Here is a 144,179-nt window from a genome sequence, read left to right on the forward strand (position 1 = left end):
GCCACCAGCCATACCAAACCGACCATCAAAAGCACTGCCCACAAAAGCAAGACACGTCTCCTTGAAAATGCAATCGAGAAATGTATAAGAACAATCTTCAACTGGAACGTAAGGGAGAACAGCCCATAATGCACCCCTGGGGTAAAATGCCCACTTATAGAAAAACAGCGATAACTTTTCCTCAGATGCATTTTCCGGGTAACGGATTGTGTTTGTTTTCAACTGGAGGTTTCGCAAATGATTCTTGATCATAAAATCATATATTGACCTACTGATTCCCTTAAAAAATAGCATTTTGTGCAAAATATGATACAGTTGTTAAAATCGTCGACTTCAAATTAAGCTTTTAACAGCATGTATCGCAAAAATTGAACTAATTCACTTTTCGTATATTTTTTAGATGTTTTACTTAATGAATCACAGTTTAACACTCTATTGCGACCTTATTTCTGATGTAACATAAAGGAATAATCATCAGGCGTCAGATCACCATGAATCAGGCGTTTTGCCCCGCTATCATATTGGAACCAATGTATAAAATACCTTGAAAATCATGAAAATGCATCGTTCTGTAGTTCGAAATCACTTGATCTTCGTAGAAAACATGGTAATGAACCAAACACCATTACTTTCTTCTTGATTTTAGCTTCCATACGCCAGCAATTGACGATTTTGCTTAAACGGTGCGTTTTGCACCATCCTACCCTACTCACCAAATCAATATATCCGGGAGCGCATTCCCGATGCTTCCACGCATATTTTTCTCTAGTCTTCCACAATTCCTCCTCCAGCGATTTCAACCACACACCAACCTAATTTCACTTTTCCTCGCTTTTTTTTTCAAGTCACTCTGCAAAAGCAATGCACATCGCAAAAAACCTAAATACGTGCCTATGGTTATTTGGGTAAGTAATTTAAAAAGAAACTTATCTTTTTTATGTAATTACATTTAATTTCGCGTACGATTTTTTTTTTTAAATTACCGTACAGATTTGGACCAAGGGTCTTGGATTTCTATGAAACTTTGCCCATAGGTAGAGTTGATGAATATATTAATAAAACTTAATTTCAAAAAAATCAGGGTTGCCAATTTTTCCGGAAAACCCTAGCTAAAGTTTTCCGATTTTCTCGGCACCATCAACTTCAAAAAGTCATTACTTTTGAACGAAGCATTGCACAGTCAAAGTCATTTTACAAAAATTACTTGTAATTTTGTCAGCAATTGATAAAAAATACAGTTGGAAATATATTTCTCATATTTTTCATGTTAGGAAATTGATAAGCTTTTTTTCGGTGAACATTTCAGGATGGTATCTTATACCGTTTTTGATATATGCCCGAAAAACTGATGACCGGTCTAGCGCTCTACTTTGAAAAAAAAAAAAAAAAAAAACAAATTGTTCTTTCTCCTCGCACACCGTCCGTACGCGTAGCAGTACGTGACCACAAACGAAGTGACAGACGACTAACTGGCGAAGAAATCCATTAAAATAATGTGGTTCACTGTAATAGAATTTTATTGGAAGCTTGTGCCATCATCCACCAGATGGGTTAGTTTTTTTGTTTTGATTTGAACAAAGTTGATTTTGTGTACAATGATTCTTTGAAAATGTGCAAAGAGTGCGTATCATTTTGTCATTTTTTTTATGCATTTCAGTTTTGAGTAGAGTGAAAGAGATAGAACCAAAACATTCCAGTACATTTGGTGAAAATGCTAGTTCAATCTAGTAGTAGTGTTGCCATGTGGTACAATCCAGTAGTAGTGGTGTTGCCATGTGGTACACTGAAAAATTGAAATAGCAAGTTAGTCACCAAAGTTTTCGAGCCGCTCCGTCTGTCACTTCGTTTGTGACGTGACAGTTTCATATTAGTTCATTTTTACGCCGCATAGGTGGCCCTCGAGTCTATCTTTTGAACAAAGCGTCCTAATTGGGTGGTTTCTTGGGCAAAGTTGTGTAATTTAAAGTGCTGATAATTGTTTTCGAAGACATCAAAACTCTGTAACTTACATAAAGCGAGATATCGATCATGAAAATTAACCTAAAAAATTTCGTTTTTTTGTTCCTTTTTTTCCGCCTATAACGTTAAATTAACAAGTTTAATACGCTGTAAATCATCAATGTTTCCTATACCTATTCTTTTATATATCATGCCTTATTATTTACAGTTATTATCATAAATGTCTCAACAAGGTGATGTTTAAACATTTCAATTACTCAAAATATAGCAAAAAGTAGCAGCAATTTTTTTTTACAGATATTAGTTTAGACCTTGTTGGATAAAATAACGACCACAGTTCAACAGGTAACTGCAGACATTTTCATATAACATCATTTGAATATTGCTGTTAAATGTGAAGATAGAAAATGTATTTGTTTTCTTACATTTCAATAGTTTTTTGAACCACCCTACGATTTGTATTTGCTTTTGATCCTCTCTTGCGTTTACCTTCAGTAAACACTAACACACACAAACACACGTAAGAAAAACTATGTACAACAAACAGAATACGAAATAAAGTCAGTACTTTGTAAACAGTCAATAAGTCCGGGCGTTTTAAGTTTTATTTTCCCCGTCCGAGTTCACCGTGAGTTGCAACCTGAAAATAATTATAGTCTATAAAAATAACACGAAGGCCGGTTCGCGAATCCGTAGTGTAGTGGTTCGGGATCGGAACAAAATGTCTAGATTTTACAATTGCATATGGTATTTTTTTCAAATTTGTTGCTTGTTTTATTTAGTGGTATTTATAAAATGTCAAATTATCACCATATTTATATGTAACACATGAATAGCCATAACAGGAACGTTACAAGTCGCGTTACAAAAAACTCAGACAGCAAAAGATCAAAACATTCAAGGGCTCCCAAGCAGGAAAAATGTATAGTTTGAACAGATCTCACCCAGCACCACAAATCGGATAAGGATGTTCGTTCAAAATCGTATAAATATCCAAATCAAGTTGAAGTTGCATAAGATGCAATTCCAAATTGGTTGAAATGGTTTAAGATAAAAAAAAATTGGATTAATAATAATCCTCTTTGCGATGAAAATACGATAGATGTTTTAGGTGAACAAGTGCTGCTACAACAGGATGAGGACTACAACATATCCTTTCGACACATTAACGACAAATCGGGCACGCCAATTTTAAAATACTTGGTATCACCAGCTTCGACCAACTCCCTGCTTTTCGCCATCGTACACCAAATCGTCAAGAGTATAGAAAACAGAGACGAGTTTAAAAAGAAATTGCAAACCGTTGAAGATCTTACGAAGGAATATAAAATCATGAACAGAGAACTTCTAAAAACAAGAACAATATCGGGTTACGACAGTGGAAGACAGATCCACCTGATCCATCAGATTTCGAAGATTTAATAGCTTTAGCGAATACATGCAGAGTGAAAGTGAAGGTATTTGATGTTGAGGGGAATATGTGGAATTGCTTCGAACCAGATGTCATAGGAATTGATACATTAAGACATGTGAAAATATGCTACACCGCAATTAACGGAGTTAGATTATTTCACAGTGTTACAGAAGTGTATGTAGCAGAACCTATACGTGAAGTCTCTGCATCACTTGATGATGTTTCTCAATATTTACCAGCTATGTGCAGTTGGAACGTACGAGGATGCTGCCAGTCAGAAAAACGGAAGTTGATAAATAATCAGCTAGTAAAGCGAAATATTCACCTTGCATGTCTTCAAGAGATTAGTGTTGAAGCAACACAATTGTGTAGTGAGGATTACACGTGGCATATATCGAGAAATGGTGGGAACCGTATTCGAGGATTGGCGTTGATGATTCGGAAGGGTCTGGATATTGCAATTATTAAATTGGATAATTTTGAGAATATACAGTTAGCCGAGATTGCGCTCTCGATTCGCGGTAAAAGGATAACGATGCATATCATGAACTTCCACGCTCCTAATCATGGATATAGCAGATTCTTAAACAGTTTCGGCCGCTGCATACTAGCTGTCAAGAATCAGAAGAACCTCGTCTGCATAGGAGATACAAATGCTCAAATCGGTAGGAATGACATAGATGATGAAGATACCAGCCTATTTGGGAATTTCATTGGCCATGCTCAGTCAAATAGTAACGGTGAACAATTGAAATTCTTTCTGCGAAGACACAATCTTGCTCTAAGGAGCACAATGTCAAACAAATCGTTATTAGTAACGTGGGCCAGAGGAAGTAAGGGTTCCCAGATCGACCATGTTATGACTAAAAACAATTCGCGGATTTTTTAAAGAAAATTCAAGCCAACTGGGTCTCATCAGTTGATACTGATCATAAAATGCTATCTTGCTATATAAACATCTCTGAAAGTTGCCCAAATATCTCATATAAGGAAAAAGTGCTGGAAGATAATAAGAAAATCAAGTGGAATTTGAAACTGTTGCAGGACGACAAATTTAAGGGAAATTACCATGATGCGTTAAACAACTTCAGAATAATTATTCGAAACGAGAATATTTCGGAGGCATGGGATTTTCTTGTCACAAAGCTAAAGCAGGCAGCTAATAATACCATATCTGAATTGCATAAAATACCGTTGTCACCTACTCGTAGAAAAGCAATGGCGGAGGTCAAGAAGTGGTCTTTTAGAAACAAAATGCATCCGTACAGCCAGAATGTAGCAAAACAGTTGAAGGATGCTAAGACTAATTTTTCACAGATGTGTAGGAAAAAAGAAGAAAATGATCAAAGGCTATTTTTTGAAAATCTGAAAAGTTTTAAGCTTGGTGAACAAATTAGCAGAACTCATCATTACATGAAAAAACATAGAAAAAAACATAATAGGATACGGAAACCAAACATATCTATGCGGAAGTGACGTTTGGAACCCAAGTTTCAGTCATCACCAAACACACTCGCACGTCCATGCGAAAATACGAGAGACAAATAGTAGCGGAACTGGCGAGCTGTTGTACTATGGACGGAGAAAGGCCAAATGGGAATCATATTCTACGAGGGAAAACCGTGACCAAAAAAATTCGAGCCCTTCAAATGAGATTTTGGAGCCATATTATCAGAATAGAGGATAATCATCTGCTGAAACTAGCTGCTAAATATAAAAAACATTATAGAAAGATAGGACGACCATCATTCACTTGGTTCGATATAATTCGACAAAATGTTGAAAGATTTGCGTATCTAAGCGTGGAAGAATGGGAGGATCTGGCCAGAGACAGAGAGAAAGTGACAAACAAAATCGAGGAGATATATGATATTGATGAGTCAGTTGATTCAGATGAGCAGTGAAGTTAGATGATTAAGGCATACAATATAATACACTATCTCTTTATTGTCTTATTATAAATATCCTTATATCCCCCTTCCCCTACTAACAAGATTTCCATTTCCTGTAACGTCTATGAAGGTAGTATGGGTTCAGTCCGTATCGTGCTCTCTTGCCGTGCGGATCTATTTGCTTTTTGCTGAAGGAAGTGTTACTACTACCTAAAGCTACAACAAATTTAAACAGCACTTTTCAGTGCTCAACCTGTAAAAATTTTCTACCTTGTTCAACTCTTATTCCTCTTCGATCCTTGTTTGGACCCTACCCGAGGTAATCCTTCTTGGATATCGATTTGGAAAATTCCTCTTCGATCCTTCAGATTCTTATAGTAATCTGCTTGGAAGTCGATTTGGATAAAAATTTACTGCCGCCATGGCGCCTAAACGCAAAAGAAAGGGGCAAACTCTTGACCCCCCTTCTGATGAAATTAATTTGAGTAATCAATTTGATTTGCTCACGGATGATGAGAATGATCCATCATCCAAGAAAAATTCTAGTAAACTTTCCCGGCTTAATGCCAAGAAGGAAAAGATTCCCCCTATTGTGATAACCACTACCGATTTCCATGCTCTTCGCATGGAACTTTTGAATTTCGTGAAAGTTAAGTTTTCACTACAAATTGGACGTCGGGGTGAATGCCGTGTATTGGCTGAAACCTTGGACGGATTTAAATGTCTTCTCAAGTATCTTACTGAGAAGAAGCACAAATTTTTTACTTACGACACCAAAACTGAACGTGTGTTCAAGGTTGTCATGAAAGGACTGCCCAGTGGTGAATCCCTGGATCAGATCAAAGATGAACTGGCAAAATTACTTGGAGTTGTGCCACTCCAAGTAATCAAAATGAAAATGAAATCCCGTCCTGGCGATTCGCGCAACGGGATTTCTAATGATTTTTATTTAGTTCACTTCAAGTCTAGTGAACTAAACAACCTTAAGGCCTTAGAAAAAGCTAGCCTTATGCTCCATGTCCGAGTGAAGTGGGAACACTTCAGGAAGACTGGAGGAAATTTCCAAAACCTCACCCAGTGCCGTAAGTGCCAGGGATGGGGTCACGGAACTAAAAATTGCTACATGCCAGCTAAATGCATGAATTGTGGTGATTCCTCTCACGCAAAGGACGACTGTCCTGTGAAGGAAGATCCTAAGAAATTTAAATGTTCAAATTGTGGTGAAAACCACAAATCCAATTTTTGGGAATGTAAGACTCGCAAAGCGATCCTACAATCTCGTTCTAACCGTCAGGTAGGAAACGCTCCACGTTTCCGACCAGGTACAAATTCCTCTGCTGTTAACAACGGTCAGCGAGGAACAAATTCTACATTCGTACCCGTAGGTACAAATATCTCCCCTGCTTCAAATGTTTCATCTGTACCTACTCCCCTCGCTGCTAACAATGTTCAGCGAGTTAATGGAGCTACCTATGCTGCTATTGCAGCGGGTAGAAATCAAAATACTAACCAACGTTCTAATGGAAATTTTGACAATTTTGACTTAGGAAGCATTACTGCCCCCAAAATGGAATTTTTACAGAATTCATTAATTGACATGATTTCTGATATGCTTAAATCTAACTCCATGTTTGATGCTATTCAAACTGGAGTAAAATTTGCAAATAATATTGTCATGACTTTAAAATTCAGTAATGGATTTTAAAGCATTAAATATTGTAAATTGGAATGCTCGATCTCTTAAAGATAATGAAGACGAGCTATTTAACTTTTTAAGAGTTCATAACGTGCATATTGCCGTTATAACTGAAACGTTCCTTAAACCTGCCCATAAGGTTAAGAAGGACGCAAATTACTTGATTTATAGAAATGATCGTCTTGATGGACCCTGTGGTGGCGTTGCCATCATTATTCATAGACGAATCAAACATAAAATTCTTTCTTCATTTGAAACCAAAGTTTTTGAAACTTTGGGGGTTTCTGTTGAAACAAAATTTGGCAAACTTACGTTTATAGCTGCCTATTTGCCATTCCAATGCGTAGGCCAGCAAAAGAATTTTCTCAAGGGTGACCTCCAGAAACTTACCCGTCATAGGTCTAAATTCTTCATTATTGGTGATTTTAATGCAAAACACCGCTCATGGAATAATGCTCAAAGCAATTCCAATGGTAATATTCTGTTTGATGATTGTTCTGCAGGTTATTACACTATTCAATATCCAAACAGCCCAACATGCTTTTCTTCTGCAAGAAATCCCTCCACTATTGATTTGGTCTTAACTGATTCATGTCAACTTTGTAGCCAATTGGTTACCCATGCTGACTTCGGTTCTGATCACCTTCCAGTAACTTTTGAAATATCCCAAGAAATAATTTGTAATCCCAACAGCTCTACTTTCAATTACCATAGAGCTGATTGGGAGCAGTATCGAACATTTATGGAATATAACTTCGATCCAAACATTCCTTTGCAAACCAAAGATGAAATTAATTATGCTCTTGAATCTCTGACTACTTCTATAGTTGAAGCAAGAGCTGCCTCAGTACCAAAATGCGAGGTTAAATTCGATTCAATTATAATAGACGATGATCTTCAGCTCTTGATCCGTCTTAAAAATGTCCGTAGGAGACAATTTCAAAGAACACGCGATCCTGCCATGAAAGTTATCTGGCGGGATTTGCAAAAACAAATTAAAAAGCGATTCTCTGCCCTGAGGAACAAAACTTTTGAAAATAATATTTCTAAATTAGACCCGAGTTCCAAACCCTTTTGGAAACTCACAAAAATTTTGAAAAAACCTCAAAAGCCTATTCCAGCGCTTAAAGAAGGTGGTAAAATTTTGATCACAAATTTGGAAAAAGCTCAGAAACTTGCTAAGCAATTCGAGAGTTCCCATAATTTCAGTTTGGGTCTTACTAGTCCTATTGAGAATCAGGTTGCTCGGGATTTTCTGAATATTTTCTCTCGGGAAAATATTTTTGATGATTCCTGGGGGACTGATTTGGACGAAGTAAGGTCTATAACTAAAAAGTTTCAAAATATGAAAGCTCCAGGTGATGATGGAATTTTCTATATCCTCATCAAAAAACTCCCAGAGAGTACCTTGTCTTTCTTGGTAAAATTATTTAACAGCTGTTTCCATTTGGCATACTTTCCTGATAAATGGAAAAATGCAAAAGTTGTTCCAATTTTGAAGCTGGATAAAAATCCAGCTGAAGCTTCTAGCTACCGTCCAATAAGTTTGCTTTCTTCAATAAGTAAACTTTTTGAAAAGATAATTTTGAATAGAATGATGCTTCACATCAATACGAACTCAATTTTTGCAGATGAGCAGCTTGGATTTCGCCATGGGCATTCAACTACTCATCAACTCTTAAGAGTTAACAATTTAATTCGTTCAAACAAATCTGAAGGCCACTCAACTGGAGTTGCTCTTCTAGACATAGAAAAAGCATTCGACAGTGTTTGGCATGAAGGTTTGATTGCTAAATTGAAAAAGTTTAATTTTCCACTTTATATTATGAAATTAGTTCAAAATTATTTAACTGACAGAACTCTTCAAGTAAATTATCAAAATTCCAAATCTAATCGACTACCTGTTAGAGCAGGAGTTCCTCAGGGTAGCATTCTTGGGCCTATATTGTATAACATTTTCACTTCGGACCTCCCTGATTTGCCTCAGGGTTGCCACAAATCTTTGTTCGCTGATGACACAGGCATTTCCGCTAAAGGAAGAAGTCTTCGTGTTATTTGCAGCAGACTTCAGAAAAGTTTAGATATTTTCTCTTCTTATTTACAAAAATGGAAGATTTCTCCGAACGCTTCTAAAACTCAACTTATAATATTTCCACATAAGCCTAGAGCTTCCTTTTTGAAACCTGGTAGTAGTCACATAGTCACTATGAACGGAGTTCCAATTTCCTGGTCAAACCAAGTGAAATATCTTGGATTAATACTTGACCAAAAATTAACTTTTAAAGATCACATTGAGGGCATTCAAGCCAAATGTAACAAATATATTAAATGTTTGTATCCTCTTATAAACAGGAAATCCAAACTTTGCCTGACGAATAAACTTCTAATATTTAAACAAGTTTTTAGACCGGCCATGCTTTACGCTGTACCAATATGGTCTAGTTGCTGCACTACCAGGAAAAAAGCACTTCAAAGGATTCAGAACAAAATTCTGAAAATGATTTTGAAGTTGCCTCCCTGGTACAGTACAACCGAAGTACATAGAATTTCGAATGTTGAGACTTTAGCACAAATGTCCAACAAAATAATTTATAATTTCAGGCAAAAATCGTTGCAATCCTCAATTGCAACGATTAATTCCCTTTATACTTAGATAAGATTTAGTTTTAGTTTTTAGTTTTAAGATATCAATTGTTATACTGACATGCAGGTTAAAAAACCTGTTTAAAATACTGAATTGCCAAGACATGAACAATGTAAAAACACTTAGATATATATCATAACAATTAAGGCTGGTACGTTACTGCAGTAACTGGAGCACCTAGGTTAAAATGAAATGTAATTTATTTTGAATTTGGAACAAATAAAGAGTTAAAAAAAAAAAAAAAAAAAAAAAAAAAAAAAAAGGTAGTATGGGTTCCCTGCACCTTCTTAAGTAGATGTTGAACTAACATTCCTACCTTTCCCCTGCGATTGTAAGGACGTAGCCAGGTATACAATGCGAGGTTTGTTTTGCAGATTGCATGGTATGGGAAAAGGATATTAATCCCAAGTATCCTTTTTGCGACAACATATTATGTTTTTGCGGAATATATGAGCTGATCATTATATATCCACCTACGATTTGTGCAATCGCATATGCTATGCTATGCTAATAATAATCCTCTTTGCGAGATTATATATGAGTTCGTTTCTTGTCAATAATATTCAAATAGTGTACACAAGATCAGTTTCAGTCATATCGTTAGTTGTCAAAACAATATATTGGACCATAACAAACCGCGATAATAATAAATAAACAGCGAACGACGACTACGGAACAGACGATTATTTTGATTGTTGACATCTGATCAGTACAGAGCTACCAGTTTTTCCTTTCGTTTTTGAATGTTAATTTTTCATAGCCTCAATAAAATATTCCTTGCCGTTCTTTAATAACAGTAATTATTTGAGCTAAACCGAAATAGTATTCCATAAGCTTTTAACATGTTTAATGACCATGACTGCATTGTAGCATGGATTTACTTTTTTTGTTCGAAAACATTGGTTGGAGTATCGAATTTGTACTCATTGGTGTTTCTCTGTGAACCGTGTTTGATGCAAATTAAAATAAATATGACGGGTAAGTTTCTGAAGATCACCCTTGAGAAAATTCTTCCGCTGGCCTACGCATTGGAATGGCAAAAAGGCAGCTATAAACGTAAGATGTACAAAATTGTATTTCTTCAGAAGTTTCAAAATCTTTGTTTTCAAATGAACTCCGGCTCCATCAAGACGATCAATTCGAAAAACTGAATTTATTTTCGTCCCTTTTAACCTTATGGCCAGGTTTAAGGAACGTTTCAGTTATAACGGCAATATACACGTTATGAACTCTCAAAAGGTGAAATGGCTCGTCTTTATTATCTTTACGAGATCGGGCATTCTAATTCGTTATTGTTCGCAAATTTAGCTCCAGTTTGAATAGCATCAAACATGGAGTTAGTTTTAAGCATATCAGTAATCATGTCGATTAATGACTCCTGTAAAAATATTGTTTTAGGAGCAGTAATGCTACCTAAATAAAAATCATCCAAATTTTCGTTAGAATTATGTTGGCTAGAATTTTGATTTCGATTTCTACCAGCTGAAATAGAAGGAAAGGTAGCTCCACACCCCAAAAAGTCCGGGTTCATTCCCAGTTGGCGCCGCTAGGATTTTCTGAGGCATACAATCTCTAATCACGCCTTCCTTGGGAAGGGAAGTAAAGCCGTTGGTCCCCGGTTCAAGAGTTGATGGGTCGATAGGCTGGGTCCAGGTGTAGGAGCTGCTTCCCTGGCGTCGCACAGTGGTCCAAAACCCCCCAAAACGTGCGTTTTTTATTTTTCGGTATGAAAACGACATTTTAGAAGAATGGTGTCTTCAGAAGAGCTGCAGAATTTTCAAAGGACTATCGTTTGGTGCTGAGATATTGCTGATTTATGCACCTAGAAGGGTAGGGCAAAATTAAAATTTTACAAACTTGCTCAAATCATGTTGGTGTCTTTAGCAAAGTTGTAGATTATGTCAAATAAAACAACTTTGCTGAAGACACTAACTTCTTAAAACGATTGCGTAACGAGTTAACGAACGTTTTAGCAAAGTTGTAGATTTTTTCAAATGAAACAACTTTGTTGAAGATACCAATTTCGTAAAACGATTGCGTAACGAGTTAACGAACGTTTTCTTTAAATGACCCCCCAAAAACAGTTTTTTTTAATAACTTTTTTGGACGCGATTTTATCAACAAGGTTTGTTCTAGAAAGTTATTTGCAATCACAAAACACACATTTGACCCGAAGACATTTTACCTCTCTGACCATAACTGTCAAAGTTATAAACAATATTATAGTCAAAATACGCATTTTTCACGTCGACACACCATAAAAACCGGCAAAAACCGGCAAACCAAACAGTTTCCATTTGAAAGATACGCTTTCAAACTACAAAACACCATAGGTTTCATCTTGTTCTGTAATGTTCTTCTATTGATTTATCCTCATTCAAAGAGGAGCGTATTTTCCTCATACAGCATTCCGGTTTTACCTTTGGTCTTCAGTTTACCATCCTACTAACACATTCACATCTTTATATAATACACAATGTTTACCGAGTTTATGTGAGAGCTAGACAAAAATAAATTACAGTTTTTGATCAACCACGTGCTGCTTAGTTTCAGTTTGTTTGTGCTGGCAATTCGTACCGTTCAGCTTATTGTGTTAGACGCAGTGCTGCAAAATTTCGACAATACACGGTGATACTCAAAATTCTGCTTTGGTCACTCGTTTGAGCTAACAGTCATCGTCAAGGCAAACCATGTCAATTGTCAGTAGCATTTTTGTCAGTGACGAACATGTGCTGATTTGTTTATTAGCTAAATTTGAAATTAAATTAAATGGCTTGAGCAAAACAATTACATGGAGCCATTAAAGTTAATAAGCATCTACGTCCTGAACCGCTTGGATAACAATAATGTGTCTCAGAATGCAAGAAATTACACTTTCTGTTACCAGGTGAATCTTTGTCATTGACGAAAAAATGAATGAGATTTTGACAAAGATTTTTTTGAGGATCAAGTCTATCATTGACTATGTGAAAAACAATTTTGTCAATATCGCGCAAAAGTCTGTCAATGACAATGACAAATCTCAGCACTGGTTAGACGATCTTTATCTTAAAATCTAAAATGGAGTCCGGAAAGATGTGCAACCTTTCAGGTACGTAAAAATAATAATATTGATACTTCCATTTTGCTGTATACCTAAAATGCAATGTAATTTGTTGACACCTCGGAATGAATTTCCGGCATAAGATCCGTATCGATACTATAAAATTCTATGACTTTATATGTAACTGCAGAGCTTTTTGTCTTTAACGTTCCTTTAGCTTCTTTCCAGGAGAGGAACAGATCCCGTCTATCAATACCCTCTGTGTTAACAAATTACATTGCATTTTAGGTATACAGCAAAATGGAAGTATCAATGTTTTTATACTTATTATACTTTGACAGTTATGGTCAGAGAGGTAAAGTGTCTTTGGAACAATTGTGTGTTTTGTGATTGCAAATAACTTTCTAGAATAAACCTTGTTGATAAAATCGCGTCCAAAAAAGTTATTTAAAAAAAACTGTTTTTGGGGGGTAATTTAAAGAAAACGTTCGTTAACTCGTTACGCAATCGTTTTACGAAATTGGTATCTTCAACAAAGTTGTTTCATTTGAAAAAATCTACAACTTTGCTAAAGACATCAATATGATTTGAGCATTTTTGTAAAATTTTAATTTTGCCCTGCCCTTCAAGGTACATAGATCAGCAATATCTCAGCACCAAACGATAGTCCTTCGAAAACTCTGCAACTCTTTTAAAGACACCATCCTTCTAAAATGTCGTTTTCATACCGAAAAATAAAAAACGCACGGTTTTGGGGGGTTTTGAACCACTGTGCGTCGGTAGCATTGGTACTCAGCACGGAAAACAAGATCGACGAAAAACGACGAAAAAGTAGCTCTTTTTTACCAGCTGAGCATTGTTAGCAGCAGGTATATATGAAGAATTTGAAGCAGGGGCGTTACTTGTACCTACGGGTACGAATTTAGAATTTGTTCCCCGCTGACCTTTGTTATCAGCCCTGGGCGGAAACGTGGAGCGTTTCCTACCTGTCACTTAGAACGATAATGCAGGATCGCTTTGCGAGTCTTACATTCCCAAAAAATGGCTTTGTGGTTTTTACCACAATTTTATCATTTATATTTTTAAGGATCTTTCTTCTCAGGACAGTCGTCCTTTGCGTGAGAGGAATATCCACAATTCATACATGTAGCTGGCATGTGGTGTTTTATTGTTGTTCCGTGACCCCATTCCTGGCACTTTCGGCACTGGGTGAGGTTTTGGAAATTTCCTCCAGTCTTCCTGCACAAAGCTTGTCAATATCTTTCGCACTAGAGTGCACAGGAATCTTTCCAGCCACCACTGTTTCCCTACCGTTCAATTTAGCTAATTTTATTTATTTTTTTATATTTTTCTTCAATGCAAACTGCTTTCAGACAGCCAATGGAATGGATCATAGTTAGCCATCAACTGGGTGGCACACTTTCCGCTCCTTCCGAATGTCCACGAAGTGTGCAAAGTATGCGCACAATATCCATTATATAGCGATTTTGTAGCCGCTTTGCCTCACCTAGCAGCAATCATAGCTGTTTTTGGGGGTCCAGTTCTTCGTCGATACCTTTCCTGGTTTTGAAATTTTTCCACGCTTCCACACTACCAACATGGGTATCACTGCGATTGTGTTTGCCCAGCAACTCGGTCGCTTTCTTCCAATTTCTGAACCCTGTAGGAATCGTTGTAATAATGTTTTGTCAGGTTAAAAATATGAACCATAGAAAATATATTATATATAATATATTCTTCATCTTTTATTCAGTTACCTTTCTGAAATTTTGTGCAGTACGTTTTTGTATATTTTGAAGGCATCGTTACAGTTATTTTTAAGTATTCCAAGGCTTTGCTTGCCCTTATATGCTGTTGTAGTTACACTTTACTATTACCGTTGCGAGTACGTAAAAATTGGTCATTTTAAGCGAAAGTTGTAGCTCTATTTTTTTTTTAATTTTGACCTAAATTCCAAGGCTATAGGTTTAGGATCATTAAAAAGGTTTAAAAAAATATGTAACGTTTGGAACAAAAGCGAGTACATGATTGTTAACGGAATTACGACTTTTGCATGTCGGGGTGACACGAAATGATGCCGAACATTCAACATGTTTTAAAGATGATACAAAGGACAATCCCGAATTTATGGCAACGCACATAAACAGCTGTAACTTTTTAACCACGGTAACAAATGACTTGAAATTTTCAGAGAAGATTCTTAGACGATTTCTCAGTAAGACAACAACAGACCAAGGTGCAATAGCAAACTAATACCCACTTTTCAATTAGGGAATCCAAGAGCTGTCTTTTAATTTTATACGGTTGCGAAAAAGTCCATCCTCAGAATTCCTTGAGGGTCTTTTGGAAATTTTTAGAAGTCTATGAGCTTTATTGAAATTCTTCTCAGAAGTCCTCTGGAATTATTTTTAGAATGCTTCTTGACTTTTACTCAGAACACCTTGGAACTGAAATTCCCTTAGAGTGTCAGAAGAATTTCCTCAGTATTATCCAGAAATTATTCCCGGAATGAGCTAGAAATTAACGGTACTCACTAGAAATTTTCCTCAAAATCCCTTTGGAATTTCACTCAAAATTTGATTTTCTCGGTATTTTTTTCAAAATTACCTTGGAACTATCTGCAGGATTCACTAGAAATTAATTATCAAAATTTTCTTGGAATACTCTCAAGAAATATTTTAGAACTGTCCTAAGAATTCTATATCCTTGAGGTTCTTCTCGGAATATTTTGAACTTTTTTTTCTTAGAACACCTTGGAACTGAAATTTCCCTAAAGTTTCAGAAGAATGTCTTCTGTATTCTCCGGAAATTCTTCCCAGAATGAGCTTGAAATTTTCCTCAACATCCCTTTGGAATTTCACTCAAAATTTAATTTTCTCGGTATTCTTTTCGGAATTATCTTGGAACTATCTGCAGGATTCACTAGAAATTATTCGCAGAATATTTATGGAATCATCCCCAGAAATCTTTTCTTTTGTAACAGTCCTCAGAATTCAATACCTTTGAGGTTCTTCTCGGAAGTAAAGTTTAAGTTGCCCGTCCATTCACCAAAACGTTGTATTTTTTTTTTTTCAACCAGAAATGTTCAATAAAGCTTGCCCCTACATTCACCAGAACTGTGCAATTTTTACATCAGGAATTTTCAATTCAGCTTGCCCGTCAATGCAGCAGATTGTTGCAAATCTTACACCAGAAATTTTCAATACAAACTTGCCCCCAGGTAATTTTAGACCAGAAAATTTAAATTGACAAGAAGGGTGTAAATTTTCCACCGTTAATAAAAATTGCTTCTCCAATCTTCTGATTCGTGAAGACTTCCTTTTTCCATTTTCTATCAGTCATTTTCAATATAGCTGGCTTCTCCCATCATCAGAATGTTGAAGGTTTTCCACCAAATAAACCTTGCCTCCAATCATCCGAATGGTGCAAATTTTACACCAGAAATAATTATTAAAATTTGTTTCTCTATTCAGCAGAGGGATGCAATTTTAAGACCAAATTTTTTCCGAAAAGCTTGCCCATCCGTTCACCAGAACGGTGCGGATTTTCTAACGGAAATTTTTAATAAAGCTTCATTTTAAATAAAACTTGTACCTTCATTTTCCATATCAGTGCAAGTTTTCCACCATAAATTTTGTGTGCATTTCATTTAATAGAGCGATGCAAATTTTTAACCAAAAATTTTCAATTAATCATGGTCGTCCATTCACCAGAACGATGCACCAAAAATTTTCAGTGAAGTGTGTATCATCATGTACCTTTGTGGTGTAATTTTTAGGCTTTGCCTCTTCATGCACCAGAATGGTGCAGGATTTCCACCATAAATTTTCAATGAAGCTTGCATTCATCAGAACGATGCAAATTACGTACCAGAAAAATGAATAAACTTTGCTTCTACATTCTCCACAGAAATTTTTAGTCAAATGTTTATCTCCAAATTTTTAGCGTGATTCAATTTTTTTCACCAGAGTTATTCATTCATTCATCAGTCCCTCCATGCACCACCACCTCGATGATATTTTTACACCAGAAATATTCAGTAAAAAGCTTTTGATTCGATTTACCACCACGAAGGTGAATTTTTTCAACCCTAAATTTACCCTCTTCTTTTAAACCTCCAAAAAATTACACCAAGATTTTTTGTATGCACCACTGTGGTGCAATTTTTTGACCAAAAAATTTTATTTAAACTTGTCCCTTCACGCACCTTTGTGGTGCAATTTTCAGGCACCATCTCAAAGGAATTGACATAATAAAAGGTTTTCAGTGCCCTTATATTATGAAATGAAGTTATTTTACCTTCAAATCAAGTTATCAAGAAATGAAGATATTTTTTATTCTAATTTTGAAAATTTGAAAATAAAAATATTATTTATAAAAGAGGCGGCAATTGCCCCACCTTGCTCCACCCTGTGCACGCCAGTGATCTTTCGCCGATCAAGAGTTATTGACGTTTTTATACTTAAAATATGCACTTTTCAAATGTTAATATCTCTGGTTGGGGCAAACAAAAAAAAAAGTTTTTTTACGGCATTTGAAAGGGTGTATGTTATTCTCAATAAAATGAAAAAAATGGAGGTATGTTATTTTTTAAACTCGTATAAATTCAATTTGAATTTATTCATATTTTTTACTATATTTGGGTATATCTTTTTTTATTAGAAGAGATACAGGCAACAAATTCAGTTATAAAACATTTGTCTTAAAGAGTTTTAAAAGTCTCTAGAAGATGACTTTCATTATAAATTTCCAATAATAAAATTATTGGCAAAAGATGGATTTCATAGGACCACTCTAATGACAAATTTATATAAAATGTGCTAGTACATTTGTTTCAATATTTGGACATTTAGTGTCTTAGAAGAAGTTTTTGTTCTTAAAAGTTCTCTTCTTTTGGTGTTTACAAACGTCAGGGTGGTCCTCAAATAAGGGAATTTTTAAAACTAACTTTTTTGTTTTACAAAATAAAAACATGTGTCGTTTAAAAAAGTTGTAGCTAAGTTAATTGCAAGCCACTTTGCCGAAACTTTTTTTTTCTTTCTCTTAACGTTCTCATTTTAGAGTAATTTTTCGGAGTTGACACAGGATGTTCCTGAAAAAAATAGTTTTTTAGCAATAACTTTTTTATTTGAAATTTCTCATGAAAGTTATCTTCTAGAGAATTTTAAAACTCTTTAAGACGAATGTTTTATAGCTGAACAAATGAACTTTCTGTTCTGTAGTAGACAAAGTATAATGTAAATGGATAAAAGCTCCACTGTTTTGGCAAACCACACAAATGATTAAAATAAAACTCTTTGAATTTAAAACTTATTTTCGTAGTTGTCGATGAGAGTAGAAGATATGAAGTGAAACGGTCTGTATAGGTACTCATGTTGCAGGGTTTTTGATAGCAGTTATTTTACGCACGCTTCTAGTAGTTGCATTTTTGGGGTTTGTTACATGTTCTTGCACTCGAACCATTTCAGTCAGCCAACTTTTTTCTTGCCCAAAATTTGGGAAAATCAGAGCCTTCCTTCAAATGTCTCATCCGGTAGGGAACCTTATCCCTGGTAGGTGGTCTCCTTCGAGAGTGGCGCGTAAGCCACCTTCACTTGAAAATCGGGAAGACAAGGATCGAAGAGGAATTCGAACAGATCAAGGTAGAACATTTGCAGGAAATATTTAGCACTAAAAAGTGCTGTTTGAATTTTTTGTAGCTTTAGATAGCGGTAACACTTCCTTCAGCAAAAAGTAAATAGATCCGCACGGCAAGAGAGCACGATGCGGACTGGAACAAATTTTGCGATATTAAAACATATTCTCCAAGGCACAAAACATAAGTTCACTAGTATGATCTAGCAAAGCATTTTACTAGCGAAGTGATTTTTATCTTAATAGGAACAGGTACCATGACCAATTTAACAGGATAAAAACATCAGAAATTCGTTTAAAATTACAAAAGATATTACAAACATAGTAAAAACATTGATTTTTTTTTGTGCTTGAAGAATTTATCAATAACACGTGCCCGATAGCCATCATGACTGGCATATAATGCATAACTTATCTACCTGTCATCGAAAGCATCAAAGTAAATTAATGGATGCCGCTAAAAACCTGGCTTAGTTTGTCCACAGGTCCACCGGGAACGATCATCAAAAATCTGTCGGACGGAAGGGTGCGAAACAAATCTCTTCTCATGTCTGGCTGGTTTTCGTCATAAAAGTCAGTCATTATGTAAATGAGTTGCTAAATTGTGGAATTAAATTTCCGGCCCATGGCAGTAAATAACGACGTAAATAAATGCATCTTTGACACATGCTAACAATTTATAAATCGACGGGTGAGCATACCTAAGTGCTTCCATAATCCAAACAGGCACACGCGAGCCACATGTAGGTATATCCACGCGTAATTACTGAACTGACAATCAAAACAAACCTGAAGGGCCTTCAACTGGGTAGAGCTGGAGGGGTTTTGTGCTTTTCCACAGATCGTAAACAGCTTCCATTTATTAATCATAATTAAAATGTACAGTTAAACATCTGCATATGGCTCTGCGGAACGTGGTAGTTACAGGAAAAAATAAAATAAAATTGAAATAAAGTACGTTGCTCGGGGACAACCGACTAATGAAGACTTTTGTTGGAAAGTTAGGTGCGTATGACAGAGTGAAGAGTACCGTAATCCGGGGGGAAATTGATCAAAAGGCCATGCGTTTTCATCTGTACCGTAGAAAATTATCGGTAAACGATATCAAGAGAAATAGTATTAGAAAGTATTCATAAAAGAACTCTAATAATTATTTTGATGAGTTTTTCTCATCAAAAAAGTATATTACACTGCATTCAAACAAAAGATTACAGGACTGCAAAGACGGTTTTCATTAACTTGAAAGTGGTTTTTAACGAACATAAGTGTTATTGAATAAACATTATTAAAAATATTTCGGAAGATAGTTTCTAATGTCAATAATATGCAGCGTTTTTGACAAATTGACTATATTTTTAAAAGAAATCGCCTAAATTTAAGCACAACTGTGTGTTTTACGAAACCTATTTTGAAATTTTTGTTTAAATACACTTTGCACAGGGATTTTAACGGTTGATTTGGAACCCAAATTAACATTAAATCCACATACAGGGCTTCGATATAATTTGCACCCTTTGCTTCTATTTTCCGAGAGTTTTTTTTCACACAACGTAATGTTTTCACTTCACATGCCTCCTAAATTTAGTTACCTTTCCGTACGTACCGTAAGATTTGATAAAGAGTTACAAATGGTTGAGATATTGTTAAAAATATAACACTGCTTCATGACTCCAAACTCGCTCTACCGTATTGGAATGCCATTGAATTAACTTCGGCTTATCGGATGAACATAAACATTTGTATAAGGCACTTCAATCGGTAGCTTTTGAACTAAAGTATTGTACCAAACGTAAAGGAGAAGCTATTTCAATGGTTTACACACTAAGATTTTGTTTTCGTGTTCGATAAATTTTACCGAAATCAGAACAGCTGAACGAACGGTAAAACTTTGACCTTCATTTTAAAGGCTATTTAACTTGAAAATAATTTCAAAACATGTTCAACCTTGCTTAAATAATCAAATCTTGTCATTTTAGTGGAGATTTAGTTTCAAAGTAGCTGAAAAGCAATTGAATTGAATTGCATAAATTTTACCGAACAGTTCAGCTGTTAAGATTTCGGTAAAAATTACCGAAGTCGGCGATAATTTCTAAGTGTGTCAATTTCACCCCGTCATTTTCAAATTTGAAATTTAAAATTTTTCCTAACAGTTAACAAAACATCCAATATGATAAGTATTCATGAAGAATGAAAGAGTCCATATTGTTATTGGTTTGAAACCATTATTTGGTTAATGTTCTATTTAGTGGAAATTTATTTCGATATTTAAGTTAAACAGTGATCAATTTGCCCCCCGTTCACGGTACCTTTATGCCTTTATCTATTGGAATAAGTTGCTATCGTGTGTTAGCTTAAATATGTCCACATTTTTTTTTTCCTTTTTTATTTCTTTATGCAAATTATAGAACCGGATATAGGTTAATGGTGACATATCAGATTTTTTTTTCATCGGTTACTCCTAAAATAAAGTGAAGCTTGAAATTAGCCCAAACATGCCGGAAAGCAATTAATTTTCCTTACAAGATTTTGATTTTGATGTGAAATGAATTTAAGTTTATTAAAACGAAGTTTGACTCATTATCATAGATGAGCGGATGTATTTAATGGTAAATAAATATCAAAACTGAATGAATAAAACAAAATCGACCATTTTTTACCGGTCCAATTAAAAAAGTCACAGAAGATTGAATTAAACAGTAGCAGGAAAGAAGGCAGCAGCCCTGCAAATACTCATAAATCACCACAAATATTTCAATGTTGGAAGATATTACGAACGGCTTGAAAATAGAATCCTTATGAGCATCTGCAACATTTATCAACATATTTTTTTAAAACTATCTGGACTTATTTTTTTAGCAGGATGCAGTAAACAATCATCGCAATATCTTGATAAAATTGTGCATCGATTTGTATTTAATAATCCAGCTTGAGGAATGTGGCAAAAACTTTAGAAGCATTAAGAATTCTATCCGCAAAAAACATTCAAAATTGAATGTATTTCGCGGTGAGTAGCAGTTTTGCTGGGTGATGAGGAACATTTTGTAGACCCATTTAAAACTGAAGAAATACATAACATTAAATGGACTAACTCAAATAAGGTTATCATTACCGTTATTCCTCACTAAACTTGAAGCCTCAAGAAATAGATGAGTCCATAAATTTGTATGTTCTATTAGTTAGTTACACAGTTATGGGCGAGTTTATGGACATAGTGACAATGACAACACAAATACCATGAAGAACTCTGAAAAATGTAGTGATCATATAAGTGAAGTAATTGTTAATAAGAATTTTCTAAAATATCAGCCAAAATTGAGCCCTGATGATTTTTGCACATAAGTAATGGTTACAAGATGTTTAAAATTCAGTCAAATTGAATAATAAATCACATATTTAGCTTAAATGCATTTAAGTCCTTCGACATATGTACAAAGTACCCGGTTGTACCAACAATCAATACGAAACTAACGATTTTTAATTGGCTCACTACTTGACTAGCCTATTGGTCCCAAGCAAACGATTAACGTACCCCATTCTAGTCGAAATTCTAGTACTACGCAATGTTTGTTTTGATTCGCTATGAAAGTTTGACAGATAAAATGAGGGGTTATTGGTTTTTCCTATGTTTCGAGGGGTGAATCGGTTAGCTTGGGACCGAAGAGAGTACCAGAGCTGAGCCAAAAAGTGGAGCACGTTATTTCGGGACCTTCTAGTCTTAGAGTTACCTCTATCACAAACGAAGTGACAGACGGAGCGGCTCGAAAACTTTGGTGACTAACCTGCTATTTCAATTTTTCAGTGTACCACACGGCAACACCACTACTACTGGATTGTACCACATGGCAACACTACTACTAGATGGAACTAGCATTTTCACCAAATGTACTAGAATGTTTTGGTTCTATCTCTTTCACTCTACTCAAGACTGAAATGCATAAAAAAATGACAAAATGATACGCACTCTTTGCACACTGTCAAAGAATCATTGTACACAAAATCAACTTTGTTCAAATCAAAACAAAAAAACTAACCCATCTGGTGGATGATGGCACAAGCTTCCAAGAAAATTCTATTACAGTGAACCACATTATTTAAATGGATTTCTTCGCCAGTAAGTCGTCTGTCACTTCGTTTGTGCCTCTATGGTTGTACTATCGTTGTACTCTTTTATACTAGGCGGAGACTGGTTCGTCTGGTTCGTCCCAGGGCTGAAAGTCTCCTTAATAAAGATATAAAAAAAAAATATATACTAGTACCTCTGCGTATAATCAGTACACTCTTGCTCGCTGCAAAACCATACTTTCATTGTTCATCATCGACGATATCAGCAATTGCGTTGAAAACACCGAAAGTATCCTTTTTCAATTCTCATTTGTTCCAATTAATTCGATGACAGTCATATATTTTCGTTTTACAAATCATATGTTTAAGTTTTTGGTTCTGTACTGCTCAAATATATATGTTACATAATATAAAAAAAAGTTTCATAAACTGATTATGCATTTTACATACTACTGAGAATCAAAACGAAAATTTTAGCTGGCATCACTGGAGTTCCTATGTCGCTAATGTCGCGTGTGTGGTTTGGTGAGCGCACGACAATAAGATGTGAATTTTAAACTTTAATTTTGCTTACTGTACATCATTTCCGCATTCGCCCTTTTCAGATAACACTTCTGAAATTTGTGAGTTTGACAGAACCACCAGCACCAAATTGTCGGGGTACACTCCAGCGTTGCCATACATACCGATTTATCGGTATTTATACCGATTTCCAAACAAGATACCGATATACAGATAAGTTTCCTCAGAATACCGATTTTTAAGATTTAATACCGATTTATACCGTTGTTTTTTTAATAATCAACATTATCATTGCCTGCCCGTGCTCGAATTTCGGAGAAAATTTTTGTGAGAGACTTGTATCTTGTTCAATATCTCAAATTTTTGAGGCTTCAATATTCTAAACAATCATCTCTAAAGATGCCTTATCTTTCGATTAATGTTTGCATTTACTCACCGTGTTTGGCTACCCATCAATCGAGAAATAGCTGATGACTCTTTCCGGTTATTCCTAGGGAATCGAGAAATATATTTTAAACATTATTTAACTTCCGGAAGTTTTTATTCATTTTTAAACTTCCTGAGGTTTCATCCAATTTTTCCTGGAATTTTCTTCCACCTTACCTTGGAAGCTTCTTTAGCCTTCGCTCGAATGATTCTTCTCCCGACAGTTTTTTAACTTTCCCGGAGCTTCAAGGATGCTATCAGATCTTTATTGCGGATCCACACTAGCTGCAGGCACTTTTAAGAAGTTCTGAAACTTCAGAAAAGTCCAGACTTTTGTATAAGTTTTGATAAACTAAAGACGGTTTCATTAAATTCTGTTAAAATTTGAAAACCCGGAAATTTCAGAAAAGTCCAGCGAACTCCAGTGAATTTAAGGAAACAACATAAATATTTTGGAAACTTCACAGGGAAATTTAATGGTTTTTTTTTTTTTAACTTTAGTGAAGCTCAGAGAGCATCAGGACAGACCAATTAATTTCAATGAATTTGCTGAAATTATAAAGGAGTTCCGAGAAACTCAGACAATTTCCGAAAAATTCAGCAATGTCAATGCAAATTTAGGAAACGTAAGGGAAGTTACATAAACATTAGATCATTGTGAGAACATTTTATTGGATGTTCTATGCTTTTTAATGGCAGTGTCGATAACTTTAAAAAAATAAAAAATAAATCGGGAAGATCACAGAACTTCAATGCTGATGTAACAATAAATTCAAGAAAATTGTGAGAGCACTTAAGAGATTTCGTAATCTTCAAGAAAGTCCAGAGACCTTCTTAGATGATTAGAGATATTCCGGTAGTCTTATTATAATCAGGGAAGTTCCTAGCGCTTTTAGGATGACCAGAGAACTCCAAAACAGCCCCTAATTTCAGGAAAATTACAAGAACTTTAAAGGAATTTCTAGGAGTTATGGAATATTCCTAAGTGCATTTCAGGAATGTTCCGAAAACTTCAGGGAAATTTCGGCTTCAGGGATGTTTTTTGAATATCAGGAAAATGTTCTGGATCATTAGAACATCCCCCAGGAACCTCTTCCGGAATTATGTCCTTGTTTCTTTCGACTGTTCCGTAAGCGCTCTGGCTTCAGACTTTTTTCAGATGTTTCTTCTAATCTACCTTAAGAAGTTTCTGCCAGCGTCTTCAGGAAGTTTGTTTCGTTTTCTCAAGGAAGTTCAATTAATTCTCCCAGAAATTTTTTTCGCCTTCTTCTGGAAGTTTGACCAAAGGTTTTTTTTAAAGGGAAAATATTGTTTGTCGTTATTGTCAATAGTTCAGTCGTTGTTGTGACTGATTTTCCATATTTTGGTTTCATTTATTGATATTTAATTGAAAAAAAAACACTACTTGGTCAAAATTTTGATCACCACTTTAGGACAACGATAATTTTAAAAATTAAATTAAAAAAATTTAAGAGTGCTTCAAGATTGGGAAAGCCGTCAAACAAAGGAATTCCCCTCAAATCCCAGTCGTCACCATCATTAAAATTTTCGCTTTCAAAAACGGCAAAAATATATTATTAAATAAATAGTAAATACCGATAAATACCGATTTTTTAATACCTTTGATACCAATAAGCTTTAAAACAATCTGGCAACGCTGGTACACTCACAATATACTGTAGCTGTCAAGTTGCCCCCGAGTTGTTCGTTTTTTAAACCCAGGTCAGGTTGAGATTCGCACTGACAAAAAGTTCGGTTTCGCACTGGGTTGGAACTGGTTCCAACCCCTATATTAAACTAATTCGGTTTAATAGTCCTCTCCAGTTGGGTTCGTATTGGTACGATTTGCATGTTTAGTGAGATGAAATTTTGTGTTAGCTGTGAGAAATTTTGTTTGCAGTAAGTACTGTCATCCTAAAGAAAAAATAAACAACAAAACGAAAACAAACCCTACGCTTGCACGGTAAGAATCAAATGACCTTTTATGAGAAAAAGTTAACCTATTTTTAATAAATGTGGTTTTACTCATTAATGAGCAAATTGTTTTAACAATAATGAGTTGCTGCTAACAGTAGCTCACAGTATCTTCCTAATGGGTCTAATAAATTACTAATTAATTAGTAGTGCCACTTTTATTGACGATGGGATAGCTTTTACTCATAAATTGATTTTTACCGTGTACATGACAGTATACACTACACGCTTTGTTCAGTTCACCCATAAATAGGTAGTTGATTCACCCATATTTGGGTTTCTGATACAATACCTACAATATGGGTAAATAATACCTACAAAAATCGGTGAAATTTACTTACATTGTGAGTAAAACGACTTAACCCAAATATGGGTTTTTAAAGTTTACCTATATTTGGATGAAAAACTAAACATTGTGAAAACCGTCAACTCAGTGCCAACATTTCAAAGAGGTGTAATTGCATTTGTAAACAATGGCTTTGCCGTCGATTTCTTGCGAATAAAAGCTCACTCATGAAAAACAATGACACCAACAGGTAGAGGAATGTTTCCTCTACCAGCTAGCATTGTAATTTTGGAGAGGTAAGATTTAATTCGCGAGAAATTGACGGCTACAGTCATTGTTTACAAAAGCAATTACGCCCCTTTGAAATGTTGGCACTGAACTTTCGCTTCATGTGCGTGTGCGATCTAGTGTGCGATGCAATATTAATAATTAATTATTATCCGTCGTGTTTGCTGTTTACATTCCGAGAATTTAGTCGAATTCAATTCCGTAATCAAATTTCCGTAATTCGTAAGTAGCTTGGTGGAAATTCTACATTATTTGGAGGAGGAGGAGGAGGAGGAAGCTAGAGGGAACAAGCTTACCTCGCCGTGTCATCCAGCGTTTCCATTGCTAACTGGTTAGTAATTTTACGGAAGTAATAGTACATTTTTTTTTAATTTTCCCTTGTAGGTTCTGTGCTGCTCCGTAAGACTCCCTTTGATAGGTAAGTATTTTGCATGATAGTTGATTGACCGATATTTACACTATTTTTTGACTTTTTAAAGATCTGAGATTTTTACTGAATTGCATACAATTATGAGCAACAAACAAATGTCTTCACTACATCGATTATGCTACTATGTGACCATTAAACGATCTTCTGGAATTCCGGAATCACGCGAAAAATGGTCACTTCCCTATAATGGGTCAATAGATCCACGATTTGCCAAACAAAGAGAAGCAACTGGTATTTTTGTCGTATTTTTCATAGGAATAGTAAAAAAAAAATGTGGCTACTAAAGCTTGCGATTGTTTTGACAAAATAGAAAGAAAGAAACTATGATAAAAATATATAAAATTGGAATGTGTAATATTTGCTACAAATAAAATACAATTTAAACAAAGTATTTTTATTTTTTATTTATTCCATTAAAATTTCAGAAGAAAAATGAAAATATTCACCCAAATATGAGTTTAATTCACCCAAATATGAGTTAAATTCACCCAAAATCAATAACCAATAAATAGGTAAAAATTAGCTACATTATTCGTAAGGTGCATGTATTCATATATGGGTAAATCAACTTTACCCATAAAATGGGTATGTGCACTTTTGCGCGATTATGGGTGTTCTTCACCCATATTTGGGTGAACTGAACTAAGCGTGTAGTGTGTGTAAAATTATATTATTAGTGTAGTGTTCGTGAGATCCAGCTTGGAGAACTCAATTCATGGCATCTTCCATATAAGTGTCATAGTTATTTTTTTTTTTCATTCATATGCCAAATTCAGTCCTCTGCATCCGAATTAAAATCAAATACTAAAAAATCAATCATCACCATCGTGGCGAACACAATAACTTTTGCAGTTACACTAATTATGATGACGATATGACCATAGAGGTAACTCTAAGACTAGAAGGTCCCGAAATAACGTGCTCAACTTTTTGGCTCAGCTCTGGTACTCTCTTCGGTCCCAAGCTAATCGATTCACCCCTCGAAACATAGGAAAAACCAATAACCCCTCATTTTATCTGTCAAACTTTCATAGCAAATCAAAACAAACATAGTGTAGTACTGGAATTTATACAAGAATGGGGTACGTTAATCGATTTGCTTGGGACCAATAGGCTAGTCAAGCAGTGAGCCAATTTAAAATCGTTAGTTTCGTATTGATTGTTGATATGACAGCTATCTGTTGAAAAGTAATTTATTAGAGACAACTTCGTCATACATTAATTGTCAATTCATTAATGTTCAAAACTGTTCAAAAGACGCTTTAACGCGTGAAATGCAATTTCTCTAAAATTCTGTGAGTGTAGTTGCAATAAATTTTCCGGTGATAAACTTCAATTGTTCAAATTTTATGTGAAAATTATAGAAGCCATAAATTTTGGCCATCAATATCACAAGTACTCAGTATTAAAGTGCATGATTTTATACCCTGTATACCATTTTCCAGTAAGAAAAATTTCCTCCGAAGACAATATACTTGTTAAATTCATTTTTGTTGTAACCCGAAATATTAGTATTAATTTCCCACAGTAATCAACTGGCTATGTAGGTACATGAGCTTCGGATCGTCACTACGTGGAAAAACATTGGAAGTGGAACGGCCGCACAAAGCATTCACGGCTTACAACTAATTTAATAGCAGCGAGTTTTTTTTTAAATCCCCGACAGTAGGAAAATATTTAATAATAAACAATGACGATTAGTGATGAAGCCCATACATCAGTTGACTGCGATTGATTGGATGTGTTACGTTTTGATTCATATTTCGGACGCTTTAGAAAAATATCTTGAAATACCTTTACTGCCGTTATACGCATAACTGTCCCATGTTCTATACACCAAAAATCTGAATCGAGTTCCAGCAAAATTAATTGCTGAACTGCTTCCAGCAAAAACATTTCTTGCTGAACAACCAGCAATCCATAAAAAAAGCTGGATTTTACAGTAATCTGTTTGAAACGTCAAAGTCGACCGGGCCATCGTTTCTTCCCTGCAGGTTATTTTTTTTTATTTTTCGAGTCAAGAAGTGTACGACTTTGGAATCATCCCATTAATTACATAAATGGTATTTTAATCATGGAGTAAGTATTTTAAACTTTGAGTTGACTAAGTTTAAAATGTTATTTTCTCTTTATTTATAGCCTTTTCATTTGAATAAAACTATAGATTGGCCTATGGAATGTGCTCAAAATAAGCCCAGTTTTTTATCGTTTGTTAAAAAATTGTCTTCATATGAGAAAATAAAGTTTTGTACGATTATAATATAGCACGCCAGTGTACTTAAGTGTTTTTCAGTATAAATTCTATCAAGAATTTTATAAAAAAAAATAAACAATTGAGGATTACTGTTCTTCCAGCAAAACGATTGGCATTACGCTATGCTGGATAATCAGCATACATTTCTGGTTTTACAGCATACTGCTGTCAGTTTGACTTTGGGCCTAATTGCTGATCGTCCAGCAAACAGTATTTTACTGGATGGATTGCTGAACTTCCAGTTCGGCAAAATCCAGCAAAATATTGCTGGATTCCTGCAATAAAAAATGGGTGTGTATGCAATTATTGTGAACCGTGGGACTCTTATGCGTATAATGGTAGTATACACACCACCAACTAGCACGTTGGTGACTCATGCTGCTAGACGTTCTTAAAAAATAAAGTGACTGGAATTTGAATCACATTTTTTGACGTAGAACTACGTCTTTGTCGACTATACTGGGGTGCAAATCAAAAAATATGTGTGGTGAAGGAGTGTTAGGTTTTGAACGCTTGTAACTTTGTCATTTATAGATGAAATTAAAATCCAAATACGCCAATCGATAGGATATTACAACACGAACCTGTTGAAATAAATATTTTTCCAATGTTTCTGTAATCAAACTATTGAAAATGTACAAATGATAATTTTATCACTGATTTCATGAAATAAGCCTTTTTCCCAAACCCAGTCATCATAAATGAATACCACTTGGTTGCACATCATTCTGCTTGAACCTGAAAAGATATAAATCAGCGCTGCTCTCATGCCTCTGCTCATTACCGCTTCGGACGGCGTGGCACTAGGTCCTGCATCAAGCAGGACTAGGCCAGCGGCTAAAGGTGTATAACGGCGTGTCCACCACAATGAGGGATGAGACTTGAAAAAACATGCATGTAAAACCCCCTCCCGCTTAACAACCCCCTTCTCCTCCCCCTAAAACAATAACCCGAAAAAGTCATGGACTTTGACGATCATTTTTTTTTCCGGAAATAAATTTTAAGCAAACCCTAATAGCCAACATTTTCAAAAAAAATGTTGCTTAATAGGAGACATACACTCGATGAATTACCAACAACTGACTGTAAAAAAAACTTTTTGCTCCGCCCCATTCATAAAAAACGGCGGGAAATCCTATCAGGTTCTAAACCGAAAAAGATATAAAACAGCGCTGCTGTCATGCTTTTGCTCATTTTCGCTTCGGACGGCGTGGCACTTGGTCCTGCAGTAAGCAGGACCAAATCAGCGGCTAAAGGCGGATCACGGCGTGACTACAATGAGGAAAAGTGTAATGTATATAAACCCCCTCCCCCTTTCACAACAACCTCTCTCCCTCCCCCTTCACAACAATCTCCCCACCCCTCAACAACCTTTCCTACCCCCCCACTTATCAACAAACTTTCCTAACCCCCCCCCCCCACTCATCAACAACCTCTCCTAACCACCCCCTCCCCACTCAAATCCCACACATGAGTTGTTGCAACGTGATCAACAAATCAATATCTATGTGTCGGCCACATACTTAATATATGTACATATAAAAACCATGCGTGACCACACATACTATTCATTTGCGTATAAATTTCATGTGTACTTCTGAGTGGATTCTGTTTATCGTGGTCAAATGAAAATCATGTGGAAGTTCACATGGATATTTGTCAAGAAAAATGTGTAAATTGTTTAGAGTCAACCATAACCGAAACATTGAAATACTTGAAAATTATAAGATAAAGTATAATAGTCAAAAATGTATGAAAAACATCAATTTTGTGTGGTTCTACGTCATACTGCGGTCGTGTCTAGGACACAACCCTTTAATTTTTTTACTGTGAGAAGATGTCATTCATGAGTGACAAGACAGTTTTATTATTTTTTTCTTAATTTCATAGCGGCGCCGGTGGTGTAGTGGTAAGCGTAATTATACCTCACCCCAGCAAGCCTGGGTTCAATCCAAGTCGGCGCCACCGGGATGTTCTGAGGCATAACATCTCTGATCACGCCTTCCATCGGAAGGGAAGTTAAGCCGTTGGTCCCCGGTTCATGAGTTTATGGGCCGATAGGTAGGGTCCAAGTGTGGGAGCTGCCTCCCTGGCGTCGGTAGCATTGGTACTCAGTACGGAAAATAAATCAAGGAAAAAACAAGTATAACGAAGGTATAATAAACGAATAAAATGAGATTATATCGTGATTACTATCGTCAATAGCTTGAAAAATATATACAAAATTGGGTGCCCGAAAGTTGATTCTTCTCTATCCGAAATTTTAATCTCCTTTGAGGTGCCTTTGGTGTTATGTAAGTTGCATACATTTATGCGCTATCCGTACGTTATTATCGCAGGAAGTGTAAATTTGGTTGCATTTAGAACACTTTTAAAAGGTTCTCACTATTTGTAACTCATAATTTGAACGGCTGTTTACGAGTTACCAAACCACACGGCGCATATTTCCCCACCATCCCCCTCACTCAGAACTTCGTACATTAAAAAGACTAATTTGTGTTCGAAACACATTCTGTTTAGCTGGCAACGCAACAAGTTGATTCATTTGGGGAAATGGCTCTAATGTTGACCTATGAATCTAAGATTGGGCCCATCGCTAAACAATCTGTTATTTATCAATTTTATCTAGATGAATTTTTAGTCGATTACTGAATTTATATATGGGCCCAAATTAGAGACATTTAGGCCGACATTACATTCATTTCCCCTACACACTACACACTTAGATTTTTTCGCCGAGATGGGTACCACCGAGCAGCTCGGCATTTTATTTTGCTGGATCTCAGTGAAAAACTTGCCGAGATTCAGCTAACAAACGGGAATTTTGCCGAGATCTCAGCTAACAAACATATTTTTTGCTGATTTTCCAGCAAAATAAAATGCCGAGCTTCTCGGTGGTGCCCATCTCGGCAAAAAAATCTTAGTGTGTAAGATTCTTTCACAGATTTCTGTAAAATATTACTGAAATCTCAACAGCTGAACGTTTGGTAAACAGTTTTACAGTTTTCCTGTTATTTTTTACAGATATCTGTGAAAAAGTACCGAAAATCTGTGAAACTATTTACCGAACGTTCAGCTGTTGATATTTCGGTAAAATTTTACAGATTTCTGTAGAAATTTCTAAGTGTGTATGTCGAATGTTTAGAATGCTCTTATTTTTTCCTATCAAAACGCTTACAACAAACAAATTGAACAAATCTTACAACGTAAGGCAGCCATATCAACTTTTAGTTTTACTTTTTTGAAGTGAGTACAATTTGAGATTTTAATCCCAAAATACTACCTGTTGGTGCAATAAAAACATAATCAAAGTGTCCTACCCAACATACGATTTTACCTGCAGGCTAGCTTTTGCGGGCAAAAATTTGCTGTAATCTGCAGTTAAATTGTTCGTTGGGTATTAAGTGAAATATCGTGGTGCCGCGTATTATCCCGCTGGTGCGTTTTACACCATTTCCCCCTAACAACTCTACTTCAGCAGACAATAGACCAACAATTAAATTTCAAAGAGGTGAGATTCTGAATCTGTAACCGGTGAGCTCTTCAGCTATATTGTGGAAAGAGTGCTCGTGTAGGTACACATGCCTCATAAACCGGCCATCTTAAAAAAAGGCTAGATAGAGCAGATTTCAAAATATTGCACTGTAAGTTAAAAGAGAGAAGTATTAAATCTCAAACCGCAAACCGGTTGGACATGATTGTCTCTGATTTGATTGAAACGTAGCTCAAATGTTGACTATTACCCAAGGTTTCATCTGAATAAGTTTTTTTCTCTCAAAAGTAACTCTTTTGAAAGGTTTATTTTACGATCGATTTAATTTTGAATAAAATCATAACTTGAAAACGGCTTATCTGATCAAAATTACATCTGAAAGAAGCTGTAGGTAAATAAATTGTCAGCCGGCGCCGGTGGTGTAGTGGTAAGCGTGACTGCTTTCTCACCTCAATGGGCCTGGGTTCAATTTCAGCAGAGGTCAGTGGCATTTTTCTGAGGCATAAAAAACTCTGGTCACTGGACGCCACGTTCTTTTATACTTACTCTAATCACCTTTATTCAGCAATATTGTAAAGCAATACAATGGAATCTAATAAATAAGCTAGAAAAATGTTAACGGTTTTTTTTTTTTTTTTCCTCTGTTCGGGACATAACACCACTGCGACCAGTAATTTGATCTATTGTAGTATATCCCGTGTCCTTAGTTTAGTGCATGTCGTATTACTCCATCACTATTGAGAAATGATGAAGTATTCGGTTTTGATACAGTTGTCATTCTTGCCTTCATCGCAAGGAATCGATTCTAACTGAAAGGTTCCGCTATTTATACCCTTCGGAGTTGGAATACCCTCCAAAGGCGCGCCCCTTTGTCAGTCAAAATTGGATTCCTTCACAACAAAAACAAGCTATGACACCGATAATGACCATGCATCAGAACCCTAGTCTTAACCACTTCAAACTAGGGAACAACGATTAGAAGATTAGGAATCACATAGGTGAAGACTAACTAACTCATTTTTTCCTTGTTTCAAGATCATCCTCGGTCCAGGCAACCCGAGGACTTATCACTATCAACAAGGCATAAAAAGTAACAAGGACTAAGATGTGTTCCTTTGATTACTGAAAAATCCTGTTCCCCTAGTTTGAAGAAGTTAGGACTAGGAATCGGTGGTAGATCTTACATCCCGTAACGTACCACGAAAAGGTGATCTACCCACGTTACGGGGCAGGATATTCGGTTAGGATTCACCTCAAGCTGGCGATGCAACCAAAAGTATATTGTTTATGTATTGCTCATTTAATCTCTCGATAGCCGACTATCGAAAAAAATATTCATTCTGTTTAGTGATTATGCATTTAAAGAGTCATGACGGGGAGCTTGGGATGATGATTTTCTGCTCAGTAGAAGTACTGAAGCATTATGAAGGCTATGAATGCTATGGGAAATCATCATAGTTGCAAATATAAAGAAACTAAACATAACCCTTTGCTTCAGTACCGTCAACCTCCATGTCCACGGGGAGGGTTAAAGGTTTTAATGAATACCTACTTAAACATGCCCGTCAAAAATCACCATAAGCGAGGATCTACATTGCGTCATGCGGATCAAAGTAGATCAACTTAGATCAACTAACAACCTACGACAGGTATCAAGCGACGAACCAAACTATACTGTAAGCGAGATACTCCTTCGAAAAAACTGGACCGATTACGTTAGCCATAACAAATTGTAATGTTTTCCAATGAATATTAAATGTGCTTTAACGGCCAATAATGATGTCGTAAAATAGTTTTAAAGGCGTCTTGAAAGCTGCCGATGAGAGTGATACCGGCTGAATTGTACCGGTTGAGAGTTTTCGTGTTTTTGCAACCGATCCGGTACAATTCGTAAACTTGCGCTTGATGTTTTTATTCACTTGCTTTGGCACAAGGATGCACGTCGTTGAAAATCCGGTTTATTAAAAATCGCACCTCAACTTCAATAGCCACGAAATCATGATGTCTTACGTTTTTAGTTTCCATCGCGAAAATTGAATCAAATGGAAGCTGAACTACTAAAGTGTCGCGTGGATTTATTGTATGAAGTTGGTAACAGTTGGCGAGAGAATCTACAAATTTCTACAAAATATTTGACGTCATTATAACGATTTGAACACGCCTTCGATCATCTGTACCTCTTCCTAAAGAAACATTGACGTAGAGTAACATTAAAATATTCACTCAATGAACACTTCAAACATTGATAAGAATTTGTGTATACCACCGCATGCCAATTTAAACATTGTGTGATTGAACCGTGTGTCATTCGTTTCTCCATTGGTCAATAATATTGATTATTTTCTTTTATGAAGCTTTGACGTTTCTAATCTAATAATTTACCCAAAATTGTACTACAAAATTATATTTAAAATTGATTCTTCAATTCCGTTTTCAACCATCAAATGTGACTATACTCACGAGATCATGACAGTTAAGTTTTACCCAGTAAATAAAAACACCACTGTGATTATTTACATCCACACACAGCACGACATTTTTCTCTCTCGAGCGATTCAGTTGTTTGGCAACTGCTCGGGAGAGAGCACGGCAAAAACGTGTCAAACCAGATTGCGATTGCATCCAAAGCGGAAGTATTTGCGGCGAGCGTTCTGTGATTGGGTGGTCGAGTTTTGCTTCCTTTTATTTTCGTGGAGGCTGTGCATATAAACGCGCTGATGCAGAATACTTTACCGGCGCTTGGCCTAATTCTGCAGACCTGTACAGTGAAAATGCGTGTTAAGAGCCAAACACAGGGGCATCTAGCAACAGTTTAACGATAAGCCGAGTGTGCCATCTTTGCCGTCCGTTCACGAACAGATGCGGCTTCGATTGTTACCGCTGGTGACCTTGTTGCAACTCTTTGTAACAGTTCCAGCTAATCGGGTGAGTTAGCTGTTTCATTTCAACGCATCCTTACATAAGATGACTGTGATTGTTTTCCAGAAATGTTTGGGCGGGCTTTGCATCCCGCCGGAACTGTGTCGACCTGTGAGCGAAAATGTGTACGATGATGTCCATCTAAACTTTTTCAGGTAGTATCAAATGGATTTGAATGATTAGAATGAAGATTTGTATTTTTCGATTGTTGCAGTTCCGAAGAATGCCGACATGAGAACTTTAAATGCTGTCCATTTGAGCGTATTGTACGACAACCGGTATGATCTTCTCGTGCTGATAAGGTCTGTTCATGTGTCGAATGCTTCTTTCTTTGCATTTGCAGAAGTTCGAAGCGCCAGATGAAAAGGAATTGGTATGCGCTGCGAGAAACAATAATGGCATTGGGAATGTACCTGTACCTCAAGACAGGTTTCAGGCAAGATATGGTAAGTAGATAAAAGATAACATTTAGTTACAAAAATTTCTGTGATACATAGCAAACTCTAGAATTGAGATAAATTCACACGATTTCAGGTGCAAATTTTTGGGGCAACATCAGTTGGATAGAATTGGTTTTGAAATATTTTAAACGTAGTCTCATATATCATTTGAAAAGGGCCTATCAACTTTTTATAAGGAAACATGACAACTTTTTATTTGAATTAATTGCATTTGTTCTGGTACAATGTTTGTCAAAATCACTTATTTATTCTACTTAATTTTGGGTCACTGAATCCGGAACTGAAATTAGATTTTGTTGAAATGAACGATTTAGTATCATGACATTGATTTTATGTGACAACTGATGTTTATTGCCTTCAGGCGTATTTTTATCTATTTGCAACATAATATGCATTTTGTTGAATTTTTAACCCTGATGAATGTGGGTGCCTTAGTGGAATACGTGTTTAAAAGAATAGACAAGGATTAGTAATTTCCATTCAATTCCACTACCTTATTGGCTTACACGGGAAAAAATCCGATCTCCGAAATGAGAAAAATGACTCATGATTTCATGAACACAGCGTATTTTCATGTAATGAAAATACACCATGAATAATATTCATGATATCATGAGCAATTTTTGCGTAATGCAGCAAACATGCCCAGAATCATGAATCATCCGAGTTGAAATCATGAGCCTAAATTCATGGATTTATATTTTAACCAAAAAATGTAAAAATTATCAAATAAAGAATCAGGCTGGATTCGAACCAAGAACCTTGAGATCATTAAACCCACACTTTGACCACTAGACTATCAGTACTTGTATAAGATGAAAGACAAAAGGCGTATAAGAGATACCTATGTAGTGTGGTTTATGAACACGGTTTGCCAAGTACGTGTAACGCTTGTAGCGGTCTTGATTCCACTGCATTATGAAATCATGAATTTCCATGATTAAATCATGAATCATTGTTACGATTTCATGGGATGGCAAGTTTTTTTCATTTCATGATTTTTTATTCATGAAAATGGAATCGGATTTGTTTCCGTGTATCCTTGACAGATACGCGTATTTCGTTTACAACGCGCAGACTTCTTCAGTGTCTTGTACTAATACTCGACTTTAATCAAAATTTTAACGTCATATTATTCTTCTTCGTACACAAATCAAAAATAAATGTAGGAGACGAACCAAACCAGGGCTGAAAGTCTCCTTAATAAAGATATAAAAAATAAATAAATGCTTACTTCTGAATACTGCATTACATAAAATCTATAAGACCAACTTCACCGCAGAATTTTTTTTTTCTTGATTTGTTTTTCGTCGATCTTATTTTATCGACTTCCCTTCCGAAGAAAGGCGTGATCAGAGATGTTATGCCTCAGAACATCCCGGCGGCGCTGACTGGGATTGAACCCAGGCCTGCTGGGGTGAGAGGTAATACGCTTACCACTACACCACCGGATCCGCTGACCACATAATTAAAACTGTGAATTTTTAATCTAATTTAATTCTTAAAAATAAACTAAACATGCAATTTAAAAACAAAATTCGTACACTAGAAAAGCATTTGCTAGTACAGGTTTCAGAGCTATTTTTTTTGGGTGCCAATAATCATATGGATGGAAACATATTCAGGTTATCGGTGAAAAGTGATCAACTTGCCTCCGTTTATTGATAAGCTGTCATCACTCAACATCAACTTCAATCTACTCCATATTAAGTTCTACACCACCTATTTTACACTCCGGCATATTCCGGTGACCAAAATATGGTGATATGGTATCAGCTTTCACGGACGGATGGAAATTCGAGAGGTAGATCCAGAATACATATTTGGACGTGGGTTGAGCAACGATGATGTTACCACCTTCCAGAGATCTTATACCTCCAATTGATCCACTCCTTGCTCCGTGACTGGGACTTGAGGCTACTGCTGATGCATTCGTGTCTGTTTCAGTGTTTGAGTATAATATTGTGCAGGCACTTAGTAGCTTTTGTCTCCTTCGGTCGTTTCCTCTCTTTCTGGTTTTGTTTCATCGTCGCTTGATAATTTCATTTCATCTCTTGTTTCACGTCTTCTTCTCTATTAATTTCACCTTTACTTCTTCTATCTTTTCGTTATCTTCTTGTTTCATCATCTTTGTTTTCTCCATAGCCTTCGTGCGTTTCTTACTAACCGCCATGTTTTAGTTTTGCTCCAATTTCGGTTCCGCTTTGCTTCGTCTGCATCTTTATAATCCTCTTATCGTCTTCTTTTGCTTGTTTTCCTTCAATTACTTCTCTCTTCTTTACACCTCCTTCGTAATTTTCTTCATTCACTTTGAATCCGTGTCTTCTTCTTGCCTTCTACGAACATTCGTCTTATTCATCATCATCTTTGCCTTTTATCATTGATTTTCACTTAGTTACATTTCCATTAATCTTCTTCTGCTTGGTCTTCTTATGTTTCTTCTCCATCATCTTCTCAGTTGCTACATTTTCTTTTGTCATCTTCTTCGTCAGCTTCCATCCTGTTTTCCTTTTCATCTTCTTCCATCTTCTTGACCACGTTTCATCCGTTCCGTCTGTTGTTTTCTCTTCATCGTCTTCTCAGTTCCTGTTTCTCCTTTAGATTCTTCGATACATATTGACTTCTTGCAAAAACTTCAGCAACGTTTCATAACGCCGCATGTAGGCAGGTTGATTCAATATCGTATTGCACTCTGACTGTTTCAAACTTCCTGCAGTGTAAAATCACGTGGCGGACATCCGCGACAATCCCACAGCATTCGCAAACCGGTGGTGATATTTTTTTCAGCAAAAACTCGTGTGTAAGCCTTGTATGGCCGATGCGCAGTTCAGTGAACACTCGCTGGTCGGTGGAACTTTGCTGGTCAGTCCACTTTTTGGTTTCGCGTTTAACCTCTTTCAACTTGACTTTCGTTAATTGCGCCCAGCGTTCTTCCCATAGCAGACGCATGGAATTGTTCAATGCCTTGATGGCATCCTTCCTCGGGATGTCGACGATGAGTGGCCGACTGTTGTTTTTTTCACCGGCGAGTCGATCTGCTTCTTCGTTTCGTGGCCGGGAATCCAACAAAGTTGTATCAGGCGGTTTCTTAACAGCTCTTTGATCTCTTGGATCCAGGGAAGCTGTGACTTACCGCTCTTTATGGCCAAAAGGCAACTTTCTGAGTCAGACAGGATGACCAATTCGTTTGATGTACCCGTGTTAAGAGCCAATTTGATAGCAAAGGCCTCCGCCGAAAAAACGCTACACTGTGACGGAAGGCCTATTGCACTATGTAGACTGCCACAGAATACCCCTGAACCTACTGCGTTGTCACACTTTGATCCGTCAGTGTAGATAACCGAAGCACGATTGAACCGGTTTGAAAATAATTCCTGCACAATGGGACGCACTATATCTGGGGGATCTCCAGCTTTGCCGTCTCACGTCCCATACAATACGTGGCTTGGGTTCATGCCACCTTCGGTTGGTGAAACGTGTCCGGTCAGCGATGTTCGGGAGTCGTTGATCAACCATCTTAAGACGGTCGGGTGCTCGTCGACCTTCCAACATTTCTGTATTACTTCCACGAAAAAAAAAAATACAGTGAAATTTTAAGTGGAAACAATGCTCTAACATTAATATTTATTGTCGACAATAAAAATGATTGTTATAATGTTGTACCCTTCCGAAAACGGCAAAACTGCTACCTAGCTGTACAATGAATGTACATAATAAAATGTTGTTACAATAATTTTTATTGTATTTTTCATTTATTTTATTGTTAACATGATTCGATCATGAACAATAATGAACAATTCTATTACAATAAAAATTGTTGTTACATTAAATATTGGTGTGTTTTCATTGTGGGTTACTTCACGAACAATAAAAATAAATCTGATTGAAGCATGCAGACTATGCGAGGGTCAGCAACACTGCCAATGTAATCAAGATAGGCGCTGCTCGTATGGCTCTTGCTTGGACAGTTCATTTGGCTCTATTCGTTGCCAAGTCAATTGAACGCCTACGACCAGATCGGTTTGAGTTGAACTCAACTCTCCTCCCTCATCTAAATCCCGCTTAATGCAGACCTTTTCCGTGCAGTCAATAATCATACAATAACAATAGTTATATACATTTAGTTCTTTTAATTGATCAATCATCAATTACCTTAACCCTTTCCGTTTTTTATTTGTAAGCGTATCAAATTTGTAGTATTTATTTCAAAGAGAAAGTTGATGAACTTGAGTATTTTCGATTCATCTATCCGACTTTAAAAGGTGTATTTTAAATTTTTTTGTTATTTATGAATTTTTTAAGTTTTGTGCATTTTGGTATTAAAGAGTATTCAATTCACCCCTCACAGGATTTCCTTACGAATTATATGAATGGGGCGGGGCGGAAAGTATCGTTTGTGCAGAATTTGTAAAAAAGGAGGGACTTCGAGAGATTGAACTCGTGAGAGCTAATTTTCTCACAAATTTGATTTCATTGGCTTTCTGGGGACTGAATATACACCCAGAGCGAATTATTCTAACTTCTCTCAAATTATATATGGATTTTTAACACTTCCTACCAGCGTGTTCTGGAAAATGGTCGGACGATGAGATGACTAATCTCACCAATACATTCGGGCCTACAATTCCACACCTTATATAGAGACCAGGTTGAGCCTTCATAGCTAGCTGCTTGCGGGAACTGATGACCTTGACAAATGTCCAAATAATACTCTTAACAAATTTATGGTGGTCCTGAAAAGGACCGTTTTGCAGTGATGGTTGAGTAATGCTGGGACTTCTTCCTTCTCGCTGCTTGCAGGCAGCCTTTCGTTGTTGTTATTGAAAGCACTCCTGCTGCTGCTACTGCTGCTGCTACTGCTGCTGCTACTACTGCTGCTGCTGGACTGGACACTACCACTTACGGTGATTGAATGAGCACCGTTCAGTGGGACCGCATCGAATTCGATTTTTAAGTCTGTGTTAGAGAATGCGCTGTTTTCAGACATTCGGTGATAATTTTGATCACCATTGCAACAGCTGGACATTTGGTATTTTTCAATAGTGACCTATCGAAAATTAACTAAGTGTTCATTTTAGCAGATTGGTAGATAAATTTCCAATCGAATTAAAATCTATCTGCTATTGGTCGAAACCTGCCTCTTTTCGTAATGCTGTGCATTTTGGTTTTTTCGAAATTGCGTGGTTTCTATAGATCCTGTGGAGATCCAACTAGCCCTGATGTATGTGTTGGCAGAGGGAAAAATGTAAACTTTGCAGGAGACGATGTCTTAACACTCGAAAGCATATGAATATGAAGTAAAACAAATCCTAGCTAGTTCTGCATGATGATTTTGTTTGATTTTATTTATTTGTAAAGTCGCCGGGAAATACCAGCTGGCAATTTGTTTTTTATGATAACTCCTTACTTGAAAACAGGCAAAAACTCACAAACAGGCTGCTTTTTCATGGTATACAGTGTGATAATTCAATAATCAATAAATTATCGCAACATTTAGTGGCAAACCATTCATAAATTTTGGTAACATACAAAAAATTATATAATCCACATTAAATTTCATATGTAAGCGCTGATTGAAACAATCTTTTCGACGTCACTACAAGGGTGATTGATTAAACGAAAGAAACGAATCGTGCGGAATGAAAGCCGAGGAAAAACTAATTGCACCAATATATTCAGGCCTACAATTCCACACTTTCTATAGACAGGTTGACCGATCTCACTGCGTCCTAGCAAGAAGTACGGTCGACTTGTTTCGCGCTCCGTTGTTTTGGAAGTTTCCTCGGTATTCGCTTGATATAAATTATCAGTTTTTTCTCACTAAGTGACTCCTGGCATAGTTCCCGGTAAATTGATCGAAAAGTGAGTTTTTTTTTGTAGTAGAAAGTGTCATTTTCGGAACGATTAATCCGTGCTATTGGTAATTTGCAAACCAATTTGGGCATCATCGTTGCGTGGTCACGCATACGCGCTCACGCATACCCGCTCACGTATCATCATCATCGAGTGTGAGCACCCGTTTCTACATCTACATCGTTCATCAATCATCGTGCGCCTGTGTGCGCTGAGTACCGAGCCTCGATCAAGTGCACCACAACGAAGGTCATCCACGCAGCGCGTCTCTTCCAGCCACTGTGTAAACGCCTACACATATAACGCTCGGTGGTAGTAGTATAGGATTATCAGATAAGTTTTTGTTTTTTTCTTGTTTCTTTTACTCCCCCATTAGTTAAATTTTCATTTTGTATTTCTGTGTTTGTAGTGTTTTCTGTGTATTGTGTCTGTGCGTTCATTGGGAGAGCGTTTTGCGCTCCCACTAGTTGAACAAAATGGATGTTTTGTCAGAAGACGACATGGATGACCATTCATCTAAGAAAAATGATGATGTCATCCATGGTTCGTCGTCTCAGTCTGACAATGGGCAGGCTGAGAAAAGCTCCAGATTGCGGGCCTACCCGAATGACTCGACTGGCCCATGGGTTGTCTATTTTCAGCCCAAAAACAAACCCTTGAATGTTGTTCAGATATCTGATGATCTGACAAAGCGATTCTCTGCCGTGACCGAAATAACGAAGGTTAGGCACAACAAACTTCGTGTGACCGTCGCTAACCTGAAACAGGCTAATGAAATTGCTGTTTCCCAGTTTTTCACACTGGAATATAGGGTGTACATTCCAGCCTCTGATGTGGAGATCGAAGGCGTGGTCACTGAGGCGAGCCTGAACCCCGAGATACTGGAGAAGCAAGCGGTTGGCCGATTCAAGAACCCCTTGCTTCCTCCGGTAAAGATACTGGCCGTTCATAGAATGAAGTCAGTATCGCTCAGCGAGGGTAAAAAGAGTTTTACCCCCACAGACTCGTTTCGGGTGACCTTTTCTGGATCTGCCCTTCCTCAATACATCGAGCTGGGAAAACTTCGTCTTCCTGTGCGGTTGTTTGTACCTCGGGTCATGAACTGCCAGAATTGTAAGCGGTTGGGACATACGGCCTCCCACTGCGGCAACAAGGCACGCTGCTCCACATGCGGGGAGAAGCATGAGGATGGCGCCTGCGCAGCTACTGCACCAAAATGCGTGTACTGCAATGGAACTCCTCCTCATGCTCTCTCGTCGTGCCCGGCGTACAAACAGCTCGGGGACAAAATGAAACGCTCCCTTAAGGAACGTTCCAGGCGGTCTTTTGCAGAAATGCTTAAGACAGCCAAGCCATCGACCAACGAAACAAATCCCTTCGCTCTTTTGTCAGATGACGAGTCTGGCTCTGACTTGGCTGAGGAGGGAGTTTCTTTCAGTTTTCCGGAAGGTTCTGCCCGGAAACGAAAACGCATCCGTTCGCGGAAAGTTGCAGATCAAGAACCCCAAATCAGCTTGCCCAAATCAAGGAGTGGTGGAAAAAAGGAGACTTCTACTCCTCCTGGATTCCGCAGAACTGATTATACCCAGGATTTTCCACCTCTTCCGGGGACATCCAAAACCCCTGATGCCCCAATTTTAAGAACAGAAACCCCTTCTTCATCTGGGCTGTTCTCATTTGATGACATTGTGGACGGTATTCTCAAATACCTCAACATTTCTGATCCTCTGAAAAGCATTGTCCTCACATTGCTTCCGACTGTGAAATCCTTCTTGAAGCAATTGACTTCAAAATGGCCCCTTCTTGCAGCTATCATCTCCTTCGATGGATAATTTTCCAAACGAGGTCGGGGATTTGATCACTGTTCTACAGTGGAATTGTCGAAGTCTTATTCCGAAATTAGATTCGTTCAAGTATTTAGTCCATAACAATAATTGCGATGCATTTGCCCTCTGTGAAACATGGCTCTCTTCAGAAATTGATCTCCCTTTTTTTGATTTTAACATTATTCGATTGGATCGTGAGGATTCACGTGGAGGAGGGGTACTTTTGGGGATCAAAAAGTGCCATTCCTTCTATAGAGTGAATCTTCCCGAATTCCCCGGTATTGAAGTTGTCGCATGTCAGGCTACCATTAAAGGTAAGAGCCTTTGTATTGCTTCTGTATATATTGCTCCTAGAGTCTCTGTTAATCGCAAACAACTTTTCGACATATGTGCGGTACTTCCCTCTCCATGGTTGATCATGGGAGATTTTAACTCCCACGGTACAGGCTGGGGGGAGCTGTACGATGATAACCGTTCTACTTTGATTTATGATCTCTGCGACAACTTCAACATGACAATCCTTAACAATGGAGAAGTAACACGTTTGGCTGGTCCATCCTCGAATGGTAGCAGATTAGACCTCACCTTTTGCTCCAATTCACTATCGTTGGATTGCACTTGGCATGTAATCCAGGATCCGCACGGTAGTGATCATCTGCCGATCAAAATTTCGATTGCCAGTGGGTTCAACTCGTCAGAATCCGTTAACGTCGCGTATGATCTAACCCGTAACATCGATTGGACTAAGTTCCAATCCGCGATAGACGATACAGCATCGTCAGTGGAAGAGCTTCCGCCGTTGGAGGAATATAATTTCCTCTCTAATCTCATCGTCGACAGCGCACTTCAAGCTCAAACACGACCGGTGCCGCGATCGTCTATTCGTAAGAAAACACCATCGCTCTGGTGGGATCAACAATGCACGGAGGTTTACCGTAAAAAGTCCGACGCGTTTAAACTTTTTCGGAAACGCGGAACACGCGAGCATTTCAACGCATACACATCTCTTGAACGCGAACTCAAGAGCCTCATCAAGGCCAAAAAACGGGGTTACTGGCGGCAGTTTGTAGACGGATTGTCGCGCGAAACGTCTATGAATACGCTTTGGAGTACGGCGCGAAGAATGCGTAACCGGTCTACTAACAACGAAAGCGAGGAATGCTCGGATCAATGGATTCTTAAATTCGCGCGAAAAGTGTGTCCGGATTCCGTGCCGTCGCAGTTGATTCCTCGCGAAACCGCGAATTCGGTAGACGAAATCAGTCAGCCTTTTTCAATGGTGGAACTTTCACTCGCTCTCCTTTCGTGTGGCAATTCTGCCCCGGGATCTGATAGAATCAAGTTCAACTTGCTGAAAAACCTCCCAGACGTCGCTAAGAGGCGCATGTTGAACTTGTACAATCAGTTCTTGGAGCTCAATATTGTTCCCGACGATTGGAGACGAGTAAGGGTGATAGCCATTAAAAAGCCTGATAAACCCGCGTCGGATCACAATTCGTATCGGCCCATCGCGATGCTGTCGTGTATTCGGAAATTGATGGAGAAAATGATCCTTTTTCGCCTCGACAAATGGGTTGAGACGAACCACCTTCTTTCAGATACTCAATTTGGTTTCCGTAGGGGTAAGGGAACGAACGACTGTCTCGCGTTGCTTTCCTCGGAAATTCAGTTGGCTTTTGCTAAGAAAGAGCAAATGGCTTCTGTGTTCTTGGATATCAAGGGGGCTTTTGATTCAGTATCCGTTGAAGTTCTTTCAGAGAAACTCCACGCTTGTGGATTGTCTCCATTAATGAATAATTTTTTGTACAATTTGCTGTCAGAAAAACATATGAGCTTTTCTCATGGAAACTCTACAGCTTTTCGATTTAGCTACATGGGTCTCCCCCAAGGCTCATGTTTAAGCCCCCTTTTGTACAATTTCTACGTTAGAGAAATTGATGTCTGTCTTAGTGACAATTGCACGTTGAGACAACTTGCAGATGACGGCGTAGTGTCTATCACAGGGCCAAAAGAGGTTGACCTGCAAGGACCCTTACAGGATACCTTGGACAATTTGTCTACTTGGGCTATTCAGCTAGGTATCGAATTCTCCACGGAGAAAACTGAGTTGGTCGTTTTTTCTAGGAAGCATAGCCCAGCACAACCGAAGCTTCAACTTTTGGGTAAACCGATCACTCATTCCATGTCTTTTAAATATCTCGGGGTCTGGTTCGATTCCAAATGCACCTGGAGATCCCACATTGAGTATCTGAGACGAAAATGCCAACTAAGGATCAATTTCCTTCGATCAATTACCGGAACGTGGTGGGGAGCCCATCCACAAGATCTTCTGACGTTGTACCGGACAACGATTTTATCGGTTTTAGAGTACGGTAGTTTTTGCTTCCAGTCGGCAGCTAAAACGCACATCATCAAGCTGGAACGGATCCAGTATCGTTGTCTTCGTATCGCGTTAGGATGCATGCACTCGACTCATACTATGAGTCTCGAAGTGCTGGCGGGCATGTTGCCACTATCCGTCCGTTTTTCAGAGTTATCTCTTAGGCTCCTCACCCGTTGCGAAGTAATGAACCCACTGGTGATCGAAAATTTTGAGAAGCTTCTGGAGCTAAATCCTCAAACATGTTTTATGACTTTGTACTACCTATATTTAACACAGGATGTCAGCCCTTCAAGAAATATTCCCAATCGTGTAATCTTCTCCGATTTCGGCAATTCAGTGAATTTTGATTTATCTATGACGCAGGAAATCCGCGGAATTCCAGAGCATCATCGTCCTATGATTGCTCCGTCATTATACTCTGCAAAGTTTGGCCATGTTGATTCTGCAAAAACGTTTTTCACAGATGGATCTCTAATAGAGGAGTCCGCTGGTTTTGGTGTATTTAATGAATTTCATAGCGCCTCTCGAAAACTTGAAGCTCCTTGTTCTGTGTATGTGGCTGAACTGGCAGCAATTCACTACACTTTGGAAACTATTGCTTCACTTCTTCCAGACCACTACTTTATTTTTACGGATAGTCTCAGTTCTGTCGAGGCTATCCGTCCAATTGGGCCGGTAAAGCACTTCTCGTATTTTCTCTTGAAAATACGAGAACTGCTTAGTACTTTATCCGTGCGCTCTTTCATCATCACCTTCGCGTGGGTCCCTTCGCATTGCTCAATTTTGGGCAATGAGAAGGCGGATTCACTTGCGAAGGTGGGCGCTATGGAAGGCGACATTTATGATCGACAGATCGCCTATAGTGAATTTTTCTCTATTTATCGTCAGCAGTCGCTCGTTAGCTGGCAACATCAATGGAGTGAAGGGAGCTTGGGACGATGGCTACATTCAATTATCCCTAAGGTGTCGAAGTTTGCATGGTTCAAAGGGTTGGACTTGAGTCGAGACTTCATACGCGTGATGTCTCGTCTCATGTCCAATCACTATTGTCTAAACGCTCACTTGTTCCGTGTGGGGTTGGGAGACAGCAATCTCTGTGAATGTGGACAAGGTTACCAGGACGCTGATCACATCCTTTGGTCTTGTGCGGAGTATCGTGGAGTCAGATCACATTTTTATGATTCCCTTCGGGCTCGAGGTAGACAACCTAATGTTCCAGTTCGGGATATTTTGGCTAGACGCGATCTGGAGTTTATGAAACTCATATATGTTTACTTTAAGGATATTAACCTTAGATTGTAAGTTTGATTAACCTTGTGCTTAGTTTGTATTTTGTACGTGTGGGTTTTTTTTTCAATGTTTGTTTTCAAGATGAATAGAAATAATTTCATGCTTTAGGATTAATTAAATAGTTGTATCGTAAACCACATTTCAAACCTCCTTCTTCCCTTTTCCTATCCAAAAAATTGTAAATCTCCACTAACCTCGAGACAACCGCGAGTACTCGGTCCAGTTCCTTTAACTTTAAATTTAAGACAGTAATAATGTATAACGCAAAGGATAACTCGGCTCTGTAAAGTTTATTCGATTGAGCCTGTACAAATAAAGTAATTATAAAAAAAAAAAATATAGACAGGTTGAGCCTTGATAGCTAGCTGCTAGCTTGCGGGAACTGATGACCTTGACCAATGTCCAAATAATACTCTTTAACATTTTTTTGGTGGCCCTGAAAAGGACCCTTTTGTAGTGATGGTTGAGTAATTCTGAGCTGGGTGTTCAACACGGATGAGGCTGTCGAGCTGTATGTCGTTTGGAGTGAGGGTGACACGCATGGCATAGATGTCCAACCCGCAGCGACTCACGAAGAGCTACTGATTCCGATCCATAGCATAGCGATGTAGCTTCTTCCTCCTTTGATGGTTGCTTATGTGGGCTCTGCACCTCGCTGCTTGCAGGCAGCTTTTCGTTGTTACTGGAGAAAAATTTTAACGCCACACGTCGAAAGCACTGCTACTGCTGCTACTGCTGCTACTAATTTCGACGACCGAACACCACCACACAGTGGTGTGGTCGTTGGGAGCGTGTGGTTCTGAGTATGGCGATGAGTGTGCAAAATATTACGCAATTCCATCCTCCCTATTCGCACGTGCCCGAGGATCGGAGGCGAATGCCACTTCGACTTGTTTCGTCTACTTACTACTCTCTGACGACTGTTCTGGGGAAGCAGCATATGCATGTAGGTAATTGTCGGATTTCTTAGTTAATTCGACGCTTTTGGACAATGCTGGACATTTACCAGTTTTTTCAATAGTTTCTTGTTAAAAATTAACATTCGGAAGCATTGTTGGACCAGGGTCAGCTGAGTTATTGACGTTCAAAATCTTTCTTAATTTGTTACATGTTCCATTTTCGGTTTTCACAAAGTGTACCCCCATAAAGAAATCAAAGACGTAGTCCTACGTCAAAAAATCCACCACTTGAAGATGTCAGGAAATAACTCTCAGGTGGAAGCATATTTCATGGACGATTCTCTCCAGTTGAATGCATTAACTTATCAACGACGCTCAACCACCAAGGAGACGTGACCTAGAGAGATCGAGTGCAGGGGAGTTGGCTTCCATTTCTCACAAGTTCCGGATCGAATCTCAATCCATAACCAGTAAAAAAGGACTCAGCCGTAACAGACATTACAACCCCCTTCCCTCCCCGGGGCGATGTTTTATTTTCTCGATTTATTTTTAAAGTCGATAAAGTAGATCTGTTAAGCCAACACATACACTCTAAAGTACACTGTTATTTTTTTTAATCAATAAATTCGCCAACCAACAGTAAAATAACAATAATATATAATGTTATTGAAAAAAAATTACATGGGGAGATCACGAAAATTTCATTGTTAAGATACTTAACAACCCCCCTTTTTTATTGTTAATTTTCCATTTACCATGAAATTTACTGTTTTGTACAACATAAATCAAGGTAAATTTATTGTAGACGTAACAATATAAATCATTGTTAAGACAATAGTTTCCGTCTTATTGTTACATTGTTTTTTATTGTATTTTTGTTGTTATTTTTTTCGGGTCTTCAGCATACTAATGGCAACCAGACATGGTGAAAACACCGAACCATTTTGCACGGGAGGCACTTTTGCCGACAAACACACCACCGAGAGTATTGAATTTTACACTCCGTACCAGTACTCGATAGTAAACACCAAACGAAGCGACCAAAGCACCGGTGGTGTCTGATGGCCCGGCTTAGAAAAGCACCGAAGCCGAGTGTTTTCGACTTCGGAAAATACGCTTGCTACTCGCGGAATACGGAGTCTTTATAGGATACGAACACAGAACAGAAGGAGAAGTGCTAACAAATCGGTGAATCAAAAAGTGCTCGTTTTTCTTTTCTTTTTTCCTTTGGTTTGTTTTTTCCGTCGATCTTGTTTTCCGTGCTGAGCACCAATGCTACCGACGTGCCAGGAAGGCAGCTCCTACACCTGGACCCTACCTATCGACCCATCAACTCATGAACCGGGGACCAACGGCTTTACTTCCCATCCGAAGGAAGGCGTGATCAGAGATGTTATGCCTCAGAACATCCCGGCGGCGCCGACTGGGATTGAACCCAGGCCTGCTGGGGTGAGAAGTAATCACGCTTACCACTACACCACCGGCGCCGTTCTCGTTTTTCTGCTCAACGAGCGATGTGATGTGGTAGCGTTCCACATAGGCTTTCTATGTGCACTCACACTATCATAGCATGCTGCCTATCTTAACTGCAGGCCGAAGATGCCTTCTACCGCTAGGTGCGCTATTGTTCGCAAATGACCAGTGGAGTCACTTTCTGATTTGAAGTTCCACTCCTGTGATGCGAACCTTCTTGTGCGTGTTGTTGTTATTTAGGTACATGAATCTCCCCACTTTTATATCTCAACTGTTATCCAATCAGTTCAACTGTTTTACTGTTTAGTTAATGATTGATACTAATCACAAATCAATTGGTTAAAAGAAAGCCAAGAAATAGTGATGGGTGGACGGCACCGCAAAATGAGGTCTTCGGAAAATGTTTATATTTTTATTTAAGCATGGAAGACGGTCTTGTAATTCGAACACTGGAAGGTGATTGATATCAACTTTTTATATTGGCTGTCAAATCATTGGGCTCCTATTATCAGATCGGGGATGAATTGTAGGAACATAGTAGAACCATAGAACCACCTTTCGATTCATGCTGAAACGCTACGTTCACTTGTACCTATATTTCCAGAGCTGTAGGGGAGAACTGGTGCAATAGGCGCCAGCGGAGTAACCCAACATTCTGATTTGTTTAAAACTGATCGATTAATAGTATAATTATTATGATCAATTTCAAATGCATATGTGTTAAAGTACAGTAAAATAAATGCGTATGAACTTTGCTATCATTCGTAAAAATATAATATGTATGAATCTGGTGACCCCAATGTACAGTATGTATATTCTACACGTGCAAACGGATCATGTACATTTGCACATATTTAGTGCTCGATTGTTCTTTGCACAGTTAGGTTGTTGCGTGTTGCTGTTGCGTGGAGTTTAAAAAATTCGTTCCGTGTCGTGCGTGACCAACCCCTGAGTATCTAGACAGAAAACCTTAGTTTCACGTACCCACTTACAAATTGTAGATGTCTCCACCGTACGTCAACAATGGGGTCAACCATCGTTGGTGGCACAACTTTTCTCACATCAGAAAATATGTTTTTGTTTCACTTCATGTGGACGTCGAACTCAAGCCAAGAATTAATCATCAGTGAGACGTATTACTGATGTTGCATTGTTTTCCTCATAACGATCCTTATATAAGATTGGAATTTAATCGATTTGATGAAAATTTGAAAAATTCATTATTTAGCATGATGAATTCCCCGGGGGCATCTGGGACATGCCCGAAACTGACAAATGTGGTCCGAGGCGCTCGAAATGGCCACAATTCATTTGGTTATCATATTTTGAAGTAATTTGTTTTGTCACATGATAGGTTTTATTCCTTACCGGTCAAATTTAGTATCATGGTTCACATTCTCCGGAATATGTTCCTACCACATTTCCTGCACCAGTTGACCAATTCTGAATCTGTTCAATAATGTTCTATAGGTGAGGCTATGGGATCATGATACTTTTCGTTTGGTGGTTGTTGCGAGCAATTCGCATTAGTGGTTACCGATAAATATGATTTAGTTCCCAAAATACATGTTTTTTCGGAACTTGTATCTCTAAAAATAGTTGACTGATTCTAATTTTTTTCAACAGCATTCAATGTGATCATAATACCTTTTATTTGCTGGTTGTTTCGTTTAATTCGGTTATGTGGTAACCGAGTACACCACTTAGTTCCCGAATTTCGTGATTTTCGAATATTTTTCCGTCCAAATCACCGGAACCAGTAATCGATAAAAAAAAATCTGTTTAGTAACATTGTATAAAATCATGCTACCTTTCATTTGGTGGTTGTTGCGTTCAATTCGGTAGAGTGATTGCCGAGAAATACGTTTTAGAAAATTGTGTTACGCGCTCTCATACACACATACATTGACAGACATTTTCTGATCCCGTCAAGCTATGGCAATTATTAGATTATTTAAAAAATATCAATGTTTTTACACAAAATAGAAACAACAACAAAAACTCAAAAACGTGAAAAAAAAGAGTTAATCAAAAATAAGACCAATTGTAAATTTACTCCACCATTATTCGATTTGACGGACCCAGAGCACCAGAATTTTCGGGGTACATAGTCAAATAGCTCCCGGGGTGTGCGTGACGTTCCATTAGAACATTAGAAGTGTCAAACAATGCCGAATGAAAAACGTCCTAGGCTCTCGAAGGATGCGTCAAAGGTTGTTGCTGAGTGTTTCACTAGGGAAGGAGAAGGAACTCCTCCGAAGTGCAACATTTTTTCGAAAGAGTTTATGGTGGACAAGTTCAACCATTTGAAGAGGCACCTACAATCGGTACATAGTGATGTATTCGACGACATTATCGCTACTGCAGATGCGGAGGAAAATTTCCGTCCAAAACGAAAGATTACCACGGTCTCCGTCCCCATCGACAGGGAGTTGCTGGTAAAGTATAGTATGGAGATGGTAACTACAGGTGGATTGGCATTCAATATGCTCGACCAACCCGGCCTAGCTGATTTGCTGGGTATGCTGACAAAAGCGTTGAAAGTACCAAGTATTAACCGCAAGACCATTCCAGGGTATGTGGAGAAAACTGCATTGGCATTCAACAAAGAAATTAAAAATGAGCTGAAGGGTAGAATGATATGCCTGAAAGTGGACTCTGCCACCCGGAAGGGAAGAAATTTGATTGCTATTTGTGTACAGTATATCCTGGAATCCAAATTTGTTTTGAGAACTCTGGCAGTTTATGAATATAATGCTTCTCAAACTGCCGAGGCTATCAAAGAAGAAGGGATCTGATTTGATCGATTATGACCTGGATGTTGAAGAAATGGACGAGCATATTCCCTACGATGGAAATAGTGAGGAGGAATGTGCCCTTGAATTTATTACCAATGCTATTTCGGACAGAAATATACGTTGCAGCTTTGCGTTTACGATGCCATCAAGAAGTTGAATCTTAAACCTTCTTTGGCCAGAATTAAAGCTACTGCAAGACAACTCCGGACGAAACAGTAAGTATCATTGATTAGTGATTATAAGCGTGTGTGTGTGTGTGTGTGTGTGTGTGTGTGTGTGTGTGTGTGTGTGTGTGTGTGTGTGTGTGTGTGTGTGTGTGTGTGTGTGTGTGTGTGTGTGTGTGTGTGTGTGTGTGTGTGTGTGTGTGTGTGTGTGTGTGTGTGTGTGTGTGTGTGTGTGTGTGTGTGTGTGTGTGTGTGTGTGTGTGTGTGTGTGTGTGTGTGTGTGTGTGTGTGTGTGTGTGTGTGTGTGTGTGTGTGTGTGTGTGTGTGTGTGTGTGTCTGTGTATGTGTGTGTGTGTGAGTGTGTGTGTGTGTGTGTGTGTGTGTGTGTGTGTGTGTGTGTGTGTGTGTGTGTGTGTGTGTGTGTGTGTGTGTGTGTGTGTGTGTGTGTGTGTGTGTGTGCATGTGTGTGTGTGTGTGGGATTATTTTTTCTTTTTTTTTTTAATGGTAAGGTTTAGGAAAGCTTCAAGAAGCCTGGCCTGTAGTGAAGGTGGCACGGTGTGGTATCCACTAGTTGCCTAGTGCAGCTTCACTAAAACCCATTCCTTACTCTCTCCTCTGCCTGGATCCCCCCGGGACCACTGTGAAGCGACTACTTCAGGGGGTGGCTGTGTTCATGCACTTGTCGTACTCTCAGCGCTAGCCAGGGTGATGCCGATAGGGATCATACCGGCGATAACGCATACTGCCTCCAACGAGATGGTTCTGTACGCACTCACGACTCGCATGGCCATGAGCCGGAACGTACTGCTCAGTTTCCTTTGGTTCTGCTTCGTTTCCAGCGCTGGAACCCAGGCTGGACCTCCATATCTCAGTATCGATGATGACACGCTGGCCAGAAGACACCTCTTGCTACTGCTAGGACCAGCGTTGTTCGGCATGATTCTAGCTATCGCGTTGATGGCCTTCGAATCCTTCTCACAGGCATATTCGACGTGGCTGTTGAAGTTTAGCCGGTCATCGATCATCACTCCCAGGTATTTTAACACACGCTTCGAGGCTATGGTGTGCTCCCCGACGGTGATTCCTGCCCGCTGTACCGCTTTACAGTTACTGACCAATAACACTTCCGTTTTGTGGTGGGCTATTTGCAGCTTCGCTCCTTTCATCCAGTTACCAATCATGTCGATTGCCTCGGTTGACAACACTTCCACCTCTTCCAGCGTCTCGCCTGTTACCGTCAAGACGACGTCGTCCGCAAAGCCAACGATCTCAACTCCTTTGGGCAGTTTCAGCGTTAGCACGCTGCACACTGGGGCAGATCAGTGATTTTCTCGGAAAAAATTAATAACTTTTGAACGAAGCATCCAATCAGAATACTGTCTTCGGTAAAGTTGTTTGTATTAGTTAAGCGCTTCTTCTGAATAAATTAATTAGTTCGCAACTTGGTCGTAGAGATGGCGCGCGAACCTAACTTTTGAATAAAGCATCCTAGACGTATGGTGTTTTCAACAAAGTTTTTTATCTATTAAAATGAAGGAAAGTTGCAAAAGACATAAAACTTCCATACCCTTTAGTTTCGGAGATATACGGTATATTGAAAAATATGATGTCAAAATTCGTATTTCTTAACTTTTTTGTATATTTTCATATGTTTGCTCTGGTTTCTGCATTTATTCCAACGAAAACAAACTAGGTGCGAATTTTCATTGAACTGTTTGTGGAATTTATAGTGGTTTTAGTGAAATATTCTCGAAAAACATGATATTTTGCCTCTATTTTAGGTGGGTGGGATTCTCGAAAGGGCAGCTAAGGGCAGCTGGACTTTGTCTCTTTTGCTAGCTCATGTCATTGTCTAACATACACCAGAAAACTGAAGACATTATATTCGATGATTTTTTTTAATTTCACTTTAAATATACCGATAAAAACATCCTTTACATTGAAATGAACTGTTTCACATAATGAAAAACATTATATAAATTTTTGACATGTCACCATTTTTAAATGCTGTGCTGAATTTTGAGATTGTTTACTTATTATGAGCTGCCAGCGAACCAGGGGCCTGGCTGGTGGCCATGTTTTTGATGCTATCATCTGTTTTTGACTCTCTGCTTAATACACGATTATCCGTCCCTTTCCACCATGTATACGTCAGCTCAATCAGCTGCATTACCCAGGTAAAGTTGTATATGTGACATCATCGTACAAGCTGTGTGCTGCCGTGCCAACGTGATCGTGTACAACGTACAATTATCGATTACTTTTTCGAAGAGACGTATCAGCTTTTGTAAACAATGCATTTGATCGTCGGTTTGGTGTAACTGGTAGCTCATCCACGCATACGAACACCACTATCATGCAGGAGAAAATTTCCCCTATCTGATGGTAGTGTTAGTATACGTGAGCAAACTACCAGTTACGCCAAAACGACGATCAAATGCATTGTTTACAAAGCTGATACATCTCTCGAAAAAGTAATCGAGAATTATTAATGTGCGTCAATGTTTCAGTAGTTGGTATCCATAAGCGTGAATTTTTTTCTCGTCTCAGTTCAGTGATCAATTTCCGGTGTTGAGCAATAATCCACAAAGTTGCTATAATGGATTCACCTTCAATGTAAATTTTCAACAGTTGTTTATTCTATGCCATATGCTCAACATTCGTTTAGTGGTGTCTCAAAATTAATTTTAGTAAAGATAATAGATCACACAAGCACATCAAACTATTTTTACAACCAGATCCATTAATTACAAGTCTGTGAAAAAGACCGAAGAAAAATTCAGCCCAATTAATAAAAAACATAGCGAGGTATTGGCATTATTACAACCACCGGATTCATTTGACAAATAGTGACAGTTAAGGACAACTGATTTCTTAATACTTCAACTTAAGAGATAGTTTAATCTTTAAACCATTACTGCTTCTGCAATTTAAAAAGTTTAACGAATAAAAATTATACATAACTGACAGGTTTCCTTATTAGTAGAGATACTTGTAACGGTTTACAAAAGGTGAAATTAAAAAAAATCATCGAATATCATGTCTTCAGTTTTCTGGTATATGTTAGACAATGACATGAGCTAGCAAAAGAGACAAAGTCCAGCTGCCCTTAGCTGCCCCTACGAGAATCCCACCCACCTAAAATAGAGGCAAAATATCATGTTTTTCGAGAATATTTCACTAAAACCACTATAAATTCCACAAATAGTGCAATGAAAATTTGCATCTAGTTTGTTTTCGTTGGAATAAATGCAGAAACCAGAGCAAACATATGAAAATATACAAAAAAGTTAAGAAATACGAATTTTGACATCATATTTTTCAATATACCCTATATCTCCGAAACTAAAGGTTATGGAAGTTTTATGTCTTCTGCAACTTTCCTTCATTTTAATAGATGAAAAACTTTGTTGAAAACACTATACGTCTAGGAGTTCAAAAGTTAGATTCGCGCGCCATCTCTACGACCAAGTTGCGAACTAATTAATTTATTCAGAAGAAGCGCTTAACTAATACAAACAACTTTACCCAAGACAGTATTCTGATTGGATGCTTTGTTCAAAAGTTATTAATTTTTTCCGAGAAAATCACTGATCTGCCCCAGTGTGCGCCGTTGTACATCCCGTTCCAGAGCGTTGGACCAAGGATGGAGCCTTGTGGAACTCCCGCTGTAATCCTAATCGATCTCTCTCCCATGTCTGTCTCGTAGACCAGAACCCGGTTCTGGAAATAACTCCTCAGGATCCTGCACAGGTAGTCAGGGACCTTCATTCTATGCAGTGCTTCGGAGATGGCCTCCCAGCTGGCGCTGTTGAACGCATTCTTGACGTCGATCGTTATCATGGCGCAATATCGATCTCCTCTCCGCTTCTGTTTGGACGCCTTTTCAGCTCTCTCGACCACTGTCCGAATTGCATCCACCGTCGATCTCCCTTTCCGGAATCCGAACTGCCTCTCCGACAATCCGTGCTCACTCTCCGTGTATTTCGTCAGCCTGTTTAGGATGATCCTCTCCAAGAGTTTTCCGAGTGTATCCAGTAGGCATATAGGCCTGTATGGTGCTGGATCCCCCGGCGGTTTTCCTGGTTTCGGCAGCAACACTAGCTTCTGTATCTTCCACCTGTCAGGGAAGTGACCCTCGTTCGGGCATTTCTGATGATGACTGGATCGCCGCTTTTATCGCTACGTTGGGGATTCCATCCGGACCGGGAGCTTTCTTCACCTTCAATCCTTTCGCCACTGCTACGAGCTCCTCGTTGGTGACTTCGACGTTATCTCCCTCTCCTTCTCCGTACGGTGTAGGTGGCCAGGTTGTTGGGTCGTGCTTCGGGAAAAGTCCTTCCACGATGACTTTCAGCTTCTCTGGGCACATTTCAGCGGGCATCGTTGGACCTCTGATCTTCGCCATAACGACTCGGTATGCGTCGCCCCAGGGGTTGGCATCAGCGTCTCGACACAGCTTCTTAAAACAGTTCGACTTGCTCTGCTTTATCACTCGTTTAAAAGCGGCCCTGGCCGCTCGAAACACTTCTCTTCGTTCCTCTCTGTCTGCTTCCGTTCTTGCTATCTGAACACTTCTTCTGGCTCTGAGACAACTAGCGCGGAGAGTGCTAAGTGCCTCGTTCCACCAGTAGACTGGACGCCGTCTGTTATTTGGCTCCAGTTTCTTCGGCATGGTCGTGTCACATGCTCTCACTAACGTTTCTGTCAGCTCGTCCGCATTTAGATCTACGGGACTCCCGTCCACACAAAGTGCCTCAACGAACAAATCCTTGTCGAAAGCTTTCGTCTTCCACTTTCGGTCACAAGTTCTCGTCCTCCGTACTGCCACAGTATTCCGTTGGCCGATGCCATATCGTATCGCCTGATGGTCGCTATGGATTTATCTTCGCACACTCTCCAATCCATGTTTGCCATCAGCGACGGACTGCAGAAAGTAACGTCGATAATGGATTCTCGGCCATCTCTGCGAAAAGTGCTGCTGGTGCCTTTATTGGCCAGCATAACTTCCAGTTTTGCCAGAGCTTCCAGCAGACTGTGCCCTCTTACATTGGAACACCTGCTTCCCCACCCCACTGCCCAAGCATTGAAGTCTCCTCCGATGACTACCGGTCGTCGTCCGACCAGCTCTTCGGTAAGTCCATCCAGCATCTCGTGGAACTTCTCCATCGTCCATCTGGGGGGTGCGTAACAACTACACATGAAGATTCCGTTGATTTTGGCGATCACGAAGCCTTCGTATGAGCTCGCAACCACCATAACTTGTATAGCAGCCATCCCAGCTCTATCCGCCACCCAGTTACCGTTATCGGGAGGGACTCGATACGGTTCCGCAATGATTGCAACGTCGCACTTTGTTTCTGTTGTCGACTGCCGCAACAGTTGCTGAGCAATGTCGCAATGATTGAGGTTTATTTGGGTTACCTCCATTACTGTTGGCCTGCCATCGCTTTTTTGTATGCTAGGCATTTGAAGCCTCCCGTCGTATGATCGTTACCGTCCTCTTTTTTGCAGAGCATACACCTCGGATACTTCGTGCAGCCTCTTGCAATATGGCCTTTCTCTCCGCATTTCCTGCACAGATCAGATCTGTCAGGGCCATTGCAGTTCCTCGCCTGGTGACCGAATCCCATGCACTTGAAGCATCGCTCCAGTTGCTTGGTAACCCGAGGAGTGGCTTTCAGCGAGCACAATGACCAGCCAACCTTGACCTTGCCCGTCTCCAACAGCTTATTCGCTGCAACTGTCGAAAGCCGTATAGCCGCCGTTTGCATGCCGCCGTACACCTTCCTCATGTGGATTGACATCGGGACATCTCCCAGATCGCAGTGCACTCTCAACGCACTTCTTAGCTCCTCTTCTGTGGTGATCTCGTCCAGGTCCCTGCACTCGACCACTGTCTCCTGGGATAGAGCTCTTACGCTTGCCCCTTCGCCAAGAGACTTTTCGACGAGCTCTTTGAAGGCTGAGCTCTTGATAGCAGGATCCTTCTTCAGCTCAAAGAGGATCTCGCCTTTCTGGGTTCGCCTGATTTTCACCACGTTCTCTCCTAGTTGCTTCAACTCCGGATCCTCTCGTACCTTCCGGAGGAGTGCTGCATACGACGTTTTGTCCTTAGCTTCGACGATCAGAGCATCGCCCTTACTTCGCTCCCGACGAGTCCTGGGTATCTCCTTCTTCTGTTCAGCTTTTTTCTTCACGTCTTTTTCCTTCCGTTTTTTCCACTTCTCCTTCGGCTTCTCGACGGTACGTCAGCCTTCCTCCTTGTTGTCTTCTTTGTCGTTCTTGACTTTTTTCAACTCCTCTTCCTCTCCTGGCGTTTCCCTTTTCCTCTTCTCCGAGCGTGGATTTCGAGGTCCCTTTGGCGTCTCCTGTATTTCAGCTGCTGCTTTCTCCTTGGCCGCGATCAGCGCCTTTTCGGCAGTCACGGATCTCGTCCTCAGCACATCCTGTTCACGTTCGGCAGCAATAATGGCGGATTTGATGCCCATCACCATTTCCTTTATTGCCTTGTGGACGTTGCTCTTATCCTTGATGAAGTCATGGAGTTCATTGATCCTCCTCCTGACCTCCATCAATTTGGTCTTCCCAAGCTGCAATCCTTCTTGGGGTGTGCTACTGCTGGATTTCGGTGTGAACACCTGGCTTAGCATAAGACCTACCTCTCCTTGGTGTCCTTGCTGCTCACCTTGGGGCTTACTGCTGCTGTTGGAACTCGCTGTGGCCTCCAGGTTGGTCTGGTGATCTCTGCAATATCCCGCTCCTTGCGAACACGTTCGCTCCTCCGTTTTCAATTTCTGGCGTCTTGCCGCCGTCCTTCATATTTTTTTTTGGGTTTTCTCATTTTCTTCTTTTTTGTTTTTTTCTCCGTTTTTCTGTGTGTGTGTGTGTGTGTGTGTGTGTGTGTGTGTGTGTGTGTGTGTGTGTGTGTGTGTGTGTGTGTGTGTGTGTGTGTGTGTGTGTGTGTGTGTGTGTGTGTGTGTGTGTATGTGTGTGTGTGTGTATATATGTGTGTGTGTGTGTGTGTGTGTGTGTGTGTGTGTGTGTGTGTGTGTGTGTGTGTGTGTGTGTGTGTGTGTGTGTGTGTGTGTGCGTGTGTGTGTGTGTGTGTGTGTGTGTGTGTGTGTGTGTGTGTGTGTGTTTGTGTGTGTGTGTGTGTGTGTTTGTGTGTGTGTGTGTGTGTGTGTGTGTGTGTGTGTGTGTGTGTGTGGGGGTGTGAGTTTTCAATAGAATGCTTCTTAATGTGCTGTTTACATTATGCTACTTCAGCACTATCAACTGGCCCAACCAGCTAAACCAACTACCACGAATTTGCAGTTACTCCGGAAATCTCATACTGATGGATGCGGCCGCCCTGTATACATTATGCTTCTTTGTAGTACAGTTCTAGTACACTTGCACCAGCACACCAGCAATAGGAGCAACTTAAATTCGTGCTAGTGGGTTGAGCTGGTGGAGTTAGGGAACTAGCATGAATGTAAATAATCCATTACTGCGTAACTACTCTGATTTACCCTCTCTGGTAATCCCCAGTGTAGTATAAGTTTGAATCCGAATTAGCTAAAAATTTTAATTAATTATAAAAACCTGATTTGGAATCGATTGCGCTTGATGTTTTGAACCACCGATTTACTGAAATATCTTAATTTAGTTATTTTGTAACACAAGGCGGGAGTCAAAATTCCAGCATTAATTGGAATCATTTTCCATAGCAAGGAATTATACAAATTGTCATGGACATCGGAAAAGGTCAAGTTTGATTAATTCGTCAGTTGGCATGAAACTACTCTATATTGTTTCAACTTAAATTGAAATGTTCATCAAATCACAAATCAATTTTAATGTTTAGTTAATACATAGTTTTCCTTTATTTATCAAGGTTCCGTCGAATTTTTGAGCAAAGTGGAATAAGTGTACCAAAGTTAGACTGGGAGACACGCTGGATTTCCGCTTATATCATGCTGGAATATTTCGCTAAGAACGAGCAATTCCTTAGGGACTTAATCGAAGAAAACAACCACGTTCAATTAACTGAAGAAGACTGGCAGTTCATTAAGGAATTCGTAGAATCATTTCATCCGGTGTATAGCGCAACAGTTCGCTTGCAAAGCGAAACACTAATCATGGGAGACTTCTTCTTCATTTGGTTAGAATGTGTATTACAGTTGGAGAAAATGAATAACAATATTATGGTTTGTACTCTGGTCGCTGCTATGCATACACGTCAAGCAGTTATGTTCGATGGAAAAGCCTTTCTCGCAGCATTGTACCTTGATCCTCGCATAAATTATGTACAATCCGAGTTTCTCACGGAAGAACAAAAAAGTGTTGGCCTACAACACTTGAAGAAGCTATGGGAGAAAATTAAGATGGATATCAATGAACCAATCAAATCAGCTGACGTTCCATCATCTTCAACAACTCCAGTCTCGTGTATCGAAGCAATGTTAAGAAAAAAAGAATGTGCAACGGATCAGTCAAAACAATTAGTGGATACCAAGCTAAGAGAAATGCCGCTACGACCTCGAATGCTGTCATCAGATTCAGTCATTGAATACTACTGGAACCAAAAAAGAACCGAGCCAATCCTGTATTCCATGGCACAAGTTGCGCTTGCAGTTCCCTGCACTCAGGTTTCTGCTGAACGTTCATTTAGTGCGTTACGGTTGGTATTGACTGATAAACGTTTGCGCCTGAGTGACAAAAACTTGTCCAACATTTTGTTTGTCAAGTTGAACAGAGAACTTTTTGGAAAGGTAGAAGTTGGTTATTCGCCAAAAAAATAGTTTATATATTGAACTGTTATCTTTTATAAAATTTAAGAACATCAACGTATTTCTACAGCGTTTTCAATCATTTAAAATCTGAAATAAACGATCATTCGAATAAAACAAGTAATTACAACTTTTTTTCTGTAGCTTTATTCTAGTAAGATACAAATCTTCATCCTCTGAGGTACACGAAACAGGTCCGATGGTGCCCAGTTTGATTGTGGACGATCTTCATTTTGAATCCTTATGTTATTTGAGGTGTCACATGATGAGTTTAACACGATTTAGGCCGATTGTAGACTCAAAACCCGTATTCACCGGAACATTTTCCGGCCATATCCTCGGACCCAGTTGACCGATTCCAATAATATTCTATGAACCCCCCATTCTCCCCCTCCCACAACCCAACCACACACACCGCATATATGGACGGGTTACTGCACCTACCTACATTATTTCCTTCCCTACTTCATGATGCAGTGCAAATTAAAGAAAGGGTAAAGAAAGAAGTATCAAGCGCCTCCATGCGTATGCAAACACAGAGCTTGTACCAAGAAGGGAACGTACCGTGGCGACCAGTGTCATTCGAAGTTCAAACTGGCGTGTTTACCGAAGTCGAAAATACTCGGCTTCGGTGCTTTTCTAAGCCAGAAACACTCGGCTCTGGTGTTTGCCGAACCATCAGACACCGGTGGTGAAAATTATACACGGCCACCGCCACCGGTGCTTTGGTCGCTACGTTTGGTGTTTGCTATCGAGTACTGGTGCGGAGTGTAAAATTCACTACTCTTGGTGGTGGGTAGAAAAGCCAGTACGCAGTGCAGTGTTGTGTTTAGACATGTCTGGGCAACACGAGCTAAAGTCTGAAGAACCAGGAGGTCAAACGGTAAGATCCCCGCGTCAGCCAAAATCACTGGAATCGGGCTAGTGACATTCAATGACCACAACAGTCCAATAACGTTCGATCGAATGGCCTTAGAAAAACTTCATGTTTCTGCAACTCAAGAAAATCTCGCGGTTCAGAAACTTTGAATAAAAAAAAATTAATTACGTAACTTTGAAAATTTTGAGAAGAAGCTTGAAAATTGTTCAAGAATGTTGAACTTCTAAAAAAAACAATTTGAGCTAGGGGAATCCTGCTCACCTCTTGCTACGCCACTGTTGACACATACAATTTGTCATTTTTTCTTTCTAATGGTGGTTAGCTCCAACTGATATTATCCTCGAATTAAATCTCGATCAAGAATGTCCGGCTGCCTTGATTTCGTCATCAAAGTTAATCAACACGACTCTAAGGAAACATTTTACAGGTTATCCAAACAGAGTCGGTATTATATATTAATCCAACTTGGAGCTTACCGCCATAAGAGTCACAATCAGTGATTTTATGATCGCTGAGTGAGTGAGCGAGTGAGTGAAAGAAAATTGATAAAATCGCTGATTGCGACTCTCAGCAATCGAAAATGACAGGACTAATATATAAAGAGCGAGAGGTATTTAGTTCTTCCACTAAGACGCTCACATTCATCAGGTTGAATGTGACAAGCACATAATTTGCAACCTCTTCTTGTATCTTACAAGTAGAATATATGATCATAACATCTAATGATGTCATAATTCCGAAAAACTTGTTGAGAATTTGCAACCATATCGTTTTACATTTTTCGTCAAAACAAGTTTTTTGACTCTCAAAAAATCTATTTCTTCTTCCACTGCAGGTGAATTTCCATGGATGGCTTTTGTGTACGTAATCGAAGCTGGGTACGAGATCTACAAGTGCGGAGGATCCCTAATTCAGTCCAAAGTAGTCCTCACCGTTGCACACTGCATCGAGAACCTGCAACCAGACAAGCTGAAAGTACGATTAGGCGAGTGGGATCTAGAAAGTATGGTTGAAATCTACCCACCACAGGACCGTTCGGTACTGAAAACGATCACCCATCCCCAGTACTACGATGAACTGCTTCTTAATGACATTGCAATTCTGTTCATCAACGACCACGTCCAATTTACAGAAGTAGTTGGAACGGTATGCCTTCCGCCACAGAATTCAAACTTTGATAAGAAACGATGCGTATTCAGTGGTTGGGGACAGGACGTCCATGGGCGAAACTCATCTATTCTGAAACGGACTAAACTACCGATCTTACCTCGAGACGAATGTGAGCAAAATCTGAGAAAGATGCTTAAAAGTGATACAGTTGAACTGCACGAAAGTTTCCTTTGCGCCGGAGGTGAATCCGGCAAAGATGCATGTCAAGGCGATGGAGGATCACCATTGGTTTGTAAGGTTCCAAACTCCGAGAATCAGTACTATCTGGTAGGAATTGTAGCATTCGGAACGCACTGCGGGACTCGGGACGTTCCAGGGGTGTACGTCAATGTTCCTTACTATCGTGATTGGATCGACGGTGAAATTGCTAAAATGTATCACGTTGACTTATTTGTAGATTAGTTATTAGAGGATATTGGGTATTATTTAATTTACTGTTTGTCTAGGTCATGAAGATAAAATTTGGACATGTACAATATTTGCATTAACGTAAACGAAAGACATAGCTAGTTGGATACATTTTCAAGTCATTTTCCGAACGACCAAAAGAAATTTCCAATTCATAAGCATCTGGATCGTATGCACGCAAAAAAAAACGCTCCGTTATTCGTGAACAAAAAATCATGAAGGCCTGAACTGTCAGTTAATCCAATTTTAAAGAACCTAATCCCAAACCCATGAACTTAATTCACGTCTGCTCAGCGTGAGCAGCAAATTCGTAACGCTATTGTAAATACCTAATAAAACCATGATTTTGTGATACCATGCACCCACAAACGTTCCTTCCCATGATTGCGTTCCTGCATCCGTGAACTTGGATCACGGCAGAACTGCAACTGTCATTTTTAATGGTTGTTTATTGTTTATGGTCAGTCACTTGTACGGTAGTGAATCGTCCGGTTTACGGGCACTTGTACCGGTGGTGGTGTGTGTGTGTGTGTGTGTGTGTGTGTGCAGGCATGGAAAATCATTCACATTCATTTCATGCATTCATTTACATTCATTTGCCTCTAACTTTTTTCATCAACAGCATTCCCCAAAATGTTGCTTAGAACTTTAGTAGGTTTTGTTATTAGCTATTGCCCATTACTCAAATATGTATCTCATATGCATCACAAATTAGAGCGGGCAGAACTTGTTACTGTTGTTGTCACAGTAGTGGCTTCTGTTCGCTCTGGTTCGTCATGCATAAGAGATACGGATTTGAGTTGTTAACAAAAGTTGTAGGTTATAGCAAAACCTACAAAAGTTCGATACATCATTTTGAGGAATTCTGTTAATGAAAAAGTTAGGGGCAAATGAATGTAAATGAATGCACAAAATGAATGCAAATGGTTTTCCATGCCTGTGTGTGTGTATTCATTCTAACCCCCACTGGCCGGCACTGGTATTATGGAAGAAATTTGCTTACAACAATCCTTGATGTAATAAGTTAAAGCAAGTTTAGTCCGGGAGTTAAAAAGCGATAGCTCTACTGCAGATTCAGCAATCAATTTCAGAATGCCTGGTAATTCACGTCCATTCCGAGGTTACTTTCACATACAATAAGCCCCACGTGTAAGCACTACCGTTATCATATGAATAATGGTACTGCAAACACACTTCCAGATTTCGAAATCTGGCGCGTATTTAGTAATATTTGGAAATATGCATTTATGATTGATTTATAATCAGATGGAGCTCACCAAATTCTGCCTCCGTAAATGCGCTGGTTTGTTCACTCGCTGGTTTGGTAATCGAAAAAATCTTCCGCGTTGTTTTTACAACCGAACATTTTTAATTACATGCGAAGTTTTTCATTTGCACTGAATTTTTGCCTAACACTTCATTCGCGTGCATCCTCCGGAAGGCAGAACGCCAGCACCAAGAAAAGAAAAAAATACCCGGTAAAACTCTTCTTGGGAGGGAGGCAAAGCACCAAAAACAAGCAAATAGAAAAATCGACCATCATGAAATTAGCACTCTTATGGATATTCCGGATCTCGCGGAGAATGGTCTCATCCTGGTCCAAGTTTATGTCACGAAAAAAAAACTGCGGAGCTCTAGGATCAATTTTATGGATTTACCACTTTATAGATGTTTCGGATCTTCCGGAGGATGGTCCCATGGCCATCCAGGTCCATGTTTATGTCACGACCCCAAATTCATTCTTATGTCACAGTTCCATGTGTTTTCGAAAAAACTGCGGAACTCTAGGATCAGTTTAATGGATGGACTTTTATAGATGTTTCGGATTTTTCGGAGGATGGCTTTATGGCTAACCGGGACCGCAATTTCTTTCTTATATCACAGTTCCACGTGTTTTTGAATAAAAAAACTGTGTAGCTTTAGGATCAGTTTCATGGTTGGACCACTTTTAGGGATGTTCCGGATCTTCCGGAGGACGGTCCCATGACCATGTTTATGTCACGACCCCAAATTCTTTGTTATATCACAGTTCCAATTGTTTTCGAACAAACCGTGGAACATTATGATCAGTTTCATGGATTGACCGATTTTACGGATGTTGCGGATCTTCCGGAGGACGGTCCCATGGCCATCTTAGTCCATGTTTATGTCACGACTCCAAATTTTATCTTATATCACAGTTCCAAATGTTTAAAAAAAAAACGCGGAGCTTTAGGATCAGTTTCATAGATTGACCACTTTTACGAATGTTCCGGATCTTCCAGAGGACCTTTCCGTTGTCTCCAGGATCCATATGTAAGAACCATGACTGTATTCTGGCTAATTATGAAAATTTGTGCGAATTAATCAAAATTATAGATCTTAAGTCACTTGCAAAGACCATAAACACAACCCTAAAAAAAAACGTGTAACGACTATTTTCGCTTTTTAAAAAAGTAGACGACCCTTTCTTCAATCTTTTTAAGATCATAAATAAGAATATTAGTGGTACCGCGATTTTTGAAATACATCAAGAAATGGCTAAGCTATGCCATTGCAAACTTGCCGTTACACGCTTTTCAGAGGCATCGTATTCGGAGTGTTAATAAACCAGATTTAAAACAACGTCGTTTCTTTTAACCTACGCAAGGCAAAATATCGCATGTTAACGATTTGTACCGGATCGGTAGCAAAAGCACGAAAACTCTCAACTGATACAATTCACCCGACATCACTCTCGTCGGCAGCACGCATTAACAACTATTTTACGACATCATTATCGACCGTACAAGCAGATTTAATATTCATTTGAAACCATTGCAATTTGTTATGGCTAATGTAATCGGTCCAGTTTTTACGAAGAATTCAAGATCAACAATTAGAAAGGTCTCATCAGTTTTTGTAAGCAAAAATCCTTGCAGCCTTTTCTCGTGAAACGGAGCTCGCCTACGCATACAAAAAAAAAAATCGAATAGGAGTTGCTTTCAAATACCTGATGATGTCCTGGGTCTGCATAGATTAGCTCTGATTCACGAGAAATGGCCGCACGAAGTTTTGTTTACAAAAGCGGATGAGGCCTTTTCAATTGTTGATTTTGCATTATCTCATTTATAATAGTAAAAAATGGATAGGTATCTGTTGGATATAGGTGATCAATTACAAACATAATGCATGGTTTCAAAACTATTGAAAAACTTCAGTTTACTACCATAGTTTATTTAAGATCTCACTCCGGTTGATTGACATTGCAATTTTTACATTCGTCCTTCATAATTTCATTCAATGGATATTTTTCCGGAGTGTTTGTTTCTCGAACCATAAACCTTCTGATGAAAGGCGCCACCAACTTTGGGTCAATCGGCTCTCTGTCATAGCTGCCTCTTATTATGCTTACAAGAGAGCCTACGGTGCACGAAACTATAGTTCCAAAAAGTGTAAAGTACTGGTATGATATGTGATGAAGGGACTTTTCCATATCATCAAAAGTGGGAGCAGGTTTGCTGGTATTTGTAAACTGATAGCTACACCCGGAGACATTCACATCCTTGGTACTGTAGATTATCTCCCCTGTTGCCAATGATGCTTGAGATCTGAAGCATAGGTAGCACATGGACAAGAATCCTGTTATTCCACCATAGAGGGCTCCCTGAAATAAAATAATGAGAAACGGATGTAACTTTATGAGCAGAAATTGACATAGATCATTTTACCGTTGCATTTACCCATGGCATAAGAATACCCATTACGAACAAACCAAACAGTGGCCCTCCGGAAGTGGAGCTAAGGGTCATCGTTAATTGCATCACCGCGCCCAAGTGTTCAACGATGTAGATGAAAATTACTGAAATCACCCCAAATATAAGCACTGATCCGCGCAATGTGTAGCTGATATGTTTATCTGTAAGCCTATTTCCAAAATAGGGTTTCACAAAGTCCTCAAACGTAATCGCAGCTAAAGCATTCAGGGCTGAAGACAACGAACTCAGGGCGGCACTAAAAATCCCGGCCACGAAAACTCCTGCTACACCGGGGTAGTTTTGGAATATGTCCATCACAAACAGAGGCAGCAGCTGGTCCTTTGCTGCAGCAAGCTGTAAAACATAAAAAGTCAAACATTTCCTTGTCATAATCTCCCCCAAAACTTCTCACGTTGGTAGTTAGGGGATCGCAGTCGTGGTAGGTGGCAAAGATGAGCATTCCAATAGAGGACAGCAGTACTATGACTAAGATCATTCCGAAAACGAACCCCCTTGAAGCTTTCCTCGCATCTTCCAACGTCGGCAGAGACAAGTAGCGTTGAATCATGTCCTGGCTGCACGAAACTCCATACGTGTACCAAACACTGCCTCCAACCATCATTGTCCACACGGAGTGCCTTAACGTCGGGTTGGGATCGAAATTCGGTGCTTCTAAACGTTTACCTGCCATATTACGTTCCCAAACTACTGCCGGGCCACCGACATCGATTACACCCTTAATCAGTACAACGAGTATGGCACCTAAAGTAACGGCAGATTGGATGACGTCCGTCCAGACAACGGCCTTCATGCCACCCTGAAAGCAGAGGACCAATTATGCATTGGATTTAAACCTGTCAAAAGTTCTGTACTTACTGCACTTGTGTAGAAAATGCATATTAGGCAAACTATAGGTGTTATCGTGTGTACGTTAATCCCCGTTACTGCAATCAAAATCAATAATTTTGTTTTAAAATGCTTATTTGAATTTTAATTGCATTTATGAACTAGCGAATGTAAAATGGATCAGACATGGAAAAATAGAGGGCGCGTATCCCTTGGAGATTTAAATCAACGAAAATTCCTTTATAACGTTACATGCAAAATAATGCTCCCAAATGGCTATTACACTGTATCGATCCAGATTTTGATGAAATGTCCTAAATAACGAAATTACATAATTCTAACACTTACCTTGATTGAACGCAAGAGCTGGTACATATATGACTACAGGCATCCATAGTAACTAAAAATACATTAAAATAATTTGAGTAAGTTATCATTGGGGTACACGCAATTAAATATTTTTAATTTTCAACTACAAACTGGAGCAGGTTTTTGAACATAAAATTACACGTTATTCATCAGAATTTCAATGATTTAAAATTGAAATTTATATGCCTCCATTAAGAGAGGCGTTGTCACTCGTATGGAGTGTACATAGATAAGTTCAAACTTTACCTCCAAGGGATAAAATTTAAATTGTTGACAGATTGTAAGGCATTGGAGTTCGTGTTTAGTCCCAGGTGACGACTTTGCGCTCATATAGAACGATGGGTTCTACGATTTCAGGCCTACAGCTAAGATGTCGAACACATGCGAGGATCAACCCACATTGCAGATGCTCTATCCCGATTGGCAGTGTATACACCGGAACAGTTTGATGCAGGAACTCAAGAATACATTCGTAATGTAGCCGAACAAGCAATACCAATTGCCTTAAGTATTGTTGAAATTGTCAACGAAACTATGGAAGATGACACTTTTTTTTTCTTTTACTTTATTTAACGTCGGTCTCTGTTCCGCAATCTAGTGCCAATCACCGACAGACATCGATTGCCATCCATTGATGGCAATCGAATGTGCAGGAAGGCAGCTTCCACACCTGCGTAGGATATCGCACCCATTCAACACACATGGGCCGGGACCAACGGCTTTACTTCCCTTCCGAAGGAAGACGTGACCAGAGATTTTTATGCCTCAGAAAAATCCCACCGACCTCGGCTGGGATTGAACCCAGACCCATTGGGGTGTTAGAAAGCAGTCACGCTTACCTCTACACCACCGGCGCCGGTGGAAGATGACACTATCCAAGCAGTTTTGAAAGCTCTCGAGGCAGAATCAAAAGAGGTATTACCAAAAGAATATAAACCTTACGAGACCGAAACATGTGATGTAGAGGGCATACTACTGAGAGGAAACCGGTTAGTTGTTCCAAAGATATTACGAGACCGCGTAATAGATCTAGGACAAGGAGAATTTTTACAGTCAACTGAATGCCGTCGTGAATAAGTTTCCAAAGGGTGACATCAAGATCTACGCTGGCGACTTCAATGCGAAGATCGGCTCCAACAACACGGACTATGCGCGTGTCACGGGACGCCATGGTCTCGGCGAAATGAGCGAGAACGGTGAGCTGTTTGCAAAATTTTGTGGCAATAACGACATGGTGATCGGGGGCTCGCTCTTCCCCCATCGGCCTGTGCACAAAGTCACGTTGGTTTCCCGTGATGGACATACCGAAAATCAGATCGACCACATCTGCATCAGCCGAAAATGGAGACGGAGCCTTCTTGATGTCCGGAATAAACGCAGCGCCGACATCGCGTCTGACCATCACCTTCTAATCGGCGAAATCCGCATATGCATGGCACGGATCCAGCGACAGGAGGAGAGACTCGGGCGGCGGTTCAACACTCGCCGACTTGAAGATCCAGCGGTAAAAAGGTCTTTTGTTGAAGAACTTGAGACTCAAGCTGCGGACGTTCCAGAAGATGGCAGCGTAGAAGATCAATGGACGGCCATCAAGAATGCCTTTATAGAAGCAAGCGAGAACAACTTGGGTGAGCTGCGCACCCAGAGGAAAGAGTGGATCACAGATGAAACCTGGCGGAAGATTGAGGAGCGTAGAGAAGCAAAAGCCGCGATAGAGCGGGCGAGAACCAGAGGAGCCAAACGAAGCCCGTCAACGGCACTCGGCTCTAGAGAAGGCAGTCAAGCGCTCTTGCAGGAGGGACAAGCGAGCGTGGGTGAACTCCCTGGCCGACGAAGAGGAGAAAGCCGCAAACACTGGCGATATACGCCTCCTCTACGATATCTCACGACGCCTGAGTGGAGCAAGAATGAATCCGAGGATGCCAGTGAAGGACACGACTGGACAATTGCTTACCGACCCCACTGACTAGCTGAAACGCTGGTTTGAGCACTTCGAACAACTTCTTCAAGTTTCGACGGCCAACCAGCCATCAACATCTCGGCATGATCCGCCTAGGGTGCGGCGCATCACTCGCGTCAATTCCGAGGCCCCATCACTGCAGGAGAGTGAAGCAGCTATCCGAAGCATGAAATCCAACAAGGCTCCAGGGGTCGATCGCATATTAGCGGAGATGCTCAAAGCTGACCCCATGCTATCCGCACAAATGTTGCATCAACTATTCTATAATATCTGGGACACCGCGACTTTTCCGGCCGACTGGATGTAGTGCATCTTTTGTGAAGGTCCCAAAAAAGGGGGACCTGACTGTGTGCGACAATTGGCGAGGCATCATGTTACTGTGTATTGTGTTCTCAAAGTTCTGTGCAAAGTTATCCTGAATCGGATACAGGAGAAGATCGACGTGACTCTCCGACGGCAGCAGGCAGGATTCCGTGCCGGAAGATCTTGTGTAGACCATATTGTCACGCACCGTCTCAATCACGAGAATCTGTGGGGCGCCCTGAGACGCAAGGGAGTCCCGGATAAAATCGTCAACCTCATCGAAGCGCAGTATGAGGCTTTCACGTGCAGAGTTCTGCATAACGGAGCCTTGTCCGACCCTATCCGGGTAGTCGCTGGTGTGAGACAAGGATGTATACTATCACCGCTACTGTTTCTCATCGTAATCGACGAGATCATGGTAGGTGCAATTGACCGTGTACCGAACCGTTGGCTGCTTTGGCAGCCTATCACCATGGAGCATCTCAACGACTTCGATTTGGCTGATGATGTTGCTCTACTAGCACAACGGCGCTCTGATATGCAGAGTAAGCTCAATGACCTAGCCGAACGCTCCTCTGCAGCGGGTCTCACCATCAACGTCAACAAGACCAAATCGTTGGATATCAACACGGGCAACCCTTCCAACTTTACGGTAGCGGGGCAAGCAGTGGAGAAGGTGGAAAGTTTCCAATATCTTGGCAGCCAAATAGCGTCGGACGGCGGGACCAAGAGCGACATAGGTGCACGAATCAAAAAGGCTAGGGCTGCCTTTGCGAGTTTACGAAACGTATGGAGATCCAACCAGATCCGAATTTTCAACTCGAACGTGAAATCTGTGTTGTTATACGCCAGCGAGACGTGGTGTGTATCAGCGGAGAACACTCAAAAGCTGCAGGTCTTCATCAACCGATGCCTGCGGTATATAATTCGTGCCTGGTGGCCTCACAACTGGATCTCGAATGCCGAGCTCCATCGTCGATGTCATCAGAGCAGAAATGCGAATGCGAAAGTGGAGGTGGGTCGGCCACACACTTCGACGGGGCGGAAACGAAATCTGCAAGCAAGCGCTGGATTGGAATCCGGCAGGACATCGCAGCAGAGGCAGACCCAGGGGCTCATGGCGGCGGAGCCTCAATAAGGAAATTAAGCAAGTCGATAGGAATCTGACCTGGGCCCAGGTCAAGGCAAAAGCGAGCAGCCGCCCAGGATGGAAATCTTTCACGTTGGCCCTTTGCACCGCTGGAGGTGCACAGGACCGTTAAGTAAGTAAGTAAGTAATAGATCTAGCTCATGAGGCAGCGATGAAGAGTTGTCTTTGGCAAAAAGTATGGTGGCCATTAATGGATGAAGCCGTGGAAACCTGTGTAAACAGTTGGGAGTTCCCGAACCGGTTCAAAGGACGAAAATGCCAGCGAAGTCATGGAAAACCATAGCCGGCTGGTCACAATCTACTTGTTATAGTCGACTAATTCAGTAGATTTACCGAAGCTTTGGTAATGAAACAAATCACAGCCAAGCGTACTATCCAGGCACTACACGAATCTTTCTGTAGATTTGGCATTCCAGAATCAATAAAGGTGGATAATGGCCCAAAATTCATTAGTTATCAGAGTTATCAACATATTGTAGAGAGTACGGGATCAAGCTTCGGAGAACAACTCCGTATTGGCTCAACGCTCAATGATGCTGAATACACTAACGCTCGTCGCCACGCAAGATTTACGGGACAAAAACAGAGGAAAGACATTGTTGAAAGAGGGAAGACATAGTTGTCGCTAAACGTACAAATAAAACAAATAAGCTATCAACATCATTTGCTCCTGAAGAAATTCCAGATAATCAAGCTGTCTGAATCAGATGCAAACAGGGTTGCTTCCACTCACTTGCTATAAAAAACTGTTTTTTTGGAATTATGAAATCATTAGATGATGCAACGATATATTGTACTTGTGAGTAACAAGAAGAGGGTGTTAAGTCAGGCATAACATTTGATAACGGCACAAAAGCATTTGTAAACAAACTTTCTGAGGCTCTTTGCACGCGAACCAAAGTACGCCCACGCAAACCAAAACCACTTTCGGAAAGGTGATAGTTGCCCCTATCCGATAAGGTTGTTGGTTTGCGTGAGCGTCCCAACAAACATTAGAAGCAGAATAAGAGCTTATTAAGGCAAAAATATACTTCTTCAGCTAAAAAATTGCTTATTCAGTCTTTAATCAGCACAAATTGTTTGTTGGGGTGCTTTGGCTCGCGTGTAAAGGGCCTTAGAAAGTTTGTTTACAAATGCTTTTGTGCCGTTATCAAATGTTATGCCTGAAGTATGTGTTTGACTCATAAAACCTGTCAATTTCGCTTACAGAACGTCACAATCAGCGATCTTATGGTTCGTGAGCGTTCACTCAGAGGCTCACGAATCGAAAAATCGCGGATTGCGACGAACTGAAAGCAATATTGACAGGTTTTATGTGTCAAACACATATTTAACGATATCTTCATGTAAAGTACAAGTACTAATTATCAATGCTTTCATAATTCCGGAAAACATTTTTTTTTATAACACGTGAGTGGAAGTAACTTAGCTTGTAAGTTACAAAAAGTGATTATAAGGTATGTGTCAATATTGCTTTCAGAGCTTCACAATAAGCAAATTTTACGATTCGTGAGTGCTCACTCTGAGTGAACACTTACGAGTCGTAAAATCGCTGATTGTGACGCTCTGAAAGCGAAATTGACAGATTTAATTAGTCAAACAAATACCTTACAACTTCTTCTTTGAACTTACAAGTACTAATTATCACTATATATATCACTGGATGCAAAACTACGATCGGCTGACTCAAATTGTGTAATTCATAGGAATACAGCCTACCTGAAGTCTTTGATGAAGAATACATCTTCTGGAGAAGACACCACAAAAGGAACAGAAGTCAAAGAGGGCAACACGTCGCAACAAGCAAAATACGGCGACGCCCCAACAAACAATTTGAGTTGATCAACAGGTGAATAAGCTATTTTTAAGCTGAAGAAGCTTATTTTTGTCTGAATAAGCTCTTATTCAACATTCAATGTTTGTTGGGTCTTTAGATTCATTTCAACGAGAGGAACTAGATCACCGCCCAACGCGTTCGTTACGGTTACTGGGATATTTGAGGGACTATCAGACATAAAAAGTTCATGACCATTATGTAAAGGAGAGATGTCGGGTCGAGCCTAACCTCCTATTATATAGTAAAGAACAGTAGAAACATGGCCACCCTGATAAAGTTCGTGGGAATTCTGGATAGGTGAGAAAAGAGCGAACGTCGAAAGTGATAGGCTGCATCGGATGGATCGGGAAAATAAAAAGTGTTAAATCAGAAGTAGCTACGTCATTCCACTGCGTCCTAGCAAGAAGTACGGTCGACTTAGTTCGCGCTCCGCTATTTTGGAAGTTTTCTCGCTATTCGCTTGATATAAATTGTCAGTTTTTTTCTCGCTTAGAGTTCCCAGCTAAATAATTAACTAAAAGTGAGTTTTTTTCTGAGAAGAAAGTGTGTTTTCGGCATCATCGGAAGGAAAATTGTTTTTACGATTGCCAATTCGCCAACCATTTTGCGCACCATCGGTGCGTGGTAACGCATACCGGCACACGGATCATCGTCATCGAGTGTCAGCATCTGCCTCCGCATTTACACCGCTCATCTATCATCGTGTGTTCAGCTGAGTGCCGACCCTCACATAAGCACACACAAACGAAGACCGCCCGCACACGCGGATCGAAGATCATCCACGCTGCGCGTCGCTCCGCTGCTGCCGTTTAAACGCTCGGTGGTAGTAGTATAGGATTATCAGATAAGTTTTTGTTCTTGTTTCTCTCTTTCGCCCACAGTTAAATTTTAAGTTTGTGTTCTGTGTTTGTAGTTTTTTTTTGTGTATTGTGTCCGAGTGATTATCGTTTCAGTGGTAGAGCGTTTTTCGCTCCCACTAGTACGGCAAAATGGACATTTTGTCGCAAGACGAAATGGACGTTTTGTCGGAAGATGACACCACTTTGCCACGCGATGGCAAGAAGGGTCGAAAACGTACGTCATCTCAGAAGAAAGATGATGTCATCCCTGGTTCATCGTCTCAGTCTGGCAAAGGACAGGCTCAGATAAACCCCCGATCGCGAGCCTATCCAGATGACTCGACTGGCCCATGGGTTGTCTACTTTCAGCCCAGAAACAAACCTTTGAATGTAATGCAAATTACTAATGATCTGACGAAGCGATACTCGGCCGTGACTGAAATCACGAAGGTTAGGCACAATAAACTTCGTGTCTCCGTCTCTAACCTGAAGCAGGCTAACGAGATTGCTGCCTCCCAGCTCTTCACGCTCGAGTACAGAGTTTACATCCCAGCTCGTGATGTGGAGATCGAAGGTGTGGTCACCGAAGCGAGTCTGACCCCCGAGATCTTGGAGAAGCAGGCGGTTGGCCGTTTCAAGAACCGTTTGCTTCCTCCGGTGAAGATACTGGATGTCCAAAAACTGGGCTCAGTATCTGTCAGCGAGGGTAAAAAGAGTTTTACCCCCACAGACTCGTTCCGTGTGACCTTTTCTGGTTCAGCCCTTCCTCACTACATCGAGCTGGGAAAACTTCGACTACCTGTGCGTTTGTTCGTTCCCCGGGTCATGAACTGCCAAAACTGTAAGCAGTTGGGACATACGGCCTCCCACTGTGGCAGCAAGGCACGCTGTTCCAAATGCGGAGAGAAGCATGGGGATGACACCTGTGCAGCTACCGCACCAAAATGCGTGTACTGTAAGGGAACTCCTCATGGTATCTCGTCATGCCCGGTGTACAAACAACGCGGGGAGAAATTACAACGCTCACTTAAGGAACGTTCCCGGCAGTCTTTTGCAGAAATGCTTAAGACGGCCACGCCATCGACCAACGACAAAAATCCCTTTTCTCTTTTGTCAGATGACGAGACTGACTCTGACTTGGCTGAGGAGGGAACTTCTTTCTGTTTTTCAGCACGGAAACGAAAACGCATCCGTTCGCGGAAAGTTGAGAATGAAGAACCCCAAATCAGCTTGCCCAAATCAAGGAGTGGTGGAAAAAAGGAAGTTTCTACTCCTCCTGGATTCAGAAGAACTGACTATACCCAGGATTTTCCACCTCTCCCGGGGACATCCAAAACCCCTGATGTTCCCTTTTTAAGAACAGAAGCCCCTTCTTCATCTGGGTTGTTCTCATTTGATAAAATTGTGGACGATATTCTCAAGTACCTGAATATTTCTGATCCTCTCAAAAGCATTGTTCTGGCAATGCTTCCTACTGTGAAGACCCTCTTGAAGCAATTGACATTGAAGTGGCCCCTCATTGCAGCAATCATTTCCTTCGATGGATAATTTTCCAAACGAGGTCGGGGATTTGATCACTATTCTACAGTGGAATTGTCGAAGTCTTATTCCTAAATTAGACTCTTTTAAGTTTTTAGTTCACAATAATGATTGTGATGCATTTGCTCTTTGTGAAACTTGGCTCTCTTCAGATATAGATCTTCCTTTTTATGATTTTAACATTATTCGACTGGATCGTGAGGATTCGCGTGGAGGAGGGGTACTTTTGGGGATCAAAAAGTTCCATTCTTTCTATAGAGTGAATCTTCCACAATTTACAGGTATTGAAGTTGTCGCATGTCAGGCTATTATTAAAGGTAAGAGCCTTTGTATTGCTTCTGTTTATATTCCTCCTAGAGCCGTTGTTAATCGAAAACAACTTTCAGATATATGTTCAGTACTTCCTGCTCCACGGTTGATTATGGGAGATTTTAATTCCCACGGTACAGGCTGGGGGGAACTGTATGATGACAACCGTTCTACTTTTATATATGACCTCTGTGATAACTTCAATATGACAATTCTTAACAATGGAGAAGTAACACGTTTGGCTGGACCATCTTCGAATGGAAGTAAATTAGACCTCACACTTTGCTCTAACTCATTATCGTTGGATTGCACGTGGAATGTGATCCAGGATCCCCACGGTAGTGATCACTTGCCGATCAAAATTTCGATTGCCAGTGGGTTCAATCCGTCGGAATCCGTTAACGTCGCGTACGACCTCACCCGTAATATCGATTGGACAACGTTCAAGACCGCGATAGAGGAAGCCGTGTCGTCGGTAGAAGGGCTTCCACCGTTGGAGGAATATAACTTCCTCTCCAATCTGATCTTGGACAGCGCGCTTCGAGCTCAAACTCGGCCGGTTCCAGGAACGTCTTTGCGTAGGAAACCTCCTTCCCCTTGGTGGGACCACCAATGCACTGAGGTTTATCGTAAAAAGTCCGACGCGTTTAAGCTTTTCCGGAAACGTGGAACACCCGTGTATTTCGAAGCGTACTCGGCTCTTGAACGCGAACTCAAGAGCCTCATCAAAGCCAAGAAACGCGGATACTGGCGGCAATTCGTGGACGGATTATCGCGCGAAACGTCGATGAATACGCTTTGGAACGCGGCGCGAAGGATGCGTAACCGGTCTTCGAACAACGAGAGCGAGGAGTACTCAGATCGTTGGATTCTCAAGTTCGCGCGAAAAGTATGTCCTGATTCCGTGCCGGCACAGATGATTCCTCGCGAAACGACGAATTCTGTAGACGAGATCAGCCAGCCTTTTTCAATGCTGGAACTCTCACTCGCGCTCCTTTCGTGTGGCAATTCGGCTCCGGGGGCTGATAGAATCAAGTTCAACTTGTTGAAGAACCTCCCAGACGTCGCTAAGAGGCGCATGTTGAACTTGTTTTGTCAGTTCCTGGAGCTCAATATTGTTCCGGATGATTGGAGGCAAGTGAGAGTTATAGCCATTAAAAAGCCTGGAAAACTCGCTTCAGATCATAACTCGTATCGTCCCATCGCGATGTTATCGTGCATTCGAAAATTGTTGGAGAAAATGATCCTTTTTCGCTTGGACAAATGGGTTGAGACGAACCACCTACTCTCAGATACTCAATTTGGATTCCGTAGGGGCAAGGGAACGAACGACTGTCTCGCGTTGCTTTCCACAGAAATTCAGTTGGCTTTTGCTAAAAAAGAGCAAATGGCTTCTGTATTCTTGGATATCAAGGGGGCTTTTGATTCAGTATCCGTTGAAGTCCTTTCAGACAAACTCCGCGCTTGTGGCCTTTCTCCATTAATTAATAACTTTTTGTACAATTTGCTGTCAGAGAAACATATGAGCTTTTCTCATGGAAACTCTACAGCTTCTCGATTTAGTTACATGGGTCTCCCCCAGGGCTCATGTTTAAGCCCCCTTTTGTATAATTTCTACGTCAGAGAAATTGACAATTGTCTAAGTGACAACTGCACGTTGAGACAACTTGCAGATGACGGCGTAGTGTCTATGACAGGGCCCAAAGGGGTCGACCTGCAAGGACCCTTACAGGATACCTTAGACAATTTGTCTACTTGGGCTATTCAGCTAGGTATCGAATTCTCCACGGAGAAAACTGAGTTGGTCGTTTTTTCTAGGAAGCATAGCCCAGCACAACCAAAGCTTCAACTTTTGGGTAAACCGATCACTCATTCTATGTCCTTCAAATATCTTGGGGTCTGGTTCGATTCAAAATGCACCTGGAGATCCCACATTGAGTATCTGAGACGAAAATGCCAACAAAGGATCAATTTTCTCCGAACAATTACCGGAACGTGGTGGGGAGCTCATCCGCAAGATCTTCTAACGTTGTACCGGACAACGATTTTATCGGTTTTAGAGTACGGTAGTTTTTGCTTCCAGTCGGCGGCTAAAACTCACATCATCAAACTGGAACGTATCCAGTATCGTTGTCTTCGTATCGCGTTAGGATGCATGCACTCGACTCATACGATGAGTCTAGAAGTGTTGGCGGGCATGTTGCCACTATCGGATCGGTTCTCGGAATTGTCCCTCAGGCTCCTCACCCGTTGCGAAGTTATGAACCCACTGGTAATCGAAAACTTTGAAAAGCTTCTTGAGCTGAACCCTCAAACTCATTTTATGTCATTGTACTACGTGTACATAACACAGGATGTCAGCCCTTCACAGCATAATCCTCATCGTGTATGCTTCTCCGACTTCGGCAATTCAGTTAGTTTTGATTTATCTATGACGCGGGAGATTCGTGCGATCCCAGAACATCATCGTTCCATGATTGTTCCGTCAATTTACGCTGCAAAGTTTGGCCAAGTTGATTCCGCAAGATCGTTCTTCACAGATGGATCACTAATAGAGTCGTCCGCTGGTTTTGGTATTTTTAACGAATTTCATAGCGCCTCTCGAATGCTTCAAGCTCCTTGTTCCGTATATGTTGCTGAGCTGGCGGCAATACATTATACGCTAGAAACGATCGCCTCACTTGCACCAGATCATTATTTTATTTTTACGGATAGTCTCAGTTCTGTCGAGGCTATTCGCTCTATGAGGCCGGTAAAGCACTCCTCGTATTTTCTCATGAAAATACGAGAGCTTTTAAGTGCTTTATCTTTAAGATCTTTTGTCATCACCTTTGCATGGGTCCCATCTCATTGCTCGATTCCGGGCAATGAGATGGCTGACTCACTTGCTAAGGTGGGCGCTATGGAAGGCGATATTTACGATCGACAAATCGCCTACGATGAATTTTTCTTCATTTATCGTCAACAGTCACTCGTCAGCTGGCAGAATAAGTGGAGTGAAGGGAGTTTGGGACGATGGCTATATTCGATCATCCCTAAGGTGTCGAAGAGTTCTTGGTTCAAGGGGTTGGATGTGGGTCGAGACTTCATTCGTGTGATGTCTCGCCTCATGTCCAATCACTATTCGTTAAACGCTCACTTGTTCCGTGTTGGGCTGGGGGACAGCAATCTCTGTGAATGTGGACAAGGTTACCAGGACGCAGATCACATTATTTGGTCTTGTGCTGAGCATCGCGGAGTCAGATCTGAACTGTACGATTCCCTTCGGGCTCGAGGTAGACAACCTAATGTTCCAGTTCGGGATATTTTGGCTAGACGCGATCTGGAGTTTATGAAACTCATATATGTTTACTTTAAGAATATTAACATTAGATTGTAAGTTTTATTAACCTTGTGTTTAGTTTGTATTTTGTACGTGTGGGTTTTTTTTTATGTTTGTTTTCAAGATGAATAGAAATTCGTTCATGTTTTAGGATTAATTAAATATTTGTATCGTAAACCACATTTCAAACCTCCCTCTCCCTTTTCCCATCCAAAAAAAATTGTAAATCCCCACTAACCTCGAGACAACCGCGAGTATCCGGTCCAGCTCCTTTAACTTTAAATATAAGAAATCAATAATGTATAACAAAAATGATAACTCGGCTCTGTAAAGTTTATTCGATTGAGCCTGTACAAATAAAGTAATTAATAAAAAAAAAAAAAAAGAAGTAGCTACGCGTGTTTAATAGGTTGAATACATCTGAACCTCAACAAAAACTTGCTTCCACTCACTTGCTATAAAAGGATGATTTTCTGAATTTTGAAATCATTAGATGTTCTAATGATGTTTTGTACTTATTGGATACAGGAGGAGGTTGAAAGGCGGGTGTTTGACACATGGAACCTGTCAAATTCGCTTTCAGATAGTCGCAATAGGCGATTTTACGACTCGCGAGCGCTCACTCTGAGTGAACGCTCACGAGTCGTAAAATCGCTGATTGTGGCACTCTGGAAGTGAGGTTGACAGGTTTTTTGTGTCAGATATTTACCTTTCAGCATCTTCTTGTATCTAATAGGTGCAAAATATTATTGTTAACGTCTAATGATTTCAAAATTCAGAAAATAACTTTTTATAGCAAGTGAGTGGAAGCAACCCTGCCTGGAATATGTCCAGAAGTGATATGTGATGTGACTGTCAATGAACTTGACTTTGTATTATCATGTGATTGGATGTATAGCATGGTGGGTTTCAATCAATGTCAAAAACTAACCACTTTGTTTGCCAAAACCCATTATAAGCAAATCTATGCCAAATAGCGAAAAACAAACGAATTTTAGTTTTTACCTCAAAAAATTCCATTAAACTTCGCGAATCTATTTGATATACGCGAAACATATTTCTCTTACATCCAATGTAAGGTTGGATTTATTATATCCTCCAAATATGTAATGGCAGTTCCTGAAAGGACTGCAGCGTACAAGAAAGTTTTTCCTGATTGCTTCTTTAAGCTTCACGAAATAATTTTCTAGTCGCAATGTATTTGGGAGAACAAACTTTGTAAGAAAAATTACATAACATAAAATTACAAAATTATTTTAAAATCCTTCCGGTGGCCACATTACAGAATCTGTTCATGTCGCGAAACATTGCAATTTCTGCATACTTTTTATTTGTGATAGAATCTAACAATTCCTAGTTGGGCGTTGGGTAAACTGCCCCCAATAATCCTTGTTATCTCGTTCAAATTCGCATGCAGGGTTGCTTCGACTCACTTGCTATAAAAAAATATTTTTCCGAATTATGAAAACATTAGATGTTATAATAATAATTAGTACTTGTTAGTGACAAGAAGAGATCGTGGAAAATGTGTTTGACTTATAAAACCTGTAAATATTGCTCACAATCAGTGATTTATCAGTTCGTGAGCGCTCACTCTGAGTGAACACTTGCGAATCATAAGATCGCTGATTGTGACACTCTGAAAGCGAAATTGACTGGTTCTATGAGTCGAACACATACTTAACTCACTCTTCTTGCACAGCATGTCATTATATTATCTAATGATTTCATAATTCCGAAAAACATTGTTTTATAGCAAGTGAGTGGAACCAACTCTGTTTGCATGTGTAATGAACTTAGCCGTTTGGTTGTATTGTAGCTAGGTGAAGAGCCAGAAAAGAGACACATCTGAATCTCAATCCTGAGATATTCGAAAATCTCACGCAATCGAATCTATCAAAATGATATTTTACACATCTATATAAATCTATGAACTCGCATCGTGCACTATCGTTTTGCCGAAATTCTTCAAAATGATCATCAATCGCGCATCTCACGACAGCAAAACAAAATCATCCTTGCATTATCGATAGATTCTACTCTGGTTAGAGTATCAAATTACAAAGGCAAAATTATGAACTATGCAAAACGATGAAGTAGTCATCGAATAAGAAAGCGTTCACTGTTATCAGAAAATCAAAAATGAGTTGGCAAGTCTTCAGAAAATGGCTCATTTGAAAATCTTAACATTTTCAATACAAGGCAATGCAACGATTTTAACGTCTGCATGACTTCTGGATGTTGAGATAAGTGCCTCTGAAAACGCGAAGTGGAATGATTCGTTCAATTATGTCCTAAAGCTTTGACATCATATCTCCATATACTTACACATGCCACCATGAACAGAACCGATCCGAACACTCTCATCCGTTTGTCGAACCGCATCTGCAAATACTATAAAAGCACAAAACAAAATATCCACTAAGCGAACGCATCATATCAAGTGGGGCTTTCTTTTAACCAAACGCTCAAAAAGCTCTTACATTCCACAGCCATAACAAAGTTTATTCCATTTATATATCCTATCACATTCACACCGAATCACAGTTGCCGACTTTCGCGCTCAAAGCTGAATGTCTTTCGTCTCGAACTCGTGTATAACCTCCGTCACGTTTCTCACTTTGTTCGGTTGGTAGTACTTTTGAATGAAAGGTGCCAGCAACTGTGGGTCGACATTCTGCTCTTCTGGGTTTAATCCTACAGTGAAACTCATAACAACCGAGCTTAAATAGCCAATGATCGTTGGAATCATTGATCCAATTAGCGTGTAGTATAGGAATGACACGTGATGAAGTGACTTTTCCACATCCGTGCTGGACCCGTCAGTGGGAAATGAAACGGTTCTGTTGAGCGGAGTAAAGTCGTACGCACATCCTTCGACGGTGACAGGTTTCTCTGCAAACACCATTTCACCGAGTGCGATGGAAATCTGAGATCGAATGACGATGTATGACATAGTGGCAAGCCCACCAATTGTTCCGATAATGGCACACTAAAATGAGGTTTGGAATAAGTTTACGAAGAACAAGCTATCTCGACCAAAGTGACTTACTGTTCCATTGATTCGTGGGAAGAACATTCCCATTATGAAAAGTCCAAATAACGGTCCAAGTGTGACTGGACCCAAGCTCATCGATAACTGTAGAACGGCTCCCATTTTTTCGACCACTGCCACCAGCACGACGGCCAAAGCTCCAAAGATTAGAACAGTACCTCTCATAAGATAGCGAACTTGCATCTCTGTCAAGGGTCGTTTAACGAAGGGTTTGCAAAAATCTTCCAAAACAATTGCAGAAAGTGAATTCAGAGCAGTTGACAGTGAGCTCAAGGCAGCACTGAAAATGCCAGCTACAAATAATCCGGCAAGACCGGGATAGATTGCCAATACTTCCATCACCAGCAGAGGCACTAGCTGGTCCTTTGCTTTGGCCAGACCTGTGCTCAGTGGATCACAATCGTGATGCATTGCGTAGATCAGGAGCCCGTTGTAACAGCAAAGTGATAGCACTACAGTGGTTCCGACGAGAAACAGAAGAAGTGCCTTTCGAGCTGCTCTCAGACTGGGTAGTGAGAGGTATCGCTGTATCATATTTTGGTTCGTTGCATTGGTGGATGTCCAGAAAAAAGTCCCACCAATGAATAAGTTCCAAAACGTGTTTCTTGTCGTGGGATCTAGGTTAAAACTGCGCACAAGACATTATGGAATTAATATCAAGAAAATTTTATAAAATAAAGCAACATACTCTGGTTTTTCGAATCTCTGCCCAGCAGAGTTTCGCTCAATTACTACTCCCAGCCCACCCACGTCAATGGTGCCCTTGATGATAACAATAATCATAGCGCCAACCATAATTGTTGTTTGGATTACATCGGTCCATACCACGGCTTTCAGTCCACCCTATAAGGAAAATTCGATTGAATCTCAAAGACACTCAAAGAGACTAATTGTCACTCACCACACTGGTGTAGAAAATGCAGACTAGGCAGACAATCGGCGTGATTACATGGATGTTCACTCCGGACACTGTTATGGGGGAAATGAAAACAGTGAAAATTATGCAACAGTGTGGAATATCAGTCATCTTTACCTTGATTGAACGCCAAAGCGGGAACGTACACCACGATTGGGAGCCAAAGAAGCTACAATGAGATTAAAAACAAAAAACGGGGAAGGTTATCGAGAGGAGCTTGAGAGAAAGTTACTTCAATGAACACCTACCGAAGCCATTGTAAACAGAATGGAGCCTATCAATCGCATCCTTTTATCAAACCGTAGCTGCAGGTACTGGAAATAGAGTTGATAGAAGAAGAAGGTTAACACTTTTACAGATTGTATGGACGTCAGTGAGAACTTTGGATTTCGAAGTGAAATGATCATCACTGACTGGTCTTCAGAATTTTGAATCAAATTCGAAATCCCTAAAATTATCGAAACACCTTGATTCGCAACAAATGTCCATAAATAGCAGACAAAATAGCTATGGAGCGTTTTGGATCTGATAGGTCCAAGCTCTGATATGTAATGGAATAAACAAATAGTGTTGAAATTCCTAAGAGGTTTTGAAATGAGTGGGATTACGGGAAAAGCTCTTCATTAACGGTTCTGGCGAATTGCACGCCAACTCGACAATGAAGTTGGCAGAACCCTCTCAGATTCCAATGAAATATGGTGGGGGTAAAGTATTGTCTAGTGACGCAAGTTTGCATACTTATTTTCCTTAAACAAAACTAATACTACCATTTGAACAGGGATTTTTTCTACAAAAAAATTAAAACTTAAAAATGAGTAAACCTACAAAAATGTTGTCGAAGAGTGATTTCTAGAGAATTATGTGAGCTTTCAATGTCAAAAAATGAAAAATTTACTTCCTACACTGGATAAAATATGATAAAACTATTTAAAATTCTCAACGACTTTTCTTAAAACGGGATTTTTGAAAATAATAAAATATCTTATAAAACGACCGATAAATTATATACAAGTCATTAATATACCCCAAGTAAAAATGATATTCTACTCTAGGCGGTGAAGATGTATTATAAAATAGCTGTGCCCCTAGTGATAAAAAAACGCTTTAAAAATTATATTGGCTTAAGCATGCTCATATAACATAAGAAAACGTATTCCAAACATTTAAAGATATGATCAGCATGATCGTAGTTGGTTTTTAAACGTCTTTTTTGCGGAGAACTTCAGAATAGTTTCAATAATATCAGGAAAATTTGCAGGAATTTTAGTTCTGAGGAATATGGGGGAGTCTAAAAACCAGGAAAGTATGCGCTTATTAGGGATGGTCTATTAATTATGTCACGCAAATTTGGCCCATTTGTACCCCCCCCTCCCCCCCTTTGTCACATTTTTTTGTATGAACCTTAATTTTTTTTGTATGGCTCGTCACAGTTTTCAAACCCCCCCCCCCTCCCCCTAAATGTGTGACATAATTAATGGACGACCCCTTACAGCAATTTCGACAACTTAAGGGATGCTCCATAAACTTTAGAGAATATGTGAAACATTCTGAGAAATTATAAAAACGAGAACTACTCAAAAGTTCAGAACTTTGTGATCTTTAAGGGTGTATTCCCAAAACTATAGGCAGTTAAGGATAAGAATGATGGAATCCAAAAATGGTTTATTTGCCTTGATCAGTATTTTTTCCCCCTAGATTTGTTTCGTCGATATTGCTTTCCGTGCTGAGCACCAATGCTACCGACGCCAGGGAGGCAGCTCCCACACCTGGACCCTCCCTACCTATCGACCCATCAACTAATGAACCGGGGACCAACGGCTTTACTTCCCTTATATGCCCTCAGAACATCCCGGTGGCGCCGACTGGGATTTAACCCAGGCCTGCAAGAGATAATCACGCTTACCACTAACCCACCGTCGCTGCTTTTTTTGGAATGTTGAAAACCATTAAATTTCTGCACTATTTGTTAGTACACTGTTTTGTGTATTTTTTTTTACAGAAAATTATTTAACATTTTTTAAACATTGTTTCTGAGCATAAATTTCAAGAACAAGTGTTATAAAAATTAGTTAAAAAAAATTGCAAAAAGTTCCTGTTTAACATTTGTTGTAATTTTTTTAGTGTCCATAACTATATCAAATCAGACATTTTGAGATGATTATGATTATATTTTTTTTTTCTTGAAATTACTGAACACATCTTTTAGTAACTTTTTCTTTTAGTAACATTATTTTTCTCTACAACTTTGTCTCAGACGTCATTTAGTTCAGAAGTGCCGTTTCCGTGCTACAATTTAAACAAGATCCAAAATGACAGAATTTTGGCAAAATTGCCAATCATAGCCCTATTATGCAAAGATTCATGAAAATCGGAGAAGGTCGAGTTATATCGAATCGTCGTTTGGCGTGGAACTGCTATAAATTTTATTTTTGAAACACTATTGTTATGACAATTTTTAGCTCCAGTCTGGATGAAATCTCGTCGCTGGATCAAAACGACGTGAATGCTTAGAAGTACGCGTGCATCAGATTTGGCTCAAGGCAGGATCTGGGAACTTTTCCAGAAGATATGGAACCAATGATGGAATTTGGCTCAAATCAAATAATGGTCACTTCCACGGGATACTCGGTACATATTTGAACGTGGTCAATTTGATTATGAAGACTAAATATGAAGAAGAAAGAGATGTGACCAATGTGGTCTTGGTCACTCAATATGATTGGAATATTAGACTGATGAAAAATTTGAAATTTTCGCTCCACGGTGTTCAAACGGTTTTAAATCGGGTCCTGATTAGCCTCCGAAAGTTTAAACTCATTTGATAAGAAACTGACTTGGCACAAACCATTTGAAGTTTAAATGGAAATTATTATGGGAGAACAAAACTTTTTGTTCATTGTCTTTTAGCCTTTTTACATATTACTGTTAAAAAATTCTATTGCTATTCATATGGGAATTTTTATCAGCTACAACTTTGCGGAAAATTGTTTTTCAGCCAAATGTCAAATTAAATAGTTATTAATTGTTTAAGAGATTGATAATCTTATGGCAAGATTAAGCAACTGTATTGTGGGCAACACTGTATTCTGCAGTGTGACATAGTAGCCATGATTTTTGTCCTGTACACGGTAACCCCAAAATACCCAATAATGACTACAAAGTAAGCATTTTCGAGGAAGACTGGGACTACCCATTAAATGAGTAAACAAATTACCCATTTATGAGTATTTGTTATTCAAAAATGAATCCTTACTACTTGTTTTTGTAGTTGTAATATCTCATAAATGGGTAAAATTTTACTCATTTAATGGGTAGTCCCAGTTTCCCTCGAAAATGCTTACTTTGTAGTAATTATTGGGTATTTTGCGGTTACCGTGTATTCTTCGCGCCATAAACACCAATGTTGCCTGCTGAACAGTTGAATGAGCATAATCATAAGACATCAGTGACTTGAATCATTAATAACTTTTGTTCCTTACATTTGATCGAAAACTGGTTTTGAACAAAGTTGTAGCTGAGAAAATTTTCAACAAGCTCAGCTATCATTTTCTAAAGTAGAGTGAACTGGTGAGTTTTGAGATATACGTGAACCAAAATTATGGTTTCTTCATAGTAATTCCCATATAAACTTCAAATGCTTGTGCTAAGTCAGTTACTCACTAAATGAGTTCAAATTTTGGTTGGCTAATCAGTAGAGTGATGCAAAATTTTAAATTTTCGCTCCACAGTACTTAAACGATTCCAAATCGGATTCTCACTAACCTTTCAAAATTTGAACCCATTTGGTGAGAAACTGAGATGGCACAAACCATTTGAAGTTTGTATGGGAATTACTATGGTAAAACCAAGATTTTTGTTTATGTCTATCTAATAATTCACCATATCGATCTGCTTCAAAAGCTTTCAACTGTACTCATGGGAAATTTTTCCAGCTACAACTTTGTTGAAGACAACTTTCTGATTAAATGCAAGGATCGAAAGTTATCAATGGTTCAATGCGCTGATGTCTTATGATCATGCTCAATCAACCCAGCAGGCAACATTGGTGTTTCTAGGGCATTGAATAGGACACAAAAATCATGGCTACTATGTCACACTGCAAAATACAGTGTTGCCTACAGAGCAGCTGCTTGATCATGTCATAAGTTTACCAATCTCTTAAATAATTAATAACTTTTTCATGTCTCGTTTTCCGTAGAAACGAGCTTCAGCAAAGTTGTAACTGAGAAAATTTTCTATAAGAATGGCTATCGAACTGTTTCGCAGCTTAATATGGGAAAAGACTAGAAGGCAATGAACAAAAAGTTGAGATTTCCCATAGTAATTTACATGTAAACTTCAAATGGCTTGTGCGAAGTCTGTTTCCAACCAAATGAGTTGTAACTTTGGGAGGCTAATCAAGACCCGATTTGAAACCATTTAAGCACTGTGGAGCGAAAAATTCAAATTTTGCATCAGTCTACTAATCAGGGCCCAATTAGGAACCGTTTTTGCACTGTGGAGCGAAAACTTCAAATTTTACATCAGTCTATTGGACTTTGTCTAGGCATTCTCATCATAAGGTCTGCCTCAAGCCAAACTCTAACCAATTTCCTGGGAGCTTCTGGAACTTGTCCGGGTAGGCCAAGATTATCCTGGGCACTCACAATCAGGGTTTTTTTTTATATCTTTATTAAGGAGACTTTCAGCCGTTGGCTGGCTCGTCTCCGGATACACAATCAGGGTTGCTTCCACTCACTTGCTATAAAAAAAATATTTTTCGGAATTATGCAATCATTAGATGTTATGATGATATGTTGTACTAGTAAGTAACAAGAAGAGGGAGTAAAGTATGTGTTTGACTCATAAAATCTGTCAATTTCGCTTTCAGAGCGTCACAATCTGCGATCATATGATTCGTGAGCGTTCACTCAGAGTGAGCGCTCACGAGTCGTAAAATCGCTGATTGTGACGCACTGATAGCAATATTGACAGATTTTATGTGTCAAACATATACTTCATGACCTCTTCTTGTAACTTACAAGTACTAATTAGCATTATACTATTTCATGATTTCATAATTCCGAAAAAAAAATTTTATAGCAAGTGAGTGGAAGTAACCCTGCTCACAATGACATAAAATGGTTATCTTTTCAAAATCGGATGTGATTTTAAGTGTAATAGGATAGGATTTAATTTAAATCAGATATTGGCCACTTCCCCGAGATAATGCCCAGGTGTAGCCAATGTGGTCTTGGGTACTGGATATGACCACTAATGACTATGATTTTGAATTAATATGATATATGATGAGTTGCATCATGAAGTTTGGTTCAAGTAAGAAATTGACCACCATTCGAGGGACCCCGGATCAGGTCCAATGCAATGGGGTCCTGAGAACTCAATATGACTCAGGGATCTCGATTTATAAATCTCGTGTGATTTTATGTCATGCATGATAAATTTGGCTCAATTCGGATCATTTATGGTTTCCAAGTACGTGCTTTTAACTAAGGCAACGATCCCAAAGATACATATTACATAATGTTTTATGGAACGCCGATATATTTCATACAGCGTTGGTTTTGTCTAACCTGGTGCATTACCGAGAAGCTAATCTTTCAAATTTTAATAACACACCCACACACACACGCACACACAACTGCCCATTAATATATGATAGACACTAACCTCATATGCCGAAGTAATCTGCAGATCATGGAACACTGGCAAAAAGATGTAATGCATTGCCAACCCCATCATGACGATGGCGAAAACGATGTAACAATATTGCGTTCCGTACACGTAGATTTCCGTAGATGTTCCCAGCAGGGAGATACCGGAAATCCAACTAAAATAATAATTATCAATATTCCAGAAAAACTCGTTACAAAATTCCACAAAGGACATACCTTGCCACCAGGGAAACAGCTACCGGGAAGATCTTCATCTTCCTTCCACCAACCAGGTAATCGAGCGCCTCCGAGTCCCTTCGTGCACTCTTCCTATTCTTGTGCTTCAGATGGTCTTTGTATCCGAAGAAGATTCCTATGAAAATGCAACTGACCAACATCAACATAAACACCAGATAGTCTGGCCAGTTGAACCGCTGAAGCGATCGACTCAGCTCATCCACACTTTGGCTCGATGCTGTGGCCATGGTTGTACTCCCGGTCCCGAGAGAATCCAGCGAAGCCATTGTTGGTGGTCCTTCCGTTGACATTTTTATATCCTTTGACGGCGGCGGTGGTGGCGTTCTCCAACAACAGAATCTGCTGTCAAAAATAGCTCGGGAAGGTTCACATGTGCAGATAACGGCTTCTCGGCTGGAAGTGTGAGATTTTATAAGAAACCGTGCGTTTTCATTAGCAGTGCACGAACGACCTAGATAAAAATGTGATTTATGCCCGCATGTTCATCTACACCAGCACAATTGTTCAATTCTACGTCATGCTATGGCTCTGTTTATTTTTCTGAGATTAATCGTTATAAAACAATAAACAAAATGTATTGTTAAATATTTGAGTGATGAAGATGAAACTATTCGCGAATTATGTTACTAACTACGTCATCTGCTAGTGCGGATCATAAAGGGTGTTGCACGATAAGGCAAGATGACTGTCTAATCATGTAGCAAAGCGTAGGGGATAGTCTTCTTGTTGTTGGCTTTTACGATTCTTTAGTGAGCGTTTTTCCAACTCTCCTCAACTTAGTGTTCTAGATGAATTTTCACAGTTATTAGTTGAGAGTCATTAGCAATGCATAATTTCGTATATTTTGTGGCAAGCACAATGATACTCTATGTCCAGGAAAATCGAAAATAAAATCAACCCGACAGATTTCCTCGACTGGTCCGGGAATCGAACCCGCCGCCTGAAACTAGGGTTGCATCATCGATTTTACGTACATTTTTCTATGATGAGGAGCCGAAAACCATTAAATAATTGAATAATTGGCAAATCTAAGCTGGCACTATTGGAGACTAGAAGAACTATGAAAGTGATGATGGTTTCAAAATTTTATACGGTTAGGTAAATTAGTGCAATCTTAAAATGTATTTGCTTAGCGAAAAAAATATTTTAATAAAATCTGGTTAATGCTACGTTAGAAGAAAACTTTAGGGTTACTCAATAGCAGTGTTGGGAAAATATCAAAAAATCAAATCCCACCAACGCCCAGACAAAAATCAACAAGCAAACAACTGCGGTTTATTTTGCAAGCTGTGATATCGCAGCTCGGAATATCAAGCTAATAAAACTCACCAACTGCAAATCTCACCATACTGTGGTGAGATTGAGTTCAATGATTTTTGCTTTACATCCGAACGCAACCGAAACTTTCATAACGGCTTGCAGCAGTCCCTTTGCGTCTGCCATCGGTGAAGATTAAAAAGGGATAGCACACTTTGCTGACTCTTTCGAAGAAAACGATGTGCAATGGAAACATTTTTGTGTCGAGTCAACTCTCAGCTTGATGTTTGCACGTTGTGAATAGTCTCGCAATATCAAAGGAGCTTGTTAAATCAATATCAAGCTTGATGTTTTGTTCCAATATCACGCGTGATATTGCGAGCCCATGAGAGCGAAAAAATATCAATTCATTTCTGATTTTGCCAACACTGCTCAATAGACATATAATATAGAAAAATATATTTCTTTTCAGATTTTTCTGCAGCAACCAGATTTAAATAAAATGCTCCATTTGCAAAATAAAAGCATTGTAAGATTGCACTCGTATACCTCCCCGTGGAAAATTTTGACCATCATCACTTTCATAGTTCTTCTATTCTCCACAAGTGCCAACTTTGATTTGCCCATTAGATTAAAGTATTAAGAGGGACATAGATTAGAGTTCTTCTTACTCTTCTTGGAGGCGACTTGAGTTTAGCTTCCGCTTCCATCCGTGCCCTCAACACCCTTTACTTCTGCCAATTGTTTTTCTTTCACCTTGGCTTCCTTTTCGACCTTTAAGCTGGGTTTGGACTAGGCAAGTCAAATGATCAACTCAGTTGAATTCAATTTGCTTGCAAAGTTGAGCCTGGTTCAACATTCTTCAATTTTCAAGTGAGTTGATTAAGTCAGTTGAATGGCATGGTTTACACGTTCAATTCGCGTTCAAGTCAGTTGAATTCAACTGACTTGATCAATTGACTTGCCCTGTCTAAGCCCAGCTTTATGGTGTATTCAGACCAGAACGAGAGCGTGGTTAGCGGAGTACGAGATGGAAAATGACAGGTGGGTAGGAACTCACGGTCTCCCAGTGTTGGTGAGTTCTTTGCACAGTATAGAGTTCTCTACCACCTTTAGTATTAGTGAGCAGTTTCACTAATACAAGAATTTTACTGGTTGAAAATAAAAAACAAACCGCTGTCAAGTCGAACACTTTGACAGCTGATTTCGTGGTTGAAAATAATAAACAAATCGATTTTACACGGCTACACTAGCAACGTTGTATTGGTGAAATCTTGCGGCAAGAAGTCAATTGTAGTATGGCGTACAAAGTAGTGTTTTTGTTGAGTTGTGCTGTGAAAATAAATTCATAATTTCGTGTGAAATAGTGGCGTGCGCCAACGCGTGCCCGTGGTGTTTTTCTAACAGGATAAGTAGAGGAAAGGTTGCCTAGCAACTAGTTTTTGTTTAATTTTGTATTCCCCCCCCGGCGCGCTATTGATTTGTATAGTGAGCTGTGGCGGTAAAATTTTATTTTGTGTTCTCCTCCCCTGTATATGTCTGCTGCTAACAGTGTTAGCGTTTAATTTGGTAGAATGGATGCTAGGCGCCTAATACATAGGTGACACAGTAGGAAGAAGTGTTAGTTTGTTTACTAAAATGAACCATGCCCATTTTGTTATAGCAAGTTTGCTATAAGAAATGCTCCTCGTGTTTATTAGCGAAATTCACATCAAAGCAGTGATGGAATTCTCACCAAAATATCATTTTCGCTTGCGATACGTTTTCTCTTGGAAACTTTCCCTCACTAGTTTCACACTCCAATATTTCCTGAGCGAACTTTCTGGGATGAGAGAATGAGATATCGCGAACTTTTTTAACTCGAATCACCAACGTGAGGATACGAAAAATATCAGATCATTTTTTTTCTCTATCTCTTTACACCACATTCGTTCTTGAAAATTGCACTGCACATTTCACAAGGGAAAGATTATAGACAGAAAGCTATCCCGAGTAAATCAATACAATCTCTAAAGACTGATAAGTCTGGTACCTGGCTGTCTACTGGCGCCTGTTGTTTAAAGTAGGCGTTATCAGGATGATGTGAACAGTTTGGTGCATTGGTTTCTGGCAAAAAAATGAATGAATCAGCACAAGTGTCAACGCGACATTAACGAGGAACGGGGAGGGTAGTGTAAGATTTTGTGACTAGCAATTTTTATATTAAAACCGTTCCTCAGGATAGGGGGTTGCGGAAGGAGGAGCGCCTAATGTATCCTCATTTTCACGAAATACAGTTAATGCATGGCTCCTCTCATCACTAGTGTTCGTAATATCGTTCCTGTAAGCTCTTATGCAATAATTATATGCAGGGGGATGGTTGGGAATATAGGTGGTGGTGAACTTTTTCACTGTGCTATTACCAGTGCTGTAAATTCTCAAAATCATTTGAACATTTTTGATGAAAATGAGAAAAGTAGCTATTCGCTATCAAAGGGGACCTCCTCCGAATGGGTGATATCAGTTGCTTAGCCATTTGACGAAGGCATGGATCATTCTCATTTGAGAAACGCTATATATCATTCGATTGAGTGTAACCTACACACAAACGGAGCGCTGGTCGACATTCCGGCGAAAAAGCTAAGCCAACCCGACACCAACCTGACTTCTATCAAACCCCAACCCAATGTTGACCCAACATTGACCCGACATAAACCCAAAATTGACCCGACATTAACACGCCATTGGGTCGACATCGACCTTAAATTAGCCTTACATTGATCCGACATCGGGTCGACTTGTCTGTTCGGGACCATTTTCCTGGATTTCTTCCATACTCCACTGTGGTATATCAAATGATACTGAGTGACTCAATTGACAGTGACAATGAGCTTCGAATGAGAAAGGGGCTCTTCAAATTATGGTCATGTGAGAATTCGTTTACACAGAATTGATTGAATGGTTGTAGTGGTTCATCTTCAATCGAATGATATGAAAATTTACAGCACTGGCTATTACTGTCCTCTCACATGACTGGGAATCCTGTAAAACAATGTAAAACTAGAAAGGGTCTAGACCCTCCCTATGTAAAACCATAAGGTATGCGGGACTGCTGCACTGCTGAACTTCAAAACGCTTTATTTGCTGACCAAGGATCTGACAAAAACATCTTTTTAGTGTGCAATTTAGGATGATAAAAAATTTAAACAGGTTATTCAATGTCCATTAAAACTGTAAAAAATATAGGCAGAAAAAAAAGAAAACAAAAAATTATTACCAGTTGGCTGGAAATGAACACAAAATTAATCAAAGTACCATGTACCTTGAGCTTTTGATATAGTGACAGATTGAGAACGATCTAAATTTTCCATCCACAAGTATTGCAAGACTTGAAATTAACAGACACTCTCAAAATACTTTCAACTTGCGAAGTGATGGATTCCCAAGTGAATACACCTGCTGAATAAAAATTAACAAGTAAACTATTTTTTATAATCGATGTTTAATAGATTTTTTTTTTGCAGTTTGAGATCCATGAAATAAGTTACAGTAGCTTTATGGCACCAGTGACCAGCAAATTTAATATTTTCATTCAAGGTTGTGTGGAAATTCAAGCTACCGGGCGAGCTACTGGGTTACATTGCTGTCCTCTACCTAATGCAGTCGAGTGATCAAATCAGAAAGTTAGCAGATTAGAAATCAATTAATAACTAATTTCCTCAACGTTCAATTAAAAAGTGGTCTTTAGAAAAAAAATGTAGCTGAGAAAATTTCCTATGAGTACACAAGGCTAATTTATTGGTAGATCATTATGGCGAAATTTAAAGACGAGGTGAACAAAATAATCACTTATAAATTTTAGATGGCCATTGCAGAATGAGATCACAACCCAATAAGCTCAAATTTTGGGAGAATTATCTGGACCTGATTAAAAATCGATTGAAATTAGTGAAGCAAAGCCGATATTTTGAACCACCCTAATAAGCATGTTCTCAATGCAGTAAGACTAATCAACAGAATGCTTGCTAGCTAACACTAAACATTTCTAAGCGCCAATCTCAGTGGTCTAACTGTACTTCGCACTAATAGCATAGTTCTTCTTGTCGAAGAGTACAGCCACAAATGATGATTTGGTCAGCAAAGATTAGACTCTTGGTGAATAGTTACAAGTATCTACTATTAGCTGGTTGCATTGAGAACTAAAACTATAAATAAATCCGGAAAACTTTGAGATTAGGGCGTAATTTCTTTTGTAAACACACACTTAATTCGCCGATTTCTCGTGAATTAAAGTTCAATCTAAAAAACTAACAACACAGACAGGTAGAGGAATGATTCATTTGGTATAGTATAGTTCGCTAGATTGTGCTTTGATTCGTGAGAAATCAGTGAATGACGTGTTTGTTTACAAAAGCAATTACGCCCAAATCTCAAAGTTCTCTGGAAATGGTATTTAATGTGAAGGATGCGAAAAATATCGGAGAACGAGAAGAAAACAAACAGACACTCTCGCGTGATCATCGCCACCTTTACTCGCTGGAAAAAAAGAACAAAGCTGAGGGGATATTTGGTTGGTTCGAATCACGAGTACGTGTGAAATGATGTGAGATGGAGAGACGAAAGATCTTTCGCGATACGAAATGAAAATTTCTCTCGCTCTACGCTTTCATGAACTTTTTATCATCTCTCGTTCGCGAAATTTTTGTGAGAAGTTCCTTTGGGATTTATCTCTGCAATGAGCTGTGATAGAACTTTTTTTGAAAATGATTTTTCCAACACTGCATCAAAGATTGATTAATTGCGTAGGAAATCAGTTTGGCACGGCATTTGTGACCAGCATACACCTTCCGGTCGTATGAAACAGGTCGAAAACTGTCCACATCAGTCCAAAAATTTTTTTGTTTTGAATTTCTGTATGGCAAAATAGTGAACTTTCCGTGAACATTAACGGCAAACTCACCAACACTGGGAAACCGTGAGTTCCTGCCCACCTGTCATTTTCCATCTCGGAATGGATGTGTGTAATGTATGCGAGCAGTCTATTGCTATGAGTGGGCTCCCAGTTACGTGTGTAGGTCCGTGCAATGGAACGTTCCATTTCGCTTGTGCGGCACTCACTAAGGCCGATGACATGCTAAGGCGTAACGCGAAGCGAACCGGAATGCGGTGCGAATGCGTATTAGCTGTTTCCTTGTGCGTCCATATAAAACGCTTAAACCTGTCATAGTGGAAGCGTCACTAAGCGTCAGTGGAAGCGATAAAACAGAACGTGAAGTGTTTTGACGCGTTTGCACGCATTGACTCTGTTGTGAAAAATGGAGATCGAAACAGAAAATCTAATTTCTCTTGTTTTCACAAAGAAACCGCTTTGGGATAAAACGTTGAAACTGTACAGGAACAGATTGGCAGTGGACAAAATTTGGAGACAAGTTTCTAACGAATTGGGCGGTGAAATAACAAGTAAGTTAGATAATAACCAAGTGTTTCGTTTTGTTCAATTTATTATCATTTTTAGCCGATGCGGTCAAGAAAAAATGGAAATCGCTACGAGATACTTTCGTAAAAGAACTGAAGAAAGTCCCGGAAGGAAGATCCGGAGACCCAGCACCATCCAATTATGAAGTATACTCCGCTTGGCCGCATTTTGAGTCGATGCTTTTCATCAAAGACCAGGTTAAGCCAAGAAAAGCTGGAGGGAATCTTTCTGTTGTTGACTCCGATAGAATGGACATTATTGAAGATGATTCACATCCAACAGAAACTTGCGACGAGCCGAACGAGGAAGTTGTGATACTGGATGATGGTGTAGACAAAGGACATGAACATATCAACCCGCCACAACAGAGGAACATCAAGAGAAGTGCGCAACAGCAATTGATTGCTATCGAGGCACGGAAGCTGAAGCTTCTGGAAAAAAAAAAGTAGACAAGGCTAACGCTGATGACGATGAAGATGAAGCTTTCTTTAAAAGTCTTCTACCTCATGTCCACAAACTGAAACCAGAAGAAAAGATCGAGTTTCGTATGGATGTGCAAAAGTTAGTCCAGGCACATGTTTACAACAAGAACCGATTCCTGAATGATCCGAATGAGAATAACCCAAAGCAGCTTTCTACGCCTACTCGGAAGCCAGTAGGAGTATCGTTTAATGAGGTTCATCAAGCAACCCCTCTCTCATCTGGTTCCGAATACAACCGTTATTCACCTGTTACACCCATCCATGGAGAAATTGTTACCATTCAATACCAGGATGATCCGGCAAGCAGTACACCCCAACTATCTACGAACATCGCACCTGCAAGACAATACTATTCAGTGATCACTTCTCCCATCTCCAGTGCGGCATCGCGACAATAATGTTTATTTCAAGTTAAAATAAATGTTTGCTTTACATAAATTTTAAATTTAACTGAGCTTGTTTTTGTTCACAAAATCATTGAAATAATTTCGCACAAAACGCCCTGTTTTTGTGCAAATCTTATTGGAGCTGCTTGTTTGTTTCTTGCTGTCGTTTATTTTGTTCAGTTCAGCAGCTTCTTCCAACAGTGTTTCAAGACCTTCGTGATCAATGATTACATTATGAAGTATGCATATCGTCTTAACGATCTCATCAGCGAATTCCGCATTAGTCTCAATTGGCTTCCATAGGATCCTCCACTTAGCGGTCATTATTCCAAATGCACATTCAATACATTTGCTTGCTCTGGACAATCGTGCATTGAAATATTCCTTTTCCGGATCAAGCTGTGATCGTGGATATGGGCGGAGCAAGTTCCGCATTAAAGGATATGCTTAATCTCCGACGAAAACGTGTGGCATATCCAAGCTTAACTCTCGATCTGGTAATGGAGTATCTGGAGGAACATTCAACTTTCCTTTCTCCAGTTGGTACAAATCGGAGGCACTAAATGTTCCTCCATCACTTTGCTTGCCATATCCGCCAACTTCCACCACCAAGAACTTAGCATTGGCATCTGCAACAGCTTGCAACACGGTTGAATGGAATCCTTTATAATTAAAGTACATTGATCCGGATCCATTTGGACATTTTATCCGGATATGTTTTCCATCAATGGATCCGACACAGTTCGGAAAGTTTCCATTTCGTCCAATATTCTTCAGCTGCAGATTCAAACATTTGTTTCGTTGGAGTTGGCATGTAGATGGGCTGAAGGATTTCCCACAAAACCTGACATGTTTCCCGCACTATATCAGCTACTGTTGATCGACCCATACGGAAAGAAAAGCCAAGTGTTGTAAAAGATGATCCAGCAGCAAGGTACCTGTATAACAGATTGCATAGTATACATTAATTTGTGAATTGAAAATTCAAACAGATAATTTAATTTTAAGAATCACTGTACCTTAGGGTGACAACTAATCGTTCGCAAGGAAAGATTGGTTCTTTAGTGCAATTTGTCCAGTCTTTACTTAGCTTATTCTTCACCATATCCAACACTAAATCAAAAGTTTCCGTGGTCATCCTTGTGTAGGATCGAAACTTGTCGGGATATTTTCGAAGCTCCTGGTAAATTCGGTGAAACTCTCCATCTCTCCTTCTATTTCGGTTGACTGGGTGTACAGCAAAATCTCTTTCTTTATTCAACATAAAATTTATCGTGCTTGAAGAAGCAAAGAATTCATCATCGGACGAATACATTTTCACTTGAGACAAAACACATGCAACTTGAATCAGAAACGCGCTTGAAACGCACTGACAGAAGCTTTTAGTATGTCACAGCACGCTGTGCGCAACGCTTTGATCAATTCCAGTTTTAAAACCGCAAAGCTTCGCTTCCCGTTACGCCTTAGCATGTCATCGGCCTAAGACTGCGGCCAGGCTTATAGCAGATAATGCAAATGTTCTGTTCAAGTGTGATAGTTGTCTATCAGATCAGAGTTGTGACGAGCAGAATGATCTGATCTCGCGCGTCAAAAGGATAGAGGAAGAGATGAAGAAGGTTTTTCAACTCTCGGACTCGATCACTGGCATGCGAGATAACATTGCAGATATTAGAATAAATGTAAATGGTCTTAAAAATTTGATTTGTGAGAAATTGGAAAATATGAAAAGTTCATTTTTTAAAATTGATGCGGAAAACCAATTAGCTGTAAAGAATGATTAGTAATTAGTAATAGTGATCATGATGATGATGTTGTTTCTCAAGAAAATGCGAGTTTTGCGGATGTTGAAAAAAGACATAGTTGTATTAGTCAAAGTAAAACTAATAGTAACAGTAATAGTAAAAGTAACAAACCAGAAAATCGTAAGACTCGTCCAGTCATTGTGATTAAACCGAAAGAGTCCAAACAACCTTGCGAAGATACTCGTAAGTTTTTGAAAACTCAGTTGGATCCAAAAACACACAAAATCAGTAATTTTAGGAATGGTAAAGATGGCTCCATTATTGTTGAGTGTGCAACAGGAGCAAACGTAAGTGATGTGAAAAATGGTATTGAAAGCAATCTGGGTGAAAAATATAGTGCTGTTGTTCCCACTTCGGTGCCAAGATTGAAAATAGTGGGCATGAGCGATCAGTTTTCCTCCGATGTCTTTATTGACTACTTACAAGTCAAAATGAAGAAATCGCTATTAATGATGTAAAAGTAGTAAACATGTTTGAAAATCCACGCTTCACTTATAACAAGTTTAGTGTTGTAATTGAAGTCGATGTCGATACTTATAAATGTTTGTTATGTGCGAAAAAAGTAAATGTAGGGTTTGATTGGTGCTCGATAGTTCCCGCGATTAAGGTGTTGAGATGCTTCAAATGTGCAGAATTTGGGCACAAGAGCATGGATAGCAAAAATTGTGATAGATGCTCTAGGTGCAGCCAACAACACAAAACGTCGGAGTGTACGTCAACTGTATTGAAATGTATTAATTGTTTGAAAATGAATAAAGAACGTAAAATGAACTTGGACGTCAAACATGCCGCATTTAGCTCGGAATGTTTGCTCTATAAAAGACTTTTTGATCAGAAGAAAAGCAGTTTGCGTTTCAATAAATAGCTGCCAAGTTCCAGGAATAATAATCAATTCGATTTTTGTATTTTAATATTGCGGGGTTGTCAACAAACTACGTAGCATTACATTACGGAAAAACGTCTTCTTTTAGTTTTATTATCTAAAATTCATATTGTAGAAACTGAAGCTTTGATCATTGTTGCTTGTTTATCATATTCTAGACACACTGGCGGTGTTGCTATTTATGTCAAAGAATCAGATCCATTCAACCTTCGTACCAACGAAGTTATTGATGGCAACTGGTTCTTGGGCATTACAGTTGTACGTGGCATGAAGATGGGTAATTATGGTGTTTTGTATCATTCTCCCAGTTCTAGTGACCAGCGTTTTGTTGAAGTTTTAGAGAACTGGCTCGAGACATTCCTTGATTCTAGTAAATTGAATATATTGGCTGGTGATTTTAATATTAATTGGCGTGATAACCATAATTCGAATCATTTGAAGCGTTTAGCTGAGTTTTTTAATTTAAAGCAAACGGTAAATGAATAAACGCGTATTTCCAGGCACAGTAGAACTTTATTTGACCACGTTTATTCCAATTTTGATTCCATTTGTTCAGTTACGGATACTGATTTGAAAATAACCGATCATGAGACTTTAGTGATTAATGTCTTAGACCATGTTAACGATAACGATAATTTTGTAAAATTGAAGTGCTGGAGGAAATATTCGAAGCAAGCTGTTTCAAATCTTGTTGAGATGAATCTACAGCTGTTCTTAATAACGATTTGAAAACGTGTACTAATCAACTAGTTGAGCAAAAGTTTGTTTCTTTGAAGAACTCGAACAGCTAGTACAATTTGGATCTTTTGCGTCTTAAACGGAAAAGGGACAAATGGTACAAAAAGTTTTGTAGATCTAATAATGACAATCATTGGACTAGGTACACAATCGCGCGTAATAAGTATTCACAATCGATAAAGAAAACTCGTTGTGAATATGTTCAAAGGAAGATTGATCAGCATCAAAACAACAGCAAAGAGTTATGGAAAATTTTAAAATCTTTATTAAAACCTAGTAATTGCAAACCGCGGTCCATAATTTTTAATGGCACATTAGAATAGTCAGAACAAGTAATTGCAGCTAAGTTTAATGATTATTTCGTAGACAGTGTTTCATTGATTAATCAATCTATTGAATTGGTCGATGAACCTGACGAAATAAAACAGCCAGTTAATAGTAGTTGTAGATTTGAAGTTTTTCACATTAGATGAACTTAGAGTTATTTGGTTTTCATTAGGAAAATCGGCTGGAGAAGATAATGTTAATGCTAGAGTTATTCAAGATTGCTTTCATGTCATTGGCCACATCTTTCTGGACCTTATTATTGAATCATTGCAGAATGGACATGTGCCACAAATTTGGAAGGAATCCTTAGTGATTCCTATTCAAAAAGTTGCTGGAACGATTAAAGCCGAAGAGTTTCGTCCCATCAACATGTTGCACACATTAGAGAAAATTTTAGAACTTGTTGTTAAAGGTCAGCTGTTGGAGTATTTAAATAGTAATAGTTTGTTGATACCAGAACAATCGGGATATCGGGAAGGTCATTCTTGTGAAACCGCGTTGAATTTGGTATTAGCGAAGTGGAAAAATAACTTGGAGTGTAAAGATACGATTGCTGTTTTTTTTTGGATCTTAAACGCGCTTTTGAAACAATTTCTATGCCCCTATTGCTACGATCAATCAAGCGGTTTGGAATAACGAGTACTGCATAGAAATGGTTTGAAAGCTGTTTGTCTGACAGAACTCAACGGACTGTTTCCCGTGGGGAAGTGTATTGGGGCCCCTGTTATTTATTATGTATATTAATGACTTGCGACGTGTTTTACGATTTTGCGACATTAATCTTTTTGCAGATGATACTGTGTTATTCATTGCAGCCAAGGATTTAGATGATGCCGTTTTACACTTGAATGAAGATTTGCGTTCTCTAAGTAGATGGTTGAAGTATAAGCAGTTGAAATTGAATACAAGTAAAACTAAATTAATGGTAATTTCACGGAATCGGTTAAATGAGATCGTCTCTGTTGTAATTGATGATGAGACTATTGATCGCGTTCGGGAGACTAAATATCTTGGCGTGATTATTGATGACAATCTTAAGTTTAACTCTCATATTGATAATGTCATCAAGAAAATTGTCAAGAAGTATGGAATTTTTTGTCGACTGAAAAACGATTTAACTATTGCCAGTAAAATACAGCTATGCAAATCAACCATCTCTCCTCATCTAGACTTTTGCCCTTCCATTTTATTTCTGGTCAATGCAACACAAATATCGAGATTACAGTGCTAGCAGAATAACATAATGCGTTTGATTTTGAGATGTAATAGATTCACTTCCTCAACTTTGATGCTAAACGCCTTACAATGGTTGTCGGTGAAGCAAAGAATTGTATATTTGACTATGGTGTTCATTTTTAAAGTAGTTAATGGTTTGCTGCCTCGATATTTGTGTGATCGAATTGAAAGAGGAAGTGCCTTTCATATATATAATTCTAGAAACGCGGTTGAAATAAGAACACCACATTTCTTGACTTGTGCTTCACACAATTCATTATATTATAAAGGAATCAATGTTTTAAATTGGGTGCCTAGACATATCAAACGTTCTGCAACACTTACAGAATTTAAAAGACACTGCATTTCACACGTCAAATCTGTCGTTTGAGCAGTTATACAGTTGATTGATTGTATCTTGACGAAGTTATCTATAACGGATTATTTTGTATGGATGGCAGTTATAATGACTTTTTAATAATTATTGTAGCACTGCAAAAACCATTTCTGTTCACCATGATGGTGATGATGGATTTTTTATATTTGATTTAATAGTAGTAGATTAATTTAAAAAAAAGTAGTCTACAAGGGTTTGAGCCTCGCGCACGTATTACGGATATAGTGGACTGAGTTTAACATTTGATAAACAAAAATACAATTTTGAAGCTTATTTGGAAGATACTTTGAGTTAGTAGTAAGTTTTCTGGCAAATGTTAAGCATTGCTGACATTGCTGAAAATTATGATAGCATCAGATTGCGGGGTTGCTAGTGTAATAGGATGCTTTGTTGATTGTTCATTAACTCTTGATTGCTTGTAATACTTATGAACATTTTAGGTGGACAAAAAGGCGAACTAAGAGGTGGACGCCTGAGCTTTTCCACATTTATATCACTGTGAAGCAACTGTAAACTCTAGAGGCAATTTATATCTGTAACTGAAACCAGTTCGATTTTGGTTGCTAACCTGGTTAAAATGTCATATTTAATTATCTTAAAGATAAATCGTCCAGCTCAAACATTTATAGGGGTAAGAGGTGGGACCGTCATCATCATCGTCATCACACATCCAAGAGGGTTATTTAAGGAACGCTATCAAAAGACGTGCTGCCGGGGCTTTCAGTGCACCACCGGTTCAAGACTGCTGCCTCAAATTTTTCCATCATCGTTCAACAACGGTTATCAATTCATGCACAGCGCAAAATTATCCCTCCGGCTAAGAAGGATTTAGATATTACCCTAGAATGGAAAGAACCTGAATCCTTAGATCTACGTACTTCAATTCACCGTCGATAGCAATAAATTTCTGATGGTGAACTTCAACAAAGACACTAACCAGGATTTGATCTTCAGCACCCACGAAAACCTGAATGCCACATACTGCTAATCCATAATGACTTGTTCGATGCTCGATTTCGAAATTAAAACGCATGAAAGTACTAAACGAGTCCACACATAATCATTTCACTGGATGCTTATACCTACCTTGACCACTTGGTTCCAGTCCTTAACACTCCACATACGTTTTACTAGCAGTGTATTTTCACCAATCCGAGAAAAGCAATAAATGGTCCTAACACTCTTTTTCTAAACTTATAAGACTCAGACGTCTAACAAGACTAAAACTTTAGTTCAGCATCATTTACAAGCACCCAAATACAAATTTCACTTGCTAGTTCTTGAACTCCTGATCTTCAAAATGATAGTATTTATCAACCGGTTGATTCAGTTCGAACCAACTTGTACTAGCAGAAAATTAACGTAAATTTCAATAAACTTCTGATAATCAGCCCAATCTTTTCTTCCAAACAGTGTTTTTGTCAGGACTAGGATGCGTAAAAATTCTCCCCGATAATTACCTGTCTAGGTTCTGCACAACACTGATTGGAAAATACTTGAATGCACTGAAGTCCTTCAGTTGTTCAAACTAGCTTATTACAAATATTTCGTACGTACGTTTCGTCTGTCCTGAGAAAGACTCTCTTTCAAACTAGACCTCCTGCACTGACCGTCAGTGTCAGCGTCAGTTGTTTGACAGCATCATCGTCGTTGAGCCGTGTGGACCGAATCTTCGGTGATGATATACGATAGTTTGCCTTCTGTAGTGATAAGGCGGCACAGTCTCCCCGGACATAAATTACGATCACCGACCTATCTCTTCGAGTCAACATACGTCGTCGTCTCGCCGGAGACAGCACGAGTACACGTTGCATGAATAGTGAGTGCATGATTAACGGGTGATCTTGCTTAGGAATTTTCGGAGCAGTTGTGCAATCCGGAAGAAAACGATAATGGAATGATTTGGAAGGTCAAATAGAATTTATTTCAATAGCTTTGAGTGCTACAATTTCGTGTCAACGTTTTCGAAGCTGTGAACGACGGTTGTGGTGGTGGCCAATCTTTTGGGGAAGAAAGAGTTTCTCAGGAACGGAGCCAGTAAGAGTGGATCCAAATCGGAGGGATTCTGTCGTCCCAGTATGAAAGTATATAGTAATCCCGAAAACGCTGTACTACAAACTCCTATGAGAGTGTAATATAGAAAGGACACGTGATGAATAGATTTTTCTATTTCAACGGGAGTTTGCACATTAGCCGCTACTGTAGCATTGAAGAATTCATATGTGCAACCTTCAACGGATAGAGGCTTAGTAGGATGAACGATCTCCTTCATGGCGATTGATATTTGAGCTCGGATGACAATGTAAGTCATTGTTAACAGACCAGTGCAAGTTCCGGCTAGTGCACTCTGTTAGGAAAGATAAATTAATTTTAAAACGCTGCTTTTGTCTAAATTTAACTTCTACAATACCTGTGCGTTGATCCATGGCAATAGCATTCCCATTAGAAATACTCCCAGCAATGGACCCAGAGAAATGGGAACCAAGCTCATTGACAGCTGAAGAACAGTTCCAAGTTTTTCCACCACCATCACTAGAACCACTGCTATGATGCCAAACAGCAACACCGTCCCTCGCATCAAGTAGCGTGTTTGTCGTTCGGAAAGCTCTTTCCTCAGGAACGGTTTAAAGAAGTCCTCCAAAACAATTGCAGCCAAAGAATTCAATCCGGTCGATAGAGAGCTCAGCGAAGCACTGAATATTCCTGAAATGAAAAGTCCTGCTAGCCCTGGATAATCACCAAACACTTTCATCACCAATATCGGTAGCAGCTGATCTTTCTCCTTCGCCAGCTTGGTTGTCAACGGATCGCAATCGTGAAAAGTTGCGTAAATCAGTAAACCGTTGTAGAAACAGGTCAACATCAAGCAAATAATGCCGATGGTAAACATCAGTAATGCCTTCCGGGCATCGGCAAGTGTCGGTAGCGAGAGATATCGTTGGATCATCATCTGATGAATTGCGTTTTTTGCTATCCAGAATGAACCACCTCCGAAGAAAATCGCCCATATGGTGGTTCTTTCCGTTGGATCCAAATTGAAGCTGAAATTATGGTCAACTGTAGTGCGTCTAAATTAAGCAACTGCCTTGCAAACGGTTATTACTTAGGGGGTTCAATTCTTCCGCTGGCCAAATTTCTCTCGATGAGTACACTCAATCCTCCAATTTCGGCAGTACCTTTCACAACGATCAAGATTAAAGCACCGATCATAATAATTGTTTGAATAACATCCGTCCACACCACTGCCTTGATGCCTCCCTGAAATCAAAGTTGTCTGATAAAAAAGAGGACCATTGACTAAACGGCGAGTCCTGTCAACAAAATGGACTTACAACACTGGTGTAGAAAATGCAAACCGTACATACGACCGAGGTTATAAAATGCACGTTTATACCCGAAACTGCAACGAAAAAAAATAGATTGTTTTAATATGTGAATGAAGACACTGGCTTTCAGAACTGTTGTCGTAAAATTTTAGCTTAGTGATCAATTTTTTTTCATTTGACACCACATATACAAGATCAACGTAATCAAATTCGGTCATTTATTTTCGTACATTTTACCTTCAACAAAAGTATATTGAGTAACATATAATAATAATACTTTTTTTTTCATTTTCTAAGGATTATTCCATGATATTTATGAGCAAGGGGAACGCCAAAGGAAAATCCAAGGGCAATCTGATTATAATCAATTATAATATTTATAATCAAGAAGTTTGTGGGGAAAATTAATCCGGAGCATCATTCCTTGGACATTTAGGGTTATACCCAAGTAACAATTCAGTAACCATCCCAAGTAACAATTCAGTAACCAAGCATTTCAAAGTGTAAAAAATTCCTGATTAGTAATTCAGCTTTTTGCTGTTTTAAAAAACCTTTTATAGTCTGGCAAGAAAGTCAAAAACTGTCTTGTTTTAAATATAAATTTAAAACAGTTCTCAATCCCTCATTAAAACTGCTCTCTAATTCAAGCATAAACGTCATTAGCAATTGTTTATAAGTGTCTTGATAAAATAGTTTATAAACTTGTTCAATCATTATAAAAGCAATCATAACATCATTAGGTTTTGCATTAGAGCAAAAAGCATTTATTTTTGCTTTTTAGGCTTTTTAAAGGGCATCATAAATTTTCCAATTACTTTGTTTACAAATTGAGCTTAATATATGGTTCCTCATAGTAAATAAAAGTCAAATTTATGACAATGAAATCTCGAAGGATAGAAGGATGAAAAATTCAAGTCGATTTCAGCCAAATTTACCTCTTTTGGAAGAACCAGCACACCATCAACGACTAACCATCTCGCGGAGAAGAGTAAAGTGAGCGGGGCCCTCGAATTCATAAAACATTGTCGAAAGTCGAAAAACATACCAGCCTTTTCCAGATCTTGCGAATAGATGACAATCGAAATAACAACCGGCAGCAAACCACTGAAACTGTTCGTTACCGGATAATTGCTGGTTTCCGATCCATAGCAGTGATTTTATTCGGCGAAAGAATCAACTCTTCGCAAATTTCATTCAAGAGTACATCCCTGCATCGTTGGATGGTGCACTTCTGTAACTATCCGGAAGAAGGGGATCTTTTTCGGGAACGATTGCGCTTTCAGCTGTTCGAAATCCGAAATGTTGCAAAACCAACTATCTGATGTCGTTTTCGTTTTTGCGGTGTAGCACTGGTGTAGTGTAAGCAGGAATAAGCGCGAGTCTTTGACAGCTCAACATTATTTGTTTGTAAACAAAGGTGCATCCTATATCTACACCCTAAAATATTTCGGTGTACGGCAGTGTAGCACCGGTGTAGCTACACCGCAAAAACGAAAACGACATGAGTAACTGCTCCCAATCCATCGGGAGAAAACCGCCTGGAAGAACACTGGATCCCACAGCGCAACTAAATATCGAAAGATAAACAAACTTTGACGTTTAACTTTTTGCAGGCAACTTTGCCTCCATAAATGCTGCCACAAATCTGAACGGGTTAGGATCAAGCAAAATGGCCTTAGATAAATACAATTCAGCCTGCAAGTTTTCTTCATAAAAGCCATTTTAAAACCTTATAAATTTGTTAAGGATTTCTTGAAAGCCAAACAACTTTTTCACAAATGACCCATGAAAATCAAGTTTTATGCCACCGCCATGTTACAATTAGTTTGCTTGTTTTTTACAATCTTCGATTTTCAATCTATATTTCCTTGAATTTAACTATATTTTGGTAAATTTGCAAAAAGCAAACATTTCAATGCGAAAATCATACAAAAAACAATCTCAGCCTAGCTCGATCTGAAGAATAATTTTTTTTTTTCAATATAAAATAATTAGTCAAATCGGCGTTTTACAAGGGCGGACTTATTTTTTTCGATGTTTTCACGTAGATTTCACATAAAATTTAAGAGAACTTCAAAGGAATTCGTAAATTAATTCCTGGAGAGTTTGCCAAACATGTTTTGAAGAGAAATCTACGGAATTTGTGAGGATAGCAGCAACTAAATTCTTAGGAAACATTCAATGTGATTAGAAATACAAACGAAGGAGTGAATTTCAAATGAATTCAATGAACATGCTGAAAATTATTGCAAAGTGTTTCTTACTGAAAAGAACTCCATGGTAATACCGAAAAAATTTGAAGAAAATTAAATTCGTAGGAGAGTCCCAACATTTTGAAAAATATTTCAAGGGAATTTAGTTACACATTCCCAATTTATTCCGGTGATATTTAGAACATTCAAAAACGCGTTCAAAGAAAATTTTGAGGAGGATTTACGAATGTTTTTAGAATTTCATGAATAATTCCATGGGAACTTCTGGCGAATTGAAAGCAAACGCTGAGTAATCAAGCTGCTGCCGTTTGTGGTGAAGAAAGAAGAAGGTTCAGTGAGCAGTAGTGAAGCATTCGAGGATGCGGAACAGCGTGGAGCTGGCAGCATGCCTCGTGCGGTTCGGTCGACAAGAGGTGTTTGGCCAAAATACTACGATGACTTTGTTGTGGACTTTGCGGCGGGAGCTGCATCCTGTGTCGTGGAGGAACCATACAATTACCGTGAATCGATGCAGAAGATTGAATGGCGGAGTGCCATGAAAGACGAGTTGGCGTCTCACGTAAAGAACGGAACCTGGGAACTCGTACCTTTACCACCAGGCAAGAAAGTGGTAGGTTCAAGATGGGTGTTTAAGATTAAACATGACGAGGAGAAAAGAATCGTTAAGTTTAAGGCTAGGATCATCGCTCAAGGGTACACCCAAACGTTCGGAGATGATTTTGATGAAGTGTTGGCGCCTGTTGTTGGCCATGCAACATTGCGAACGTTTCTGGTTGTTGCCGCTAAGCAGAAGCAAGTTGTACGTCATTTGGACGTCAAAACGGCGTACCCTTTACGGTAGCCTGGAGGACGAAATATTTATGCGAAAACCACCGGGGTTTGAGGACCAGGAGAAGATGACATCTCAAACGCAGCATCTACGGCCTACGCCAGTCAGCCAGGTGCTGAAACAGGCGTTTAAACGATGCATTGTGGATCCATGTTTGTAAACTCGGAGCAATAGGGTAGAGAACTACTTCGGCTTAATCGCCTATTTTGGGCCTATCGAGCAGAAAACTTCAAATAAATCCATGATTTCAGAGTTAACAAGTCAATTATGCGTTTGGTACGATACTTTAGTTTATAAGGTACGGAACGAAGTCACTGAGAACGCTTGATATGAAGGTTTACACCCATTATTCCCAAAAACAAAAGAAGCGCTCCGACCGAATCAATTTTTATCTTCATCCGATAGGCCGAGTTTAGAATCCGTAGGCTGAATTTGGCGTCAAGAAGCAGTGTTAGAATTTTGACAATATCTCAACGACTGGTTTGTCTTTATCAAATCTTACGGTACATACGGAAAGGTAAATACATTTGGAAGCCATCAGTAATACTAACATTCCGTTTGGTGCTAAACTACGCTAGATTAAGAAAGACTAAGTGCGGGTTGTGCTTAATAGGCCGGAAATTGGGTAGTTAACCCTAACGGAGTCAAATGTTATCTCCTGGTTTACGTTGACGATTTCCTGATAGAATACACAAGCGAGGAGGAGGTTTATCGGATCTGTGAAAGCCTGAACGAAGAATTCCAGCTAAACTGTCTGGAAGAGATGCGACACTTCCTAGGCATGGAAGTTCAACGAGAAAACGGCATCTACAAGATAAGCCTGTCTAATTACATCGACAAACTCATTGAGAAGCATGGTATGCGGGATGCGCCGATGGATGTCAGTTACCTGAAGAGGAATGAAAAAGAAACAGTGTTTGAAGATGGAACGAAATATCGTAGTCTGGTGGGTGGATTGCTGTACTTAGCCGTTAATGTGCGTCTGGATATTGGTGTATGTGTAGCTATTCTCGGACGGAAAGTCATTGCCCTGTGTGATTCGGATTGGTCAGCGGCGAAGAGAGTGCTGTGATACTTGAAAGGAACGAGCAATTATCAGTTACGGCTAGGAGAAGACGTAGATCAACCAATAACTGGTTATGCAGACGCCGACTGGGCCGTTGACACGGATAGCAGACGTTCTACGACTGGATTCGTGCTCTCGCTTGGTGAAGGAGTTGTTTCGTGGGCGAGCCGTCGACAGCAAAGCGTTACCCTATCAAGTAAGGAAGCGGAGTATGTAGCACTTAGTTAGGCCAGCCATGAAACTTTATGGGTGAGGAAGCTCCTCTGCGACTTTGGCGAAGCTCAGGATTCTCCAACGCTCATCAAGGAGGATAACCAAGGGTGGTTGGCCTTTTTCAAAACCGAAAAGTCGAGTCGTCGTTCCAAACACATAGGCACGAAGCAGTGTTTCATCCAGGAGCTCTGTGACAGGAAGGACATCGTACTGGAGTACTTTCAACAGACCTTATGATCGCAGATCTTCTTACGAAGCCCCTGGGACCTGTGAATCACCAGAAGTTCTGTAGTATGATCGGATTTCAGGTGAAGACGTGAAAAGGCTGCTCATCATCGTCGGGATACAATGGTCACTGTCGGGATACAATATTCACCTGTTCACTATACCGATCTTGGTCCGTCATGTGCATTTGCCGTACCTTTCGAGATTCACTTAATGAAGTGCAAGAGTAACAAGAAGTAAACATTCTGTGTCAGTCCAAACTAAGTTCTTGTCAGAATAAGTTCGTGTACTATTACCGTTGATGCTAAAGTTAAAAGTATTTTCGCGTGTGTAGTTTTCTTTATTTCTGTGCCGAATTCTCGACGCTGTATTCCGCTGTTTTTCTCACAGAACTCCCGTCAAATAATAGTGGCTGGTATTCAGTTAAAAGATGTTTTCTTGTTTTGTTTGTTTGGCAACTCTTACAAATATCGACAATGTCACAATGTGACAATCGACAAATAAAAAATAAATAAATAAAATAAATAAATAAATAAATCATGTTCATGATTATTTCCATGAAAGTTTTAAAGGCCCAAGCGCAATGACAGCGGACAAGCCCGACTAGTTAGAATCAAATTGACATCGGTTAGACTTCTTGATGTCATTTGTGACAACTGTCAAACTTTCCGTTTCCGTTCCGCTTCCGTCCGCATTGCGTTTGGGCCTTTTAACAGCGTAAAACCAAACGTCAAACTTGTTCGAGCCTCGTTTGTGTGCTGCGATGGAAGAAGTTTTCGGTGCCGTCGGTGAAGACACCGCTTTACCTCCATAAGAGTGCTCAACAATTCTCTCGGCATCTTTAAATCATTCGTTGAGGAATAAAAAAATCGAAAGTTGTCCGTATCTTCATTTCTCAATGGATGATTCATAAAGCAAACTATGTATTTCTCAAAGTAAAAATCAACCTGTACTGACTGGCAAACTACAATACGTAATCTTGATATAGAACAGGCAGTGGACACATTTTATCAAATTATTTATAGAATTCTACAACAGACGGTACCCTTGAAGCAGAGGAAACCCACAAATTCCAAGACACCAGGTTGGTACGATAAAAAGGTTAAAAATAAGAAACAGAGAGTACATAAGACTTATAAAAGAAACCATAGTGAAGAAAATCTTACATTTTATCTAGAAATATGCGATCAACTGAATTAAGAAATGAAAAATGCATATGAAGAACATAATACCAAGGTAGAAAATAATATTAAAACAGATATAAAATCATTTTTTAGCTATGCTAAAGAGAGACAAAAATCAAAGAACTGTCCTTCTTAAATGCAGTTAGATAACAGAACCATCTTGCATGCTCTTGACTCCTTGGATACGTCAAAAAGCGCTGGTCCAGATCCAGCTTTTCTTCTAAAAACACTTTCAAAAGAATTAGTAAAGCCTTTATTTTGGTTGTTTAATTCATCGTTAAACGCCAGCATGCTGCCTCCAATCATTTTTAATCCATATTTTTAAAAAACGAGAAAAAATCGGATTTCACAAACTATCACGGGGTTGCTATATTATCTACTATTCCTAAAATTTTCGAGTCCATCATTAATGCCAGCATATTTTCCCAAGTAGCATGAAGTAGCAATTTCAGGTGAAATGGGGCACCGATTTCCGAGATTTGTGTGATTGAAAATTTGAAGTGGAAGTGCATGTATAGACTATGTGGCGGCCATTTGTGGACTCTACAAGGAATCACCTTAAATGTAATGGATAAGGGAAATTACGTAGAAACATTGGTGTGCCACAAGGTTCGCATCTTGCTCAACTACTATTCATCTTATTTGTAAATGATATAGAGTACATTTTGAAGCTGCTTCATGTTTCAATATTTGCAGACATTGAAAAAATATCACTTAAGACAACAATTGTAAAACGGTCTACACTGATTGACGACAAATAAATTAAAATAAATAAAAAAAGACGACATGACACTTTTCATGAAAATATCTAAAACATCTTATCTACAGCTATTTCAGCAAGAAGTTAACATGTTTTACACATGAAGTAAGAAAAATTTGTTATAGCTTAACGTTAGTAAATGTAATTCTACATCGTTTACAAGAAAGCATGCCATAGTAAATGACACAATTTCCCTTGGTGAGAAAACACTTGAAAGGTGTAATCAAGCAAGGGACTTAGGCATTTTTCTCGACTCTAAGTTGTCATTTGTTGATCACTACAATAACATTATATATAAAGCAAGTAACATGCTAGGGTTTATCAAAAGATTTAGTCTGCACTTCAATGATCCATACCCAATTAAAACATTGTATGTGGCCTATGTGTCAACCGCATTGAGTCTGTTCAAAAACAGTTTTTGTTGATTGCCCTTCAAAAATAAGGTTGGACGAGATTACCACTTCCATCTTATGAATCACGATGTTTGTTAATAAATTTAGATGGACTGGAAAAAAGAAGAGATTTCACGATGGTAACATTTATAAATGATTTTATTGCTCAAAGAGTTAATGTTCCGGAAAATTTAGAAAATATACATTTTTATGCTCTCACTCGCTCTCTGAGGATTAGGAACTTGTTTTACATTAACAATCAAAGAACAGGCTATGCTAAAAATGGGCTTTTGAATAGAACTATGTCCAGCTATAACGCATATTCCCAATCAATTGATGTTACAATGAATAAAATAACACTAAAAAGGCATTCTTTTTAAGGTTATCCAGGCAATAATATAAAAGACATAGTTAACACTCATTAAGCACTCATTGTAATTGGTCTACGATTGATTGACGACATAAATAAATAAATAAATAAATAAATAAATCGATTGATATTAAGAAAGCTTGCGGTAAATTGATTCCGGAAGCGCGAAGTGAGCGGTGCGGGAGAAACATACGTCCGGCAAACAGCAGGTGTGAATGAACCTGCCTCGGAGAGCCCAGTGACAAGGGTGGCTGAAAGCGAAGAGGAGATGGGGTGACTGTCGTCAACCTCAATCCACTAGAACAAATAACAATAACCTAAAATATGTTTGAACTTGAATACATTTTTCATAGTTTTTAATGAAGTGCATGCAACCAAATTTGAGAGCGTCACGAAAAAGCAATCTTCAAGGTACAGCATAGCACTGATGTGCAAGCAGGCTTTTGCACTAACCTGAGCATTCACTCTATATTCACGCATGCACTCCGGCAAATGAACTTGCACCCCAGCATGAGTGCAATGTTTACGTTCGAACATCGCTTGCTTCAGCGCTTGAAAACATTGTTCGTACTCAAACGCTCGTGTGACTGGCAAACACGATACATTTTCAGCGTGATGGAAAACTTATTTTTATCCGAACATTTATTATTGGAAGGAAGCTATTACTGGTAAGTACACTGGAAGCGGCTGCTATTGTGAAGCTATCATTCATGTGCTATCAGCTATCAGCTGCCATAAGTAAATTCCAACAAATCCCATAAATAATTCTCCTACTAGAATTTGGTAAATTGGTTCATTAAATAATTCAATATATAATTTTCTACTAAACCTCAACAAAAGAAGGGGACGAACTTTGACGTTAAGTATAGAGAACGTTTCAAATATGTCGAGCACAATATATTCAAATTGTTAACCCCCCTCTTATGTCACGCATCTTTCCAAACTTATCATGTAAGGCCCCTCCCCACTTTTTGTTCCCTCTGTATATCTTTTTACTCCATTAATATTGAGAAATGATGAAGCATACCGGTTTCGATATGGTCATTCTTGTTTTCTTTTTTTCATTTGTTCATCGATTTCAAATCCGCATACGATACAATCGATTGAAATCAGCTATGGCAGATTATGCACGAGTGCGGATTTCTGGATAAACTGACGTGATTGGATTAGACTTGCCATCAACGCATCAAAGACAAAATACATGAAAGGAAGAGGTTCTAGGGAAGACAATCCCACCTCCCACCCCGAGTTCAGATTGACGGTGACGAAATCGAGGTGGTCGATGAGTTAGTGTATTTGGGCTCACTGGTCACTCACCGCCGCATGAAGTTGACTGTCTACAAGACGCTGATTAGACCGGTGGTCCTTTACGGCCACGAGACCTGGACTATGTTCGTGCAGGAAAAACGCGCCCTTGGAGTTTTCGAACGGAAGGTGTTGCGTACCATCTACGGTTGAGTGCAGATGGATGACGGAACGTGGAGGAGGCGAATGAACCACGAATTGCACCAGCTTCTGGGAGAACCATCCATCGTCCACATTGCAAAAAATGGACAACTAGGGTGGGCTGGGCACATCGTAAGAATGTCGCACGACGACCCAGTGAAAATGGTTCTAGAAAGCGACCCAACAGGAACAAGAAGAAAAGGCGCGCAGCGGGCAAGGTGGTTCGACCAAGTAGAAGGTGACCTGCGGACCCTTCGTAGACTACGAGGCTGGCGAACTGTGGCCATGGATCGAGTAGAGTGGAGACGAACAATGTGTCGTTTGTTCGATTTCTGCTCTGTCGTTGCGTCCGTGTTTGGGATTTTTCGTTACATGTCTAAATTTTGATTTTTTTTAATGTGTCCCCCAGTATAGAAATTAAAGACGTAGTCCTACGTCAAAACATTAATCAAAACTGTACACGGTTTTGCTCTTTACACAGATTGATCATCGGTTAGAATAAGGTAAACATGTGACTATTAGATACTTTGACTGGTAAATTATAGAAAAGAAAAACAAGGGAAGCCATGAAAAATGTGGAGGTGGATAGAAGTTTCTCCGGGAAGAGTAGCCATTTTACAAGGATCTACTAACCAAATTGAAACGAGATAACATCCAATCTGAACTTTAAAAAAGCTTTAAATATTTAGTCTTTCATATTGACGAGGCTTGGTTGCTCAGTGGTTACCGTTTCTGCTTACTTCCTTGCAATTTTTCACTTTTCCTTATTTTATCCTTACTAGATTCAACTGAAAACGAATGCTGCTTTAGCCAACCGATTGCATCACTTACCACAGTGATATATATACAGTACTTTCTCGATTTTGTCAGCCCCATCTTAAATTTTAGGCTGACAAAAACGGGAAACTGACCAAATCGGGATCAAAACTATCACATAAATGAAATCCTTATAGGGTACGGGGTGCTATGGGATAATATGATCAACAGCGCTTATTTACGTGTTTTGCAAAACAAATTTAATGGAGTTTCACCCATAATCACTAGCAGAGCTGCAGAACAATCATCTGGGAAATTGTTTATATCAATTAATCTTTTAATAGTACGAAGAAAAAAAACGCTTTTGTTCATATAACACCAGGGTGCGTTTTGCCCCACCTTGTTCTACATATATGGCTATTTTTTGTAAAAACTCTTCTAAACCATCAAATAATAAGAATTATTGAATCAATTTTCCTATGACGATAATGAAATATGTATCAGCTTTCAAAGCAGAGAAAATGGGGGGGGGGGTAATCAAAAAGCCATACCTGTATGGAAGTTGGCACGGGATGGTATCCACTAGTTGCCTAGTGCAGCTCCCCAAAAGCCCATTCCTTACTCTCTCCTCTGCCTGGATCCCCCCGGGACCACGCTGAAGCGACTACTTCGAGCGGGCTGGCACTTTGCATGCTCTCAGTGCTAGCTGACGTTGCTAGATCGCTGCTCCTCTCTCCATTCCAAGTGCCTTCCTCTGGACACATTTCATCGACGACATTCTCCACTTTAAGGACAGGCATCTCCCTTCGCACTGTCTCGCACCTTGGACAGTCGAAGACCATATGCTTCGGCGTTTCATCCACGTTGCCACACTCCGGACAGAGGGGTGACGCTGCGTGTCCGAACCGATGCAGGTATTTTCTACGTGTTTTCTGTTCACCTAGGTCGAAAGAACCGGTAATAATCTACCGTTATCCATCGTGTTCCACTTCTGTTGCCACTTTGCCAAAAACTCCGCTTTCACCACTTTACGTACTCTACCGGCTTCTCTCCGACTGTAGCACTCACTGTCCTCCGCCGGGTGATGCCGATAGGGATCATTCCGGCGATAGCGCATACTGCTTCCGATGAGATGGTTCTGTATGCACTCACGACTTGCATGGCCATGAGCCGGAACGTACTGCTCAGTTTCCTTTGGTTCTGCTTCGTTTCCAGTGCTGCAAACCAGGCTGGACCTCCATATCTCAGTATCTACCCTGAAGACGCCTCTTAATATTGCTGGGAATAGAGTTGTTCAGCATGATTCTGGCTATTGTGTAAATGGCCTTCGAAGCATTTTCACAGATATATTCGACGTGGTTGTTGAATTTTAGCCGGTCATCGATCATCACTCCCAGGTATTTCAACACGCGCTTCGAGGCAAAGGCGTGCGTTTCACCAAGGATGGAGCCTTGTGCCTCATTCTATGCATCGCTTAGGCAATGGCTTTCCAGGTTATCACGGGGCCATATCGATCTCCTCTTCACTTCTGCTTGGACGCCTTTTCGGCTCTCTCGACCGTTGTCCGAATTGCATCCACCGTTGATCTCCCTTTTCGGAATCCAAACTGCCTCTCCGACAATCAAAACAAAAGCTGATGGGGCTGATTGGACTTAAGCTTCGCCTCTTTCAATTTGACGATGTTATTAATCTCCGCTGACAATGAAGCAATGTTTTTATTACAATTGCACAAAAAAAGAAACAGGTTTTCCGTGGTAAAAATGATTTTTCCAGCAAACATCAATTCAAAACTAACAATTCCTAGCAGGAGAATATTAAATTAATGTAAGTGAATTAAAATGTCAAAGATACATTGGATGAAAGACCTGTGCGTTGAATTGATTAATATTTGAATGAAAGAGCACTTAAAATCGTCAATTGTTTTACCATTTTACCCCCGCTTCCCCAAACATTCACATTTCAGCGAAGTGTAAGAATAAAAATTATTCACAGCGTGAATTTTGAGAATTCATGTTTAAAAACTCAATATTTTGATGAAATCTGCAGGCTGACAAAATCGGGAAAAAAGCTGTCAAAATAGGAGTACACAAAATGGGGAGCTGACAAAATCGGGAAAGCACTGTATATATATTGAGTCTTTTCATATTGAAGGCAAAGTGCTTCCTGCTACAAACATCATAAATAAAAAGTCCTGTCTGTGTGCGATACTTTTAATTATAAATCTTAATAATCAAGGAAAAATAGGAAAGAGATAAATATAAATTCATAAGACACTGCTCACGATAAAAGTAATGGCTACAAGTTCATTTTTAGACAATCCATTTATGGAGTAAAAAATACTCATGATAAAAAGCCCGCTATAAACGGGATCCCGGGAATTCAGGTTTTGTTTCCCGGGATTCGGAAATTTTCATCCCGGTTCATCCCGGGTGGGAAGCTTTAGTTGCAGCTGAATTTATTTCAAGCAACTTTACTGAAGAATAAAGAAAAAATATCTTTTGAAGCTCGCATTTTAGAGATTTGAATTCAATGATACAAAAAACTGCTTTGAACAACTAGAGTATTCATAACGAATGTCAATAAACTGGCTTGAAATTAGAAACAGAAACTCTCTTTGTGTTTTAACATTCTAATGAATGAAATTTAAGTTGGGTGGGTGAGCCAGTAGTGGAGGAACTAAGCAGATTTATTTATAAAAAAAAATAACTAAACGATGCACATACAATTTGTAGACCTAAATCTGTAGCTTTCAATCTCTATTTTACAAGCAAAATATTACATTTTTTGCTCTCCCCTTTATTTCGAAACCTGGCTACGCCCTTGCTACTTGGCAATGAACACCCCGCGGATGTAAACAGATACAGACAATAAAATCGAATATATTACCTTGATTAAATGCCAATGCCGGTACGAATATGACAATTGGTAGGTGTAATAGCTATGAAATGAAATGGAAATAATATTAACGTCTCAGCAAAATAAAAACTAATGGTTCACTTACTGTCGCTATTGTAAACAAAATTGAACCTAGCAGACGTATTCTTCTATCAAACCTCATTTGAAGGTATTCGTACACCGATGTTATCTGTAGTCCTTGAAATACGGGTAGGAATATGAAGTACATAGCAACGCACATTGCTAAAATCCCCGAAAATATGTACGCAAACTGCATGCCATACAAATATGTCTCAGTTGACGCTCCCATCAGTGCAATACCGGATATGAAACTAAAAACAACCAACGTTAAAAACCAATTTCGCCTGAAACACACAAACACATTAATTTGGCTTGTTTACCTTGCCACTAACGACATTGCCACAGGGAAGATTTTCATTTTTCGACCACCAACCAGATAATCGAGTGCCTCGGATCCTCGTCGATGGTTCTTTCTTCGAGCATGCTTTGCATGATCTTTCCAACCAAAGAAAATGCCTATGACTATACAGACAAGCAGCATACCGGAAAATACCAGATAATCCACCAGTCCGAATCGCTGCAACGACCGGCTAACATCTTGTACGCTCAATACTGCTCCCACTATGCTTGCATTCATGTTGAACTAATCCTACCACGATACTAGTAAATTCCTAAACTTCACTTCAACACTACCTACAACCTGAATCTATGACAACTTCAGCGCAAATGGTACATTAACACTCGTCTCGTGAATATTTCCGCAAACTTTCATAATTTATGGAAGGATTAAAGCATCATGTGCTTGCCTACTCAAATACTGAGATAAAGGAGTGTTTTACTGTTGTCTGCTCGTGAATCGTCGTCATTTTGGTTCATATTTTCCCATTATTTATAGCTCAAATGACAAAGAGCTCAAGAGCCAAACGGAAGGAATACGATCAAACTAGATCAACGTAGAAAAATGCTGGAGCTCTACGGAGTATACTACTGTTTAAGTTGCTTGACAAACAACTTCTGAGGCAGTTTATTTTGTCCATGCAGCGGTCATTTCAGTAATTCGTTTTTCTCTCCCGCTAACAGATTCATTATCGCTGTGTTTTTTTTTTTTCAATTGTAGCATCTTATTCTAACTACCTAATGGAGGTGATATGCGTGCATGTAAACTTCCTGTGAATGATATATCTTGATATCCTGACCATTTAAGAAGTTGTTCTCTTGCGCGAATTTTTGCAGATAACCAAGGCCTTTTGGTTGATATACATACACCCAACCGAGGGGTGTAAGATTCGCTTACAATTATGTGGGATTCATCATCGGAGGATGTTAGTGAAGACCGCATGAACCGAGGATGCGATATAGGGGAAATGACCGGTTCGGCATGACAGACTATTTTCGGCAACCCAAATTGAAACACTATTTTCACTGGATTTTCTTACGAAAACACTTCGCTGAATGCATGCAAACGATTCTTTATGCTTTCAGCTTCAATTTGACTATATTTTTACCACTGAGAAAAAGCAATCTAGCAGGGTTTTCTTGAAATGAAACACACGCACTACAAATTGTAGCTGATTTCGAGTTGCCGATAATAGAACAGCAGATTTACATGCAGTTCAAATGGAACGGTTGCCGAAGAAAAACTGGTTGCCGACAATACTCGCTCTCACTAGAGAAGATTGGAGCTTTGTAAAAGCGTTTCAAAACAGTTTTTGACAATTCTTTCGACTGAAATTGTTAGAGCAGCTGGCAGCAAAAGATTGTAAACGAACCAATACTGCATATGTGTGCGTTCCTTAGAGAAAAAGGCTATAGAAAGAAGGTCGCTGCTTAGGTTGCCGAGAATACGTAAATTCCCCTACCTAGCTGCGAGAAAATTAGAGACCGAAAAATGTAGAGTGTGTTAGTGAGGTAAATTAAATTAAATTAGTTATGTCGAAAAAAAATATGAAACCGATTGCCGACTGGACTCGAACCAAAAACGCTGCGGTTATCAGACCTGTGCTTTCTCCACTGCTCTCTCCATGCTCCTGAATATGGATAGCCTAAAAGCAAACATGAAGCGCTCATTTTCTCGCATACTCGACTTCGTATGCTTTTTCTGCTGGAGAGATTTTAAGGCAAGTGTGTGTGTCGTTCTACAATGTTCTACAGTGTGCGTCGTTCTACAAGCTTACTGGTAAAGTCGAAAACGTAGATAAAACACGAAATGAAAAAGACAAAAAACCATTACATCGCCTGTAAGGTCAACTTCTAACATTCGCTGCGATGTTCATGAACAGAGGATGATAGGAAACGGAACTAACATTCATTGTAATAGATTTTTGGTTTGCGTGTAGAGCTTCCATTTCCCGGCCTGTTATTGACACCCGGGAAACAGCAGGTGGCTCTTCCTGGAAATTCCCGGGAATGGGTAATAATCGTATCCGGTAACCAAATAGGTTAATCATAATGTTCATCTTTAAATTTCTGTTGAACGATATATGAAGAGTTCTAGCATTTCCTGAAATTGTCCTCCTACGTCCTAAGTATTTTTTTTCCCTTCCTAAGAAGATTCTTGTTGTATTGTCAGGAAGTTACTTGTTTTTTACAGGAATCATGTTTCTACTTCATCCGGATCTATTTTTAATGCTAATGATTTCCCCCACTAATTTCTACACATATACACATGATGTGAAACCCAACAAAATCATCACTGAGGAACGATATCGAACTCAACTGATACCATTGAGCTAAGCATTGCGCGAAAAGCGGCCACAATACGAGCAGAGGCATGAAAAATTGATTCTAGAGCACAACAACGCTCGACCTCACGTTGTCAAACCGTTAAAACCTACTTGGAAACGCTCAAATGGGTAGTCCTACCCCACCCGCTATATTCCCCAGATACCCAAGTAACACAGTTTGTCATAAACGGGGTTACATAGCTTATTTATTATAATCTCAGCTGTAAAAATATACGTCTAGTCACATATATACAACTTATTTATAACGAAAAAAGCGTAAGAGGTGGAATCCATAACATATTTCAAGTTTTATATTATTGACTTTTGCAACTTATATATAACTATAATGAAGCTATAATGAACATGTTGAAAATTAATTTCGTCCTCTTCCAACGAATGAAATTCGTTTATTTTCCTACCATCAATTTCACAATTCTTCTAGGGAATTTTATTGTGCATCTTTAAAATCTACTTCTGAAAATTTATTGACTTTTAGAAAAATCTAGATAAAATAAATTAAATTGTGCAAAAAAATCTGGATAAAATGCCCAAATTTGAAAATAGAATTTTTTATCAATAGAAATAGAATATCAGCAATCTTTTGTTTAAATATATATATGTTTTTGTTTGTTTTTTGCTCTTTATTTGTTTCAAATTCAAAATAAATTACATTCTATTTTAACCTAGGTGCTCCAGTAACAGTAACAGTAACTTATCAGCCTTAATTGTTATGATATATTTAATTACTCCTGCCTTGGCAATTCAGTATTTTAAACAGGTTTTTTTTTTTAATCTACATGTCAGTATAACAATTGTCATCTTAGAACTAAAAACTAATACTAAATCTTACCTAAGTATAAAGGGAATTAATCATTGCAATTGAGGATTGCAACGATTTTTGCCTGAAATTATTAATTATTTTGTTGGTCATTTGTTCTAAAGTTTCAACATTCGAAATTCTATGTACCTCGGTAGTACCAACAATCAATACGAAACTAACGATTTTCAATTGGCTAACTACTTGACTAGCCTTTTGGTCCCTAGCAAACGATTAACGTATCCCATTCTAGTCAAAATTCTAGTACTACACTATGTTTGTTTTGATTCGCTATGAAAGTTTGACAGATAAATGAGGGGTTCGTGGATTTTTCTATGTTTCGAGGGGTGCATCGATTAGCTTGGGACCGAAGATAGTACCAGAACTGAGCCAAAAAGTTGAGCACGTTTCTTCGGGACCTACTAGTCTTAGAGTTACCTCTTCGGTAGTACTGTACCAGGGAGGCAACTTCAAAATTATCTTCAGAACTTTGTTCTGAATCCTTTGAAGTGCTTTTTTCCTGGTAGTGCAACAACTAGACCATATTGGCACAGCATAAAGCATGGCCGGTATAAAAACTTGTTTAAATATTAGAAGTTTATTCGTCAGACAAAGTTTGGATTTCCTGTTTATAAGAGGATACAAACATTTTAAATATTTGTTACATTTGACTTGAATGCCCTCAATGTGATCTTTAAAAGTTAATTTTTGGTCTGGTCCTAATCCAAGATATTTCACATGGTTTGACTAGGAAATTGGAACTCCGTTTATAATGACTATGTGACTACTACTAGGTTTCAAAAAGGAAGCTCTAGGCTTATGTAAAAATATTATAAGTTGAGTTTTGGAAGCGTTGGGAGAAATCTTTCATTTTTGTAAATAAGATTAGAAAATATCTACACTTTTCTGCAGTCTGTCTTCCTTTACTGGAAATGCCTGTGTCATCAGCGAACAAGGATTTGTGGCAACCCTGAGGCAAACCAGGGAGGCCTGATTTTGAACTAATTTCATAATATAGAGTGTAAAATTAAACTTTTTTCAATTTGGCAATCAAACCTTCATGCCAAACACTGTCGAATGCTTTTTCTACACACATAGAAATACCTAATCTTACACGTGACGGAATCCATCTTTGACACAAAGGATGAGACGTAAACAAACATGTCATGTAAAATTAAGTGCTCCGCGACTGAAAAGTTCAAAAGTACGTTTGAGTGAGCTGAATTTCGCGTCTATTATGACTCAATTTTATGTCAAAATTGACGCTCGTATATGTCAGTCTCAGAGCACCTAAATTTACATCAATTTTTATAAGTGTGTTTGTCTAGAAGAGCAACTCCAGTTGAATAGACTTTAGATTTCTTTGAACGAATTAAATTGGTAACTCTTAAGAGTTGATGAGTAGTTGAATGCCTATGACAAAATCCAAACTGCTCATCTGTAAAAAATGAGTTCGTATTGATGTGAAGCATAATTCTATTTAAAATTATCTTTTCAAAAAGTTTACTTATTGAAGAAAGCAAACGTAGTAGCTAAAAGTTCAGCTGGATTTTTAACCGGCTTCAAAGTTGGAACAACTTTTGCATTTTTCCATTTATCAGGAAAGAATGCCAAATGGAAACATCTGTTAAATAATTTTACCAAGAAAGACAAGGTACTCTCTGGTAGTTTTTTTTTTATGAGGATATAGAAGATTCCATCATTACTTGAATCTTTCATATTATGAAACGTTTAAGTTATAGATCTTATTTCGTCCAAATCAGTCCCCACGGTATCATCAAAAATATTTCCCTGTAGAAAATATTCAGATAATTCCGAGCAACCCGATTCTCAATAGGACTAGTAAGACCCAAACTTAAATTATGGGAACTCTCTAATTGCTTAGCAAGTTGCTGAGCTTTTATCAAATTTGTGATCAAAATTTTACCACCTTATTTAAGCGCTGAAATAGGCTTTTGAGGTTTTTTCAAAATTTTGTGAGTTTCCGAAAGGGTTTGGAACTCGGGTCTAACTAAGAAACATTATTTTCAAAAGTTTCGTTCTTCAGGGCAGATAATCGCTTTTTAATTTGGTTTTGCAAATCCCGCCAGATAACTTTCATGGCAGGATCGCGTGTTCTTTGATATTGTCTTCTACTGACATTTTACAGACGGATCAAGAGCTAAAGATCTTCGTATATTATAATTGAATCGAATTTAACCTCGCATTTTGGTACTGAGGCAGCTCTTGCTTCAACTATAGAAGTAGTCAGAGATTCAAGAGCATAATTAATTTCATCTTTGGTTTTCAAAGGAATGCTCGGATCAAAGGTATATTCAATAAATGTTCGATATTGCTCCCAATCAGCTCTATGATAATTAAAAGTAGAGCTTAGAAATTATTTCTTGGGTCTGAAAAATGTCAGTAGGAGGCAATATTAAAGAACCCGAGATCCTGCCATGAAAGTTTTTGCAAAAACAAATTAAAAAGCGATTCTCTCGAGCAAAACTTTATTGTTTTGCAATGGGATTGTGAATTTAGAGACTATTCCATTTTATAATTATTTTATTAACGGCGCCGGTGGTGTAGTGGTAACCGTGATTACCTCTCACCAAAGCAGGCCTGGGTTCAATCCCAGTCGGCGCCGCCGGGATGTTCTGAGGCATAACATCTCTGATCACGCCTTCCTTCGGATGGGAAGTAAAGCCGTTGGTCCCCGGTTCATGAGTTGATGGGTCGATAGGTAGGGTCCAGGTGTGGGAGCTGCCTTCCTTGGCACGTCGGTAGCATTGGTGCTCAGCACGGAAAACAAGATCGACGGAAAAAACAAACCAAAGGAAAAAAAATATTTTATTAATTTAAACTTTATGATATCATGACAAAGCTAAGATACATTACAGTACCGAAGAGTGAATTTTATTATACCATTGAAACTTAGTATTTTGTCAACTTTAATCCTCTTTTGAATAATTTTCAGCTGAATTTGTTTCGATCCGTAACAGTTTTGTATCATCAATAATATGTATATGCGCCTTTGTAAACGGCTAAGTTTACTTCAAAACACTTTTCTAAAAAAAATATACAAAATGAAATATTTTTAAACCTTCACAGATTTGATTTTTAGGATCAATATTAACTTCCTGTGAAGAAAAAAACTGAGGTACATGAAAATTGCAAAAAAGTGCCTTCAGATGTAGCGTGTACCGTATTCAGTAGTTTGTCGCAAAAGCTACTAAACATCAGTAGTTTTATTGAGAATAGCTGAATATTTGGTATTTTTTGTGATGCACAGTTCAAAAACTGCAAAAAAAAATGCCGAACAGGGAAGCCGTGATTAAGTTTGTACTGCTGTCTTATTTGCTTTTGAGTTATACCTAACTCAAATGCTCGAGAACCGACAAACGCTCGTTTTTGTGCAGCGTATCATTCAGTGCCGTTCACAGATGTTGACATTACGTTTTGTTATCGGTGTTTGACTTCGCTTCTTCAGAGCTACGGTTGACTCAAACACGAAAATTTACGGTCCAACTTAAATGTGGCTAACTGTCGGTTCGATTTTGGTTTTGTTGATTTACATATATTTAATATGGAACACTGTTTGAATGAAAGGATCGAGGCGTTTCTGGACCGACTTGTGTACCGTTGCTCGGCACATTCTTGAGCACGTTCACACAGAGAAGCAGCTAATCGAAGAGAATGACCACATTTTAGGTAGAATTTGGCTTTGTCGCGTTTATCTACACAGGTCAATCAATCACTTCTTTTGGACAGAACAAAAATGAATTGCCAATTATCGGTCTGCAGCTGTTTTTTGTGTGTCCAACAATAAATATGTGTTAGCAATAGCTTTAGCAGAGAGTAGTCCAAACTACTTCAAACTAGGGTGACAGGTCTATCTTCATGTAGTAAATATAGTCTTCTCGACACTTCAGTAATCCAAGCAACATATCTTTGTCCTTGTTATATTTTAGCTTTGTTGATAGTGTCAAGGACACGGGTCACTTTCCACTGAGGATGATCTTGAAACAAGTAAAAATAGGTTAATCTTCTATGCGATTTCTAATCTTCAATTCGTTGTTCTCTAGTTTGAAGTGGTTAATGTCGTTTTCGTTTTTGCGGTGTAGCACCGGTGTAGTGTAAGCTAAAGCCCTACAGTAAAAGTATGGACGACTGTCACCACAAAACTGAAAAAAAGCTGTTCCAATCGAGCAAAGCGGTGCATTTTGACGGTTCGATTGGAACAACTTTTGACAGACGTCCATACTTTTACTGTAGGGCTTTAGTGTAAGCAGGAATAAGCGCGAGTCTTTGACAGCTCAACATCATTTGTTTGTAAACAAAAGTGCATCCTATATCAACATCTTAAATTATTTCGGTGTACGGCAGTGTAGCACACCGCAAAAACGAAAACGACATAAGACTAGGTTATACCGGTTATACCTGGGTACTGTGGACTCACTCAATATGCCTGTCAACTGAATAGTGTTTGTCATCTAAAAAATAGCTTGTTTCATCGATTTGTGTGAGCGATCGTAGTGTACTGTGCTCGAAGAAAGACATGGACAAATTTCAGCCGTCAATTTATTTCCCCGTTTTTTTTCTTTTTCGTGTTTTGTCAAGTTTTAATTAGTGTTCCTTCAACCAGGTTTCGTTTGCTGTATTGGCCATTTGCGAGGGGGAAAATGTTCCCTATCTGTGGGAACCATTAGTATGCATGGGCGAGCTACCAGTTACGCCAAATCGACGATCAAATGCATTATTTACAAAAGCTGATACGTCCCTTCGGAAAAATAATCGAGATATAGATTTTGATTTCATTCGATTCGATTATAGACGGACGACGTTTCAGTTCTGTGCGTCGAATGTGTTAAGTTGCTATTTGTATAATGGGTAGTGACGCTAGTTCTGACTGTGAGAGTATCATTGATATTGATACGGCGGAAGTACATTGTGACGTAAAAATGATGCTTCAGCGGAGCCAGCATTGTTTGAGGAGGAAGCAGACATAGAGGAGGAAGAAAAAGGTGACATATATGTTTTTAAATGTGGAACTGTAAAGGTAAAAAAAAATATTAATGTTCATTTAATAAAAGTAGAAGGGTATGTGTCTAGGGGCACGAACGGAAACTTGACGTACGACCGCTAGTGGACGGAACAAATATGTTGATCATTTAGTTCTTTACTCTTTCCGTTTTTGAATTGTTCCCTGGCCCTGTAAAGACGCGTCTTTTTAACTTTAGTTCCTTTGAAATTTCAATTAGTATAAATTACAGCTCCTAGTCCTATCAGGCCTGTTTTAAGAATGACCAACTTGGTGGGATTGGTTTGTTTTAAATTTGAAAGAGGAGATTGCTTATAACTACTTCTTATAACTACAACTAACCTACAACTACTATATACACCTGATCTACTATATACAAATTGCTTATCAAAGCATGTTCTGATAAATTACATTTTTGCGCAAATTTAGCCTTAATTTCGTTAATTCTGGAATTTATTTTGGCAATGACGAAGAAAACGATTTAGCAAGCATTTTTAATATCGGTGCTTTTCTCCTCACTTACTTTCATTGGTCGATCAACCGAGCATTGAGCATTGTGCGCCAAAACAAATACACCCTTGTGAAAAATCACGCTTGTTTCCAAATGACCCCCGTGAAACATAATTGTTGTACTATACCGGAAACCTGTGGACAAATTCATCAAAATCGAAGACTCTTTGCGCATGATATCAGCCTTCCTCCATGCTGAGTGAACTCCCACACAACGTGACTGCTTCGCGCAGACAGCAGCAGGCGGCAGCTGGCAGTGCTGCTAGAAAAATAGAATAATGAGCAGTTCGTTTGGTTAGCAATCAGTAATGGCTTAATAACTTTTTCCACAAACGTCGGATCGTTTTGCGGTCTTGAAAGAAAAGTTTTCTTGTAAAATTTCCTAGGGAATTGTTCGATTGCTTTATTTTTAGAGGACAATGGGTGACCTCACCAGATTTTTATTTGAAAAAGTAAGTTTTCCCATAGAAAATCCTATGTAAAATTAAAACCGCTGGCGCTAAAATATAGTTCCACCGACCGACCTGAAATTTTACGCAGTTATTCTAGGACCCAGAAGGCCCCCGGAAATCATACTGGAACTGGAATTTAAATTTTGTCCCACCCTAGTGAGCATGCGCAATGTATCGTTTGTTCGATTTGCGCTCTATCGTAACGCCCGTGTTTGGGATTTTTCGTTAAATGTCTGAAATTTGATTTTTTAGTGTGTCCCCCAGCATAAAAATTAAAGACGTTGTCCTACGTCAAAAGTTCAGTTGTGCGGAATAATAACGTGAGTGATGGAAAATTCACTATTGGTATAGAGAAAATAAACACGCCTAAAGATGCACTTGAAGTGTTCTTGGACCGCAGTATTATTGAAACTATTGTAAAATACACGAATGCGGCAGGTGGCCATGACACTTTATTCAAGCCTGTAAATATGGATACAATGCATGCGTTTATTGGAACCTTGATTGGTGCTAGGAAAAATAATGGTTCCAAAATTAATATTCGGGAGCTATGGTCGAGTGACGAGGTAATGACACGCGTATTTTATTCTGTCATCATGAGTCGAAACAGGTATTTGCTGACTAAAATTGAGTTTCTTGGTGATTAAATTAAGTTTCGATGATTCATTGGCAAGACGACCTGCTCGATCTCGGTAGCGGCGAAACAAGCCAAATCTAAACACTTAGTTTTTTTTCTACCGAGCTCGGCTGTATAAATCTCGACGAGACATACGTGTTCGACGCTTCAGATCGGTCGCGTTGTTTTTCGCGTGGAATATTTGTGTAAATTTACGTGTGTTTTCGGCCGGTTAGTGTAAAGTGTTTGGTTAATCACAAATATTAGTGGTCAGAGCTTTTAAAACGAATGGAATTGCGAAGAAAATATGTGCTGAAAAGTGTAATACGATGGTTTTGCTCGACAGAGTGTGTAGAAATTTATATTTTATTTTTCCTTTCGATTATGGTTGTGTTACTTTTGCCCGTTTATACACACGTTCGGGCGCTCGATACCGTCTGACCAGTTGCCAAGCAATCATTATGTGTGAGTGCCTGTGTGCCCTATAGGCCGCATACGGTTATACATGGAAAAATGAGAGAAGTAGTGCAGTGAGCATGAATAAGCACTTTATCATGAAGGTAGTGGTGGCATATTGTGATGCACAAGTGAAATTGCCGTGAAATCAGGAAAAAGGAGGCAGTGAATGGAGGGTCGAGCTGTGATGGTATTGTACAACGACTTGGAGGTCAATTTTTGAGGGCTCGTGGCGGTTTCCTTCTTTCTAGCCTGTGTCGCGCATCGAGCCCAGGTGGCTGACTCGTGTTTGACATGTGATTGTTGCCGTAGACGAGACAGATGATGTGTAGTGTGCGGCATTTGAGTGTATGGAGTGTATGTAGCCGATTGTAATAAAGAGATGAGTGTACAGGTGTGAATGTGACAGCACGATGTGCTGGCTTTTTGTTTTTTGGTGGTGGTGTACTGTACTGTTTTGCATGACAGGGAAAATGAGAGAATGGGAGGTACAGCGAAAGGTTGCCATGAGTAAAAGGTAAGTTGAAAAGTATAATGTTTCAAAACAGCAGTCCTAACTTTCTTTGTACGGATTATAGTCGGAGTGAGCATTCAGATTTTCATGCTGCATTTCATAAAATCGTTTATTCAGAGTAGATGTGAGGCTATTGCGCTTAGACGGGAGTTGTCCGGATAAGTGCTTTCTGTGATCTTGGCAGCCCAGGTTGGGTAGAGCGGGACAGTGGAGAGAGGACACAAATACATACGGTGACACGAGAGTGACCTCACTTGTTTGTGTTGTGACGACAGTGAATGACGCATGGTTGTATGACAGATTTAAATTGGAAAGACTGTCCATCTGATGTATGTGAATATGTGTGTGTGTATTTCTCCAGGGAGAAAGAGAATATTGATTTAGGTTTCTGCAATGAATGAACGTAAGGAGTGAATTTTGTCAACAGCAAGGATGGTATGCATATAAATTTAAATCTAAAAAGCTTCATTCCGTGCTGTGAAGTTTTGAATGAATATTAAGCAGTTGCAGTTTCATTACTTATTTGTAGACGAAAATGTGCATTGATTTTATTAGAGAGTTCAACGATAAATTGAGCTATTTCAACGTGTTTCAAGAGCGGTAGGTGGGCATATTTCTTTCAGTAGTGGTAGGGTTGTAAAAGCATCTGGGAATGGTTAGACGCATGAAGCGAGTGTGATGGAAAGGTTGAGTTTGAAGACACGATAAAATAACAAGAAGATATGTATTCAAACTTTTAAACTATGTAATGTATAATGACGTATATCTCGCATATATCTATGATGGCTATGTAACTAAGTATCATTATCGGTCTCTGAAAAAGTGAAAAATGTTTCGGTATAAAATTTTTTAAATTCAATCATATAAAAAGTGTAAAAAGAGCTTACCCCAGTCGCTTTCGGAGTTATCAGATTCATCCTTGTCGTAGATCTCCAATAATTTTTTATGAAATTGATCTCTATCAACTGCCAAGCGTTTCCAATCATCGAAACTTAACTCCCCATAACGTTGCATTGTCTGAGAAATGCTATCCCTCCATGTAAAGCTTGGTCGGCAAGGCCTCAAATGTCGGGAACGTAGGCGTGCTGCAACTCGTATGGGGTGTGATCTAGGACGCCGACGCACATGCCCCCACCATCGCATTTGATACATACGGATTTTCTTAGTCACTCGACGCTTGTCCAATAGAAGATTTACGGATTTAGGCAATCTGGCTCTATCCTGAGCACTGCAACATTTGAACATAGATTGAACTATCTGTCTCTCGTATCCCCGAATGGATTTCCGGCTATATTTAGTCAGAACCAAAGTTTGGGTCCCATAAATCATTGCAGGTGCAATCACAGACTCGTATACTATTTTAGCAACTTTCCATGATGGCCGTATTTTTTTAGGAATTCAAGGACCACTCTAGAAGCACGCATAGCATTTCGACATCTGGTACGAATGGTCATGGGACGTTCCAGACGGGCAGTTAAATATACACCTAGATACCGTAACGGCTCGGTAGCCTTGTATTTTCTCCCCAACACTTCTATCTCTTCCACAGCTTCTGTATTGGGTTCCCTCACCAAAACTTTACACTTGTTTTCGTTCAAGTTTAACCCTATATACCCCAGATATTCTTTTAGTTTGGATACGATCAATTCCACGTCTTCTACAGTTTCTGCTAATATAATGATATCGTCAGCAAAAGCAAGGATCAATGGAAGAGTTAAATACCCCTCCTGGTTGAGCCTGAGATTGGCAACTTCGTCTTCAACTGACTCGAGGACCGCCTCCATAAGTATATTGAATAGATACGGTGACAGAGGACACCCTTGTTTGATGCCTCGCACTCGTGAAACGGGTCGTGATAATTGACGCTGCCATAATACTTGCTGCTGCTCACCCTGCAGGCACTCAATGACTGTTTATCAAGAACCGAGGGACTCCCTTACCTGAATTGAAAATAACCCTGATGATTGTTATAAATTATGAATATGTTAAAAGTGGGTTGTATACCTTCTAAAATGTCTGGTAATGACGTCAATGAGACTCGATCGAACGCTTTTTCGATATCGAGTGACATTAAAATTAACGGCCTTCCCTCATTCCAATTTTCTTGCAACACTCGCTGCAAGACATGTAGATGGTCTGTTGTAGATCGCCCAGGTAGAAAGGCTGATTGATGGCTGCCGATGGGTCCAACGAATGACTGCAGTTTATGCAAAATCCAAGTTGCATAGATCTTGTATGCCGTGCATGTCAAGCTAATGCGACGGAAATCATCAACTGATTTCGGTTGCTTGACTTTTGGTATAGGAACCAAAACTACCTTCTTCCAATTCATATTACGAACACGCTCAAATTCTGAGCACTTGTGTTTTTGTATGGGACGGATTTTGAAAAATTTTCTTTTAGGATGTCCATATTACGATAAGTCGTGAGTTTAAATACATTCTGAGCGGATCAGCAATATTTTAGGTAAAAAAGGTGTTTTTCAAAGGATGATTTTAACGCACTGTTCGGAATTTGAATCAATACGGTAAATCGCGCGATGATCGAGACGTTTCCGTCGGATAAGATTATTTTGCGGCCGAGTGTCTAGGAAGCTATGGAAACCGAAATGGCTCTTGATTTTGTTTTATGCCCTTATAGTATAAACCACCATCGCACTTCGTGAGTTGCCCCAATAGAACCCTTGCTTTTGGTTTGAATCAGTACAAATTCGTTCTATTATATAAAAAAAAAAGAAGTATACATATTCATTTTCTTCCGAACTAAATAAACCACCATCACACTTTGTGAGTGGCCCCAACAGTATCCTTGCCGTTGGTCTAAATCGGGTCAAATCGGTTCTAATAATTATTTTATATTCAATCAAGTAAACCACCGTCACACTTTGTGAGTGGCCCCAACAGCATCCTTGCTGTTGGTTTAAATCGGTTCAAACCGCTTATAATTAATTATTTTGGTCATTGATAAAATAAAATAAACCATCATCACACTTTGTGAGGGGCCCCAACAGTATCCTTATTGTTGGTTTAAATCGGTATACACACATCTAATAATGATCTACATCTCTAGACAGCCGGCTGTTTAGAGCATAAATCGAAAACACTTATAAATAACTACACAAAACAAAAGATCGCATCACTTATCAAGGTGAATCCTGATCCAACGAACCTAACCCACTAACAAAACCTCCTTCCTGTGACTTTTGTGGGATGCAGAGGTAAACACGGTCCCAAAACAACAAAAGTCACACACTAACATTCCTTCCCTCTCCCACCTGATTGCAAGGACGTGGCCGGTGACGTTATTGATCTTTAAAGGTAGGAGTCACTGGAACATGTACACTGAGAATGGCAGGTTACTCCCAAGCCCCATTCAGTTGATTCTTTGTACAATTTCACTGGTTCAGATCAATCACGGAGTGCAACTATCGATACGTGCAGTCAGACTAAGCTAAGCTAAGCTACCGAGCTCGGCTGTATAAATCTCGACAAAAAAAAGTTTTACTGAGATCTCAGCAAACATTTCATTTGTTTGTCAGCAATCAAATGTCACTTTTGCTGAGATCGCAGTGAAACTTATTTTTGCTGAGATTTGCACAGCCGAGTTCGGTAAACAAAACTATGTGTGTACAACAGCATCAAACTTAGATTCTGGACAGCCAACCCTGGCAACCGATCGATTGCGACTGGTTCGCCCAATAACTGAAAAAATGCGAGAAAATATGTGTAGTTCTTACACTCATTCTATTGATTTAACTGTAGATGAGCGAATGATTCCTTTTCGCGGTAGATGCGCCTTCAGAGTCTACATGAAATGAAAACCACGTATATAGGGGGAATGGCTCTAATATTGGCCTATGGATCTAACATTGGGCCCATCGCTAAAAATCTGCTATTTATCAATTTTATCTAGATGAACGCGTCATTGGGACGGTACTAATGGATATTTTTGGTTACTATTTAAAATTCAGTTGACTGCTGAATTTATGGATGGGCCCAAATTAGGGGCACTTAGGCCGACATTACATCCATTTCCCTATGGGATAAAAGTTTGGGCTGCAGTTGATGAATTTGAATCATTTGATTTTTTTTTCCCTTGCTTTGTTTTCCGTCGATGTTGTTTTCCGTGCTGAGCACCAATGCTACCGACGCCAGGAAGGCAGCTCCCACACCTGGACCCTACCACATATCGACCCTCAACTCATGAAACGGGGACCAACAGTTTTACTTCCCTTCCAAAACATCCCGGTGGCGCCGACTGGGATTGAACCCAGGCCTGCTGGGGTGAGAGGTAATCACGCTTACCACTACACCACCGGCGCCACTTTGAATCATGTTATAACAACATTGAGTACATTGTGTATACTAAAATCGAGGAGATTAATATCGTACAGACGATTCCTGCTTACAATACTATTGTTAATTGACTTTTTTGTTGTTTTGTATTCAGCTAATACTCATCTGGCTGCTTTCGTGCTACAATCGTTAGTCTTGTTAAATGACTCTGACTACGCGAATTTTATTTTTTATTTAAGGGGCAATAACAGCTTCGGTACTTCTTAACCTATTATCGTTAGGGAGTGCATGAAGGTGCATCATGCTCCAGGGCATCTTTTTGGGAAAAGTAACACTCTACGACTTTATTTAACCCCTGACAATAATAGTCTAATGACATGCCGAAGCCGACCGCTTTTCAAATGACAAGACAAAATTTTATTAGAAAAAATCAACGATAAACCCGAGAAGAATCCAGGACAGCGTGTTGTAACACAACTGATGAAACCATTGTGCAACTCTGGACGCAGGGTTTGATTCGATAACTTTTTCACATCAGTACCTCTAGCTAAAGGTTTGCTCAACAAAAGGTCTAGTGTCCTTGGGTACTCTAAGATGCAATAAAAAAGAAAGCTCACCAGAGTTCATCAATAAGAAAAAAACTAGAGCCTGGCACTGTACTTCATGGTTGCAGTGAAGAAATGAGGCTCACATCTTGGACCGAGCGTAAGGGTAAAACTGTGCTGCTTCTATCGACGGATCGAGAATCGATAGACGATATTGAGAAAAATACTGAACCATCAACTTCTAAGAAGAGAAATGAATCAACTCTGTCAACTTCTGTGAAGGCGAAGGTATGTTTGCAAGTTAATTGTTTTTTTATTATAATAAAACAAAATTTACGTATGTAAGAAAGCTATTGTGCAATATTTTTTATGAGTAGTTATTTGAATAAAGTACATACTAATAAACATACTGCAAATTCGCTTTTGTGAAACATACATATTACAACAACAACAACAACAACAACAACAACAACAACAACAACAAAATCTTTATTGTGATTCAGTTCTTCTTTCCTTATTTAACGTCTGTCTCTGTTCCGCAATCTAGTGCCAATCACCGACGGACATCGATAGGCATCGATTGACGGCAATCGAATGTGCAGGAAGGCAGCTTCCACACCTGCATAGGATATTGCACCCATTCAACACACATGGGCCGGGACCAACGGCTTTACTTCCCTTCCGAAGGAAGACGTGACCAGAGATTTTTATCCCTCAGAAAAATCCCACCGACCTCGGCTGAAATTGAACCCAGACCCATTGGGGTGAGAAAACAGTCACGCTTACCACTACACCACCGGCGCCGGCATTGTGATTCAGTTGTCATTTATATTTTTTCTTAATTTAGAACAAATTGAAGAAAAATATAAGCAAGCCGAAAATAGTACAGTTGTAGAACAGATTGAAAGGAGGAGTGGACACGCTAGATAAAACGACCACGGGATAGACTTTCAAACGGCGAATGAACTGATGGTCGTTTGCTGTTTTCATGAACCTTACGGATATGTGCTCCCATAATGCGTATTTCCTATTTACGGCTGCATATCCACATTATCTATCGAATGACAAGAGCCGAAAGCGGACATTTTTAAACTGGCTGGCAAAGGAGTTGGCGCTTGAGAACACGTCAAGGAACGAACAGAAAGAGAAGGATTGACAAATAATATAGTGGAAAAATCTAAAATATTCATATGGAAAGTACGCTTTTTACACGGAAAATATTGGTAGCATCATACCAGTTTCAATGACAGGCAAGTACAGCTTGGCTGCTTTAAAGTGGTTAATATTTTACTACCAATACAATTCATTCGTATAGTAGAAAACCGAAAATTCCGACACGGCCTGATTTTACTTTCGTTCTGTATGTAAAACATAACGTCTGACAAAATGTGCTGTATTCGCACAACGTTGTATTTGTACAATCTACCGAATTGAAGCATGTTTATGGCAGCATCTCTCAACCGGTATTGTCAATCCACTTGAAAGCTAGAAAATATGACTCGTGAAATAAATAAAAAAATATGACTTGTTTTAAACGTTAAACCAATAAAAAATGAGAATGATTTCAGTCCCGTCTAGCGCTCTTGTGGGAGCATCGGGACTAAGTTGCGTCGTACGGCTGACCATGGCCCCTTCTCCAATATTCATTGACGTTTTTTTGAAGAATAAACATTACGTTTTTAATAAAACAAATAGGTACTGAATTCGTTGAAAACTTTTTTTTTACAAGCCCGTTAACTCCCGTAACATAACAAGAAAAAATCGTTTTTTGCTAGTCTGATTTTCCAGTTTTCAAGTGGACCGACAATATTATACTCGGATGGAATCCCGATCACAAATTTTCGGCTGATTTGGTATCGACTTTGGTGTTAATCAATACAATCATAAGCTAACATTTAGCAGAATTTACAAACAGGGACTTGTAAAAGTTAATCCTGGTTGGAGTTTGCCGCCATTAATGTAGACCTGGAATCTTCTCTCGCTTCCGCACTCACCAAGTTTGGGGGCATGGTTACCAATTTGGAATCTGGAACCAATTTGGAATGGTTAGGCCTGAAGAAAACATATGTTCCAAAAATCTGATGACAACAGAAGATTTAACGCTATCTGCGTTGTTTGATTTTTTCTCCCGGTCCAGAAATTTGTGGCATCGCGAGTGATAATTTTAATGTTAATTTATTTACGCAACTATTTTTGAAAAAATTAAGTGTTTTCGAACGAAAGTGTACCATAAGTGCTTCTGAACGTGTTTCGCAGTTGGGTGTGGAAATTCGTTTGATTTTGGAAATTCGTAGGGTAGATCGCTACTTCGTCGTAATCGCCCATTTCCGTTCTATCGATCAGAAAAGATCAATAATATCAATGATTTCACCGTTCACAAAGCAATATTATGTTTGTTCCGATGCGTTAGTTCATTATCTACAACATAAATCCTGTTAGAGCGCATTGTATGAATATTTACGCTCATTGTTCTAAAAACCAAAGAAGCGCTCCTAGCGTATCCCCTTTTTCTACGTTTATCCGTAGGACGAAGAAAATCTAATGGCGTTTCAATGCGTTAGGACGGAATTGAAACTCGTAGAACGAATTTAGAATCAAGAAGCAGTATTAGATTTTAAACAATATCTCAACAATTTTTGACTCTTTATCAAATCCAACGGTAGGTATGAAAAGATGAATAAATTTAGAAGTCATCTTCGACAGAAATATTCCATTTTTAGTTTAAACTCGTTCAGAAAAGATAGTCAAAGCGCGGGTTGTGCTTAGTACGACGGAAATTAGATCAAAAATCCTATCATAAAATTGCCCACCGATTCCTTTTTTTGCCGTTCGACGACGACGGGTGTGCTTTCGCGAGAGTAACGTTTATTAGATTCGTTTCTTTGCACGGGAGTGTTTTTTTTTTGTTTTTTTTTGTAACTTGCGTAAGTGTGCCTGCGATTTGCATCGAGTGACGAACATTGTGAGTAAGCTGAAGGATGTCTCGCTGGATACGCCCAAGACTGGACGGGCGGTAGCTGGTGGCCGTGAACGGTTCCTGGGGAAAGCACTAGACGCGAATCTCCTCCCAGATCACCATGGCAATACAGGAAGTATTAAAACAAAGGTAATTGCTATTAGATATTTGTGACCTAAGGCTGAAAGCCTCCTAAATAAAGCTAAATTAATTAATTAATTAGATATTTTGAAAACTGTGACAGATAGCGGACATGAAGAACCAGTTGAGGTGCCGGGCAAAGGTGTTTATCCTAGACAAATGGTAAGTTACAAATTCTCTGTTGTCGTTGTCGTAATCGCCGTCGTAGTCATAGGCAGTACCGTTGGTATATTTAAAATTAAACAACAACCGCTGAAAATATGAATTATCGCGTATTTCTGTTGTTCATTACATTCCAAGTGAAATTCGAGAACGTAATTTCATTTGAATAGCTTGTTTAACCAGGTCGTAAGGACAGCACACCATACGGCCCCGCAAAAACTGCCATAAACCAATGCTACAACTCCCACACCCTGCTTTCAACAACGGACATGATCTGGAGACGAACAACAATACTCAACATGGCAACGACCCGGCTTTCCGACAGAAACAACGTAAAAAAAAACCCAAATATCTAATTACTGTATTATCGTAACTATTACTCAGGGGGGCCTCTAACGCCCTCTTCTATGAAATAACCGGAGATAAATCAGCCTGCGGCTGAAAATCTCGATAATAAAAAAAAAAAATATCGAGCAGAGTTGATAGACGAGTGGTCAAAGCATTTCTTTCATGATGCCAATGTCCATTGTTCGTTTCCAGTCTGTGTCCTCCTTCCAGTTTTTTTTTCTTGTCAATATTATTTTCATGAGGTAAATCTATGAAATTCATTTCGATTTCTTTTGGCTAAAAAGCATTACGCAATAGTATAAAGCTTATGAGCTCAACATAATATGTAATATATTATATGCTGGCTCACTATTAGATAATAAATAATATAAATAGCTCAACCAACTCAACTAACTAGCACGAATTTCAGAGGCTCCTGTAATCTCATGCTGATAGATGCTGACGTCCTGTTTACATTATGCTGACTATTTATTAGTACAGCTTTAGTTCACTAGCATCAGCATACCAGCACAGATGTAAACACCCAAACAGCGGTGGGTGAACAGAACTACTCACCATTCATCTAGGGTAGAACAGCTCGAAATGCACCCCGGGCCAAACGCCCGGTTTGATTTTTCATAGCTATTCCACTATTAATTTAGCCGAAATGCTAGGTAAAGTACTAAACTAGCACTGTAACTTGCCAAATTTATGAATTAAAAGCAAGAATGCTATGAAAAATTGCATCGAGCGATTTCCGCGAGGTGCATTTTGGGCTGTTTTCCCTTTGGTTTGTTTTTTCCGTCGATCTTGTTTTCCGTGCTGAGCACCAATGCTACCGACGTGCCAGGAAGGCAGCTTCCACACCTGGACCCTACCTATCGACCCATCAACTCATGAACCGGGGACCAACGGCTTTACTTCCCATCCGAAGGAAGGCGTGATCAGAGATGTTATGCCTCAGAACATCCCGGCGGCGCCGACTGGGATTGAACCCAGGCCTGCTGGGGTGGGCTGTTTTCCCCTAAATAAAAACAACCTTCTACCTTCTAGGTACTTGTTGTTGGGTATAATTTTTGCTGATTGATCACACTCAAATCGTGTGAAAACAATCAGATCAATTAGTTAACAAAAAGCCAAGAAATACCAGTGGGTGGACGGCATCAGAAACACGCTCTTGCGAAGTGGGTGTTTTACGTATTTTTAATAATCCTTGTTGATGATTCTTTGAGCTCATAAGATTCATAAGATTGCGTAATGCTTTTTAGCCAAAAAAGAAATCGAAATCTATGAAATAAGATTACCTTTTGAAAATAGTGTAGACAGAAAAAATTGGTAAGGGACATACCGGAATCGACCACCATGGACATTGGCATTATGAGACCAGTGCTTCGACCACTTATCTATCAGCTCTAGACGCGTTGAAAAGCTACCTTGTGGAACAGCAGAATCTTTCATAAGTCGCCCAAAGAAAACCCTGCGAGCAGCAAGCGTGTTTTCCGAAATCGAAAACACTCGGCTGCGGTATTTGCCGAAGTCAGAAACACTCGGCTTTGGTGCTTGCCGAAGATCCATACACCGGTGCAAACAATTATGCACGGGCACCGGTACCAGTGCCTTGTTTGCTGCTTTTGGTGTTTTCTATCGAGCACTGGTACGGAGCGTACAACTCAATGCTCTTGGTGGTGTGTAAAAAAGGCAGTGCGCAGTGTAGTGTTGCGTTTAGACATGCCTGCTCAATAGACATATAATATAGAAAAAATAATTTATTTTCAGATTTGTAGGTGTTTACACAGATTTCAGCTTTTCTACCACTGTAGCAGCAATCAGATTTAAATAAAATGCTCCATTTTTAAATAAAAGCATTTTAAGATTGCAGATTTGCACTACTTTTTTTTAATTAATTAATTTATTTGTACAGGCTCAATCGAATAAACTTTACAGAGCCAAGTTATTATTTGCGTTATAAAGGGTGTCCACGATGAAATTGCCACACTATGAAATTGCTCTAACTTTTTAACCGTTGGGTAGAATTTAATGAAAATTTGGGTGGATTTAGTTCATAGTGCAAAGTCCTGTGATCAAAACTCGCGGAAATGGAGTCGAAAGAACAGCTCGTGCATGATAAAATCTTGCGCATTCATCACGAGAACAAGGATCTCTCGCATCGTTCCATCGCTAAAACGTTGGGAATCACGAATTCCACGGTGTCACGAGTGATTAACCGGTTCGAGGAACGGTTGACCACCGATCGGAAGCCCAGAAGTGAAGGAAAAAGTATTCCGTACAACACCAAAAATCACAACCGCGTAGTTGGGGCCTTCAACCGAATCCGAACGGCTCCGTTAAGGATGTGGCTAAGAAGCTGCACCTAAGCCGAAGTTTTGTCCAGAAGGCCAAAACTAAGGCTGGGCTTCAAACGTTCAAGGTACAAAAGGCCCCTAATCGCGACGAGAAGCAGAACAAGTCCGCCAAAACCCGTGCCAGGAAGTTGTACCTCAACATGCTGACGAAAGTGAAGGCCGACTTCAAACAGATCCCCGGCAACCTGTTTTTCACGGCCAAGGATAAGTTCAGCGTTCCGGAGCATGTCCGCACTCAGAAGATGTCCAAATTTGCGAAGAAATTCCTGGTTTGGCAAGCCATCTGCACGTGCGGGAAGCGGAGTGCACCTTTCGTGACCCAGGACACGATGAACGGACAGGTGTACATAAAAGAGTGCCTCCAGAAGCGGCTGCTTCCTCTCCTGAAGGCCCACAACGTCCCAACAATCATCTGGCCGGATTTGGCCTCATGCCACTACTCCAAGGACGTGCTGAAGTGGTATGCGGACAATAAGGTCAATTTCGTGCCGAAAATGTTCAACCCTCCCAACACTCCGGAGCTCCGCCCCATCGAGAAGTACTGGGCGATTATGAAGCAGCACCTTCTTAAACGACCTAAGGTAGTGAAGACAGTCGAGGAACTGAAGAAAGTATGGGTTTACATGCAAAAAACGGTTGATTCACAGGTTGTGCAGAATCTTATGGCCGGGGTTAAGGCCAAGGTGCGGGCATTTGCGTATGGACTGTAAATAAAATACGAGTAAAATGGTAAAATGAAGTTTAATAGTTATTTCTCAATCCCTGAAAATTGGATGGCAATCGGATGAAAACTCGAATTTTGCGAATCAATTTTGTGTGTGGCAATTTCATCGTGGACACCCTTTACATAATTGATGTCTTAAATCTAGATTTAAAGGAACTGAACCGATTACTCGCGGCCATCTCGAGGTTAGTAGAGATTTACAGTTTTATGGATGGGGAGAGGGAGGACGAGGATTGAGTTATGATTTACAATACAAATATTTCATTATTCCTAAAACATGAACTTATTCCTATTCAATTTGGTATCCACAGTGTAATTATACAATTATTACAGAAACAAACATTTAAAAAAAACCCACACGAACAAAACAAAAACTAAACAGAAGGTTAGTCAAACTTACAATCTAAGGTTAATATTCCTAAAGAAAACATATATAAGTTTCATAAACTCCAGATCGCGTCTACCCAAAATATCTCGAACTGGAACATTAGGTTGTCTACCTCGAGCCCGAAGGGAATCGTACAGCTCAGATCTGGCTCCACGATGCTCAGCACAAGACCAAATAATGTGATCTGCGTCCTGGTAACCTTGTCCACATTCACAGAGATTGCTGTCCTTCAGCCCAACACGGAACAAGTGAGCGTTTAACGAGTAGTGATTGGACATGAGGCGAGACATCATACGAATGAAGTATCGACCCACATCCAACCCCTTGAACCAAGTACTCTTCGACACCTTAGGGATGATCGAATATAGCCATCGTCCCAAACTTCCTTCGCTCCATTTATTCTGCCAGCTGACGAGTGACTGTTGACGATAAATGAAGAAAAAATCATCGTAGGCGATTTGTCGATCGTAAATATCACCTTCCATAGCGCCCACCTTAGCAAGTGAGTCCGCCTTCTCATTGCCCGGAATCGAGCAATGAGATGGGATCCATGCAAAGGTGATGACAAAAGATCTTAAAGATAAAGCACTCAGAAGCTCTCGTATTTTCATGAGAAAATACGAGGAGTGCTTTACCGGCCCCATAGAGCGAATAGCCTCGACAGAACTGAGACTATCCGTAAAAATAAAATAGTGATCTGGTGGAAGTGAGGCGATCGTTTCTAGCGTATAAATAGTATATAGCCGCCAGCTCAGCAATATATACGGAACAGGGAGCTAGAAGCATTCGAGAGGCGCTATGAAATTCGTTATAAATACCAAAACCAGCGGACGCCTCTATTAATGATCCATCTGTGAAAAACGATCTTGCGGAATCAACTTGGCCAAACTTTGCAGCATAAATTGACGGAACAATCATGGAACGATGATGCTCTGGGATTCCGCGAATCTCTTGCGTCATGGATAAATCAAATAAAACAGAATTGTCGAAGTCGGAGAAGCAAACACGATAGGGATTATGCTGCGAAGGGCTGACATCCTGTGTTATGTACACGTAGTACAATGACATAAAACGAGTTTGAGGGTTTAGCTCAAGAAGCTTCTCAAAGTTTGCAATCACCAGTGGGTTCATAATTTCACAACGGGTGAGGAGCCTGAGGGATAATTCCGAAAACCGATCAGAGAGTGGCAACATGCCCGCTAACACTTCGAGACTCATCGTATGAGTCGAGTGCATGCATCCTAACGCGATACGAAGACAGCGATACTGGATCCCTTCCAATTTGATGATGTGCGTTTTAGCCGCCGACTGGAAGCAAAAACTACCGTACTCTAAAACCGATAAAATCGTTGTCCGGTACAACGTTAGAAGATCTTGCGGATGGGCTCCCCACCACGTTCCGGTAATTGTTCGGAGAAAATTGATCCTTTGTTGGCATTTCCGCTTCAGATACTCAATGTGGGATCTCCAGGTGCATTTGGAATCGAACCAGACCCCAAGATATTTGAAAGACATGGAATGAGTGATCGGCTTACCCAAAAGTTGAAGCTTCGGTTGTGCTGGGCTATGCTTCCTAGAAAAAACGACCAACTCAGTTTTCTCCGTGGAGAATTCGATACCTAGCTGGATAGCCCAAGTAGACAAATTGTCCAAGGTATCCTGTAAGGGTCCTTGCAGGTCGGCCTCTCTGGGTCCTGTCATAGACACTACTCCGTCATCTGCAAGTTGTCTCAACGTGCAGTTGTCCCTTAGACAATTGTCAATTTCTCTGACGTAGAAATTATACAGAAGGGGGCTTAAACATGAGCCCTGGGGGAGGCCCATGTAGCTAAATCGTGAAGCTGTAGAGTTTCCATGAGAAAAGCTCATATGTTTCTCTGACAGCAAATTGTACAAAAAGTTATTAATTAATGGAGAAAGGCCACAAGCGTGGAGTTTGTCTGAAAGGACTTCAACCGATACTGAATCAAAAGCCCCCTTAATATCCAAGAAGACAGAAGCCATTTGCTCTTTATTAGCAAAAGCCAATTGAATTTCAGTGGAAAGCAAGGCGAGACAGTCGTTCGTTCCCTTGCCCCTACGGAAACCAAATTGAGTATCTGAGAGTAGGTGGTTCAACTCAACCCATTTGTCCAGGCGAAAAAGGATCATTTTCTCCAACAATTTTCGAATACACGATAACATCGCAATGGGACGATACGAGTTGTGATCTGACGCGGGTTTTCCAGGCTTTTTAATGGCTATAACTCTCACCCGCCTCCAATCATCCGGAACAATATTAAGCTCCAAGAACTGACCAAACAAGTTCAACATGCGCCTCTTAGCGACGTCTGGGAGGTTCTTCAACAAGTTGAACTTGATTCTATCAGCCCCCGGAGCCGAATTGCCACACGAAAGGAGTGCGAGTGAGAGCTCCAGCATTGAAAAAGGCTGGCTGATCTCGTCTACCGAATTCGTCGTTTCGCGAGGAATCATCTGTGCCGGCACAGAATCAGGACATACTTTTCGCGCGAACTTGAGAATCCAACTATCCGAGTACTCCTCACTCTCGTTGTGTGAAGACCGGTTACGCATCCTTCGCGCCGCATTCCAAAGCGTATTCATCGACGTTTCGCGCGATAATCCGTCCACGAATTGCCGCCAGTATCCGCGTTTCTTGGCTTTGGTGAGGCTCTTGAGTTCGCGTTCAAGAGCCGAGTACGCTTCGAAATGTACGGGTGTTCCACGTTTCCGGAAAAGCTTAAACGCGTCGGACTTTTTACGTAAACCTCAGTGCATTGCTGGTCCCACCAAGGGGAAGGAGGTTTCCTACGGAAAGACGTTCCTGGAACCGGCCGAGTTTGAGCTTGAAGCGCGCTGTCCAAGATCAGATTGGAGAGAAAGTTATATTCCTCCAACGGTGGAAGCCCTTCTACCGACGTAAGGGCATCTTCTATCACATTCTTGAACTTTGTCCAATTGATATTACGGGTAAGATCGTACGCGACGTTAACGGGTTCCGACGGATTGAACCCACTGGCAACTGAAACTTTGATCGGCAAGTGATCACTACCGTGAGGATCTTGGATCACATTCCACGTGCAATCCAACAATAATGAGTTAGAGCAAAGTGTGAGGTCTAATCTACTTCCATTCGAGGATGG

At 39.4% G+C, this 144,179-nt stretch overlaps 3 protein-coding genes across 5 annotated transcripts; 1 reads left to right on the forward strand and 2 right to left on the reverse strand.

The window, feature by feature from the left end:
- The first annotated feature begins 34,590 nt into the window (after window positions 1-34,590).
- On the forward strand, window positions 34,591-63,390 carry LOC135703038 (phenoloxidase-activating factor 2-like). Of its 2 annotated transcripts, none has more exons than XM_065224140.1 (5): window positions 34,591-34,942; window positions 35,003-35,091; window positions 35,151-35,214; window positions 35,283-35,382; window positions 62,574-63,390. In XM_065224140.1, exons 1-5 carry the CDS (start codon window positions 34,877-34,879, stop codon window positions 63,308-63,310), a joined length of 1,056 nt encoding a protein of 351 aa, XP_065080212.1. In that variant the 5' UTR covers window positions 34,591-34,876; the 3' UTR covers window positions 63,311-63,390. The 2 variants fall into 2 exon arrangements, with proteins under 2 accessions (XP_065080212.1, XP_065080211.1); XM_065224139.1 differs by having other exon boundaries at window positions 34,592-34,942; window positions 35,280-35,382; window positions 62,574-63,389.
- A 3,131-nt stretch (window positions 63,391-66,521) lies between these two features.
- Window positions 66,522-103,878, reverse strand: LOC135703036 (sodium-coupled monocarboxylate transporter 1-like). 2 transcript variants are annotated; one of them, XM_065224136.1, is made up of 9 exons: window positions 103,792-103,878; window positions 89,369-89,782; window positions 89,148-89,307; window positions 81,835-81,900; window positions 68,227-68,278; window positions 67,909-67,976; window positions 67,445-67,849; window positions 67,006-67,386; window positions 66,522-66,941 (listed from the first exon to the last, which is right to left on the reverse strand). In XM_065224136.1, the coding sequence occupies exons 2-9, from the start codon at window positions 89,677-89,679 to the stop codon at window positions 66,522-66,524; spliced, it is 1,863 nt and encodes a 620-aa protein (XP_065080208.1). In that variant the 5' UTR covers window positions 89,680-89,782; window positions 103,792-103,878. The 2 variants fall into 2 exon arrangements, with proteins under 2 accessions (XP_065080208.1, XP_065080207.1); XM_065224135.1 differs by lacking the exons at window positions 66,522-66,941; window positions 67,006-67,386; window positions 67,445-67,849; ... (1 more) ...; window positions 68,227-68,278; window positions 81,835-81,900 and adding exons at window positions 81,986-82,498; window positions 82,559-83,189; window positions 83,250-83,404; ... (1 more) ...; window positions 83,595-83,646; window positions 83,726-83,791 and having other exon boundaries at window positions 103,792-103,871.
- A 95-nt stretch (window positions 103,879-103,973) lies between these two features.
- Window positions 103,974-118,698, reverse strand: LOC135703037 (sodium-coupled monocarboxylate transporter 2-like). Its single transcript, XM_065224138.1, has 7 exons — window positions 118,408-118,698; window positions 118,113-118,338; window positions 117,998-118,049; window positions 105,664-105,731; window positions 105,435-105,589; window positions 104,742-105,372; window positions 103,974-104,678 (listed from the first exon to the last, which is right to left on the reverse strand). The coding sequence occupies exons 1-7, from the start codon at window positions 118,662-118,664 to the stop codon at window positions 104,274-104,276; spliced, it is 1,794 nt and encodes a 597-aa protein (XP_065080210.1). The 5' UTR covers window positions 118,665-118,698; the 3' UTR covers window positions 103,974-104,273.
- Between the last annotated feature and the right edge of the window lie 25,481 nt (window positions 118,699-144,179).

This window comes from Ochlerotatus camptorhynchus, unplaced genomic scaffold, assembly GCF_037179485.1.
Source record: "Ochlerotatus camptorhynchus isolate MF236.1 unplaced genomic scaffold, CSIRO-AGI_Acam_v1.1 ptg000206l, whole genome shotgun sequence".
Taxonomy (NCBI): Eukaryota; Metazoa; Arthropoda; class Insecta; order Diptera; family Culicidae; genus Ochlerotatus; species Ochlerotatus camptorhynchus.

Bases quoted from the DNA above. Each gene is read 5' to 3' on its own strand.
- LOC135703038 (XM_065224139.1), top strand. From the start codon at position 34,877: ATGCGGCTTCGATTGTTACCGCTGGTGACCTTGTTGCAACTCTTTGTA. The intron at 34,943-35,002 runs GTGAGTTAGCTG...ATTGTTTTCCAG, and splicing joins TAACAGTTCCAGCTAATCGG to AAATGTTTGGGCGGGCTTTG. The intron at 35,092-35,150 runs GTAGTATCAAAT...CGATTGTTGCAG, and splicing joins GTCCATCTAAACTTTTTCAG to TTCCGAAGAATGCCGACATG.
- LOC135703036 (XM_065224135.1), bottom strand. From the start codon at position 89,679: ATGTCAACGGAAGGACCACCAACAATGGCTTCGCTGGATTCTCTCGGG. The intron at 83,647-83,725 runs GTAGGTGTTCAT...ATCTCATTGTAG, and splicing joins TTCTGTTTACAATGGCTTCG to CTTCTTTGGCTCCCAATCGT. The intron at 82,499-82,558 runs GTAAGTCACTTT...ACCTCATTTTAG, and splicing joins TCCCACGAATCAATGGAACA to TGTGCCATTATCGGAACAAT.
- LOC135703037 (XM_065224138.1), bottom strand. From the start codon at position 118,664: ATGAATGCAAGCATAGTGGGAGCAGTATTGAGCGTACAAGATGTTAGC. The intron at 105,373-105,434 runs GTAATAACCGTT...CCATAATTTCAG, and splicing joins GGAAGAATTGAACCCCCTAA to CTTCAATTTGGATCCAACGG. The intron at 104,679-104,741 runs GTATTGTAGAAG...CTTTCCTAACAG, and splicing joins TGCCATGGATCAACGCACAG to AGTGCACTAGCCGGAACTTG.